Raw genomic sequence first — 135,236 nt, 5'->3', positions numbered from 1 at the left:
TTATTTCTCATGATGTTTGGTGAAATACATGTGCAATATTTCTTTTACGCATAGTTCAGCGCAGTATGTTATGTGTAGCTTTTTGTTCAATCTGGTAATATATTTGGGAACAACAGTATTATCAGGACACACCATGCTTGCATGTACAGGGTGATTAGAATTAAACTGCCGCCGCTTGAGCCACTGGAGCTGAAAAACTACATACCATATGGGTACCAGACTTTATGGGAAATATGTTCAGATCGTGCGGTGCAGGATTCGCTTTGTTAGCTGTGTTAGCGTCGATGACTCGCCACTGGGCGCTGGTACTGTTGTGGCGAAAAACTACACTACTGGCCATTAAAATTGCCACACCAAGAAGAAATGCAGATGATAAACGGGTATTCACTGGACGAATAAATTATGCTAGAACTGACATGTCATTACATTTTCATGCAATTTGGCTGCATAGATCCTAAGAAATCAGTACCCAGAACAACCATCTCTGGCCGTAATAACGGCCTTGATACGCCTGGGCATTGAGTCAAACACAGCTTGGATGGCGTGTACAGGTACAGCTGCCCATGCAGCTTCAACACGATACCACAGTTCATCGAGAGTAGTGACTGGCGTATTGTGACGAGCCAGTTGCTCGGCCACCACTGACCAGACGTTTTCAGTTGATGACAGATCTGGAGAATGTGCTGGCCAGGGCAGCAGTCGAACATTTTCTGTGTCCAGAAAGGCCCGTACAGGACCTGCAACATACGGTCTTGCATTATCTTGCTGCAATGTAGGGTTTCGCAGTGATCGAATTAAGGGTAGAGCCACGGGTCGTAACACATCTGAAATGTAACGTCCACTGTTCGAAATGCCGTCAATGCGAACAAGAGGTGGCCGAGACGTGTAACCAATGGAAACTTATACCATCACGTCGAGTGATCCATCCAGTATGGCGATGACGAATACACGCTTCCAATGTGCGTTCACCGCGATGTCGCCAAACACGGATGTGACCATCACGATGCTGTGAACAGAACCTGGATTCATCTGAAAAAAAGACGTTTTGCTGTTCGTGCACCCACGTTCGTCGTCGAGTACACCATCGCAGGCGCTCCTGTCTGTGATGGAGCGTCAAGGGTAACCGCAGCCATGGTCTCCGAGCTGATAATCCATGTCGCTGCAAACGTCGTCGAACTGTTCGTGCAGATGGTGGTCGTCATGCAAACGTCCTCATCTGTTGACTCAGGGATCGAGAGGTGGCTGCACTATCCGTTACAGCCATACGGAATTGATGCCTGTCATCTCGACTGCTAGTGATACGAGGCCGTTGGGATCCAGCACAGCGTTCCGTATTACCCTCCTGAGCCCACCGATTGCATATTCTGCTAACAGTCATTGGATCTGGACCAACGCGAGCAGCAATGTCGCGACACGATAATCCGCAATCGCGATAGGCTACAATGCGACCTTTATCGAAGTCGGAAACGTAATGGTACGCATTTCTCCTCCTTACACGATGCATCACAACAACGTTTCACCAGGCAACGCCGGTCAACTGGTGTTTGTGTATGAGAAATCGGTTGTAAACTTTCCTCATGTCAGCACGTTGTAGGTGTCGCCACCGGCGCCAACCTTGTGTGAATGCTCTGGAAAGCTAGTCATTTGCATATCACAGCATATTCTTACTGTCGGTTACATTTCGCGTCTGTAGCACGTTATCTTCGTGGTGTAGCAATTTTAATGGCCAGTAGTGTAGCATTACAAGCAGACAGTCAAAAGCGTCTGTACAAGGTGAACAGGGCCTTACTCGTATAAAGTTGTTTTTGTCAAGGTTTAACATTCCGTCGATATCGCGGTTATTAGATGTTCGATCAAAATAATAGTAATAGTGCTGATGCTCTTCGCGAGTGTAGACGCATTCAGGGAATACGAAGAAGTCGTCTTACTGCATCAGTGCTCAAGAACGATTCGGTTTACCTGCCGATTTCGGAATTGCTTCTGGGTGATGCCGCCCCCCATTAGCTCCACAGATGTTGAATTTACTGTTGCCATAGTTGAGAATGGTGGGCGCAATGCGCAGTCTTCACGCGGTGCACGAGCTGTATCAGGACGCCTGGACATTTTATGGCCTACCATTCGAAAAGTGCTGCAAACAGTTGTAAAATGATATCGGAACAAACTTGCTCACCAACGTTTGCCACGTGACGCAGTTATTCTAGCAGACTTTGCTCTAACGTTTCTTGCAAGGGATTAAGTTTACGACACTTGGTCATTTTTTTTCTTTTTTGTGGAACTTGGACCGTAAGAACCAAGAGTATGCAGGGTGAACACCATACGTTTCTGTAATCTGCCATACCAAAATGCTCTACAGGAGGGAGGTGCTTAAGACTTGGCTGTTATGATGCAAGACCGAGCCTTACCTCACATTGCTCATGAGGTCACTCGGTTACTCCGCAATACATTTGGATGAAATCGAATCGCTGGCCGATTGTTCTAAACGCTGTGACCACCAAGATGACGAGATCTGAGCCTGAGTGACTTCTGACTGTGGGTTTATATCTCAAGGACAGAGTTTATTAAATCACGTTAGAGACTAAAGATGAGCACACACACACACACACACACACACACACACACACACACACACACACACACACACAGAGAGAGAGAGAGAGAGAGAGAGAGAGAGAGAGAGAGAGAGAGAGAGAGAGGTGACTACTGTTGCCCGAAACAGCTCAGGTGAGATGGTAGAGCAATCTCTAGTGCTGTTTTGGGCTGTTTTGGATGTAGATAATGGTCACATTGAGCAACGTTTGCAACCTGGAACGAAACGTGGTACCCAGCTAACAAATGTTACCCTCTCATGTGGAAACCGAAACGTTTTTTTCAAAAGTTTATTCGTTTTGTTTTCTGCATGACCTTACAAGTGTTTCTAGGACGTTTCATTGTCCTATGATCACTCGTATATCATTCTCAAGTAGAAAAAATTTAATTATAATCACCACATACACTCATTTAATGCTACTCTAGTTCCTCCTTTGCACTATTGATGACTGCCTTTGAGATGCTAGTCTCTTCGAATTTCTTAGGAATCATCTAAGCAGATCGTTGAGTAAAACAGCTGTTTATCAATCACATCAATAACTTCAACAAATGAAAAATATTTTTTCTGTAAGTTGCTCATATTTCACCACTTAAAATATTGATGTGGCATCTGTGCATGCCTGTATAACTAGGCTATGTAACTTCTGCACATGACCTGATATCTATCTATGCGATAAAAAAATGAATAAATATATGTATTTGACAAATGTTTGTTATTACATGAATTATTACTTAGGTGAAACAGTTACTTTTTGAGTAAATTCTTTATTATATTGTTTTCTTGCATTTAAAATGGTACATTTGATACAAAAGCTTAAGAATACATCCCTGCATCAACTTACTTTTCTAGAGTCCATGGTGAGAAATAGTCTCCAGTGGTGTCAAAGACGTCAATATACATGGATGTATTGCTATAATAAATTGATTTTTAAATGTCTGAAAATGTTCACTTTGTAACCTTTTGGAGAACGTTATGAAGCTGTGGAATTTGGTGGTAAATACTGATCACTGATCAATAACATAAATGTGACCATCTGTGAGAATCCGACCGTTGTGAGGCGTGTAGGAACAGAATCAACGAGGTTCTAAAAGGTACCAGCAAAGATGTGAAGCCATGCAAACTCCAGCACTGAGGCCAGCTGCGATAGGTTTATCGGCTGAGGATGCATGATGCCAACAGCCGGATTGAGGTGGTCCCGCAGATCCTGGATTACATTTAAATCCAGGGAGTTTGCTGACCAGGAGAGTACAGTAAACTCATACTGGTGCTGTTCGAACCACATATGTTCTTTGGAAGCTGTGTGAGTCGTTGTCCTGCTGCTAAAGTGCCATCGTGCTGAGGAAGAAAAGGCTGCAAGTGGGGGTGGACATGGTTCTCAAGGATAGAGGCACACTTGCGTTCATCCAGTGTACCTTCCAGAATGAAGAGATCACCCAGAGGATTCCACGAAAACATTCCCCAGACCATAATGCTCTCACTTCTTGCCTGGTTATTTCCAACGATGGTTGCAGGATGTTTGCTTTCCAATGGAGCATAAAATGTGACTCACTTGAAAAGGCCACCTGTTGCCACTCAGTAGGCATCCAGATGAGGTATTGGCGTGCAAATTCCGGCCTTTGTCGCCCATAAACAGCAGTCAGCATGGATGCACGAACCATGTGCCTGCTGGAAATGCTCATAAACAGTAATGTATACTCAAAGGTCGTTAACACTGTTGGTTGCCCCCTTGATTCATCTTGGCGGTCAGTTGCTCAACAGTTACATGTCTGTTCACCTGTACACATCTCCGTAGTTGCTGTTCACCCCTGTCGTCTATGAGTCATGATGCACCACGGTTGCCTGGGCGTTGGTCCCGGATATTGCTCATACTTGCTCCCATGCATGGTATACTTTAGCCATGGCAGCACAAGACAGTTTACATACTTAGCCGTTTCGGAAATGCTTCCGCCCTTGGTCTGAAAGCCAGTGATCATGCCCTTTTGAACGTCAGATAGACTGGTCTGTTTCTGCAATACGATGAATGCATTTTTTCCCCCTAACACACTCTAGACACCCCCTCCCCCTCCCCCATTAGTGCTGCCACCTGCAGTCTGTGATGTTATCACATATTAATGTCGAATATAGATAGTGGCCACATTGTGACTAAAACATGCAGTTACGTTCTACCATCTTTTTAGGATAAACTGTCTGGTTCTTTAAGTAAATGTAACTCTTTGCTTCACAGTATATTTTAATTATAAAGTCAAATTCGAGCTCTTGCCGATATTTTTGTTAAGACTCTTCCTATTCACCTAAATCTTCTTATAACAGTGATAAGTCAACATAACGATTCAGTTCTTGATCTATGCCTGTGAGTACTATCGAACACAATGCTTTGAAGGAGCTGCTTACAAAAAACTGAATGTCTAGCTAGGTGAACAGCTGCACTCTGACATTTTTACACTTCGCTGGTACTTTTGATATGGGTACATGTACCTGTGAGAATGATCAATTTTGAAAGCACATTGTCACATTCTAAGAAATAATTCCATTGGATCCATTGATACATTTTACTAGTTAACACGCTTCTGGTGTTGTCAAATGTACTGTGGTGGCGAAGAGAGCTGCAGTCTATGCTCATATAAGATTTCCATGTATAGCGTTGTTTCAGTCTAACAAGAAAATATAACTTCCACTTCTGATCATCAACAGAATCGATAGCAAATACAAATGGTGACTTCTCTCTTTAACAAGTGAATGTTCCACTTTGAAGGTTTCTCGTTTTATGCAATGCATGTGTTCAAATGGCTCTGAGCACTATGGGACTCAACTGCTTAGGTCATCAGTCCCCTAGAACTTACAACTACTTAAACCTAACTAACCTAAGGACACCACACCCATCCATGCCCGAGGCAGGATTCGAACCTGCGACCGTAGCAGTCGCGCGGTTCCAGACTGTAGCGCCTAGAACTGCTCGGCCACGACGGGCGGCAATGTATGTGTGCGATTTTGTTCAAGGTGTACTGAACGCTGCTGAGCTGAAAGCGACTGACAGGTATAAAACAGATAGTCAGATCTGCATTGTGACATTTCCTAGACCCTAATAGAAACAGCAATTCTGAAAAAAAATCATGAATGCAAATATATCAACACTAGAATTGTGGCTGAATGAGAGTCAACCAATATAACTAAAGTCATCTCACTTCTTCAGTACTGATAATTTTTTAATGATATTGGGCAAGTTCTCCATTTGTGTGTACATTGTAACAGTAGGTCTCATATTAATAGGTTCACTAACATTGGTACTTCGTATGTGACTACTAAAAGCTTTTTTGTGTCACTATAAGAAATTCGCTTCTTTTTCCAGTTGAAACATCACTAAAGGTAAGTGTTCACTGCCCATTTCGTGGTAAATTTGCAATAGATGTATACAAGATTAGATAATTTTGCAGTAGTTGTAAAATAATTTTTTGAATCAACTGGTTTGGTGGAATTGTTGATAAAAAATAAACTATTCAAGAAATATCTCACTACTGATACAAACCCTTAGAGGTAAGTTTTATGACAAAATAAGCACCTCTCAGTTCATTTAACTCAAAATACAGTTGAAAATTATTACAAGTTGTGTATGTGTAAGCTGTGCAGCAAAGCCATTCCTGTGCATTTTATGGGATAATTATGTAAATGATCTGTCACATCCAAGGTCACCCTTACCTCCACCAAAGTAAAGGTCAAGGTCATCGCAAAGACAGTGTGTTGGGGGTGAAGATGAAATTGACAGCTCATGTGCATAATTATTCCATAAATTATCCCAGGAATGGCTTTGCTCCACTACTCACATAGCTCCAAAGAGCAGTGTGAGAGTTTTTCCTCATCAGCAAATATTCTTCGAAAAGAAATCTGCTATTTACTTTCCTTGGTTTGGCAATGTACAGTACATCAGGTGAGCTCTTCCTATGATGCTCAACATTATCAGCTTGCAGCTATAAACCCCTTTCAAACATTGCTTTTTTGGGAGATTTGGCCATGAACCTGAATCTGTGATCGATTTTCATGTCTTCTGCTAGTCAGTATTTAAGTACGAATATACATGGGTGAAAATAGCATAAAAGTATTGTAGTTGGAGTTGTTCATTTATTTTCGTATCCAGTCAGCATTTACAAAACATAACAACTGTGATAGTTATTTGCTTTCATAAAGCCCTGTTTTGTGCAAAGTTGTTCCAGTGGAGGCCATATAATTAAGTAGCCTGGATGTTTTGTTGTTCCGCACTAGCACTGCATGTCTCTAGCTGGAAGGATGTCCTGTGTTTGCATGTTGATCTTACTGAGAGGAATGCTCATCCTAAGAATGCTAATTGATGTCCAAAGTGAGTAGGGCAGATAGTTTAATGGGTTAGCTCTTCCTTTGCAGGGATATGTGATGGCAGCTTACTCTTCCATCTGACAATGAGGCTCCCTCCGCCGTTGAGTCATAATGATGAAGCTCTTGCTGGATTTTGGTCGATGGGCTTGGGCTTGATGATCATGCAGTGGGTCATAGGCATCATTGATTTGTTTTACCCTTGTCGCCTCAGAAGCAATGCTCTTCTGACAGTAGGTGGGGCGGAGACTGTTCCAACAATGTTGGGTTATGTGTGTCGACTGGATTTGGCCTCATTCGATTCATTAGCTGCAGTGTCAACCTGCTTGGTCTGTGAAGATGCACTCCACATGGTTGAGGCATATTCTGCAATCTCAGGACATGAGGACTAGGTCTCCAGGTGGTGTCTGTGAGCTTCCTAAAAACATTGTTCGTTGCAGTGACCTTTGTCCTGGTGCTATGGAAATGTTTCTTGAAGGACAGTATATGGTCAACAGTAGCAGAAATATATTATAAAGGTGTTGAGCATTGTTGAAGTATTTTGCCTTGCCACATGTCAGATTTGCTCTGTGCTTCTCTATTCATAAGTGAAATGCGCACATTTGAGCCTTGTTGGGATTTGGCCTTAGATCGTTGGCATGCTAAAGATAAAGTGTATCCAAAGATGAAGGCAATTATTCTTCTACCACTTCATACATCTTTCCTTGGGTAGCCGTTGCTGTATCATCAGCATAATATGAAATGCCTGGCGTGGTGAGCTGATCATTGATATAAATGTTAAAAATTTTACTCTGGTTGAAGTATGCGTTTGTTCTCCACTTTACAACTTTCTCTCTGCCAATAAAAAATGCTCCACAGTTCCATTTTCACACTAATTACTATTGTCACCTTCAGTAACAGATAGTACACCTTGCTCAGAGTCGCTGCCGTGCTCACCTCCTTGAATTATTTCCACCTCCTCGTCCGATTCCCCACTGCCACCAGTGCACAGTTCATGATCCGACCCATCTGACAACTCTGCAGAATTTTGGCTATTTTTCTGGCGTCATCTCCCTGGATACGTAACAAACTAATTATTTTTTTTCACACTGCTGATCTTGTATAAATATCTATTCACGTTTGCACGTACATACCAAATATGTATCTTCTTACAGGACCAGGCGCATGATGTACTTTGTACACCAGTAGCGTTCTGCCAACAGATTCACGGAGCCGCAGCCACACAGAAAGCGACAGAGTGAAATTAACTACAACAGTCGGCAGCCGAGACAACAATAGAGCAGTAGCTATTGCGCCAGTAATCTCGGACAAAAAGCAGAGTTGCCAGTAGCAAAAAACAAAATATGCTGTACTCTATACCGCAGCGCGCCTGCTCAAGGGTTAATCAAATCTTCTTAGCTCCCTCACTTCCCATTCCAGTTCTCCACCTAACCGCTTTAGACATTATTGATGCCCTCACTATTACCTAAAACAAATTTACAGCTTTCGAATCACGACGATGATTCAGAATAATAAGGAACATGACATGAGTGCCAATGCACTGAACACTATGATATGGAAATGCCGTGTGGCTAGGGCCTCCCGTCAGATAGGCCGTTCGCCTGGTGCAAGTCTTTTTAGTTGAGGCCACTTCGGCGACTTGGGCGTCGATGGGGATGAAATGATGATTAGGACAACACAACACGCAGTCCCTGAGCGGAGAAAATCTCCGACCCAACCGGGAATCGAAACTGGGCCCTTAGGTATGGCATTCCATCGCGCTGACCACTCAGCTACGAGGAGCGGATAATACCATGATATAAACGTGACATAACCATGTAAATTCTTATTTCTAACGTGATAAATGTCAAATTTACAATTTCGCGATTATTTGCTCATTGGAGATGAAATATATTACCATGATGCAACAAGTGTCTACAGGTGTAATGCATCACAGTAAGTCTATTATTCAAAGAATTTCGTTTACTGCTTAATCACTCAATCACAGTAATTTGTTGACACAAACGCAACTAAAGATATTTACAAGTATCTGGAAACAAAGGATCAACAATAGTGTGGAAGAGAAATGTTAATAATTACTGTCTAACTGCATTTGTTGATTGTAGTAACTGTTGGCATTAATATGATTTAACACTGACGGATAAATGAATGTTTCTCCAGAGTATCATATTGTTAGTTGATAGCTATTCGCACTGAATCTGCTTTAGTTCGGGAATAATAACATTACGTACTCAGGGCACCAAACTTTCAGGAAACTTCTCTGTCACGTAGAGGAAGAAAATGTTATATGGGCAGCTATCTGTAAACGCTTTATTTCTACTTATTCTGTGAGCAGCACACTTGCACTAAAGTGAGGATTGACAGATTGTTGAATGAACCATTGTGTACTTGTGCAGTAGGGCCAACTGCTGATGGCGTCTGCACACGCTGGACGTGGTATGGATGTGACAGATTCTCTTGTAACACTGACCAGCCAGTCATGTGGTAAACATTACTTATTGCAGCTAATTGTCTTACGCTGACTTTAAGGTAATTCTCAAATGTGCCAAGAAGTTTCTCCTTCAGTTGAGGTGTCTTCGTCTTTCTAGGCCTTTTCTAGGCGTGAGTAGTAGGCTTGAACGTCCCAGGCTCCCTAAGACGATGATCAGTTGCGAGGACATGATGAAAAGTAATGCCCGCAAATCTTTTATGTGAATAATCTTAAAGCGTTCTAAATAAAACACCTTATTAACATACTGCACCTTTATTCTTCATGTCTACATATATATTTTTCAAGGCATCGAGGCGACGAACTCATTTCTCCCAATGATAGACCAGAATTTATACCGTCGCTGTAGAATGTTTGACTTCCCTGACGGAGCCACAACCTTACCTTTGCTTTGCACCGCTTCATCAGTATCGAAATGAAGTCCTCGAAGGTGTTCTTTTAAGTTCTGGAAGCAGATGAACATTGGTTGGGGCCAAGTCGGGACTGTATGGAGGACGATCGACGACAATGACGCGGCGTTGGATTGTTGCAAATGTCACATCGATGGCTGCTGTGTGGTCTGGCTAGGGCTGGCAAGTGATACTCGTGCGCTGCAGTGTTCGATACAATATCGATTCTGTTCGAACAATTACATGACATTTTACTGTTGCGGCGTGAGTGCAAGGGATAGGCAAGAAACTACGAACTAGCCACAACAACAAACTATGTCTGACCGAGCGAGGTGGCGCAGTGGTTAGGACATTGGACTCGCGTTCGGGAGGACGACGGTTCTAAAGCGCGTCCGCCCATACTGATTTAGGTTTCCCGTGATTTCCCTAAATCGCTTCAGGCAAATGCTGGGATGATTCCTTTCAAACTGCACGGCCGACTTCCTCCCCCATCCTTCCCTAAATCGATGCGACCTATGACCTCACCATTTGGTTCAAAAAATGGCTCTGAGCACTATGGGACTCAACTGCTGTGGTTATTAGTCCCCTAGAACTTAGAACTACTTAAACCTAACTAACCTAAGGACATCACAAATATCCATGCCCGAGGCAGGATTCGAACCTGCGACTGTAGCAATCGCACGGTTCCGGACTGCGCGCCTAGAACCACGAGACCACCGCGGCCGGCTCCATGTGGTTCCTTCCTTCGAATCAACCAACCAACCAAACTAAGGCTCTGCTTAAAATTTGACAATGTCGCGAAACTCAGAAGGAAATAAGATTAAATCTTAACACTACGCAACCCCGTGTTGTATTTGAATAGCTTTTTGGTATGATTTCTTATGCAATATTGTTATGTGTGCGTATACATACATTCATACTGATTTCTAAACAAAGGCAACAGCCAAAACCGATAATGTAGTCCTCTGAAGAAGTTGCTTGACTAATCCCAGTACAACATTTTATTTGTATATCAGAGGCTAAAGATTTGCCAAATTAGATGCAAAAAACATTCTGTATAAATACCATAAAAAATCGCGTGAAAGCTTTAAAAATCAGTTCGAAAAGAAGGTGGCAGCATTAAGATGAAATGAGGGAGAAAAGTAATCAAGAACTAAATGTCCAACAAACGAAATACATCGTGGTGAACTGCCTGTAATTGTTGTCGCGAGAATACAAGACCCAACTTGAATGAGATTTTCACTCTGCAGCGGGGCTTGGACTGATATGAAACTTCCTGGCAGATTAAAACTGTGTGCCAGACCGAGACTCGAACTAAGGACCTTTGCCTTCCGCTGAGCTACCCAAGCACGACTCACACCCCTCCCCCACTCCCCCCCTCCCCCCGCCCCCAGCACCACCCTCCTCACACAGCTTCACAGCTTCAATTCTACCAGTACTTCGTCTCCTACCTTCCAAACTCCACAGAAGCTCTTCTGCGAACCTTACGGAACTCCTGGATGAAAGGATACTGCGTAGACATTGAGAATTGAAGTTGTGTGGACGGGTCTTACATCGTGCTTGGGTAGCTCAGAAGGTAGAGCACTTGCCCGCGAAAGGCAATGGTCCCGAGTTCGAGTCTCGGTCTGGCACACCGTTTTAATCTGCGAGGATGTTTCATATCAGCGCACACTCCGCTGCATAGTGAAAATCACATTCTGGAAACATCTCCAGGCTGTGGCTAAGTCATGTCTCCGCAATATCCTTTCTTCCAGGAGTGCTAATAGTGCAAGGTTTGCAGAAGAGCTTCTGCGAAGTTTGGAAGGTAGGAGACGAGGTACTGGCAGAATTGAAGCTGTGAGGAAGGGTCGTGAGTCGTGTCTGGGTAGCTCAGATGGTAGAGCACCTCCCCGCGAAAGGCAAAGGTCGCGAGTTCGAGTCTCGATCTGGCACACAGTAGTAATCTGCCAGGAAGTTTCAAGACTCAACTTGGAGGCAGTAGCATCAGATGTTACTAGACCACAGGACGAACGAAAGTTCGAGAATTGTACAGGATCATATTTAGACTCTATTAGTTATCCATTGGTTATCAGCCTCACATATGACCTGCATCCTAGATGTTTGTATTTCACACTTATTTTTGCTGTTATCATCCATATAGGATTTAGGTTAGGATTCTGTGAAGGCTAGTCCATTACAGGGATATTACTATCGTGTAACCACTATGCCATAGGCCGTGCATTATGTACAGGTGCTCGATCGTGTTGAAAGATGCAATTGCCATTCCCGAATTGCTCTTCGGCAGTGGAAAGCAACAAGGTGCTCCAAACATCAATGTAAGCGTGTGATGCGGTAGAGACACGCAAAATAACAAGGGGAGCAAGCCCCTACATGATAAACATGACCACACCATAACACCACCGCCTCCGAATTTTACTGTTGGCATTACACTCGCTGGCAGACGACGTTCACCGGGCATTCGCAATACCCACACCCTGCCGTCGGATCGCCACATTGTGTGCCGTGATCCGTCACTCCACACAACGTTTTTCCAATGTTCAGTCGTCCAATGTTTACGCTCCTTACACCACGCGACGCGTCGTTTGGCTTTTACCGTGTGACTTGTGGCTTATGAGCAGCCGCTCGACCATGAAATCCAAGTTTTCTCATCTCCCGCCTGACTGTCATACAACTTGCAGTGGATACTGATGTAGTTTGGAATTCCTGTGTGATGGTCTGGATAGATGTCTGCCTATTACACATTACGACCCTCTTCAACTGTCGGCGGTCTCTGTCAGTCAACAGACGAGGTCGGCCTGTACGGTTTTGTGCTGTACGTGTCCCTTCACGTTTCCAGTTCACTATCACATCGGAAACAGTGGACGTAGGTATGTTTAGGAGTGTGGAAATCTCGCGTACAGACGTATGACACGAGTGACACCCAATCACCTGACCACGTTCGTGAGTTGCGCGGAGCGCCCCATTCTGCTCTCTCACGATGTCTAATGACTACTGAGGTCGCTGATATGGAGTACTTCGCAGTAGGTGGCAGCACAATGCACCTTCATATGGAAAACGTATGTTTTTGGGGGTGTTCAAAATGTTCAAATGTGTGTGAAATACTATGGGACTTAACTGCTAAAGTCATCAGTCCCTAAGCTTACGCACTACTTAACCTAAATTATCTTAAGGACAAACACACACACCCATGCCCGAGGGGGGACTCGAACCTCCGCCGGGATCAGCCGCACAGTCCATGACTGCTGCGCCGCAGACCTCTCGGCTAATACCGCGCGCCTTGGGTTGTCCGAATACTTTTGATCACATAGTGTAGTCAAGAACGCTAAGACTGGTCCTGGACTTAGTGCCAACACCGGTAACTAGGTCGCGGGCTAATCAAAAGATCGAACGGAAACCGAAATTTCCCGAACTGTGACGTAAAATGTTCGAACAGTTAGTCGCGTTTAAACACAGCACTACGTCTGGCATTGTTATGCTGAAAGATAGGGTGCTCCAAATGTAGAGGAACTCTTCTGCAGTTAGAAACTCGATTGCAGCACGCTGTTTCTCACGCGCCAACACAGTTCCGTTACGCTTTGCCATGATACGCGCTACAATGAGGCAGAAGATTGCAAATTGGGCTAGCGAAGCAGCATAGTAGAGTAATATACATCACATTTAATACCTCAACCGACAGAGAGAATAGAATAAACTTAGTGGCATTACCTTCCAGCTTGCCCTTGTATTTCTAACGTCCTCCTGTTGGGGCACTATCGTTCTGAAAATCCCTCCCAGTACATTTGTTGAGCGTCTCAGGTATTACCCTCAGCTAATCCATTCAGCATCTGACTATTTTTCCATTCCATTGCACTATACCGGAAATTAAGTCAGTGATAAACACTAAACAGTTGATGCTACAAGCTTGATGCCAATACAGGAATGTCACAATTGCCTTCTTTCAATTGGCAACACTGGCAATGTCCAAATAACATATTTTATTCGTCTAGATGTGAGGAATGTTTCCTGAAAGTTTGATCATACCTTTTCGTTACACCCTGCATACTTTTTCCCTGAAGCAAGAAAACTGATAGCGAATTTTAACACATCCTGATGAACCAAAACATTATGAATGCAGCCCACTGCGAGGCTGAATGCCGGCTGGTAGCATTTTGGGCATGTGACTCGGTACTGAAACTGTATAAGCGCAGTAGAGACGAATTGGAAATCATTCTAGCAATGATATGGAGCTGTAAATGTGGAAAATCTACTGACATAAGGTACTTTGCGTAGGGCAGATTGTTGGAACCTATCGCCTGTGAACGACAATCTCGGAAATGGAGAAGCTGATCGGCTTTTAAGTCGTCAGTCTTCTGACCCCACGAATCCTTCTGTGCCAACTTTTTCGTCCCAGAGTAACAATTGCGCCCTACGTCGTCAGTTATTTCCTGGACGTATTCCAATCTCTGCCTTCCTCTACAGTTTTTGTCCTCTAGAGTTCCCTCTAATACCTCGAAAATATCCCCTGATGACTTAACAGGTGTCCTGTCATCCTTTTTCTTGTCAGTGTATTCCGTATGTTGCTTTTCTCAACGATTCTGTGGAGAATTTTCTCATTCCTTACCTTGTCAGTTCATCTAATTTTCAACATTCTTCTGTGTCACCACATCTCAAATGCTTCGATTCTCTTTTCTTCTGATTTTCCCCCAGCCCTCGGCTCACTACCATTCAATACTGTGCTCCAAACATAGTTTTCAGATATTTCTTCCTCAGGTTAAGGCCTATGTTTGATACTAGTAGACTTCTCTTGGCCAGGAGTGCCTTTTTCGCCCGTGCTAGTCTGCTTTTTACGGACTCCTTGCTCCGTCCGTCATAGGTTATTTTGCTGCCTAGGTAGTAGAATTCGTTAACTTCATCTACTTCGTGACCAACAATCCCGATGTTAAATTTCTCGCTGTTTTCATTTCTGCTACTTCTCATTACTTCGGTCTTTCTTCTATTTATTCTCAATCCATATTCTGTACTCATTAGACTGTTCATTCTGTTTAACACGTCCGGCAATCCTTCTTCACTTTCACTCGGGATAGAAAGGTGATCAGCGAATCTTGTCATTGACATCCTTTCACCTTGAATTTTAATCCCACTCTTGAACCTTTTGTTTCCGTCATTTCTTCTTCTGTATATATATTTAACAGTAGGGGAGAAAGACTACATCCCTGACTTATACCCTTTTTAATCCGAGTACATCGTTCTTGGTCTTTCAGCTTATTTTTCTTGAATGAGATTTTCACTCTGCAGCGGAGTGCGCGCTGATATGAAACTTCCTGGCAGATTAAAACTGTTCCGAGTCTCGGTCGGGGAGACAATTTTAATCTGCCAGGAAGTTTCTTATTGTTTCTTGTTTGTTGGTTCTCGTACATATTGTATATTACCCACGTTTCCCTTTAGCTTACCCCTATTTTTCTCAAAGTTTCGAACATCTTACACAATTTTACATTGCTTTTCTCCAGACCGACAAGTCCTATAAACGAGTCTCGGTTTTTCTTCAGTTCTGCTTCCAATACCAACCGCAACATCAGAACTGCCTCTCTGGTGCCTTTACCTTTCCCAAAGCCAAACTGATAGTCATCTAACAAATTTTGAATTTTCTTTTCCATTCTTCTGTATATTAATCTTGTAAGAAACTTGGATGCATGAGCTGTTAAGGTGATCGTGCGATAAATCTCTCACTTGTCGGCTCTTGCTATCTTCGGAATTATGCACATGGTGTTCTTCCGAAAGTCTGACGCTATGTCACCCGTCTCATACATTCTACACACCAACGTGAATAGTCGTTTGGTTGCCACTTCCTTCAATAACTTATCGAATTCCGATGGAATCATATAGAACCCTTCTCCCTTATTTGTCTTCCAAAGCTCTTCTAAATACTAATACTGGATTCCCTATCTCTTCCCTGTCGACTCATATTTCTTCTTGTATCACATCAGAAGGGAGGCCCCTAGTACACTCTTTCCACCTATTCGCTCCCTGCTTTGCATGTAACATTGGAATTTCCGTTAGACTCTTATGTTACCACCCTTGCTTTCAATTTCACCGATCCGATGGTCGTTTTGACATTCCAGTGTGCAAAATTCGCCCTTCCGACAATAATTTCTTTTCCCATCTCTTCATATTTTTCATGCAGCCGTTTTCCCTTAGCTTCCCTGCACTTCCTATTTATTTCGTTCCTAAACGACCTATATTTCTGTCTTCCTTAATTTCCCTGAACATTTTTGTACTTCCTTCTTTTTTCGAACAGCTGAAGTATTTCATCTGTTATCCAATGTTTCTTCAAAGTGATCTTCCTTGTACTTGTGGTGTTCTTTACAAGCTCTGTGACTACCCTCTTTAAAAATGTCCATACCTTTTCAGCTGTACTGTCTACTTAGCTACTCATTATAGCCTCTTCATTTCTTAGTGCTTCCGTATCCCACTTCTTTGCGCACTGACTCTTCCTGATTAGTCTCTTAAGCTTCAACTTACTCCTCATCATTACTAAATTGTGATCTGAGTCTGTATCTGCTCCTGGGTATGCCTTACAATCCAATATCTGATTTCAGGATCTCTGTCTGACCGTGACGTAATCTAACTGAAATCTTCCCGTATCTCCCAGCCGTTTCCAAATGTACCTCCTTCCCTTGTGACTCTTGAACAGAGCAGTCACTATTAATAACTGATATTTATTGCAGAACTCAATTAGTCTTTCTGCTCTCTCGTTTCTACTACCAAGGCCATATTCTCCCATTACCCTTTCTTCAACTCCTTCCCCTACAGCCAGTTTCGAGTCTCCCATGACTGATTTTCATCTCCCTTTATGTATTGTATTACCCACTGAATATCCTCATATACTTTCTCCAGCTCTTCATCTTCAGCTTGCCACGTCGGCATGTACACCTGAACTATTGTTGTCAGCGTTGGTTTGCTGTCGATTCTGGTAAGAACAACCCTAACACTCAACTGTTCACAGTAATTCTCTCTTCCTATTCATAACGAATACTACTCCCATTATACCATTTTCTGCTGTTTTTGATATTACCTTTGTGGTGTCACCGCCAGACACCACACTTGCTAGGTGGTAGCTTAAATCGGCCGCGGTCCATTTAGTACATGTCGGACCCGCGTGTCGCCACTGTGTGATCGCAGACCTAGCGCCACCACAAGGCAGGTCTCGAGATACGAACAAGCACTCGCCCCAGTTGTACAGACGACCTAGCTAGCGACTAGATGTACGAAGCCTTTCTCTCTCATTAGCCGAGAGACAGAATAGCCTTCAGCTAAGTTAATGGCTACCAACTAGCAAGGCGCCATTAGCCTTACAGTGATTGTAATTAAAGTCTCCTGTGTATAGTCAAGAGCGATGTACCACAATGATTGATTAAAGATAAGTATTAATCCAGCTACGTACTTTTCTTCATAGCATTAATTACGTAGCCTGTTACAGTACTTCACGTCCGTCTGCGTTAGTCTAGCGTGCATTTTCAGCCATCTCTATCTACAAGGTGTTGGCCCAGCTGCCGACACATGACATGGCGACGAGTCTACAAAGGATCTTGTGTTTTACTTTGCTCTGATTTATTTGTGTCATGGCTTCGCCACATTCTCCAGATGTACTATCCGAATTTTATCGCTTGCAGAATCAGCAGACGCAGGCGTTATTGGATGCCCTCGGACAGCTCGTCCAGGGTCAACGTGCCATTCAAACCGAGGTGGCCGCCGCCGCTTCACCGCTACCGCAGCCACAACTCGCAGTTGCACCGCCTTTTAGGCACTACGACCCGAACCACGAGACTTGGCGGGAATGGTCCCGCCAGTTTGCCTTCCATCTCGCCGCCTACAGAATTCAAGGTAATGAGCGGCAGCCGTTTTTGCTTTCTTGTGTCGGTGTGTCCACCTACCGTGTGATAGTGAAATTGTTTCCCCGACGCGACGTAGCAACTCTGTCCTACGAGGAAATTTTGTCTGCTTTAGATGCCTATTTCAAAGAAACAGTTAATGTGGTTGCAAAACGGTATACGTTTTTTCGTACAAAACGTACGGCCGGTCAAACTAATAGGGAGTGGGTAGCAACATTGCGAGGACTTACTAGGGACTGTGCCTTTGACTGTGACTGTGGCCTTTCTTATTCCGATACGATGGTACGTGATGCAATTGCACAGAACGTTTCTGATGTTCGTATAAGGGAGCACATTTTGAAACTAGTTAATCCCTCCCTTCAACAAGTGATAGACATATTGGATAGACAAGACACACTTGACTGTGCTCAGGAATCTTTTGAAACTTCGCCAGCAGTGTGTAACATTAACCGGCCCGCCGGGAGAGCTGCGCGGCCCGGTCAACTGCCCTCGCGCAAACAAACGCAGCTGCCGCAGCGCTTTAAACCAGGTGTGCCGCGCCAGCCCACAAATGCAGTGAAATCATGCCCGCGGTGTGCTACTAGATATTCGCGTGAACATTCCCCGTCACGCCAAGCTATTTGCTTTTTCTGTAATAGGAAAGGACATGTTCAAAGTGTTTGCCAGAAAAAGCTCCGATCAGACAATCACAATCATTCCAGGTTCTTTGCTTCGCGCCGGAATCGAACCAAGGACACTCAGGTTCGTGGACCTTCGCCCATGGACATTCATGTAGTTAATTCCGATTCGTCCAGTGCCACTTTCTCTAACAGTGACTGTGTTCGTCCCACAAAACCTGTGCATCGACGTCGCCGGAAATCACGTCAATTAGCAAGTGATTCTGTACCAGTGTCTATTCCAATTGCACAAAACAGTCGCTCTTGTCGTCAGCAGGACAATAAACGTTTTGTGGACTTAGACTTTGAAGGCAAAGTGATACCATTCCAGCTCGATACCGGAGCTGCAGTTTCATTGCTCAATCACGACACGTACAAACAACTGGGCGCACCTCCGTTGCGTGCCGCAAATGTTCAGTTAAAAAGTTATTCCGGACAGACAATTCCTGTGTTAGGACAGTGCACTCTTTTTGCAACATATAAAGGACAAACAAAACTTGTGTCATTTTACGTTCTTCGTTCTTCTTCTGCAGTGAACTTGTTTGGTTTAGACTTATTTCAGTTGTTTAACATGTCTATTGTAAATCAGGTGCTATCAGTGAATCAAACTGTGCCTTCAGACAGTGTTTCTCGCTTATGTGACGAATTTGTAGACATTTTTGCACCGGGCTTAGGTTGCGCTAAAAACTATGAAGCACATTTGGAACTGAAGGTCAACGCGCAACCGAAATTTTTCAGAGCGCGCAATGTTCCCCACGCATTGCATGATGAGGTCGCAAGAACATTAAACAATGTAGAATCACAAGGTGTGAGTGAATGTGCGCAATGCCTCTTCTCTTTCAGCTCCGCTTCATCGCGTACGCCGTGCAGGTGTTCCGTTTCTATGGACGACGGAATGCGAGAGCGCCTTCCGCCAGTTGCAATCGGCGTTGCTTTCTAATACTTGCCTTACGCCATTCGATCCCCAGAAACCCCTTTTGTTGATGGTAGATGCATCGGATTTCGGGATCGGTGCTGTGCTTGCGCACAAAGTTGGCTCCCATGATCGCCCTATTGCCTTTGCGTCCAAATTGCTCTCGTCTGCGCAAAGAAATTACTCGCAGATAGAGAAAGAAGCTTTGGCTCTCGTGTTTGGTGTTACTAAGTTCCATGATTTCTTGTATGGTCGTCATTTTACCATCATCACAGACCACAAACCTTTGACATCGCTTTTTCATCCGAACAAGCCTGTACCTCCGCGTACAGCGCAGAAATTCATTCGCTGGTCTATTTTCCTCTCGCAGTACCGCTACAATATCTTGTATCGGTCCACTGCTAAGCACGGAAACGCCGATGCGTTGTCCCGTTTGCCTGTTGCTGAGGATAAAGCATTCGATTCTTCCGAACTTGCTTGCATGTTCATTGATTCGGAAACGGATGAAGTGGTCGAATCGTTTCCGATTGATTTTCGTCGTGTAGCTACAGCCACAGCTGCTGACCCTGTCCTTGCTACTGTTTTGCGTTTTGTTGCTACGCAATGGCCTTTGTCAAAGTCTCGGATCGAGGATCCGTTGGTTCGCAGATTTTTTGCTCACAAGGAGAGACTTTTTGTTCGACGTGGTGTTTTGTTGTTGCGTTCTGATAATGATCGGTCCCGAGTCGTGGTCCCACGTTCGTTACAGTCCTCTGTTTTACGGCTTCTTCACCAAGGACATTGGGGTATAGTGCGAACGAAACAACTTGCTCGTCAGCACTGTACTTGGTTCGGAATCGATGCTGCAATTACGACTATGTGTTCTTCTTTCATGGCGTGTGCCGAACAACAATCCGCACCGCCGCGGAAAGTCTTTGCATGGCCAAAAGCCACTTCCCCTTGGCAACGCTTGCACATTGATTTTGCTGGTCCATTCTGGAATGCTCGATGGTTGGTTCTGGTAGATGCCTTCAGTAATTTTCCTTTTGTTGTCCGGATGTCTTCCACGACGTCCTCTGCCACCATCCAAGCGTTGTATGCTATCTTTTGCATTGAAGGTCTTCCGCAGACTATTGTTTCCGACAATGGCCCACAATTCATGTCCGTAGAATTTCAGTCATTCTGCCAGGCCAATGGTATTCATCATCTGACATCCGCGCCGTTTTCGCCTCAGTCAAACGGTGCCGCTGAACGATTCGTCCGGACTTTCAAGTCACAGATGTTGAAATTGAAAGAGTCGCATTCTCGGGAGGACGCATTGTTGCTCTTTTTGTCTTCGTATCGCTCTCAGCCCCGAGATGGTCGCTCGCCGGCTGAGTTGCTCCACGGTCGTCCTCATCGCACCTTGATGTCTTTGCTGCATCCGCCGCATCAGGTTCCTGTGCAGCGGCAGACTCCTGCTTTTGTCCAGGCGACGTTGTATTTTATCGCAACTATCGAGGTTCACGGCGTTGGCTCGCAGGGCGCATTCTTCGCTGCCTCGGCAGCGCGATGTATTTGGTTTTGGGGGCCTCTGGTGAGGTGCGTCGGCATCTCAATCAGCTGCGCCTCTGTCGTCGCACGGGTCCTGCCGCTCCCTGTCTGCTTTCAGCGACGGTGCCGTCCGGTCAGCGCCCTGGGGACCCATCTACTGGCTCGCCTCATTCCCAGGTGTTACCGACGATGCCTTCCATTTTGCCCCATGGCGACGCGCCGCCGCAGCCGCCGCCGCCGCCGCCGCAGCCGCCGGTACTCCGGCCGGCGCCGCCCGCCTTCGACGCTTCGCTGCAGCCGCCAAGCGCCTCCCAGGGTCACGCGCCGCCGATCGCTTCCCGTGACCAGCTGTCCTCCGCCATGGAACTCCCGCCCGCTCCGGACCACATGACGTCATCGCGCGTCGGCTACCCCGACGCAATGGAGGTCGACCCTTCGGCCCCTCCTGTTTCTTTACGGGCGCATACACCGCATGTTGACGTGCACCCTGGACTAGGTTTTCAGGCGTTTCCTAGCTCCCCTCGGACCGAATGGCCGGGTGCGGGTGGCACAGCCTCGCCTGTTGTTAGGCTCCCCACCTCATCGCATACGTCAACATGGGGTCCTCCCCACGGCGGGCGGAAGCCTTATCTCACGACCGTTCGCCGATTTGCGGGGGAGGAATGTGGTGTCACCGCCAGACACCACACTTGCTAGGTGGTAGATTAAATCGGCCGCGGTCCATTTAGTACATGTCGGACCCGCGTGTCGCCACTGTGTGATCGCAGACCTAGCGCCACCACAAGGCAGGTCTCGTGATACGAACAAGCACTCGCCCCAGTTGTACGGACGACCTAGCTAGCGACTAGATGTACGAAGCCTTTCTCTCTCATTAGCCGAGAGACAGAATAGCCTTCAGCTAAGTTAATGGCTACGAACTAGCAAGGCGCCATTAGCCTTACAGTGATTGTAATTAAAGTCTCCTGTGTATAGTCAAGAGCGATGTACCACAATGATTGATTAAAGATAAGTATTAATCCAGCTACGTACTTTTCTTCATAGCATTAATTACGTAGCCTGTTCCAGTACTTCACGCCCGCCTGCGTTAGTCTAGCGTGCATTTTCAGCCATCTCTATCTACAAGGTGTTGGCCCAGCTGCCGACACATCAACTTTATACTCTACTGACCAGAAATTCTTGTCTTCCCGCCATTTCACTTCATTGACCCTCTCTATATCTACTGTGAATCTTAACATTTTATTTTTCAGATTTTCCAGCTTCCCTACCATGATCAAACTTTTCACATACTACACCCCGACTCGAAGAAAGTTATCCTTTCGTTGGTTATTCAATCTTTTTCTCATCGACACCTCCCCATTGGCAGTCTCCTCCTGGAGATCCGAATGGGGGACTATACCAAAATCTTTTACCAATGGAGACATGGGTTTCTATTGCCTCCTGCAGTCTCACGTCATTGATCATTGCTGATTTTTCGGCCTTTAGAAGCAGTTTCACACCCCAAAGGCAAGAGAATGTCCTCGACCTTTATCAATCGCTCCGCCCTCTTTGACAAGGCCATTGGCGGGATGAGGGTGACTACTTATACTGCAAGTCTTCAGCCGGCATTGCTGATGATTTTTATTCCAAGTTTAAGTGGTGGCGGGGTGCGATCCCTCGATCTAGGACGTTTTTATTAGTAATCAAAGACACTACCCCAGACCACAGGCGCTGAACATGAGGTGTTGGCCATTGTAATACCACAACCCTTTTGGACATTATATCCTTTTACCAGTCTCCTGAAGAGGGCATATGTATAATATCAGTGTACTGCCTTGATGTTGTCTTTTCTGGCTGTCTGAAGTCAATACACTGAAGATTTTCTTTTGCAGCAATTAATAATTTGCATTGATTTAAGCTATTGTTTTTACATTGTCTACGATTGGGCCTCACCAATATGCAGATTGTTCGATTAAAAGTTATTGTTCCATCATAATTTGTGCATTACACGAACTTCAGGCACATGTAGGACAAAAAATTGCTATGGTAATTATGGAGTAATTAACCATTAAAGTTACGATATTACTAGCCATCGAAAGACGGCTATTTTTATGTTTTCAAACTCAAAAATCAAATTGTATCCGTATTATTTGAATCTCGGCTTTTAATTCAATAAAACTAATCCCTCTGTTCGCTTGAAAATGCTAAGATGATTATCCTTTAAGTAAGTAACATAATGTATGCAAACTAACGACGTATATTGTTGTACCCCCCTATGAACCATGGACCTTGCCGTTGGTGGGGAGGCTTGCGTGACTCAGCGATACAGATGGCCGTACCGTAGGTACAACCACAACGGAGGGGTATTTGTTGAGAGGCCAGACAAACGTGTGGTTCCTGAAGAGGGGCAGCAGCCTTTTCAGTAGTTGCCCACGCCTACTACAGTAGTACAAGTTTATATCCAAATAGCTCTGCAGATGACGAAGAAATTGATGAAATGTATGCTGATATAAAAGAAATTATTCAGATAGTGAAGAGAGACGAAAATTTAATAGTCATGGTTGACTGGAATTCGAGTGTAGGAAAAGGGAGAGAAGGAAACATAGTAGGTGAATATGGATTGGGGGGGAAGAAATGAAAGAGGAAGCCGTCTGGTAGAATTTTGCACAGAGCATAATTTAATCATAGCTAACACTTGGATCAAGAATCATAAAAGAAGATTGTATACATGGAAGAATCCCGGAGATACTAGAAGGTATCAGATAGATTATATAATGGTAAGACAGAGATTTAGGAACCAGGTTTTAAATTGTAAGACATTTCCAGGGGCAGATGTGGACTCTGACCACATTCTATTGGTTATGAACTGCAGATTAAAATTGAAGAAACTGCAAAAAGGTGGGAATTTAAGGAGATGGGACCTGGATAAACTGACTAAACCAGAGGTTGTGCCCGCATTTCGTGGTCGTGCGGTAGCGTTCTCGCTTCCCACGCCCGGGTTCCCGGGTTCGATTCCCGGCGGGGTCAGGGATTTTCTCTGCCTTGTGATGGTTGGGTGTTGTGTGCTGTCCTTAGGTTAGTTAGGTTTAAGTAGTTCTAAGTTCTAGGGGACTGATGACCATAGATGTTAAGTCCCATAGTGCTCAGAGCCATTTGAATTTGAACCAGAGGTTGTACAGAGTTTCAGGGACAGCATAAGGGAACAATTGACAGCAGTGGGGGAAAGAAGTACAGTAGAAGAAGAATGGGTAGCTCTGAGGGATGAAGTAGTGAAGGCAGCAGAGGATCAAGTAGGTAAAAGACTTCAAGAAGAATACAATAATTCCAATCCCAAAGAAAGCAGGTGTTGAAAGATGTGAAAATTACCGAACTATCAGTTTAATAGGTCACAGCTGCAAAATACTAACACGAATTCTTTACAGACGAATGGAAAAACTGGTAGAAGCCGACATCGGGGAAGATCAGTTTGGATTCCGTAGAAATATTGGAACACGTGAGGCAATACTGACCTTACGGCTTATTTTAGAAGAAAGAGTAAGGAAAGGCAAACCTAAATTTCTAGCATTTGTAGACTTAGAGAAAGCTTTTGACAATGTTGACTGGAATACTCACTTCCAAATTCTAAAGGTGGCAGGGGTAAAATACAGGGAGCGAAAGGCTATTTACAATTTGTACAGAAACCAGGTGGCAGTTATAAGAGTCAAGGGGCATGAAAGAGAAGCAGTGGTTGGGAAGGGAGTGAGACAGGGTTGTAGCCTCTCCCCGATGTTATTTAATCTGTATATTGAGCAAGCAGTAAAGGAAACAAAAGAAAAATTCGGAGTAGGTATTAAAATCCATGGAGAAGAAATAAAAACTTTGAGGTTCGCCGATGACATTGTAATTCTGTCAGAGACAGCAAAGGACTTCGAAGGGCAGTTGAATGGAATGGCCAGTGTCTTGAAAGGAGGATATAAGATTAACATCAACAAAAGCAAAACGAGTATAATGGAATGTAGTCGAATTAAATCGGGCGATGCTGAGGGAATTAGATTAGGAAATGAGACACTTAAAGCAGTAAAGGAGTTTTGCTATTTGGGGAGCAAAATAACTGATGATGATCGAAGTAGAGAGGATATAAAATGTAGACTGGCAACGGCAAGAAAAGCGTTTCTGAAGAAGAGAAATTTGTTAACATCGAGTATAGATTTAAGTATCAGGAAGTCGTTTCTGAAAGTATTTGTATGGAGTGTAGCCATGTATGGAAGTGAAACATGGACGATATATAGTTTGGACAAGAACAGAATAGAATCTTTCGAAATGTGGCGCTACAGAAGAATGCTGAAGACTAGTTGGGTAGATCACATAACTAATGAGGAGGTATTGAATAGAATTGGGGAGAAGAGGAATTTGTGGCACAACTTGCCGAGAAGAAGGGACCAGTTGGTAGGACATGTTCTGAAGCATCAATGGATCACAAATTTAGCATTGGAGGGCAGCGTGGAGGGTAAAACTCGTAAAGGGAGACTAAGAGATGAATACACTAAGCAGATTCAGAAGGATGTAGGTTGCAGTAGCTACTGGGAGATGAAGAAACTCGCACAGGATAGGGTAGCATGGAGAGCTGCATCGAACCAGTCTCAGGACTGAAGACCACAACAACAACAACAACAACATTGTTGTAGCCATAGATCACGTAATTTATAGTATAGTCTTAATAGAAACAGATTCTTTTCTTTCTTTGTACGAAATTATTCATGTTATTTCATGTAAATTTGTATGTAATTCGGAGGATGTATGTGAAAGTTGTAATTGTTAAATCTAAAAATTTAATATGTAGCAATGTCAGAAATTGTTTAAAATCATATAAATAGAGGCGATTTGTACGCCATCATACTCTCTGTTGAGTTCAGTTTGACATCAGACATGAGACAGTCAATTTTACATGTAGTTCGCCGCTGAACATCTAGCGCGCGAAATAAAATTCGTTGTGAACACGTATTCCTGGAGCTTATTTCTACCATTACACAATTCCTGAGTGGCGGTACAGTAACATCAAGACGAACCTACAGAAGCATTAAGAAGCTGCACCCCGGATTACACGACATAGATATTACTTATTTGGTGGAGGATATCCGTAATATGACGTGGTATTCTGTTTTATTGTGTCAAGCAACTATACACATCTCAAACTTCACCACACAAAATTATTTATCGCCACGTTATATTACAACGCGGTGAAAGGAGCTGGGATGTGTATGAAACCGCATCGTACACATACATATACTTGTAGACATAAAAATAGATAATATTCTCGAAAAAATGGACCAGAAACTAGAAGCAATTAGGGAAGATGTTAATAAGGCAGACAGACAAAGAAACAATATAAATGAAAGAGTAGACAATGTGGAATCTGAAGTGGATTGTTTGAAGAACTGAATTACAGCTAGTTAACAAAAGTGTTGACGAAATCGACGAATGAGTAAAGAGAACAGGAAAAAATTGTCATCGACGAACTCGAAAGACGAAAATCAGAGTTGCATAACACACAAACTTATATTGGAACCGAAAGTAATATAATTGGCGAGAAACTAAAATTAAATTGGATACTTGTTTCAGAATAAATTTCCTTAGTAAACAGCAAAGTGAATGAAGTATCAAATAATCTTCAAACAGTCAACTCTGAAATTATAAATCTAGAGATTAATATGTTTAGCAATATATATAGTGGTAATAACATGTTTCACAACAACTGCAATAACATTATTATGAAAATTTTTCTGGGTTATTTTAAACTACACCTGCAGATTATTTGTACCAGTGCAAGGACAGCTTTGCACTGGGCATGCCAGAACATATGAAAGTGAAATTTTCCAAACGATATTTAGATGGATAAGTTTGGTCCTGGGCTAAACAACATGTTAACCCAGAAATTACATTTGAAGAGTTTGAAAAGTTATTTTTAAACTAATTTTGGTCAGAAAGTAAGCAAGCGCGAATAAAACCAGATTTTTTGAATGGAAGTAGATTGCGTGAGGGAGAAATGGGAATGCGAGAATTTTGTGAAATGCAGCTTAGAACTTTAGCACACTTAGATAAACCACTTGACGGATGAATCCAAATTGACGCCCTGAAACGGCGTTTACCTGGTAGTATTCAGTAGAGTCTTGTTTACGGACCAGACGACGCTATTGGGGAAATTTCTGAAGTACGTAGATGAATTACATCTTGCTTGGGAGAACAATTTTCAGTATTCATCACAACACCACCAGAATATCAACAACATGAACAGTTACAAAAATCAGGCCAGAGGTAGAAGAGGAAGCCGAAATTCAGGTTACAGACACCACAATAGACACAATAATTACCAGATAAACAGAGGTGATTACGGTAAAGCATTTTGGGACTTCATGCTGATGGAAATGGGTGAAGATACTAATAAAATAGAAAATAAATTTAATCTTAGTACAGATGATTTGACTAACTCATTTGATGAGAGTTGTGTGTTTAGTAAGAGTGACATTTATGATGATGCTGATAAGTATGGTTTAGTTAGCTTATTTTGTGATAATGAATTATCTATGTTGTCTGAAAAAGATGTGGAGGAAAGCAAGGATCATTTACAAGGGTTGGAACTTTAATAGCGGCAACTATTTATTTACAGCTCCTACAAAATAGATGGGTGTTTCAAGTTTTGCAGACCTTCAAAGTAGTCACCAGCATTGTGTATAACCCGTTGCCAGCGATGTGGAAGTCGAAGGATACTCTTAGAAGTGCCAGTTGTGTTGACAGTTCGAGCTGCCGACGAATTTGTAGCAATTCTGAAGCGAGCGAATGCCGCGTAGTGTTTCCTTCAGTTTAGAAATCGAGTTGACCTTACTAGGGCTTAAGTCAGGGGAGTGCAGTATGTGGTATAGTACTTAGCAGCCCCATCAGTCGAAGAAATTAGTAACAGCTAGCACTGTTCGTGCCTGAGCATTGTCCTGTAAAATGAGGGTCAAGTCCTGCAGAAAGTGTCATCACTTCTGTCTCTATGCTGTTCAGTTTTGGAACACAACCTATGACCAGCTTAGAGACAGAAGTGCCATTCTCCAAAACCTTCCAGTACCCGATTGAGCGTATGCCTGCGAGAGGCGAAGCTGTCATCAAGGCTAAGGGTGGGCCAAGACCATATTGAATTCCAGCATTACCGATGTAGGGCGCCTCGAACTTGCAAGTCATCTTCAGCCAGGTGTCCGGATACTTTTGATCACATAGTGTAGCATGTCACCCTTCCCCTGAGGTGAGGGACCACATATTGTGTTCCAGAGGGTGTAAACCCCGCAGGGAGTTGCCTTATGACAGTTCTGGAAGACGGTCACTCGAACTCTAAGTGGATCTCGCCAAGAAATTGCTGAAGAAGCTTCATGAGAGATGGTGGCGAAGGATAACTGACTAGAAATGTTTTCGTATACATATAGTACATATAGAACTGTCTTACAAACATTGAAGTCCCGCTCATGTGGAGTCCAGATATGATGGGGATATGTAAGCTGGTCCTGCAGCTTATAAAACCAATCTTGGAAAGTTAGAAATATTAGCACGATCACAGTGGAAAAACCAATTTGCAATCAGGCCGCAAAATCTTTGATGATGGAACGAAAATGGTCAGTTGCCGTGTTTCATAGACTTACAAACAACATTCTATCCAAGTGTGGCCAGACAGAGACGAAGCTAGATGACAATGTGCACCGCTTCAGAAATGGAAGATTAACTTGTTTCCAAATTTCCCTTCGTGTTGTCCACACATAAACATAGAAAAGTATATATATTTCGTTTCCATTGGTCGCTAGTAAGGTATGGCGCATCGAGCCTTGTTGATTGCATTGATCTGGTTCATAAGAGGTATAGAAATAACTCCACAGGAAACATCCTGTTTATGCAATTCTCATAACAATGAAGTTAGTAATCAAATGTGTATTTAGAAGTATACAGCTGTTCGTTAGTGGTAAATACCCTGTTGTCCACGTCCCTCAATAGAAGAGAGTGTTGCACCTAGAGGATAGTGTAGCTGGAAACACGTTTCCTGGTTGGTGCTTCAATCTTGTGACCGATTTTAAAACGAGACCAACAGATGCGCACTAGAAACCGCGCCAAGCAGTTTCCGGTATTTTTTACCGTTTATTTTTTAACATGATGTTGCGTTTTGTCTGGCTTTGTAAATACTTCGCGTTTTACACATTTACGAGCTGTATACTAGGGGCTATCCAAAAAGACCGGGATAATATTGCCATGGGCGGAACTTGAGCAGTACGCATTTCTGCCACTAGGCGTCAAAAGCGCAACTCATTACCAGTTCAGTTTCGCCTGCGTTGTCGACCTGGGTGCTTGCGTTCGTCTGCAGTGACTGTTAATTCGCTGGTGCTGTTTTGTTCTTGTTTCGTTTTTTTACTATGGAAAGTTCAAGTCAACAACGTGCTGCTGTGAAATTTTGTTTTCTACTTGGTAAAAATGCTGCTGGAACTGCTTTAATGTTGAAAACAGCTTACCAAGACGACACGATGGCAAAAACTCAAGTACACATGTGGTTTGCTCGATTTAAAAGTGGCGACATGTTGATTGATGACAAACCTCGTTCTGGACTTCCACCAACTACCCGAATCGACGAAAATATTGAAAAAATTCGAGAGCTTGTGCTCACAGACTGTCGACAGGCAACTAATCAACTTTCAGAATTCATTGGGTTATCTTGGAGCTCAGTTCAGCCAATTTTAACAGAATTTTTGAGGATAAAAAGTGTAGTGTCTAGGAAGCCTGCATACTCGGTTCGCTAGACAAACAGTCAAGTACCTGTAAGTTGTATTAATGAGTTTTATTACAATAAGAAAATTACAATACTTAACTCTGGCAGTTACACAGATGTGTCGGAAGCAAAAGGTGGCATGCAAAATAATCAACCTTCTTCAGTATAGACAGTCCCAAGTCTGCGCCACATAGAGAGTACGAGCAAAGTGACTAGTGTTGACACTGCTGTCGAACTTGCTAATCTTGAAGCTGCCACTGGACTGGGACGTCACCAGTCGGTCGCGGCGCATATGTTCTCTGCACATATGGGCCGCTGCTGTTGCGTTGTCGTCCTTGAGTGAGGTCCGGTCAATGTGCGATTAGCTGACTTCTTCTCACAGCGTTCTCTTCCCTGTCGTTCCCGACTAGCGTGCCGACGATAAACTTTACTCCATAACAAAAAGTGTGGCTGCCAAGTTTGTTCCTCGGGTTCTGACTGACAATCGAAAGGAATGTCGAATTGAAACATGAAGTGCTTTGAAACAACAGCTTGAAACTGATCCAGATTTTCTGTCAAAGGTCATTACTGGTGATCAGTCATGGCACTATGGTTATGACCCGGAAACAAAGCAGCAGTCAGGGCAATGGAAGATGTCGTTGTCACCTCATCCAAAAAAAATGTCGTCAACTTAGATCAAACATCAGAAGAATGCTGCTTTGCGGTTTTGATGCCAGAGTTTGTTCCCCCAGGTCAGAGAGGTTCTAGGCGCTTCAGTCCGGAACCAGGCGACTGCTATGGTCGCAGGTTCGAATCCTGCCTCGGGCATGGACGTGTGTGATGTTCTTAGGTTAGTTAGGTTTAAGCACTTCTAGGGGACTGATGACCTCAGATGTTAAGTCCCATAGTCCTCAGAGCCATTTGAACCCCCAGGTCAGGCCATCAATCAAACTTTTTATTTGGAAGGTTTAAGAAGACTGTGCAACAGTATTTGTCGAAAAAGACCCAATTTGTGGCAGACACGAGACTGGTTCTGGTAATGCCCTTGCACACACAGTCATCTCTGTTAGACAGTTTTTGGCCAAAATTGGCATGGTTCCGCTGCCACAAGCACCGTACTCCCTTGACCTAGCTCCGCGCAACTTTTTCTTATTACCACACATGAAAGGGGGCATGAAAGGGCACTGATTTGACGATATTGAAGAAGTCATGGATGAAATGAGGGAGGAGCTGTCAGCAATTTCTAAAGATGAAAAATGTTTTGAACAGTGGATGCACCATTGGGACAAATGTGTTGTAATGAAGAGTATTTTGAAGGGGATGAGGTTGTAACATATCTAAATCGGGTTTTTACGCTGGAAGAAAGGCCTTACCTTTTTCTAATATTCGGGAAATATGTGATACATTTAGGAGTTTGGCAGCTATGAGCTAGGATATGCCACACCCGACCTTGTGACCACACGCCATGGTATGCAGAGCTGTCTCGTGTTGCTGCCTATACAAGCTGTAGTGTTCACTTGCATGTGTGGTCAGGCTGAAATGACGTCTTGATCTGTTCAAATGCCTCTGAGCACTATGGGACTTAACATCTGAGATCATCAGTCCCCTAGACTTAGAATGACTTAAACCTAACTAACCTAACTAAGGACATCACACACATCCATGCCCAAAGCAGGAGTCAAACCTGCGACCTTACCAGCAGCGCGGTTCCACACTGAAGCTCCTAGAACCACTCGGCCACAACGGCCGGCGTCTTGACCTGTGATTTTCTTTCTGTGCTATATGCAGTCAACGTGTTGTTCACACAAGAGGACTGTTCGAAGATGATGTCTTTCATCCAGCTTCTTGAGAAGGACCTTTGTCTGTGACATTACACCATGAAATCATATTTGGGGGCAGATGTGACCAGCTTCAGGCGGAGAAAGACAGCAACAGAAAAACAGGTGAGTATTTGCTGTAGAACCTATACCAATTGTTTTTAACTAATTATTTTCACTGTTGCAACTTCTTCTTCAGACAAAAAACCTACGACTTTGGTCAGTGATTGTGAAATGTTAATTGTATTCTGAAAACTACTTCATTCGAAACAAAATAGAGAAGCCTCTATTTAAGAATCTGGAAATGTTATTTGCAGGTATACAACTTGAGCAAGTCTGAGTTTCAGTAGAGGAATTGGTACAAATACAGAATACCATTTTGTTCATAAATTTCTCAGTTTTTCACATTAAGCAAACAAAATATCTGTAGGACATGCTTTGTGATGTATTTTAACGCTTCCTGTATTTTCGAATACATACTACGTTAGGAACATTTCTAAATTAGGCTTAACACGAAGTTTGACATTTTTGGCACTTCAGATTATGGGGTACAAAAATGTAATACTCCATTCATTTCAAGTTTGTTAAAGTTGAAACAAAGAATAGAAAACCTAATAATTCGCTGTCAAAGAAAACGCTATAAAACGTGACACGATTGAAAAAAGCACGAAATATACCATTACTGTAAGTAATTTCATTTTCAGAAGTCACACAGAAATCGTCCATTACCGTAATGTGCACTTTCAGTGTGGCTCACATTTCGCACATTCGTCACATCACCCACTCTTCTCCTGCCTCGTTCTGCAAACATTTATCTGAGCAAATGAGACAATTGCCATCTTCATTCGTGGGTATACTTTGCTAAGTGTGGGCAAATCATCTTTCACAATAAAAACATCATCCTCAGAATAAGACGATTTTTGGTTCCTAAGCTTTGGTGGCCTCTGCTTCTTTGTCTCCAGTTTACTTGTTGCTGTCGTCGATACTTCAAGAGATCTCTTTAGCACTGCTGAAGGACCTGTTTTTCTTCCTTCATTCATGGCCTCTTCTTTATATGTGCAGTGGGTGAGATTGGTCAAGGCGTAATTTCAGATGTGGCAGCAGATATTCCTCTCTTAAAAATTAGCATAAAAATGATCGCAGGCCTGACGGTATTTTATGTCCTGTATATCATCAAGCTATGTTACGTGTTACTTAGCAGCGAAACATCATGCTAAAGTTGCTTTTGTCCTTAATTTTAGCACCCCAGTGTATTGCTTCTTACCACGCATGTTTCTTGAAATGACCACAACGAGTAAACAAGGGCAATTAGAACTCACACAGAGAACTATCGACAATTTTTTTTCTCGCGCGGCATTAGCGAATGAACGAGGGAAGGTGGATGAGATAGTGGTACCAGGAGTATGGTACGAAGAGTACCCTCCGCCACTCACCGTAGATGGCTTGTGGAACATGATAGAAGCGTGCAATATCAGGAATATTAATAGAAATTACGATAAAAACAAAAGTACCACGACTTCAAAATTAACAATACTAGAAATTTCAGTAGGACTTTGAACAGCAACTGAAGTAAGTATTCTCCTCCAAATCTTTGTTCCAAGGGCTAGCATGGAAAAACAACACATAATAAACAAGAAAACTGTGACATTTTAGCAAAGTATTCTGAAAATTCACTAAATTACGAATGTACCAAATCAAGATTTAACTGTAAAGAAATATCACCCCAATACCTGAAGTCGAATCTACCAACGAAAGAAGTCATAGAAATCATCGAATCCCTCAAAAACAATAAAGCTTTGAGGAACATGGGATAACTGCAGAACTCTGGAAATATTCGAATTACAAATTTCTAGACAAGCTAACCGAAATCGTCAAAAATATTTGGTTAACGGAAAAGGTTTCTGGAGATTGTATGACAGCATTGATTCACCCACTGTACAAATCAGGTGATAAAACCAAAGTGAATAACTCCAGGAGCATTTCTGTGCTACCGGTTAACTACAAACCCAGCAGAAATGTTATGGTACCAACTGGGGTGGGACAACCCGTTCCTCGAATTGGTGACCATCAATGTGGTTTCATCAATTTAAAGTCCATAATAATGTCTGTGAAAAGAAAATCAAAAGTTTCGTAACCACTTCTGTTGACAGCAGAAAACATGACTGAAACTGTTTCGCACAAGTTGTGGAAAATGTGCGATTTATCAAATATATCATATTTCAAGACTACAATAGCCCATTATCAAGTGCTATAAAACAAGGAAACACAAATCATTGCTTCGCATTACTGCACAAACTAACATAGATATAATGTAAATCTATTTATACTGCCCCATGGTATAGCTAACTTTAAAGTTAATATTCATCAGGTACAGACAAATATAAGAAGCAAGCAGCGAACATGCATTGTCAAACATGTAAGACTCTACTTTTTACATCTCATGTTGGTGCGTAACGCTCTCTCACAAAGCGCTGTTTATTGACTAAAGTCAACTGTCCTCACCTACGAAACATTGTACTGCCGTGTTGCGTAAAAATCATAGCCACCAACGACGTTGCTGTTGACAGTACAATCTTTAAATGCTGATGTGCCAAGTCGTAGCAAATCCTAAAACTAATACTGCAGCTGTGTTACACAGTTTGCTTCTATTGAGAACAACCAACAGGACACATTGATCATTAACGACTGCTAAGGGGATTACGTTGGTGGTTGTCTCTCATGAGAACGCAATGTGCTGCTTGTGATGATTCCTAACGAATGCTGTTCATTCTGACGGCCCTTTGTTTACTGCCGATGAATCATTCCCCTTATTATTACCCTCTTAAAATCTTGTTTTGGTGTTTCTTCCTGTCTGGCCGACGTACTTCATCTCCTAATCTTGACATTTTATTTCATGTACTACCGCTTTTCCCACAACCTCTCGCATTTGTCAGTCTTATGCTTCAACTTCTGTTCCACTTTGTTGTCCGTCCGCGATGCAATTCTAACTCACTTGTTGAATAACTGCGTCAGTTTATACGAGACTAGCTAACCCGCCAGTGCTTTGCTGTTACTAAATATGTATGGGAGTTGGATGTACGTCTTGATTTCCTTCTCCTCTTTCTCTGTCCATCTCCTCCTCGCCACCTCTCTCTGTCCAGCTCTTCCTCCCCCTATCTCTCTCCTCCTCCTCCTCCTCCTCATACTCCTCCCCCTTCTCTCTGTGCATCTCCTCCTTTCCATTCTCCCCCCGCCCCCCACACATTTCTGTCCAGATCTGGATTGGGAATTAAAGTCGGTTAAAATAAATGAGTAAATCGGTTCGAAGACCTCTCCTACTGCTAGATCCATGAGGATAGTAGCTTCTGCGACGGTATTTTTCATAGTTTTAATCTGCAAAAGGATTGCAAAGTTTCGGACGATTCAGATGCCATAGTGGTATTCTGATCGTAAGCCGATAAACCATAAATGTAACTTCACTGGTTCGTGTTATGGTATAACCGACTACAAGAAAGAAAACAAAACAGCGCAGAGTTAGTATACAATTTTTGTTTAAATTTATATATAATGAGAAAGAAAATAAACGGGAGATGCAATTTGTCATACACTCATGCTCATAAATTAAGGATAATGCAGATACATGGTGAAACAACGCTCTGGTGGGCAGTTTTCGGGTTTAAATCACCTCGGGGTATGACCATGCGGTGCATTTGACCTGCGGTCGTCACACGGTGGCGCTGGCAGCAGTCCACATACGCAGAGGTGTGTTGCTGCGTGTCTGAGTACAGTGCAGCGAGTAAGTGTGCAGACGTGTTCAGACGTGCTATTGGTGACTGTGGGTTGAAAATGGCTCAAAGAACACATATTGATGACGTTATGAGGTGTAGAATACTAGGGCGACTGGAGGTTGGTAAAACACAGCAGGTCGTAGCACGGGCCCTCCGTGTGCCACAAAGTGTGATCTGAAGATTATGGTAACGATTCTAGCAGACAGGAAACGTGTCCAGGCGCTACAGTACGTCCACAGTGTACAACACCAGAAGAAGACCGATATCTCACCATCAGTGCCTGCAGACGGCCACGGAGTACTGCAGGTAGCCTTGCTCGAGACCTTACTGCAGCCAGTGGAACAGTTGTCTCCAGACACACAGTCTACAGACGACTGAAGAGGCATGGTTTATTCGCCCAGAGACCTGGTCACAGGAGAGCCCGTAAAGTCTCGTGTCAAGAACACAGTACATGGTCATTGGAACAGTGGTCCCAGGTTATGTTCACAAAAGAGTCCGGGTATAGTCTGAACAGTGATTCTCGCCGGGTTTTCATCTGGCGTGAACCATGAACGAGATACCAGCCCCTTAATGTCCTTGAAAGGGACCTGTATGGAGGTCGTGGTTTGACGGTGTGGGTGGGTTTATGATTGGTGCACGTACACCCCTGCATGTCTTTGACAGAGTAACTGTAACAGGTCAGGTGTATCGGGACGTCATTTTGCATCAGTATGTCCGCCTTTTCAGGGGTGCAGTGGGTTCCACCTTCCTCCTGATGGATGATAACGCACGGCCCCACCGAGTTGACATCGTGGAGGAGTACCTTGAAACAGAAGATATCAGGCGAATGGAGTGGCCTGCCTGTTCTCCAGACCTAAACCCCATCGAGCACGTCTGGGATGCTCTCTGTCGACGTATCGCTGCACGTCTTCAAACCCCTGCGACACTTCAGGAGCTCCGACAGGCACTGCTGTAAGAATAGGAGGCGATACCCCAGCAGCTGCTCGACCACTTCATCCAGAGTATGCCGACACGTTGTGCGGCCTGTGTACGTGTGCATGGTGACCATATCCCATATTGGTGTCGGGGTACATGCGCAGGAAACAGTGGCGTTTTGTAGCACATGTGTTTCTTGACGGTTTTCTCAACTTATCACCAATACCGCGGACTTACAGATCTGTGTCGTGTGTGTTCCCTATATGCCTATGCTATTAGCGCCAGTTTTGTGTATTGCCACGTTGTGTGGCACCACATTCTGCAATTATCCTTAATTTATGAGCATGAGTGTCATTTAAATGCCCTGCTGACGTACTTAAAACAGCAGCAAGAAAGATAACGAAACCCTCTTGTTGACGTTCCGATAGGCGCGTCTTCTACTCGGACAAGGGCGGTCGCGCCTATCTCGCAGGTACCACCTGTTGTTAGTAAACTTTGTCATTTTAACCGCTATATTTTTATTATAGAAGTAATATTAGGTATTATTCATTGGTTATACAAACAAACGCAAGGTAAAAAATTATTTAAAAATAAAGTTATGTTTCAAAACTCACATTTTCTTCCCACAGCTTTTCGAGGTACTGATACTTACTTTCGGTGTACGAATGTCAAATTTAAACAGGATTATGCCTGAAATTTTCGTTTCTCAATATACTAAAGTTTTTTAGAAGTAGAAATACAATCGATGCAAACATTTATTGAATGATGTAAACAAAACATTCCGTCTATATATCTCACATTTGAAACGGGTGATTACTTAGAAGCTGAAATACAATGATTGCAAACTTTTCTTGAATGCTGTAAACAAATAAACTGTCCAAATATTTCACATCTGAAACGGTTGATTCGCGTTTTCTTCTATCTAAACGTGGCCCACATCTTTTCTTCAGAGACTCCTGAGGTAGGTCCTCTTCTCCTCTTCCTTGCTGCTGTTGGTGTTCATCTTCTGTGTGCAACACATTTCAAACATTTGTAGGGAGGTTTCCAGTTACATTAGTGCTTCTCCTTTTTACATGTTCCTGCACAAGTTCGTTCGAAAATATCTGAGATATTTTCTTCTCTTGAGATTATTTCTGGTGTCTCCTTTCCACTTTATAAATGAATGTACGTTCACTATCGAAAGATCCCACCAGGTCCATCGCATTGTGTTTCTCGCAACGCTGAAAGACCCACAAAGTTTGTCGACAATGTTAACGCCTCCTTTTGTGTGATTGTAAAAAGTTATAATTTCTAGTTTCTTGAAATCACCTGTTCGTTCATCGATTTTTCCAACGTTGTAAACGCTGCATGTCAACAAAATAACAGCGGAATTAGGGCCATGTAAACATAACAGAACATACACTATTTTATAAATAGAGCATGTGAGTACTTTGTTTCATTCAAAAAACTGGCTATTTAAAAGTTTAATTTATACCTCAGAATTGAGGGATCGAATAGTTTATATGAGCTCTTATTAAATTATTTTTTGTACAGATTGCCTGAGGATGCACCGATAAGTGGTGAGAAACTGGTCGCAGATTTAATAAAAATCATTCATACAGGCACAGTAGAGTTTTCTTTGAAAAAAATGTCCAAGTTTGGCTGTGGTTGCCCGCCCTACAAAACAACAAGTTACAGACTGCCTAGCACAGTTAAGAGGGCCTTTTATAGAGTGTTTAATTTAAGGAAGTCTATAGTTAGGATATGTGCCAATATCCAATTTAACACACAGTGTTTAGCAGCAAAGGTCATTCCAAATTATGAAACTTCCTGGCAGATTAAAACTGTGTGCCCGACCGAGACTAGAACTCGGGACCTTTGCCTTTCGCTGGCAAGTGCTCTACCATCTGAGCTACCGAAGCATGACTCACGCCCGGTCCTCACAGCTTTACTTCTGCCATTGTCTCGTCTCCTACCTTCCAAAGTTTACAGAAGCTCTCCAGCGAAACTTGCAGAACTAGCACTCCTGAAAGAAAGGATATAGCGGAGACATGGCTTAGCCACAGCCTGGGGGATGTTTCCAGAATGAGATTTTCACTCTGTAGCGGAGTGTGCGCTGTTATGAAACTTCCTGGCAGATTAAAACTGTGTGTCCGACCGAGACTTGAACTCGGGACCTTTGCCTTCCGCTGGCAAGTGCTCTACCATTTTTTTTTTGTCGATGATAATCTTTCATCTGAGGAAAACAATAAGGTTATGATTTTATGCATGTAGACTGAACCAATGAGTGAAAATTTATACCACGGCCAGGAATCGAACCTCGGTCTCCTGGTTACTTCTTTTTCTTTTTTTTTTTTTTTTTTTTTCAAGACAAACTCAAATTTCTTTTTCCTTTAAAAACAAATTGTGAGGAATAAGTAAGGAAAAGTTTTTTTTCAAAAGAAAACAAAGACTCCAATTATACTGGTTTCCCCTTCCAGTAAACGAAAATGAGTCTCCTTCGTCTTGTTGGCGAAGAAGCAATCTTTTGGAACAAAAAAAGTTTCTCCAAGCCAAAATCAAATTTCTTTTTCCTTTAAGAACAAATTATGAGGAATAAATAAGGAAAAGCTTTTTAAGTCGTCGTGCGACTTGTAGTTAAAGTCCAGTTCTTACAGGAGCTCCTGAAGTGTATTCGCCTACAGCATGCCAGCTCGTCCAAACGTGTCTTCTCATGGCGTAGACGTGGGTTCTGGGTAGCAGATCTATTCAGTTCTATCATCTGAGCTACCGAAGCACGACTCACGCCCGGTCCTCACAGCTTTACTTCTGACAGTATCTCGTCTCCTACCTTCCAAACTTTACAGAAGCTCTCCTGCGAAGCTTGCAGAACTAGCACTCCTGAAAGAAAGGATATAGCGGAGACATGGCTTAGCCACAGCCTGGGGGATCTTTCCAGAATGAGATTTTCATTCTGCAGCGGAGTGTGCACTGATATGAAACTGGCAGAAGTAAAGCTGTGAGGAGGGGGCGTGAGTCGTGTTTCGGTAGCTCAGATGGTAGAGCACTTGCCAGCGAAAGGCAAAGGTCCCGAGTTCGAGGCTCGGTCGGGCACACAGTTTTAATCTTCCAGGAAGTTTCATAACAGCGCACACTCCGCTGCAGAGTGAAAATCTCATTCTGATTCCAAATTATGTTTGGTGTTTGTTTCGAAAACATGCTCATGACACTGGAAAATACATAAGAAATATTATGTTATTTTGCCTACGCAATGAGAGTCGTTCCTTGTGTATTAAAAAGGCCTCCGTAAATAAGGAGCTATATATCGCCCATCTATGTTCAGCTGGCATGTTAAAGAGACGACAGTTCCAATGGGTTTCGGATCACATCAATAAGTACCTGAATTCGTTTAAGCAAAGTCGCACTGAAAATCAGGATAAAAAATTGCAGAAGCTTCAAAATTTGAAGCAACGGGTTCCTAATCATGAAGTCACTAAATGTGATTTCAAATTTTTTCCAAAGACGTGTAACTTAACCGACATTGTCTTCGATCGGAATGAGAAACGGTTATTGGATAAGGGTTTATCCTATAACACACCACACAAAATATCGCAGCAGCAACGGGATCGGTTGGTCTCCCATAATGTTGCTGCTTTGGATGGAAAACTGATGACGACGGCTCAGCGTAATGAAGTGACTTTAGGGGCAAAAAAAATAGTGTAGAATTACTCTAACAGCTTAGGTCATCCTAGTCGTAGTTTTCTTATAGGGTCTGAGGAGAATATTACAGTACGTAGGATCAATGAAAAGCTCCCGGATAATGGTGCGATTATAGTGCAAGTAGATAAGCCTAAATCGGTCGTAGTTATTTCGGAGGAGCAGTACGTTGAAAAGGTCGAGTATTTTATTGGCAACAAACACATCGAGAAAAATGGCTCAAATGTCTCTGAGCACTATGGGACTTAACATCTATGGTCATCAGTCCCCTAGAACTTAGAACTACTTAAACCTAACTAACCTAAGGACATCAAACACATCCATGCCCGAGGCAGGATTCGAACCTGCGACCGTAGCGGTCATTCGGTTCCAGACTGAAGCGTCTAGAACCGCACGGCCACATCGGCCGGCACATCGAGAAAAGCAGGTATGACCAACTGCTAAATACGTAGCGAGTATTGAAAAGCTGACTAGGAATACAAGTATCTTTCTCAGACTTTTTAATTGGACGCCAATTATTCCGATGAACCAATCGGCTCCTAGACTTCGTGGTGTAATAAATCTCCATAAAGAAGGTTTGCCTGTCCGACCCATCGCTAACTCCAGGAATGGCCCAGGTGTTCAACTTGAGAAACATTTGGCTGAATATTTGAATAGGGACTTCAAGCATCCGGTAAATTTCTGCGCCTCAAATAGAGAGGAACTGATTAGCAAACTTTTAGCCTTGACATTCCAAAAGGGTACCTCCCTGCTTTCATTTGATGTAAAAAATATGCATGCAAGCATCCCGACCGATCAGTTACACGAAATAATTAGTAAAAATTTAAAGAAAAGTAGTGGCACACTATTAGAGGAGATAGAAGAGGTATTGCAGCTTCTCAAATTGGTATTAGGGTATAACTATTTTAAATTTGGGGTTAGTACATACATCCAAAAACAGGGCTTGGCAATGGGAACTCCACTGTCTTATTGCCTTACCAACATTTTTATAACGTTTTTTGAGCGTAATATGATGGTCGACTTAAGCAGGTACTCTGAAAGGATAATTTATTGGGCTAGATATGTGGATGGCTTAATTTTACTGTATAACGGTTCTTTCCAGGATTGTAAGGCTTTCCTAGGTGAACTAAACAAAATACACGAGAGAATCCAATTTACTATGTAACAGAGCATTAATGGCAGCCTTCCCTTCTTAGATCTATTGGTCAAAATAAATGGGAACTCGGTTAATTTTGATATTTTCTGAAAGCCCACCATTTCTGACGTCGCGATACATAGATCGTCTAAGCATCCTTTGCAATTAAAAAAGGCCACATTCAGGGATTTACTACACAGGATGCATACGGTCCCATTATCTCAAGAAGCCATGGATCGGGAATATAAAGTAACACAGTTTATCGCCTTTTCGAATGGATAAGACGCGGATTTTGTTGGAAAGATTAACAGGGGTGTATTATGGAAGATAAACATGAAACATAACACTGCTCGCATACCAATCACACCCGGAACATTCATTAACCTACAGGCAGCAAATAGTGGATTAGCTATTGGGCGTAAACTCCACAGGATACCTTTATATGGTAACATTTCAAGCAGAATCGGCAAATGCTTAAGATCTAAGGGAATAAATCCGGCCTTTTATGTTCCTAAAACAATGGGCAGAAGTTCAGGCACAAGGAGGCTGGAATAGTTTCAAGTCGTCGGGGTATATAGTATCGCCTGTGATGATTGTGATGCCGAGTACGTAGGCCAGAAAGGAAGAAGTTTTGAGACCCGCTGTAAGGACCATACCAGCGACTCAGGCACAAAACCGGCCGTGGGCGCGCATTTGCGGGAAACGGGTATCCAGAACAACATGCGGGTGTTGCACTTGGAATGTAAGGGCAACACGCTCAATGTTTGAAAGAGGTTGAAATCTTCAGAGTTCTGAAGAAATCCCTTCGCTCCTCACTTAATGCCCAGGCCGATTTGAGGCACAAGCGTCTTTTAGAAAATTTTGATTACTTAAACAGGTAGCCTTACCCCTATAGCTTACTTGTAGAAGGTTCTGTCCAATATATTTTTATGCCTACTCCTGGCCTTAAGCATTCAGAACCACCACATCTATTATTCTTATGGTTTTAACTAACTGCCCATTTTTTATATTGGCCACCTAGTATGGTATTAGACTTTAAAAAAAATAGACTCAAGGAATCGTTTATCAAATGTTGAGTACCCCCAACTCTTCACACCTTGTACACGTCATCCGGCCTCTGGCGGTTCTCGCGCCACTCCGTGAGCGCTTTCCGGGTTTCGGCCAGTCAGTGAAGCCGTGTCCTCTCAACTTGCACGGTGTGTTCTGATATGTTTACATGGCCCTAATTCCGCTGTTTGTTCATGCTAATGTTCCGCTCTTCGTCGTTCGTTTTTAGGGGAGTTTTATCAGCAACGTATTTTATTTTTATTTTCTAGTTCATTGCCGCTCCCATCATTTAAAAAAATGTTTAAAAAAGATTTTTAAATTTTAGCTACCGCTTTCACCAGATGACGGTATATTGTACGTGAATGATGGGGAGTGGATACAGGGAAATGTTCAACGTTACTATGTTATAAATAGCGTATGTGAGTACTTTCTTGTTTCATTCAAAAAACTGGCTATTTAAAAGTTTTACACCTCAGAAATGGGGGATCGAATAGTTTATATGAGCTCTTATTACATTATTTTTTGTACAGATTGCCTGAGGATGCACCGATAGGTCAGGTTAGGTTACATTTAATAAAAATCATTCATACAGCCAGTGCGGAGTTTTCTTTGAAAATGTGTCCAAGTTTGGCTGTGGTTGCCCGCCCTACAAAACAACATTAAACAACAGCTTGTCTTTATACAGTAATGTCGTTAGCTCCCCAATATGTCATGAAACTATAATTCTTCCCATTTTTCTCGTTTTGTTGGTTTCTGTGTCCTAATGTAGCACAAACGTATTTGTTAAACTTGTTTCATAACCACGTTCTACCGCTATTCGGCTGTTTTAATTGATTCTTCCTTATTCTTATAGCTTAAGGGATAGTATTAGTTTTATCTACTACCTTTTTAAGAGTGTTATTATATGTTTATGGCAGTGGCATGGTGTCCGATCGTGACCGTGGGTTTACTTTGTTACTACTCTAGCTTGTTATTCTTGTTCTGTCATCAAATAAAGGTCGTTTAATGGTCCCTCTTCCTCATGCTCTACTGTAAGTACGATATTCTTATACACCTTGTTAAGGTCCGTAACCAATTCATTTATTTCTTCCTCTGTTGTTCGAGATGCTATTAGTATTTTGGCAACAAACCTTCTGTACATGCGTAGTGTATAGCTGTACTTGGCATTTTTCAATAAAAATGCTCTTTCATTGGTGTTGAAAAAGGTGGCAGTCATCTGCAATGCTTCTGCTTAACATATTGATAAACAACTTTCTTGTACTAAGACATTAGTTTAATGATAAGACAAACTTTAGCAGTTCTATAAACCGATATTTTCCCATGTTCACTTCAGTTGATTTCTTTAATTTCTATAATTTCCTCAACCACCGCAGATATGCGAGCAGAAAAATGGTTGAAATGGCTCTGAGCACTATGGGACTCAACTGCTGAGGTCATTAGTCCCCTAGAACTTAGAACTAGTTAAACCTAACTAACCTAAGGACATCACAAACATCCATGCCCGAGGCAGGATTCGAACCTGCGACCGTAGCGGTCTTGCGGTTCCAGACTGCACCGCCTTTAACCGCACGGCCACTTCGGCCGGCTATGCGAGCAGACAAATTTGTTACGTCTAACGAAGCCAGCCCTGTAGCCCCATTAAATTTGCGCTCTTGTATTAATTTGCTACCTCCTGTTTTTAACTAAAAAGATTTCACTGTAGAAATATCATTTACGAAGCATCTCTTAATCGTTTGATTAATTTTGCTCCAGGTACAGCAGAAACTCCTCTGATAACCGTAAATGTACTTTAAACAACTCATTGCCTAACATGGAGTGCTTACACAATGCTCTAATTTCGCTGGCTGATAATATTTTCCAAAGAATTATTAAGTGGTTGTCTGAAAATGGACTCTCCCTAAATTAAGAATAAACGCACTATATTCAGTTTTGTGCAACAAATAGAGTGATACCAACAACTGATGCAGCACATGAGCCTGTGTCAATAAATGGGGCAGAATACTGCAAATTTTTGTGTGTACATATTGAAGAAAACTTGAACTGGAAGAAGCATATCACTGAGCTTCACAAACCATTAAGTTCGGTTACCTCTGCTCTTCGCACAATTGCTAATCTTGGAAATAAACGTATCAACCTTCTGATATATTTTACATATTTCCACCCAATAATGTCGTACGGAATGATTTTCTGCGATAAATCATGATTTAGAAAGGAAGTATTGATTGCAAATAAGCGCGTAGTAAGAATGATATGTGGTGTTCACCCACGGACGTCACGCAGCTCTTCAAAGAGCCACGCATTATAACTGCTCCGTCAAAATACATATATTTTCTAATGAAATTCGTCATACATAATCTATCACAATTTGAGAAGAACAGCGATGCACATACCTACAAAACTAGAGGAAAAAATAACGTTTATTACCGATTGTTACAGCTGTCAGTGGCTGAAAAGGCGTTCAATATGGAGCAACAAAATTTTTTGATCATTCACTCAATAACATAATATAAAATGTCTGACAGACAGCGAAACAAGTTTTAAATCTAATTTTATACAATTCAATCATGTTTCGAAACACAACCTGTAACATTTCTTCCGTAAGAGAAGCAGTGAAGTGGATATTGCAGTTTTCAATTCAACGATCGATTTTGGACTGTTTTTATAGACAGTTGCTTTCCCTGCAACCCAGAAGAAAAAGTCAGGTGGTGGTAGGTCAGGCGATTGTGGAGGCTAAAGTCCGTGTGAAATCATGCGATCACCAAAAAAATCAGCAAGCAGTGACACTGAATGGCGAGCTGTATGCGCGGTTGCACCATCTTGTTGAAAATAACCGTTCAGTATTTCACTTAACACAAGTTCTCCTATGAATGGGTACAGAATGTCACTGCAGTATCGTTGTGCGTTTATTGTTTCGTTGAAAAATATGGGACCCACAATCCGACGTCTAGAAATTGCAAAATTGCAGTCCAGACTCCTGTTTTCACAGAATGAAGTGGTTCCTCATGAATACACAATGGATTTGCAGTACTCCACATACGAGAATTTTGCGAGTTCATGTGCCCGGATAAATAAAACCACGCCGCATCAGTGTAAAACGTTTCATTAATAATATCCCTTCCATTTTCTTGAACGAACCATTGACAATAATGCAGTCTCTTGCCATGATCAGTATTTTCAGTTCTTGCACGACTGTCACTTTGTATGGGAAAAGTTCTAATTTTTTCCTTACAGCTATATGGGCCGTTCTGACACTAACATCGATTTCCTGGGCGAATTTTATTACTGACTCGTCCGGACGTATGGGAATTTTATCGGAAATATCGAGTAGTTCATCCCCAGACAAAACGCTAGGACGACCACTTCTCGGTGCATCTGTCACTGAACCCGTATTGGAAATTTGTTAATCAAATCTCGCACAGTATCGCGATGTGGGAGTGTCGTCTCCGTGAAAACTGAATTAAATGTTTGACGAACTGAAACTGTGTATTTACAGCCAGCTTTGAACAGTTGTTCGACTGAAAACACACGTTCTTCAATGGTTAGCATTTTAACAGTGACAAAAACGAAACAAAAGAATAAAGGAACTAAACTTAAACGTTCACGTCACCACGTAACGGCACACACCAAGGACACTACTGACGCTGGCTGAGATAAAAGAAACAGAGGAATGTTGGGAGAGTCAACTTTGAAGGGAAGTAACCCAGGCAGGCGAACAGTCACACGGCACGCGTGGCTAACAATCATAGGCTGCGAAGACTCTTATCCAACCTTCCAGTGCCCTCGTCCTAAAAGGCAGTGGTCTGTCTGTAGGTCGTTGCCTGTGCCAAAATGTTGTCTTCATAGCCAGCGGTTCATGTGAGCAAAAACAAAACTCACTGGGAGCCAATTACGGGCTGTATTGTCGGTAATCAAACACTTCCCGTCGAAAACGTCTCAGGAGCATCTTCATTTCCCCTGTAGAGTGCGATCGAGAACTGTCATGAAGAAGAAAACGCCTGACAACCACGTTATGTGGGTTGAATAGCTAGGTGGCACTTTTCTCTGGGCCTCTTTACGTGTTCACTGAGCGCTCAAAACTGAAAAGAGCGACTTGCGAGCGACGGGTATACTAGAGACACTAACATCATGTCGATAATAAATCGTTCGAATGATCTGTGGAACATGTAACTAACTATGCACATTTTACAAAACACTTTATCCAACCTACAACTTAAATTGCTCATTACATCCACTACTCCTGTTACGGCAATTTCCACACGTTGTTTCTTGATGTACTTCATAATTTTGCGACGTAGACGAAAATGCCTGTTTATGATTACACGTATTTCCTTGTCGGAAGTAATAAGCTTCGTATCTTGCAGTCGCCCCACTTTTGAGATAGTTTGTTAATGGTGTGTGGCCGGCTCGGTATATTCCAAGTTATCTGTTGTGAAGCCGTCCGTACAGCTTTCAAAACATAGTCAGAAAGCAATCAGCCGACGATACAGGTATCGGAAAGTTACTGACAGAAACTACACGACGGAGTCTGTTGCGTTCTTTAACCAACGTTCCCCGTCGTGAAGATAACGTTTGTCAGTGCATTTCAGTTTAGTACTAAGACGTTTTTTTTCTTTTCTTTTTTTCTTTTTTTTTTGTTTGATAGTGGTGCCGAAAGCGGCACTCGAATGTTATTAGCTGTGTGACCACTGGTCAGCTGCGCATTGTACGACGAAGAGCAGACAAATATAGTAGAGCACCCGATATATGTACGTTTCATTTATTCCGTTGCCAGCACTGCTACAGAAGACGCGGAGATTACAGACTCATTGTTTCTGCCTGCTACGCTCGACGAGTGCCGAAGGAAAAGTTACTACTCTAGATTTGTCTTTGAGAGTGGTAAGTAGCTTGCGCAAGTTATTATTCGCGCTCTTTGTTTAATTTATTATTATCTCATAAGCTTACATAGCTAATCCAACATCGTAAATGGGAAATGATTTGACACTTAATACGAGTGTCATTTGATGAAAATTTCGTCCCAGTAAGCCAAACTTTCGAGTTCCAGAACAGAAAGAAGTCACTTTGGGCCAAGTCTAGTGAATGGAGTCGATGAGGAACCAATTCAAAACCCACTACATGCTCTTTCGCCACTGTTATCGCCGATGTGTGGGATGGTGCATTATCCTGGTGAAAGAGCACTTTTTTGCCAGCCAACCTTGGTCTTTTTCAGCCAGACCAAGTCTCAAAAATTCCAACAATGGAGCGTAATAGGATCTAGTTATGATCTTCTCATTATCTAAGTAATGTATGAAGATTATTCCTTGGGTATCCCAAAAACAGTGGTCGAATGTTACAAATGGCTTTAAGCACTATGGGACTTAACATGTGAGGTCATCAGTCCCCTAGACTTAGAACTACCTAAACCTAACTAACCTAAGGGCATCACACACATTCATACCTGAGGCAAGATTCGAACCTGCGACCGCAGCAGGAGCGCAGTTAACAGTGGTGACCACCTCAACAGTTGACAAAATGGTCTTTCTCTTCTTCGGTGCACTTTCACCAGACTTTCTCCACTGATTTGACTCTGATGTGTAGTCCTGAGTCTAGCTTTCATCAACATTCACAGATCTGCGCTAAAGGTCTTGCAGACTATAATTAAACATCGCCAGACATAGTGTTGAAACGCTTTTGGTCGACTGTGGGCAATCGCATCACTTTTCTCGCACACAGCTTTCTCACACCGAATTCTCTGTACAGGATGTTATGCAGTCACCCAGTTGCGATGCCTGTTTTTATTCGGCGGTCTTGCATTACGTCAGCACGTACTTTGTTAGTGGTTTCCGTTGGGTGACCTTAACTGGACGACGTGAGCGCGCTTCGTCTTCGATGCTTGTCCGTCCTCACCTAAATTCAATGAATTCTAAAGTATATGGTCTTCAGTGATGGTGCAGAGTCCGCGTTGACTTCGTCCAGTTCTGTTTTGATTTATGTGGCAGTCCAGCCCTTCAAATAAATAAGTGTGATAACAACACGAAACTCGGTCTTCTATTTTCAATCACAGTCGATACGCCGACCAGGTGAGACTGCTGTCAAGAAGGAATTGCATGCTGTACGTTGTTGAAATTCTTTATACGATCCATGGAATAATAGAGCATACCAACCATCAAGGGCAACAAAAACGTTCCATTCTTTCATGGAAATTTAGTGGATTTGTCAAACCAACCTCGTACAAGAAACTTTCTGGCAGATTAAAACTGTGTGCCGGACCGAGACTCGAATTCGGGACCTTTGCCTTTCGCGGGCAAGTACTCTACCAACTGAGCTACCCAAGCACAACTCACGCCCCGTCCTCACAGCTTTACTTCTGCCAGTACCTCGTCTCCTACCTTCCAAACTTCACAGAAGCTCTCCTGCGAACCTTGCAGAACTAGCACTCCTGAAAGAAAGGATATTGCGGAGACATGGATTACCCACCGCCTGGGGGATGTATCTAGAATGAAATTTTCACTCTACAGCGGAGTGTGCGCTGATATGAAGCTGTGAGGAGGGGCCGTGACTCGTGCTTCGGTAGCTCAGTTGGTAGAGCACTTGACCGCGAAAGGCAGAGGTCCCGAGTTCGAGTCTCGGTCCGGCACACAGTTTCAATCTGCCAGGAAGTTTCATATCAGTGCACACTCCGCTGTAGAGTGAAAATTTCATTCTGCACCCTCGTACAGTTTACTGGGACGCCTCTTTACACTGGCTGTTGTTGCGTGTTGATTTTGATAGGAGCCCTTCTATTTGCTGTTGTTAAACAGATTTTTGGCCTGTCAGGTTGCCGATATTCACCACAATTCTTTTGAACGCTGTAATTAAAAAGTCCACTAAAATTTCTTGATATTTTGGTGTTTTCCGTATCTTTTCATGTTGGTTCCATCGACAAATTAAAAACTGTAATTTCTCGTGTGTCGTAGGTGGTGGATGGAGTGCTCTGACCATACATGTGAAGGCAAATCTCTTGCAGGCAGGGAACAGTTTGAAGTATGGTGTGACTGCTGTTGCGGCAGAGCAGTGTGGCGTGGTCCTCTTTGTCAGACTGTTAGTTGATTGATTTTTTCAAACGTCTGCGACCGTTGGACACAGGAAGCTGCGCTACAGAACGCCTGCACCCCTGTGTACGACAGAGACGTCTGTCCTGATGAGGTGTGTGGCCCGCTACTTTTTCACAGGTTAGCATCGTCCTTGTATCACGTGCTGCGCTCTTCTGATGACAAAAAACGCGCCGAGACATTTTGCCACACCACGTTCTCCCGCTTACGCGAGAATCTTGAGTCAGTGTGCTTCCTGAGTGGAGTGCCTCAGACTGCGTTACGTATTTGCTCTGCACTCTTCTGTCTGAGACTGAGGGCGCTTTTTTGTGGTCATCAGTCTTCTGACTGGTTTCATCAGGCCCGCCACGAATTTCATGGCTGTGACAATCTTTTCATCTCAGAGTAGTTGAACCGTGATATATTTTCAAAGCATATTCTTAAAAAATTATTTTATTTCCTAGCGATTTATAAAGAACATTAACACATTTAATCACACTATGTAAGCATGGAAGTAGTTGCTAGAGAGTAACTGATGAAATTATAACCAAATTCCTTTTAACAAATGGGAATTTTATTCACTTTAATAGTGCCTAAAAGCATTTTTAAAAGAAACAGATTTAAAATTATAATCAGAAAGCACCCTCTAAATATCAAGTTACAATTTATTCAGAGGCAGAAAGAAACAAGTTTTGACTGAATGAGCTCTCGGGCAGAGAACCTTGCCGCTCCCTTTTCACACGACCATAGTTACGACCCCTCACAACAGCCTCTGAAAGACTACACTGGTGCAAATCTGCAACACACCAGATTACTTTAAACTAAAGGTTTTAACAATTTGCACAAGCACACAAACTATGCACCCCCGTAGGAGGGATGGAAATGGTACAAAAGATTAAAAATTAAAATATTAACTTTGCCACCGAAGGTGCAACTTGATTTTAACTTAAAGTCTTACGGTGAGAGGGTGGCTGCTTTATATACTAAAATGATCATTTAAATAAAAGCCCATAAAATGCAATCTTATATAAAATTCTACAAGGTTGGCCAAACAATAGTTAAGATACTCTACAGTACACAGATACCGCCTCTCAAGATCATAGGCAATAATATCATAGTTTCCAAAGATCAAAACATCTTTCAGGTATTAGGCCGTTACACTGAAAGCAATACATTCGTTAACACACCAAATCCGACAAACATGACTGAGATTACCGAACAAACCGAACCGCAGGTTGCTCTAACCCGCCCCTACTCCACAAGGGAAAAACGGACCACCGAATTTAGAAACAACCATCTTCCCGCGGATGGGCAAACGGAGAAGAATGGTGGGACGACCCCAAAGCAAAACGGCTGGTGACCTCACCAAGAAAACAAGTAAAATTTAACGAGAGTAAATCAAACAAGATATCACGAATCACTTAACTTCTAATAAACTGCGATTTCTCGAGAAGACCTGGCGCAGCACCCCCAAATCGCTCTCCCGAACCGTCCACTGCCAACCGCTTCAACGGACGCAGGAAGGCGCGCCGATCTCCCGTCTCACAGCATCGCAGCTCGCCCCGGCCAGACCGATGTTGTGTTACTCTCATGTCGACCGCGAAGTCACTACCCCTCGCTATACGCCGCGGCCCACTGGACTCACATGCGCCGACGCTCAAGATGGAGAAGTCGTCTTGTGTCTCAGTGCGCCACCAGCCTACCTATCGATCCAACCGCCAGTGACCATTGCCTGAGCAAACTCGATAGACTGGCGGCCTAACGCGCAGACTCAGATGCAGGAACGAAGCCCCGACCGGGCGACCACTCGCTGAGTTCTCTTACTGGCGGAGTGGAAAGACTCTCATGTTCTGCCGACTTTAAAGGTTGATCCGAACGAAAGACATACTAGCACTCCGGACGACAGACAGACACTAACTGCCCCACAAATCCGGACGAGAGACAGACTAGCAAGCTGGGGACGAGAGACTGACCCAGACTGACTCGTTGGCGAGCTCATAGCGCACCTAAAATGCACGTGAACAGCCTACCTTTCCGCTTTCCCACCGGAGGGAGAGACCAAAGCTGCGATTGCCACAGCGGCGCCACCGCCAGAAACGGAGGGCGACTGCTTCACACTACGCGCTGCGGCGCGCTCTTCAAAACAGCAATTTTTGCCACGGCTCAATAGTAACTGCAACGTCCTCAGTTACTTTCTGGATGTATTCCAATCTCTGTCTTCCCCTGCAGTTTTTATCCTCTACAACTCCCTCTAGTACCACGAAAGATATCCCCTGATGGCATAACAGATGTCCTATAATTCTGTCCCTTCGTCTTGGCGGTGTTTTTCCACATATTATTTTCCTCGCCGATTCTAGGGAAGACCACCTCATTCATTACCTCATCAGTCCACCTTATTTTCAAGATTCTTCTGTAGCCCCACATCTCAAAGGCTTCGATTCTTTTCTGTTCTGGTTTCACACGCTCCCAAAAAGTGCTGTGTCCATAACGTACATTCCTTAAGTTAAGACCAGTAGACTTCCCTTCGCCGGGAAGCTCTTTTTCGTCCGTTGCTGGTCCACGAACGACGGCGGTCCGCGCATGTACAGGCGCGGAGTAGGATTAGATTGTTCACGATTCCAAGCGACAGTCGCGTTACGCACATGAGCTTGCTTTCCGCTTTCAGCTTAAATAAAGCGTTTATCCCGCAAATTATGTCTCTCCCTTGCTTGTGCGGAATGTATCACTTACCACCACCATCAGCGAAGATAACTCGCAACAAATGGAATAAAAATTCACTGAACAATTCGCCACGATCACGTTTAATGCTCATCTTAGCTACGGCATTCAGAACACTCCTGAACGTTCATTGGCTGTCAAAGAATGCGTGACATAGGTGCGCAGAACGAGCCTAAACTGGACCGCCATCGTTCGTGACTCCAGCTATAGTCTGCTTTTTACGTCCTGCTTGTTCCGTCCGTCATTGGTTATTTTGCTGCCTACGTAGCAGAATTCCTTAAGTTCAGCAACCGTGATGTTTATCACTGTTCTCATTTCTCCTAGTTCTCATACTTCCGTCTTTCTTCGATTTATTCTCAATCCATATTCTGTACTCATTAGACTGTTCATGCCGTTCAACACATTCTGCAATCCTTTTTCACTTTCACCCTGAATTATAATCCCAGATTATAGACGTTTCTTCAATTTTCGTCATTGTTTCTTCGATGTAGGCCTGTAGATTGAACAGCAGGGGCGAAAGACTACATCCCTGTCTTGCACTCTTTTTAATTCGAGCACTTCGTTCTTCGTCTTCCAGCCTTATTATTCCCTCTTGGTTATTATACATATTATACGAGGGCCGTTCAGAAAGTAACCTCCGGTTAATTTAAAAAAATACACCAAGTTAAATAAAAATATTTTAATATATACATCTTACAACTACATCTTTGCACTATTTTTCTACATAGTCTCCACAGCGATTGAGGCACTTATCGTATCTCTTCACAAGCTTTGAAATTCCTTCTGCATAAAAATCACCCGCTTGTGCCTGGAGCCAGCCTGTGACCACATCTTTGAGCTCTTCATCGTCATCAAACCGCTATGACCCGAGCCATTTCTTCAAATGCATGAAGAGGTGATAATCACTTGGCGCCAGGTCTGGGCTGTAAGGTGGATGGTTCATAACGTCCCACTTGAAGGACTCAAGAAGGCCCGTTGTTCTGCGAGCAGAGTGAGGACGGGCGTTATCGTGCAAAAAAAACGATACCGGAAGTCAGCATACCACGGCGTTTGTTCTGTATAGCCCGTCGTAACTTTTTTATTGTTTCACAGTACACGTCTTGATTAATGGTCGTACCACGTTCCATGAATTCAACCAACAACACCCCTTTGGCATCCCAAAACACCGTTGCCATCAGTTTTCTGGCAGAAAAATCTTGCGAGGCTTTTCTTGGTTTGGTAGGCGAATTTGAATGTGCCCACATCTTTGATTGTTCTTTTGTCTCAGGGTTCACGTACTTAATCCAGGTTTCGTCACCGGTCACGATTCTGTTTAACAATGGTTCTCCTTCGTCCTCATAACGTGACAGAAAGTCTAATGCAGAGGCCATTCTTTGAGTTTTCTGGTGGTCGGTAAGAATTTTGGGCACCCATCGTGCACAGAACTTACGGTAACCCAATCTTGCTGTCACTATCTCGTACAAGAGAGTCTTAGAAATCTGTGGAAAACCAGTAGACAACTCCGACATTGAGAAACGTCGATTTTCACGAACTTTTGCATCAACTGTCTGAACGAGTTCGTCAGTCGCCAATGATGGTCTACCACTCCTCTCTTCATCATGAACGTTTTCTCGTCCACTTTTAACTAAACGTACCCATTCACGGACAACTGCTTCACTCATAACTCTTGGTCCGTACACGGCACAAAGCTCATGATGAATAGCTGCTGCAGAATATCCTTTGGCTGTAAAAAACCTTATGACAGCACGCACTTCACATTTGGCGGGGTTTTCTATTGCAGCACACATTTCAAACTGCCACAAAAACTAAACTAGCGCAGGTACGACGTTCACTCGACCACTGCTTCATGCCGACTGACCTGTTGAGTGCGTGAACGCACAGATGGCGTCGCTACTCCCCCCACAACCCGCACTGTGACCAATCGGAGGTTACTTTCTGAACCGCCCTCGTATATTACCCGTCTTTCTCTACAACTTAACCCTATTTTTCTCAGAATTTCGAACATCTTGCACCATTTTACACTGTCGAACGCTTTTTCCAGGTCGAAAATCCCATGAACGTATCTTGCATATAGCCGAGTCCAAATGGAATCTTTGTGTGGTCTACGGGTGCTGTTTGGGACTCTGGTCAGTATTTATGGAGCAAGACCGCTGTCGGACAGGCCAAATTGTTTTCCACAATTTTGGGTGTCCTCTACTTCAGCAGAGCAGCGCACTTCGACATCAAATCGACTAGGCCGGAATTCCTCCCTCTGGTTTTAGAGTTCATGTCGTGTGTGCAACCTTAAAAATTTGTCTACGCCACAGTAGTCAGGAGACAGCCGATATTATAGCTTGACCCATTCTGTGGACAGGTTTAGAATTTGAGCCATAAACCAAGATTTTGACAGTAAATACCGGGTGATCAAAAAGTCAGTATGAATTTGAATAAATCACGGAATAATGTAGATAGAGAGGTACAGATTGACACACATGCTTGGAATGACATGGGGTTTTATTAGAACCAAAAAATACAAAACTTCAAAAAATGTCCGACAGATGGCGCTTCATCTGATCAGAACAGCAATAAGACAAAGCAAAGATGATGTTCTTTACAGGAAATGCTCAATATGTCCACCATCATTCCTCAACAACAGCTGTAGTCGAGGAATAATGTTGTGAACAGCAGTGTAAAGCATGTCCGGAGTTACGGTGAGGCGTTGGCGTCGGATGTTGTCTTTCAGCATCCCTAGAGATGTCGGTCGATCACGATACACTTGCGACTTCAGGTAACCCCAAAGCCAACAATCACACGGACTGAGGTCTGGGGACCTGGGAGGCCAAGCATGACGAAAGTGGCGGCTGAGCAAACAATCATCACCAGAAGACGCGCGCAAGAGATCTTTCATGCGTCTAGCAATATGGGGTGGAGCGCCATCCTGCATAGACATCGTACGTTCCAGCAGGTGTTTATCAGCCAGGCAGGGGATGATGCGATTCTGTAACATGTCGGCGTACCTCTCACCCGTCACGGTAGCAGTTACAAAACCAGAATCAAGCATTTCCTTGAACAAGAAAGGCCCGATAACGGTAGATGTGGTAAATCCAACCCCTACCGTGACTTTCTCGTCGTGCAATGGAGTTTCCACGACAGTTCCAGGATTTTCGGTAGCCCAAATTCTGCAGTTTGTGGGCTTTGACAGATCCTCGGAGCGTGAAATGAGCTTCGTCGGTCCACAACACGTTACTCAAACAATCGTCATCTACCGCCATCTTTTGAAACGCCCACACCGCAAATGCGCTCCGCTTTACTAAATCGCCAGGTAACAGTTCACGATGCCGATGGATTTTGTACGGATAGCATCGGAGGGTACGCCTCAGTGCCAACCAAAGAGTAGTGTACGGAATGCCGATGCGACGTGCGACTGCTCGAGCGCTGACTTCCCCGTGCATAGACGAACCTGCTACAGTCTCCATATCTTCCTGAACTGTCTCAGCAGCATTACGCCTTGTGCTCGGTCGGCGACTACGAGGTCTATCGTCTAAACAACCCGTGGCTTCGAACTTGGAAATCATTCTCGCCACAGCTGCATTTGTCAACGGACCTTTACCCGTTCGAATCCCCTTCCTATGGCGATAGGATTGTAACGCTGAACTAGCACATTCCCCATTCTGATAATACAGCTTCACTAAAAGCATCTTTTCAGGTAACGTCAATATGCTGCGATTGCTGGCGCATCTGATTCACTCTCTCATTACAGCTCCTTTTATTCACGATTGTCATGCGCAGTCACTGACGTTTTGCTGTCCAGCGCCATCTGTCAGAAATTTTGTGGTGCTCTGATAGAACTTAGTATTGTTCACCAGTTGCAAGATGTCAATTTCTGAGTACTGGTTTGGATATGCACTCTGAGGATTTTATGAGGGGCTTTTGATAAGTAAAGCAATACATTTTTTATTCTGAAAGCTGAGTGGTTTTGTTCAGGATTCCAAAACACGGTGTTACTCCCCACTCTTTTGGCTACAAAATCCTATTTTTCTACAAAATCTTCGTTCAGTCCAGCGGCCTTACACCCTACTGGGAGGGCCTGCACGCTCGCACGTTTCGGCTTTGATGCCCATCGTCGGAGCCAACGTCGTGCTGCATCAGTAACCTCCGCATCATCCACGTACTGCAACCCGCGGAGTGCAGCCTTCATTGGGGCAGACAGATAGAAGTGGGAAGGTGCGAGATCCGGGCTGTACGGTGGATGAAGGAGGAGAGTCCGGGGAACTTCTGTGAGCTCCTCCCAAGTGCACACGCTTGTCTGAGCCTTTACCTTGCCGTGGGCAACGACACCCCAAGACTGGCTAAGTTTCACGAAAGCTCGAAATTTAGTGTGGACGTCAATTCGAGATGTTTTTAATAGTTTCCACAATGAAACATTTTCTCAAAATATGGTAGAAAACCCGAAGAGATACTGGTCGTATGTAAAGTACACCAGTGGCAAAAAGCAGTCAGTACCGTCACTGCGCGATAGCGATGGAAATGTTGCCGATGATGGCGCCACTAAAGCGGAGTTACTGAATACAGTTTTCCGTAATTCCTTCACGAAAGGAGATGAAGTAAATATTCCAGAATTCGAAACCAGAACAGCTGTTAGTATGAGCGACATGAATGTATTTATCTTAGGTATTGCGAAACAACTCAAATCACTTAAGAAATGCAAGTCTTCCGGTCCAGATGGTATACCAATCAGATTCCTTCCAGAATATGCAGACAGAACAGCGCCTTTCTTCGCCATCGTATACAACCGCGCGCTTGACGAAAGATCTGTTCCTAAAGACTGGAAAGTAACACACGTCACACCAATATTCAAGAAAGGAAATAGGAGTAACCCATTGAATTACAGACCGATATCACTGACCTCAATTTGCAGTAGGATTTTGGAGAGTATACTGTAATCGAACATTATGAATCACCTTGAAAAAAAATGACTTATTGACACATAATGAACACGGATTCAGAGAATATCGTTCTTGTGGAACGCTCTTTATTCCCATGAAGTAATGAGTTCTGTCGACGAGGGATCTCATATCGATTCCATATTTCTAGATTTCCAAACGACTTTTGATACCGTGCCTCACAAGCGCCTATTACTAAAATTGCACGCATATGGAGTATCGTCTCAGTTGTGTGACTGGGTTCGTGATTTCTTCTCAGAGAGATCACAGTTCGTATTGATGGACGGTAAATCATCGAGTACAACGGAGGTGATATCTGGTGTTCCGCGAGGTAATGTCATAGGCCCTCTGCTGTTCCTGATTTACATAAATGGTCTACGTGATAATCTGAGCAGCCCCCTGAGATTGTTTGCAGATGACGCTGTAATTTACCGTCCAGTAAAATTATCAGACGATCAATTCCAATTACAAAATGGTCTAGAGAAATCCGATAAATTTTGGGTATACGATAAATCGCACGAATCTAAGGGCTGTCAATTCGACTGAATACCTAGGAATTACAGTTACGAGCAACTTAAATTGCAAAGACCACATAGATAATATTGTGCGGAAGGCGAAATAAAGACTGCGCTTTGTTGGCAGAACACTTATAAGAAGATGCGACAAGCCCACTAAACAGATAGCCTACATTACACTTGTCCGTTCTCTGCTGGAATATTGCTGCGCGGTGTGGGATCCTTACCAGGTAGGATTGACGGAGGACATCGAAAAAGTGCAAAGAAGGGCAGCTCGTTTCGTGTTATCGCGCAATAGGGGTAAGAGTGTTACTGATATGATACGCGAGTTGGAGTGGCAGTCACTGAAACAAAGGCGGTTTTCTTTGCGGCGAGATCTATTTACGAAATTTCAGTCACCAACGTTTTCTTCCGAATGCGAAATTATTTTGTTGACACCCACCTACTTAGGGAGAAATGATCATCATAATAAAATAAGAGAAATCAGAGCTCGAACGGAAAGATTTAGGTGTTCCTTTTTCCCACGCGCCATTCTAGAGTGGAATGTGTGAAGACATCGTTATTTTGCGATAGATATATATTTATCTTGTTTTTTTTTCGTCTGATCATATATCTTTGATGTTGTAGCGCATTTTTCTTTTGTCCGGTAATATAGAAATACAGAGATAAAAGTTGTTTTCTAGATGTAATATGTAACTGGAAATTATTTCTTTTTTTGTAAGTAGACAAATATGTTTAGAGTTTATTGATTGTGGAAAGCTTTAATTTTTTTTTTTTGTTTATCGTTTACTGTAATAAGTTTGGTAGAAAATAGTTGTGTAAAGGTACATGTAATTTACTTTGATGTTGTACAAACTGTGGGCGAGAGTATTGAGAGAGAGCAATATCGATAGTCGATCCAACAAAGCGGGCGTGTGTTGTTGGGTTGGGTTGGGTTGGGTGAGGATTGAGTTTAGTGACAAGCGATGTACGTTTTGAATGACTGTTTTATACCAGTACGTGATATGATAATAGTGAATGTAGAAACTGGGCGAAGTGAATACTGAGACTGTGCCGTGAGACAAGTAACTATGACAATGCAACCGAGAATGGACGGTTTTGTAGCTCTGTCTCTGTGAATTGAACTGCGCTTGTATTTTGACTGTGTTTTCGTACACTCAAGTACTGTGAACTTACGTATTTATTCGCGTTTCGATGAACTACCGGACGCCTATAATCCGTAACAGTTGTTCTGAACATACGCGAACTGTCTATTGTGTGTGAGTGCATTCCCGCCCAAGACGCTTTTTCGCGATCGCGGCTCTCATAATACGAATTGACTTTCTACAGAATTCGCGGTCGGCAAGTTTTATGAACTGTGTGTGGCATAAGTAAACTTAAATTGTGTGCGCCAGAAACATTAAAACCGTGCACATACGAACATCTGTAACAACAATTACATCGACCAGCCTGTGGCCTGTAAAACGCCACTGTAATCAGATTTATAGCTTAATGAATATCACCGCCCGCCCGATTACGAGGGAAAAAAAGATCAACCGCAATCACACGACCGTGGGAGCAGATCTCAGCGTTTCACCAGCACCAGCCAGCTGCCGTCGATATCGCGACCATCGTCACAACACACAAGATAAGATTTAAAAGCAGCGCTCTTCTCTCAAAGTCTCAAAATTATTGCAGGCAATTTTAATTTGTAATTTATTTTCCTTTTGGCTGACATTCACATAACATTTGTTTACTTTAGAATAAAAGTGTTCTCCACGAAGTGGTGTGTTCTATGAAGACATTGTTGACTTTCATTAGCAATAGCCATTTCCCTTTTAATTATTTCCATGCCGCTGCATGTGTATTTTTTTATAGCTTTTGGAGGAAATGTGTCTAAATTCAAGTGCCGTAACATTTACCAGAAGTATTGTAATGCTTTGCTACTTGGACAGGGGCGCCCGCCATTAATTTCTTAAACGTCGACCAATGACAATGAAGCTCGCTTGCTATTGGTGCTAACATTCTATTGTGGGTAATTCAAAGGTTGTGATTACTTTGGATGAGACTCGTGTAAAATTGTGGGTTCATCACTCAACTTTGGTATTCTTTTGTTTATTGATGATAGAAGCAAATTTTTTTGTCAATGTCCTTGAATCTCATTTAATATGGTTATTCTATGCTAAACTGGGATAAATGCACTGCCAGGTATTGTGTTGGGAAGTAAAATTTGGAGAAACGTCTATTTAGATACGACTTGATTTTGACTGCATTAGTTAACACGGTACTTTTCGGGTATTTTGGCGATACTTAGTGACAGGGTAGAATCGCAGTCGTCACAAATGGTAGAGTAGTAGTATGAAAATGACTCGATGAACCCTCTGCCCGGCACTGGGAATTTTAGAGTATGCATGTAGATATGGCATTTTTGTGGTGACGAACACGCGGAAGTCTTTCTCCAACTTCAGAGTTTATAGTTGCACCACGAGGGATGACAGAGTTTATAGTTGCACCACGAGGGATGGCACGAAACAGAATAACCCTTTCAGCGGCCCAGAAGAGCATTGTCATGACTTTACCCTCTGAGGGTACGGCTCTGAACTGTGTGGCAGCACTCCATGGATTGCCGTTTTGTTTCCGGTTCGAAGTGATGAACTCATATTTCATTGCCTGTGACGGTATTCGATAGAAACTGTAACGATTAGCCTCTTCGACGAGTAATCCAGCAGACACACACTTTTAAATACCCCAACTGTTGCACGAGTGTGTCAGCACTAGGCAACAGAGACATCCACTTGAGCAGTGCGGAGCTTGACTGTGATCCGTCGATCACCTTGGATGAGAGTGTCCGCACGTTCCAACATTTCAGGAGTCACAGCTGTGTGCGGCCGGCCGGCACGCGGCAGGTTGGACAGGTTTGCGCAACCTCGTTGCGATACTGACAGACGCCTAACACAACGAGTTTTCTTCAGCGCTAAGTCTCCGTAGGCATTCCGCAAGCGCCTATGAATACCTATGACGCTCTGGTTTTCCGCCAAAAGAAACTCAATGACAGCTCTCTGCCTGGAACGCACCTCTGTTTGAGATTCGTATTGACGACTACGAATAGCGCCACCACATATCAGAACTTCGTGAAACTTCATGGGCTGAAACGGAGATATTCTAAGGCGTCCCACAACAAATTGCGCGCTTTTGCAACCGAAATAGGCAGAGAAAAAAAAATGATGTCCTCGTCACATATACCACTGAATATAGCTTATATATATATATATATATATATATATATATATATATATATATATATACAGGGTTCTTACAAATGATTGAAGCGATTTTACAGCTCTACAATAACTTTATTATTTGAGATATTTTCACAATGCTTTGCACACACATACAAAAACTCAAAAAGTTTTTTTAGGCATTCACAAATGTTCGATATGTGCCCCTTTAGTGATTCGGCAGACATCAAGCCGATAATCAAGTTCCTCCCACACTCGGCGCAGCATGTCCCCATCAATGAGTTCGAAAGCATCGTTGATGCGAGCTCACAGTTCTGGCACGTTTCTTGGTAGAGGAGGTTTAAACGCTGAATCTTTCACATAACCCCACAGAAAGAAATCGCATGGGGTTAAGTCGGGAGAGTGTGGAGGCCATGACATGAATTGCTGATCATGATCTCCACCACGACCGATCCATCGGTTTTCGCGGAGGCCATGACATGAATTGCTGATCATGATCTCCACCACGACCGATCCATCGGTTTTCCAGTCTCCTGTTTAAGAAATGCCGAACATCATGATGGAAGTGCGGTGGAGCACCATCCTGTTGAAAGATGAAGTCGGCGCTGTCGGTCTCCAGTTGTGGCATGAGCCAATTTTCCAGCATGTCCAGATACACGTGTCCTGTAACGTTTTTTTCGCAGAAGAAAAAGGGGCCATAAACTTTAAACCGTGAGATTGCACAAAACACGTTAACTTTTGGTGAATTGCGAATTTGCTCCACGAATGCGTGAGGATTCTCTACCGCCCAGATTCACACATTGTGTCTGTTCACTTCACCATTAAGAAAAAATGTTGCTTCATCACTGAAAACAAGTTTCGCACTGAACGTCATCCTCTTCCATGAGCTGTTGCAACCGCGCCGAAAATTCAAAGCGTTTGACTTTGTCATCGGGTGTCAGGGCTTGTAGCAATTGTAAACGGTAAGGCTTCTGCTTTAGCCTTTTCCGTAAGATTTTCCAAACCGTCGGCTGTGGTACGTTTAGCTCCCTGCTTGCTTTATTCGTCGACTTCCGCGGGCTACGCGTGAAACTTGCCCGCACGCGTTCAACCGTTTCTTCGCTCACTGCAGGCCGACCCGTTGATTCCCCTCACAGAGGCATCCAGAAGCTTTAAACTGCGCATACCATCGCCGAATGGAGTTAGCAGTTGGTGGATCTTTGTTGAACTTTGTCCTGAAGTGTCGTTGCACTGTTATGACTGACTGATGTGAGTGCATTTCAAGCACGACATACGCTTTCTCGGCTCCTGTCACCATTTTGTCTCACTGAGCTCTCCAGCGCTTTGGCGGCAGAAACCTGAAGTGCGGCTTCAGCCGAACAAAACTTTATGAGTTTTTCTACGTATCTGTAGTGTGTCGTGACCATATGTCAATGAATGGAGCTACAGTGAATTTATGAAATCGCTTCAATCATTTGTAATAGCCCTGTATATATATATATATATATATATATATATATATATATATATATATATATATATATACTTATCGCGAATGGACCCAGAAGGATCATGCAAAGCTTTCTAGCTTTCTGACGTCGTTTCTTCCATACTTCTTTCATTCGTTCTCCATGTTTTCTTTTTCTTTCTTCTGTCCATTTTGTTCCTGGTCTCTTTAGTGCTTCCTTCTCCGACAATACAATCCACTTTTCCACCTTATTTCTAAAAGTTTTTCTGGCTAATCCATGGTGTTGGATATATATATATATATATATATATATATATATATACGAGGCCTGTTCAGAAAGTAAGCTCCGATTGATTGCCAAATTGAAACCACAGTGAACATCAGGAATGTTTTACTTGTAACAATTAGCTACACCTTTCAGCTACTTCTCTACGTAGTCGCCGTTCTGACTTAGACTTTTGTCATAGCGTTGTACCAACTTTTCAATAGCCTCATCATAGAAGGCAGCCGCCAGTGCTTTCCGCCAATTCTCCACGCTGGTCTACACCTCGATGTCTGTGTCAAAATGTTGTCTTCAAAGACAGCGGTTCATGTGACCAGAGATGAAACTCAGGGGGAGACAATTGCGGACTGTATTGTGGGTAATCTAACATTTCCATTTGAAAACGATGCAGGAGCATCTTCATTGCCCCTGCAGAATGCGGCTGAGAATTGTCGTGAAGACGAAACAGCACGACAGTTATGTAATGTTAGCTGCATAGCTTCAGGCGAAATTTCTCACCAGGCCCTCGTACTTGGCGGCAGACACTATTTTCTAGACATCTTTACGCACTCACTGCGAGCTCAGAAATGAGAAGAGCGACGTGATGCTAACTGGGGTTATACTAGAGACACTACCCAACACATCTGTGCAAAGCTTTATCGGATTTTCATTGTCGTTTCCATTTCGCGACCGATCGGAGCTTACTTTCTGAACGCCCCTCGTATATGACGTCATGGACACTGATATACGTAAAAACTGCTGCATCTTGCATGATGTTTAACTTTATTTTTAGTGACCAGTTGTACCGATTTAGATGAAATGTGGCAAGGAGATAGCTTGAACCCTGAAGAAGAACATGACCTACTGTAGGAATTGTGCAATGCAAGATGCTTATTAATCTCTACATCTTTCTCGGGACAGTTTACTTCAGTCTGCCAGTTCCGTTCCTTCAGTATCTCTGTGACACACTGTCATGGATCAGACAAACCTGTGACCGTTCGTTCTGCCCTTCTCTGTATAAGTTCATTATCCCCCGTTACTCCTATTTGGTATGGGTTCCACACATGTGATTAATATTCTACACTCCTGGAAATGGAAAAAAGAACACATTGACACCGGTGTGTCAGACCCACCATACTTGCTCCGGACACTGCGAGAGGGCTGTACAAGCAATGATCACACGCACGGCACAGCGGACACACCAGGAACCGCGGTGTTGGCCGTCGAATGGCGCTAGCTGCGCAGCATTTGTGCACCGCCGCCGTCAGTGTCAGCCAGTTTGCCGTGGCATACGGAGCTCCATCGCAGTCTTTAACACTGGTAGCATGCCGCGACAGCGTGGACGTGAACCGTATGTGCAGTTGACGGACTTTGAGCGAGGGCGTATAGTGGGCATGCGGGAGGCCGGGTGGACGTACCGCCGAATTGCTCAACACGTGGGGCGTGAGGTCTTCACAGTACATCGATGTTGTCGCCAGTGGTCGGCGGAAGGTGCACGTGCCCGTCGACCTGGGACCGGACCGCAGCGACGCACGGATACACGCCAAGACCGTAGGATCCTACGCAGTGCCGTAGGGGACCGCACCGCCACTTCCCAGCAAATTAGGGACACTGTTGCTCCTGGGGTATCGGCGAGGACCATTCGCAACCGTCTCCATGCAGCTGGGCTACGGTCCCGCACACCGTTAGGCCGTCTTCCGCTCACGCCCCAACATCGTGCAGCCCGCCTTCAGTGGTGTCGCGACAGGCGTGAATGGAGGGACGAATGGAGATGTGTCGTCTTCAGCGATGAGAGTCGCTTCTGCTTTGGTGCCAATGATGGTCGTATGCGTGTTTGGCGCCGTGCAGGTGAGCGCCACAATCAGGACTGCATACGACCGAGGCACACAGGGCCAACACCCGGCATCATGGTGTGGGGAGCGATCTCCTACACTGGCCGTACACCACTGGTGATCGTCGAGGGGACACTGAATAGTGCACGGTACATCCAAACCGTCATCGAACCCATCGTTCTACCATTCCTAGACCGGCAAGGGAACTTGCTGTTCCAACAGGACAATGCACGTCCGCATGTATCCCGTGCCACCCAACGTGCTCTAGAAGGTGTAAGTCAACTACCCTGGCCAGGAAGATCTCCGGATCTGTCCCCCATTGAGCATGTTTGGGACTGGATGAAGCGTCGTCTCACGCGGTCTGCATGTCCAGCACGAACGCTGGTCCAACTGAGGCGCCAGATGGAAATGGCATGGCAAGCTGTTCCACAGGACTACATCCAGCATCTCTACGATCGTCTCCATGGGAGAATAGCAGCCTGCATTGCTGCGAAAGGTGGATATACACTGTACTAGTGCCGTCATTGTGCATGCTCTGTTGCCTGTGTCTATGTGCCTGTGGTTCTGTCAGTGTGATCATGTGATGTATCTGACCCCAGGAATGTGTCAATAAAGTTTCCCCTTCCTGGGACAATGAATTCACGGTGTTCTTATTTCAATTTCCAGGAGTGTAGAACCGGTCACACAGGCGATTTGTAAACAATGTCCTTTGTAGACTGATTGCATTCCCCTAGCGTTCTACCAATAAACTGAAGTCTACCCACGAATAAACCTATGTGGTCATTCCATTTCATATCCCTACAAAGTGTTACACGCCGGTATTTGTATAAGTTGGCCAGTTCCATTGACAGATTTTTTTTTTCGTTTTGTGAAGCTCGCAATTATACATTTCTGTAAATTTAAAGCATGTTGTTAATCTCTGCACCACTTTGAAATCTTATCAAGATCTAACAGAACATTCATGCAGCTTCTTTTCAAAGAGTATTTCATCACATGTAACTGCATCATCATTATAAAGCCTGATATTACTATTAATATTTTCTACAAGGTTCCTAATATACAACATAAACAGGGAGAGTCCAACATACTTACCTGGGGCTCACCCAGTTACTCCTACATCTGACGATGACTCTCCATCCAAGGTAACATGTTGTGTCTCCCCTACCAAAAATTCCCCAATTCAGTCGCAAATTTCACCTGATACCCCATATGAGCGTACTTTTATCAATAAGCATAGGTGTGGTACTGTCTCAAATGCTTTTCGTAAATCAAGAAATACTCATCTACCTGATTGCGTTGATCCAATGCTTTCAGTATGTCATGTGAGAAAAGTGCGAGCTGGGTTTCATATAATCAAAGTTTTTGGAATCCATGGTCACTGGCATTGAGGAGGTCATTCTGTTTCAGATACCTCTACATGACTGAGCTCAGAATATGTTCTAAGTTTCAATAATAAATCGATGTCAAGGATATTGGACGGTAGTTTTGTGGATCACTTCTATTACTCTTCTTGTAGACAGGTGTGACTTAGGCTTTTCTCCAAGAACTAGGCGTCTTTTTCTGTTTTTTGTTTTTTGAGGGATCTTCCACAGATTATAGTCGAAAGAGGGACTAACTCAGCCGCAAATTCAGTATATAACCTGACAACGATTTCATCGGACGTTGGACTTTCGTTCAATTTTGTCGAATTCCGCTGTTTCTCAAGAAGACTATTACGCGTATTAAGGAAAAACATTTGGCCTTTAGTAGTTACTTTCTTGAGTTACGATAAATCAGAATATCATCATCATCATTAGTTTTCTGCTATATTAGCAGGTCCTTTGCATTTTCTGCAATCTATTGCTTCCTTCTTAAGGCTGCTGTATGTCGTACCGTCCATCACGTCATCCAGTATCTGAAATCTCTTCCTTCCTCGCTTCCTTTTCCCATCTAAATAACCGCCTAAAACGATTTTTATCAGTCCGTCATTCTTTCTTAATATATGCCCAATCCAATTCCTTTTTCTTTTTATTACATCTAGTAACTGTCTTTTCTTTCCCACTCTTCTCAGTACCTCTTCATTTTTTACTGTCCATACAACTTATTCTTTCCATCCTTCGCTATGTCCACATCTTACAAGCCTCCAGCCTTTCTCTCTTCCTCAAGTTCCTCAGCGCCATACAGAACATTCTATACAAGACATTTTATGAATCTTTTCCGGAGTTCTCTGTCCAGACTGCTACAGAAAATTATCCTTTTCTTATAAAATGCGCCTTTATCCATAGCTATCCCTGTTTTAATTTCTGTGCTGCACTTCCAGTCGGTGCCTATTCTGATGTCAAGATACTAAAAATTTTGCACCTGTTCTAATATTTCTACATTCAAGATAATTTTTATTTCTTTATTTCCTCCTAGTGCCAATAATTTTGTTTTCATTGTGTTAATTTTCATTCCATAATTTTTCCATTTAGCTTCGATGGTGTCCACTAAATCCTGTAATGCTTTTCCCTCGTTACTAGAAGGACCATGCCATCAGCAAACCTCAAACACTCTACTCTTCTTCCCCCAATTTCCACTCCTTTGTCATCTACTGTGCGTTGGTCAATCATATTTTCCAAGTAGAGATTGAAAAGGGTAGGTGATAGACAGCATCCTTGCCTTACTCCTTTTCCTAGTCCGATCCAGTTTGTACTTTCTCCTCTCGCTTTAACTGGGGCTTTTTGATTAAGATATAATGAGTTTACAAAGCTTTTTGATTAAGATATAATGTAGGAGACGAGGTACTGGCAGAAGTAAAGCTGTGGGGACGGGACGTGAGTCGTGCTTGGGTAGCTCAGTTGGTAGAGCACTTGCCCGCAAAAGGCAAAGGTCCCGAGTTCGAGTCTCGGTCCGGCACACAGTTTTAATCTGCCAGGAAGTTTCAAGATATAATGAGTTTACAAGTCTTCTGGATTTCCAGTCTACTATCTTTTCCCTCATTATAGTCGCCAGCTTGTCCCAAACCACGTTGTCAAGTGCCTTTTCTAGATCGATGAAGCACATATATAGGTCTCTTCCTTTTTCGATAAACCTTTCTCCCAAGATTCGGAGGAGTCCTACTGCATCTCTAGTGCCCGTATTCCATCTAAAGCCAAACTGCTCCTCGCCAAGATTCGCCTCCATTACTTTTTCCACCAGAATAAACAGACATGAAATAATTTAGTATGCTACAGTACTTTATTTGCTACATTAGCAACCAAGGAATGAACAACAACTACTGTTCATCAAACACACAAGTTCCCTGACACTATAACGCACTAGTACCACGTCTTTGACTGCTGTTTTGCGGCGAAATACCAACGTCGCCATACCAGCCGCCTCCTCCTTTTTTTAAAGCCCGATACCCCGGGAATGTTGTTCGACTTGTCGTCTGGCCCTCGTGCAGCGGCCTTCGCAGATTCTAGCTGGGAGTTTATATTTTCAAAAATATCGGGAATCCGACTGTCGATATTTAAAAAAAAAAAAACTTATCGGTCCGCGTTACGTACACTACTGGCGATTAAAATTGCTGCACCACGAAGATGACGTGCTACAGACGCGAAATTTAACCGACAGGTAGAAGATGCTGTGATATGCAAATGATTAGTTTTTCAGAGCATTCACACAAGGTTGGCGCCGGTGGCGACACCTACAACGTGCTGACATGAGGAAAGTTTCCAACCGATTTCTCATGCACAAACAGCAGTTGACCGGCGTTTCCTGGTGAAACGTTGCTGTGATGCCTCGTGTAAGTAGGAGAAATGCGTACCATCACGTTTCCGACTTTGGTAAAGGTCGGATTGTAGCCTATCCCGATTTCGGTATATCGTATCGCGACACTGCTGCTCGCGTTGGTCGAGATCCAATGACTGTTAGCAGAATATGCAATCGGTGGGCTCAGGAGGGTAATACGGAACGCCGTGCTTTATCTCAGCGGCCTCGTATCATTATCGTTCGAGATGACAGGCATCGTATCCGCATGGCTGTAACGGATCGTGCAACCACGTCTCGATCCCTGAGTCAACAGATGGGCCATTTGCAAGACGACAACCATCTATACGAACAGTTCAACGACGTTTGCAGCAGCATGGACTATCAGCTCGGAGACCATGGCTGCGGTTACCCTTGACGCTGCATCACAGACAGAAGCGCCTGTGATGGTGTACTCAACGACGAACCTGGGTGCACCAATGGCAAAACGCCATTTTTTCGGATGAATCCAGGTTCTGTTTTTCAGCATCATGATGGTCGCATCCGTGTTTGGCGACATCGCGGTGAATGCACATTGGAAGCGTGTATTCGTTATCGCCATACTGGCGTATCACCCGGCGTGATGGTATGGGGTGCCATTGGTTACACATCTCGGTCACCTCTTGTTCGCACTGACGGCACTTTGAACAGTGGACGTTACATTTCAGATGTATTACGACCCGTGGCTCTACCCTTCATTCGATCCCTGCGAAACCCTACATTTCAGCAGGATGATGCACGATCGCATGTTGCAGGTCCTGTACGGGCCTTTCTGGACACAGAAATTGTCGACTGCTGCCCTGGCCAGCACATTCTCACCAATTGAAAGCGTCTGGTCAATGGTTGCCGAGCAACTGGCTCGTCACAATACGCCAGTCATTACTCTTGATGAACCGTGGTATCGTGTTGAAGCTACATGGGCAGCAGCACCTGTACACGCCATCCAAGCGCTGTTTGACTCCCAGGTGTATCATGGCCGTTATTACGGCCAGAGGTGGTTGTTCTGGGTACTGATTTCTCAGGATCTATGCACCCAAATTGCGTGAAAATGTAATCACATGTCAGTTCTAGTATAATATATTTGTCCAATGAATACCCGTTTATCATCTGCATTTCTTCGTGGTGTAGCAATTTTAATGGCCAATAGTGTAGAAAAAATCTGTATATCAATATATCGACGGAAAAAATGTCGACACACCAACGAAAAAAATACCCCGCTGCACGTTGTATATACACTATTGATTTATTATTAGATATTTTGTTCATTAACTAGCTAGCAGCCTGCGTATGCCCCTTAGAGCAAGAATTGACAGGGAAACAGTGCACATTCACGCTTGGCGATAACAACTTCGCTAACCATGATAACTGCAGGTAAATGGCACAATAAAAGGTGTCCGATGGGTCCGCCATTCGGTTTCGTCGCATATCAGATTTGCCTGTAACACTTCATGTCGACTTCCAGGTTTTTACATTTCTGGAAACGCCAGCGACCTAGCAGTTGAAGTGTCGAAATTGTGTGGTGGTGTTAAACGTTCCAGATTCTAATGGTAGCGCCTAGTGCCGATTATGCTAGGATTTCCCCTCACACGTCTCCAGCAGCCGCAAAGACCAATCTTGTCATTCAGTTTCGGCAACTGTTTTTTCAAGAACGCCGGTGTAATAAAATGGCACACTAGTTGGGTTAAAAATTGTTTCTTAACGGAACTGGTGTACTATTTTTTCACATCGGGTATCTTGTTATTCTATTCACACGCCCCTCCCCCTCTCCCCAATCTCAGTGCAATCGGGCTTCTTCTTTGTACTACTATACTTGCTTCACACAGTCAAAGAGAAAGGCTGGAAAGCTAAAAAAGTAGTAATAGTCCTCCATACAGTGAAAGTAAAGTTACGTTCTACTACAATTTCAAAGGAACAATGTCAAATATTTGCCGAAAAATGTAATGTAAAATAAAAATGTGCCATTTCGATATAGATAATTCGATATACTGATGACAGAAACATGTGTTTTATCTATTGATATATTCGTGAATAAATATCGATTTGTCGATGTCTCTATATTTTATCATCATCTCTAGTTCTGGCGTAGCAGCACTAAGTGATACAGCTGTGACTTCTGGACTGACCGTGAAACCCTCTGCGTCACTCGGTGCTGTCCGATCGCCTTGTGTCGGTGTAGAATTCAGGGATCGGTATTGTGCCAGTTGCTCCATGTCTAGATATCCTTGCTTTGATCAGCTGAAAGGCGAGTGTGTGTTAATTTTTGTAGGAATTTTTCTTGGTCTGCTTGTCTGAAATCACGTTCGTAAGGTTTGAATTGCTTACGAGGAGAGATCGCCAACAGGGCAATCGAGATTTGAAACTGTGTATACGGTGATGTAGGTTAAGGGCCCAGGTATCACATATCATTCTTTTTCCAGTCGGAATTTTCGTGAATATGAAATTTCTATCTCTCTACTGACATTCTATTATTTGAAAACTCCGATCTATCAGTTAAAAAACAAAAGACGAAATCTATATTTGTGCAATGGTGTAAACAATGTATTTTTGTTACCAGCTGTGCAATTTTTTCGCATGGTAACATTTAAAACATTACCCAAGTACCTATTGCACTATGGATGAAATAACAAAGCTGAAAATTTAATCGAAAGACTCGTTTATAAGTAAAACAAAATTCAAGCAAAATGAGAAGTACATATAATGAATGCAATAATATGATTGGAAAAACAGGGTGATAAAACGTAAGAAATTAAATCGAAATTAATAATTAAAATTAACTAAAAATGCATGAATAAAAATTTCAGGTGAAGAAAGAATGCTGGAAATAAAAAATAAGAGCAATTGAAGTAGTTGATATTGTGATTAGAATAATGTGACAAAGAAATAGAACTAAAAAATTACATTTAAATCAATTAACTGAATAAACATGATCAAATTCATTTGGTTAAAGATTTAAAAATAAAGAATAAGCTTATTGCATCAGATGTGTTTCCAACCTACAACTTGCTGCATGTGAAGTTGGTATCCTATTCAATATACGACGTAACCCGACTCCTTAATAGACCTATTTTAACACCATTGAGTGTCACACCAAATCTCGAATGTTTTTTCGTCAGTTACTCGCAAACGAGAGCCCACCAGGTGAATGGATGCAGTGTATGATACCTGGAATCTTAACCTAATCACCGTATAGATAGTTTCAAAAAATTAGTCGCACAGCTCGGACCCCTCCTTGTTAGACATGCGCGCAGACGCAACAAAGATGCTACGCCACATACGGATGGGTTAGAGGTGATCTTAGCACTGTGAAGGTGCGCGCCAGATTTACCTGTCGATCGCGAGGAGGTAGACGATGCAGACAGTTGAGCTTTGGTGTTAGGTGTGAACAGTCTGTAACGGTACCACGGACCATCTTTTACGATAATCGCTGCTCACGTTATACCTCAGCAAGGAATTTTTGAAAGTTGTGACCGTGAGATAACCTAATGGAAACACAGCAGTCAAATTGGGATTCGTTTCCACAATTCTCCAGCAGAGTATAAACAATAGTAAACTGTGGGTCAGGAACAGACGTTCTCCCAGTACAAAACCAAGTTGTAACATGACATATTGAAACCGGTCGCCAGCCTAATTAGGCATTCTTGTGTCGAGAGAAATGCTAAAGCAGAAGGCACTGCTAAGTCGAACCTAACCTTCCTTGACATACACACTAAATTCTTTCTTATATCTGTTCACACTACAACACAGTAACCTAACCTTGCAGGTATATGTGCTACTAACTAGTAAGTCAGATAAGCAAATGGCCAATGACACAGTAAACAGCAATATATGCCTCTCAACAACACATACCTTAAATGAACTAGGTGCAACAGTTTATAAAATCAAATACCAACTAGTAGCAATACAGAACAGGGAAAAGCTTCACATCAGACAAATCTTCACCCTCATAGAGGCTTTCAATGTATTCTTTCCACCTATCTGCTCTCTCCTCCGCATTTAACAGTGGAATTCCCGTTGCACTCTTAATGTTACCATCGTTGCTTTTAATGTCACCAAAGGTTGTTTTGACTTTCCTGTATGCTGCGTCTGTCCTTCTGACAATCATATCTTTTTCAATGTCTTCACATTTTTCCTGCAGCCATTTCGTCTTAGCTTCCCTGCACTTCCTATTTATTTCATTCCTCAGCGATTTGTATTTCTGTATTCCTGATTTTCCTGGAACATGTTTGTACTTCCTCCATTCATCAATCAACTGAAGTATTTCTTATGTTACCCATGGTTTCTTCCCAGCTACCTTCTTTGTACCTATGTTTTCCTTCCCAACTTCTGTTATGGCCCTTTTTAGAGATGTCCATTCCTCTTCAACTGTACTGCCTACTGCGCTATTCGTTATTGCTGTATCTATAGCGTTAGAGAACTTCAAACGTATCTAGTCATTCCTTAGTACTTCTGTATCCCACTTCTTTCCGTATTGATTCTTCCTGACTAATATCTTGAACTTCAGCCTACTCTTCATCACTACTATATCTGCTCCTGGGTACGCCTTACAATCCAGTATCTGATTTCGGAATCTCTGTCTGACCATGATGTAATCTAATTGAACTCTTCCCGTATCTCCCAGCCTTTTCCAAGTATACCTCCTCCTCTTGTGATTCTTGAACAGGGTATTCGCTATTACTAGCTGAAACTTGTTACAGAACTCAATTAGTCTTTCTCCTCTTTCATTCCTTGTCCCAAGCCCATATTCTCCTGTAACTTTTTCTTCTACTCCTTCCCCTACAACTGCATTCCAGTCGCCCATGACTATTAGATTTTCGTCCCCCTTTACATACTGCATTACCCTTTCAATATCCTCATACACTTTCTCTATCTGTTTATCTTCAGCTTGCGACATCGGCATGTATACCTAAACTATCATTGTCGGTGTTGGTCTGCTGTCGATTCTGATTAGAACAACCCGGTCACTGAACTGTTCACAGTAACACACCCTCTGCCCTACCTTCCTATTCATAACGAATCCTACACCTCTTATACCATTTTCTGCTGCTGTTGATATTACCCGATACTCATCTGACCAGAAAACCCTTGTCTTCCTTCCACTTCACTTCACTGACCCCTACTATATCTAGATTGAGCCTTTGCATTTCCCTTTTCAGATTTTCTAGTTTCCCTACCACGTTCAAGCTTCTGACATTCCACGCCCTGACTCATAGAACGTTATCCTTTCGTTGATTATTCAATCCTTTTCTCATGGTAACCTCCCCCTTGGCAGTCCCCTCCCAGAGATCCGAATGGGAGACTATTCCGGAATCTTTTGCCAATGGAGAGATCATCATGACACTTCTTCAATTACAGGCCACATGTCCTGTGGATACACGTTACGTGTCTTTAATGCAGTGGTTTCCATGTCGTTGATCATTGTTGATTCTTCCGCCTTTAGGGGCAATTTCCCACCCCTAGGACAAGAGAGTGCCCTGAACCTCTATCCGCTCCTCTGCCCTCTTTGACAAGGCCGTTGGCAGAATGAGGCTGACTTCTTATGCCGGAAGTCTTCGGCCGCCAATGCGGATTATTTATCAAAATGTAGCCAGTGGTGGAGATCGAACCCGGGACCGAAGACGTTTTGATTATGGATCAAAGACGCTACCACTAGACCATGGGTACCCCTGTGTCACCCATTTACAGAGTGCCAAATACAAAACAATTTAGTGGAAGGCAGGTGGCACTGGTGGTGCAATTTTCAATGGCTATTAAACTGGTGGCGATGCAGTCATGACAGTACTGTTGACCTCGCCCCATTGCTGATCTTCTTGGCGTCGAAATAATTATAGGGCCAAAAACCATGCCATGATAATGGTATCACCAAATTCAGCTTCCGAAGCCCATAAATACTGCCCTTAAGCTCTTCTGATCTCAAAACTCCAGGGATAGGAGCCACAATGATCCGCTACTGTTAGCGAGGTGTTAACCACAGCACTGCTCAGCTCAGACTCCTTACTCGTCACAAAGGGCGAGTCGCCACTTTCTCCCCAACCACACCTTTTCCAATCTGCCAGGCTACTTCCGTTGCTGCGGAGCTTCCCTACGTCTGTTACATTGAACCTTACATTCCCTAATTATAGACAAGTCATTTATGTACTTTACATAACAATCATTTCAGTAGTTACTTAAATTCACAAGCGTAATTTAAACAACATCGTTCAAAATCCGGTAATTTCCAAGAATGATTACGTATCGAAGTCAGGGGGTCCAAACGACAAATATCGAACGTACGATCCTAAATCGATCACGTGACTCTGGTGGTAGGCGTTATGAGTATGTTTACGGTGGTCACTACCATAGAGTAAATATCTCTGGAGTGAGCATTCTCATGCGCAGAACAGATTTTGTGTTGTCAACATACATTGCTGGCCTGCTCACGTGTTCTGGGGACGTCGTGTGTTTGTCCGTACAGCGCCCTGTATATTTAGAATGTCGCTACATCCCTAGTACAGACGGATTCTTTTCGTACGTGTCGGGGATTATTTATATAAGTTGCACAGACAATTTAAGAGTATCCATTTGATACCGGGAATAAACCAGCTACGTAACTTTTAAGGGCAAGTGATATTACATCCTGCTAATTTGCGATAGGTGTCACAGTTCAGATGCCCTCGTTTTTTGGTAGTTTTCGGTATGATACGTCACTTTATAGAATTACAGAGCCTGACGTACATTTTTGCAGTGATAGTCTTGCAAAACGGCTTGACACACATTAGCGATTATATCCCTGTTAATTCGTCCTTTTTTCTGCTATTTCTGCGTATTTATTTTCTCGTTTTTGCGACCTAAAGCACAATTTTTCTTACTGGTGACACATTTTACGTACTTGCTCCCAGTTCATTAAATAAATAGTAGACTGAGTAATCTATAGACATAATCGACAAGTCACTGATAAATGCATGGAGGATAGTATTTGCTGAAACAACAAACCATTCCCTTTCCTGTTCCACTAGCAAATTTACGAGAGGAAGCGATTGTTTGTATGCTTTTGTACGAACTGTAATATATAGTCACAAAATCGTAGAGAAATAGGTCTACAGAATCAAGCCTTATTTATAATGCGACTCCAAATTTTTAAACATATGCAGTGACTCTTACTAATATGATAACTATAATTGGAGCTACATGGTATGTACACATGAAAAGTTACTATTCCGCCTTTCACATATTTTTCTTTGCATCCGTAGCGACAACAGTAACTCACCATCGCTATTACACTACAGTAGAACCCCTCTAATCCGTCACCTTCGGGACCGAGACCATGGTCGGAACGAGAAAAAGGTCGGATTATACGAAAAATCTAATATTTATTGCAAAAATTATAAAACGACATTTAGTACAAAAAATTAAACTATTTAAGAACTAAAATATGTCTACAGCAATATAAAAAGATGCTTTTTACACAGTGTTAAACAGTATATCAACTAAAAAACGTCTACACACACTGTAATATGTATTGGTTTTAAAAGGAAAAACGGCAAACAAGTTACAATACTGTACTGTACATAATAACGTATAAACGATATATACTGTAAACTAAAAAATGTTTATAGCACTCTACATAAAAAGAAATTTTATATAAAGAAATAAACTACTGTGTGTATAAACTAAGAAATGATTATACTGTATGCATTCTTTTTACAGTAAAAACGAAAACAAATTACGTGCAAAAAAAGTCAGGGATACATTTTTGACGAGTTTTCCAAGGATCAATCAAGCCTTGATTGGCAGCAAATTTACTTTCGGCTTCCAGTATTTTGTGAAAAACTATCGCTTTTTCTTTGAGAATTGGCCCGGATGTTGGAGTTCCTTTCCTTCTTTCTTGACAAAACAACATCCATAATGCGTTATCAAGCAGTTCAAGTTCAGGCTTTTTTAATGTCTTGCGATTCTTCAGAGTGTTTACACCATCAATCGTAACCGCATAGGAGTCAATGTCTTTCCGATTCTTACTCCAGTCCTTAATTGTCGTAACGCCTACATTCAGTTTCTTTGCAATTTTTTGGAGCGAATCTCCTTCGTCCAGTCTTTGTAGCACTGCTAATTTTTCATTTAGTGAAAGAGTTACATGTTTACGTTCGAATCCAGACATGTTGAAAAACAGACAACTGTACACGCAGTGAATCTACAGTAATAAGTACGGTAGAGAACAAGGAATAAAGCAAACAACGAAGTTTTTTAATCCCAACAAAGGATAAAACTGCACAATAACGTACAGTATAACGGTATGCACAGCGATAGACACTGCAACAATGGCGCGACAGGCGTCTAGTCAGTGACAAGTCGGCACAGGCTCGCGAGCCTCAGCGTGGTCGGACTAACCGGAGTGACGGACCATCCAAGGTCGGATTGGAGGGGTTCTACTGTATCAACAAACGGTGAAAACTTTTGATATTATTAACTTCAAACGCTGCAGAAGCACACACGCACAGCGAAGTCTTGAAAACACGTGACAGTCCTGGTTTAATGTTGACAACATGCGCAGAACGCAATGCTCACTCCAGAGATATTTACTCTATGGTCATTACAGCAATGACAAAAGAAGACCGTTACAAAAACACTTGTAATTACAAAGGAAATGACCTTCCTAACGTCGTCGGTGCTGTCGTCATGTGAAAGTACATGTAATGTATAGGCCTACGCTACAGGAACAATTCCCTTTTTGCCATTAATTCGCGGTGGTATGTAACTTAGAGCAACTAAGGGAACGACGGTAAACAGATAAAAATGACGATCACAAATAATTGATCATAACACCCGCCACCCGAATCGCAAGATCGATTTACAACCGCACGTTCGATATTTATAGTTTGGACCCTGCGACTTCGACAGGCAATCGTTCTTGTAAATTACCAAAAATTCACTGAAACATGTATACATAGTCAATGAATTATACAACATCATACATAAGCCGTACTACAAATTGACATAGAAATACCGACAGAGATACAAAATAGGTCAAAAATAGGTGTTACAAGTCGAGTTCCGGTTTAATAGCAGCAAGGGACAAACAATGAAGATTTATGGACTTGTATTATGAATCTGCAGAAGACTTATTTTGGAGAGAAAAAGAATTGATTTTTACATTCACATATTTGTGAAGAATGGATTACAGGTAATGATTAAGTTTGTTTTCTTGGTGGTAGCTGTTTGATAATTCTTTGATTGTCAGACATCTACATCAGGAATCTCTTCGCTTTTCACTTTTTTCTTGGGATTTATCACTCACTGAGAAAGAAGTGAATTGAAGAATTAAATTTTGAAATTTGATTTAAGAAGAGGTTATACATATAAAGTCCATTTTTTTGAAGTTCAGTTATTATAATTCTTGCATTATTGTTACGTGGTTTCAGAGAAAACTTAAAGTATTTTTGAACTTTCATTAAATGTTACGAATACTAAGTCTAAGGGACTGGAATTGGAGTTTGGTTCATCTAGCCCAGAGTCATTGTCCACATCCGAAGAGTCAATTAATTTTCAATTATTTAAAAACCATTATCAATAAATTATGACCCAAGAATGATAGCAATGTTTTTTGAGAACGCATGGCACCTCTGTGTATCTCTGTAGTTAGATTTTGCTGCGCTGTTATCGACACGTGCTGTAACTACAAGATCAGTTTGCACCCAGGTAACACAAATTGTGTAGTGAACAGATTCTTTCTTTAATTAAATCTCACAGGGATAAACTTTAATTTCAAAGTAATCAATTTTATTTATCCAAGTTTATAGTCAGATTTTGTGATTACAATAAGTTTCTGACAGGGCACGATTTTCGTGAGATTCTCGCAGTTAGCTTTATTTACGCATTTCTGCAGTTGAACTTTGTCACCAACATATTCAGTTTCACTTTAAGATTCACTTTCACTCACCTTAACAAATCGGAACAGGTACGTTTCACTGTCGAAGGAGACTGTTTTGTGCCCACCGTTCTGGTCTATTTCGAAGGTGTTTGTATGCCCTGAAAGTACCTTGTACACTGAAGCACTCATATGTAAATAGGCAGACAACGACGCTGCGCTTGGCAACGCCTATACAGGGTGTTACAAAAAGGTACGGCCAAACTTTCAGGACACATTCCTCACACACAAATAAAGAAAAGATATTATGTGGACACGTGTCTGGAAACGCTTAATTTCCATGTTAGAGCTCATTTTAGTTTCGTCAGTATGTACTGTACTTCCTCGATTCACCGCCATGATTTCATACGGGATACTCTACCTGTGCTGCTAGAACATGTGCCTTTACAAATACGACACAACATGTGGTTCATGCACGATGGAGCTCCTGCACATTTCAGTCGAAGTGTTCGTACGCTTCTCAACAACAGATTCAGTGACCGACGGATTGGTAGAGGCGGACCAATTCCATGGCCTCCATGCTCTCCTGACCTCAACCCTCTTGACTTTCATTTATGGGGGCATTTGAAAGCTCTTGTCTACGCAACCCCGGTACCAAATGTAGAGACTCTTCGTGCTCGTAATGTGGGCGGCTGTGATACAATACGCCATTCTCCAGGGCTGCATCAGCGCATCAGGGATTCCATGCGACGGTGGGTGGATGCATGTATCCTGTAACAAAATGTTTGAAGTCACGCTGGTACGTTTTGTTGCTGTGTGTTTCCATTCCATGACATGTGATTTGAAGAGAAGTAATAAAATGAGCTCTAACATGGAAAGTAAGCGTTTCCGGACACATGTCCACATAAAATATTTTCTTTCTTTGTGTGTGAGGAATGTTTCCTGAAAGTTTGGCCGTACCTTTTTGTAACACCCTGTATAAGACAAGTGTCGGGTGGAATCGTTAGATCGGTTACTGCTGCTACAATGGAGGGTTATCAAGATTTAAGAGAGTTTGAACGTGGTGTTATAGTCAGCGCACGAGCAATGGTACACAGTATCTCCGAAGTAGCAATGACGTGGGGATTTTCCACTGCAACCATTTCACGAATATACTGTGAATATCAGGAATCTGGTAAAATATCAAATCTTTGACGTCGCTGAGGTCAAGAAAAGATCGTGCAAGAACAGGGCCAGCGGTAACTGAAGAGAATCGTTCAACGTGACAGAACTGCAACCCTCCCGAAAATTTCTGCAGATTTCAGTGCTGGGCCACTGAAAGCATCAAATATGGGAGGTCTTCAATTACCAATATGTCATAACCTCTCATTTTATTTGTGGGGTCCTGCCCTTTCGCCTCTTACAGGGTGCGTAAAGGATGGTGCTTTCTTTGATATCTATACAACAATTCAAGCAAATCACATTAATCGTTTTTTATTTCAATAAAGCGGATTGACAATACTTAACTTTGTATGTTTAAGAAAGTGTCGCAAGCGATGGGCGACTTACAAACAAGTCGGAGTCCTTCACTATATACAGTGTCCATGTAAGCAATTCATATGGATCACTAACAACTATTCCGTCAGTGCCGTCATAGTCAGCAGGCTATTGGCTGAAGTCGTCTCACAGCCTTCTCTGCTCTTGCATTCTTCATCTTCGTGCTGGCACTTGTGGTTACACTGGAACATTATTATAACAAATTGTACCCTAAACGACGTGTTTTCGACAGCCCCTCAGTGTGTTGGTTCTTCGAAACAGCTTATATTCATACCACACACACACTATAATATCAAGTGGCTGCTACAGTCACAGGTTCGAATCCTGTCTCGGGGATGGATGTGTGTGATGTCCTTAGGTTAGCTAGGTTTAACTACATGTAAGTCTACGGGACTGATGACCTAGATGTTATGTCCCATAGTGCCATAGCGCTTAGAGCTATTTGAATCACTATAATATAAAAACCACCAAATACGGAACTCAACGCAGTATGCTTTAATTCAAAATGGCGTTTGATAAGTTCTGTGTGTGTGTGTGTGTGTGTGTGTGTGTGTGTGTGTGTGTGTGTGTGTGTGTGAGGGTGAAACTTCAGTATTATACACTCTAAGACAAAATAGGACGCACCACGAAAGAGTTATACAGACAGAAATCGATAGCTGTGATGTACACATACAGGCAGACAAATGATTACAATTTCAGAAAAGTTGGATGATTTATTCAAAAGAAAGAGCTTAACAAATAACGCATTGCTCCGCCTTTGACCCTTATGCAAGCAGTTATTCAGCTCAGCATTGACTGATAGAGTTGATGGATGTCCTACAGAGATATATCATGCCTAATTCTATCCAGCTGGCGTGTCAGATCTTCAAAATCCCGAGCTTGTTGGAGAGTTCTGACCATAACTGTCCATACGTTCTCTATTACGGAGAGATCTGGCGATCTTTCTGGCCGAAGCAGGGTTTGGTAAGCATGAGGGCAAGCAGTAGAAAGTCTCGCCATGTGTGTTCAGACATTATCGTGCTGAAATGTAAGACCAGGATGACTTGCCATGAAGGGCAACAAAACTGGACATAGAATATCATAGACGTACTGCTGTGCTGTTAGAGTGCGGTGGATGACAACCAAAGGGGCCCTACTATGAAATAAAATGGTTCCCCAGACCATCACTCCCGATTGCCCACCCAGATGGCGAGTGACAGCCAGGTTGGTGTCCCACCGCTGTCTGGGGCATCTCCATACACATCTTCGTTGGTCATCAGGGTTCAGTTCGAAGCGTGTCTCATCACTGAAGACAATTTCACTCCAGTCATTGAGATTCCAGGCTGAAGATTTGTCTGGAGATGCCGTGGACAGCAGTGGGAGACCAACGTGGCTGTCGCCCAGCAAACGGCCCGACAGCCACGAGTGGTGGTCCGAGGTGCCATTTTGTTTCATAACAGGGCCCCTTTGGTGGGTCATCTGTGGCACAGCGCTACGTTCACGATACTCTATGCGCAGTTTTGATGCCCTTCATGGAAAGCCACCCCGGTATTACATTTCAGCACGATAGCATCCACCTCCACCCGGCAAGAGTTTCTACACCTTGTTTTTATGCCTGTTGAAACCTATCTAGGCAAGCTATGTTGTAAGATCATCTCCCTAGATGAGAATGTTTGGATCATTATGGCCAGGGCTCTCCAACTCTCTAGAGATTTTGATGATCAAACGCTGCACTTGGACAGAATTGGGCACTGTGCCCATCAGGAGGACAGTCAATGGCAAGCTTAATAACTTCTTGGGTAGGGGCCAGAGGTGAACCAACACACAATGTTGAACAAATAATCCACCTTTTCTGAAACTGTAATCATTTGTTTGGCTGTAAATGCACATCATATCTACCCATTTCCATCTTATTCGGATGGCTCCTTACTGGTGCGTCATTTTCGTAATTTTTTTTTTATTTTCGTCAGTGTATTTTATTAAACTCCTGACTGAGTTCCATCACATTCAACACAGAATGTTTTTGGAGTTACCTCCATTTTTACAGCTTTTTCCTCTATGTACAGGCCCTGCAACATGCCCTCGGTGCCCTACGCCATCCGGCAGCTGACGGCTAGAGACAGCCCACAGCTGGTGGACTTCCTGCGTCGGTTCTTCCTGAGGGACGAGCCGCTCAACGCAGCTATGGGTATCATGGCCAACGGGCGACAGTCCTGGCCAGAGCAAGAGCGCTTCCTTCTCGAGCCTCTGTCCCAAGGTACAGCGCAGCATATCAGTCTGTTTTACTCCATAACAGTTCGAATAAGTGTGAATCTGTAGGGCTGAGGTCATCGGTCCCTAGATGTACACACTAATTGAACTAACTTATGCTAAGACCAACACACACACCCATGCCCAAGGGAGGACTGGAACATCCAGGGGGAGGGGCCGCGCAGGCCACGGCATGGCGCCTCCAACCACCTGGCCATTCCACGCGCTGTAACGGTGAATCAGCCCATATGGTTCCAGAGAAGCCGCCATACACAGGTGTTTGTTTTCCCTTGAGTCAACTAAATACCCCGAAAACGACGCATCACACGAAAAAAAATGTTCTAAGTAAAAAGCTGCCCATGCGACCGCTACCGTCGCAGGTTCGAATGCTGCCTTGGGCATGGATGTGTGTGATGTCCTTAGGTTAGTTAGGTTTAAGAAGTTTTACGTTCTGGGGGACTGATAGCCTCAGAAGTTAAATCCCATAGTGCTCAGAGCCATTTGAACCAAAAAGCTGCCACTGGCTACCTCCAAACCATGCCTCGTGCATGGAGGGTCAACTTTGTATTTTAAAATGGGAACTCTCCACACATTTTATTTTACTGCATTCCACAAATATCAAGTGTGCTTGAATTTACAATTAATAACAGATACATTTGATCCTACATTTCATTTATGATGTCAATGTATACTTTTGTGTTCTAACTTCATGTTCTGCTGTTTAACTTGAGCTTCTTAGCTCACCATGTATGTTGACAACTATAATCTCATACAATTTATGTGACTTCCTTATGAAGAAGACATCCTTAGTGGTATCGAAACCTGATCATGGTATTTACATTGAACTTATGTATCCTGTTGGGTGCATACCTTATATATTGAGTTCATATTTGTGTTCTAAATTTACTTTAGTCTTGCACATTTGACATTATAGTACAATATGGTTACATGTTTCAATGACTTGTTAGAAATTATGTTTAACATGATCCAGGAACAACAATGTAGATGTAACAGTTTCTTGTGGCCATCAGGATACTTGATACTGGTCAGTCCCCTTGCCTTTCACCATTTGCATGCTTGGTTTCAGTGAGTCCCCTAGCCTCTCACCACTGGGGTGGTTGATTTTGGTGAGTCCCCTTGCCTGTCACCATTAGGATACTTGATTTTCGTGAGTCCCCTTGCCTCTCACCACTGGGGTACTTGTTTTTGGTGAGTCCCTTGACTCTCTGCTTGCAGCCTTGCTATAAATTAAAATTATTTCAGTCTTCTCTGCATCGGATGCAACATCAATTACGTAGCTTGCCAGAACAGCTTCCAGATAGGAGTAGTGCCAAGAAGTTCGCTGTTCATGCTTATAAACCCCCCGGCGCTGCAGCGGCATATCATGTGGTGGGGCACCGAGCATTGAGGTGAGAATGTGAGTGTTTAGACGATATGTGTTGTAAGATGTCGTAGTCTCCTGACCTTCATTGCTTACATATTCCGCCCTCACAATCATATTCCGCACATCAAGACGCTTCATTCGAACCCGAAATCGATAAGATAAAGTTAATTTTGTATGAATTCATACAAACGATATGCAAATAACAAGTAAATCGTAAGTGCGCACCGAGGTTGAAATACTCGAGGCTGGGGTACAAACACACATTCAAGACACAACGGTCACAAAAGCTTTTAGTTTGGGAGAGGCAAACCACACGCCAGGAGGCCGGTCCCTTCAGAGGATGAGTCAACCTATCTATGTTGGCCGGCGACCACCCATAGAGCAGACAGCATTTGCCCAAGTGAAAGGGAGAATGACCTCGTGTTCAGCTTAAAAGCAAATTCCACTACATTGTGTGGGAGCACCCAGCCTATGCATTCTTTACAAACATGGCACGCAGTTTCGGATGTTTTCACAGGGAGACAGCAAACGCCGATGCTACAGATTTCCGGATTGGTCACCTTAAACGAAACGCCATTCTCCCGTTTTAGAAGAACAATGCTGATTGGCGGATGATATTCCTGGCGCCTTGAGCTGAAGGAGTAATGGAAGAGACCAAAAGATATACCCCTTCACATCTGGCGTGGAGAGGGGCCGTTCCGTTGTTGCTCTTGGACCAAGAACACGTAACGAGAGCGTGCGCTCTCGTAGGTGCACTCAAAAGAGGGAGGAACAAGTCTCTCCTCAGTACTTCACTGGGAGAGCACCTCTGTCGAGAGTGAATCGAAGTGCGACTCTATATTGAGTCCTTGTGATTAAGCATTGTTCACTGTGTTGGCCGCCACACTTATTGTGCGGTGTGAACGGACGTAGTTATAGTTAAATGCCTGGGAGCGAATTTTTGAGTGGCATCACAGTGGACTGGTTATCCGACCGGTGTACCACGCCAATAGTTAGACTAGGGGCGAATAGGAGTCCTTGACTTCATCAAGGTGTAGGGAGAGTTTGATTGGTGAAGGGCAATCCAGATAGACCCAGAGTTATCTTATTTGTCAGCAGCGAGCGGTGCAGACAGCAGTCGTCGCAGCTTACGGTATTGTGCGCTACAGCTATTGCGAGCCCCATATTTCGTCCACAACAGTACACTTCACTGCACTGCACACGTGACAACCTTGACCGTACCTAGCAACATTCTAATGGATAATTATTCAAGTTGAGTAGGCACGGCTCTCAGCCATTTTGCCAAGTCAATAACAATCTTAAACTTTATATAGAAATTTCATTAGCGAATCCTATCCTTAAGAGGTAGCTTCACATTCCGCAAAGAGCCTGGAAATAACTTTTCCAGTTCATAACTAAAAGTGCCATTGTGACTTCTCAGAATTTTTGAAAAAAAAAAAATAATAATTTTCGTTAGTTTCATGTTTTTTTTACACTATCTAGTACGACTCCAGTACTCTAGTATCCCACTAGTTACGTAAGAAATTTTGTGAATTTTTCTGTCATTTCCTTACAGCGGACGACTCCAGAAGGTATTTATTGCTGAAAGTTTTTCAGTCATTTCTCTTTAGAACTTTAGAAGCGTCTGTCTGACTTCTGTAGTAGTGTGGGGGTGAAAATTGCATCTTGCAGGAGCCAAATGGTAAAGGGTACATCTCAGATTAATCCGTTGCGCAGAATGACAGAATAGCACCCACACTTCGCTCACAATGTGTTTCCACGGTGGGTGCGCCATCATTATCGTTTATGAACATTATTTAATGGTTGTGGATTGCATTCCACCAGTGCGATGATTATGGTGGTTGGATGGAGACAAACAGCGAACTTAGTGAACCTGATGGTGGATTCGAGGGTGGCTACCAAAATCAATCATTCTGATGATTTGGGGACTCACCACAATCAACCCTGTAGAGAACAGAAAACTACGTTACCATACATTGTAAATGTAATGTAGAATCAAATACGTCGGTTGAAACACGAAAACAGGCACACTTGATATTTTTCGATTACAGCGCCATATGCCATGAATGGGCAGTGATGCTTTGAGTGAACTATACACATTTTTTGGCATAGAATCCTAATACGTAATACAAATGGGAGATCCCATTTTAAATTACAAAGTTGACCTCACCCACGCAGGAGCGGCTGGTTAGAAAGTGTCCACTTGCAGCACAGACAGATGTCCTCTTTACTGATGCTAACGCTTCACGTACAACGATTTTCTGTATGGAGCATAATTTTTGAGATATTTAGTTATCTAAAGTTAAAACAAACACCCTATATATTACTAAACAGTTAAATCAGTCACACAGTCACTGATGAATCTTCCTGGTTGTATGGCCACGAGCACTGAAACCTTTCCGATTCTAACGTTTCGTCCACATCTGCGCTCGACATCTTCAGAGCTTCTCGTGGTCCCGCAGAGTCTTACCAACTGATGGTTCGCGTGCATATTCAGCTATCTGCTCTTCCTGGGGATGAAGGACGCAAGGAAGTGTTTACCCTGGGGCATTTACTGCAACAGCAACGTGTACAACTTTCATTTATTACTTCCATGTGTTAGCGAGTCGTTTAGTCAGCGATAGTGACATGAATTGCAGGGCTGTAATAAGCTGGCCTTACTATCAGTCAAATAAGGCCACTGGCCGCCAAAATTGTTCTCTGTCGCAATTTAATCGGTCGAGTTGGAGGATGAGCCGTGAGGGGGTTCCCTTGTCTTTTTGTGCGTCCTGCAGGCATAATGTTAGAATAGGCAAGGATCTCCATTACTTGGGCTGGGTCGTGCAAGGGTTGTGCCAGAAACCACCGAGTTACACGAAATATGCAGGACGGTGTGACGTTCAACGTCTGCTGTAGGTAGCACTGGCGGTAGTTGGCCGCAGAGCCCCATGCCTCACACACACACACACACGCATAGTCCATGATGGGCCCCACACGAGCCCAGAAGAGTGGGAGGCCACAGTCGACCGGCAGGGTGGATCCTTCATGCAGGAGCGGGCAGTGTGCGCCAAGTCGTTGCTGCACCTTGCGATCAACACTGTGTATGTGCCTTTGCCAGGTGAGCGTAGGGTCAAAGGTGACATAAAGGTATTTTGCATCGTTGGTCTATGGCATAGTCTCGCAGAAGAGCTGCAGTTGTGGCTTCATTGGACAATGTCTCATGGCTAATAATATTGCTTGGCTCTTAGTCGCTTTGATGCCTATCCACAGAGGCATACCGACAATCTTTCTTTCCACGAACAATACGAGGCTGGAATAGAAGGGAGAACCGTTAGAGATACTCAAGGTACCCTCCGCTACACACCGTCAGATGGTTTGCGGAGTATGGATGTAGATGTAGATCCGATGGAGCCAGACGTTGTGCGTAAAGATATTGATAAAGGTGACGAGCAGCTCTTCCACTACCGTGAGCTTCGTCATACAGAAGAATCGGGTCGGTGCGTTCTGCAAATGTGAGCTCAACCGTGTTGCTCTGACACTCACAGACACGTGAATGTGGCTCAAACGAGGTCAGAGGTAGGATGGAAGTCAAATGACTTCAGCCAATCAGACGTAAGCACTCCCCACCACGATTAACCTGTTGCAAACATACCTAGCAAACATGTTTTAAAACGGCTGTACGTTTCCAGTCATGGGTTACTATTCAAAATACAGGGTGTATCAAAGAGAATCATCCTATTTTTAAAAAATCAATTATTAGGTTATTTGAGATAAGTGGGCGAACAAAATACTATTGGAAAGAGCAAACTGTAGAGTTTTACATGCTTCCCACTAGGTAGCAGCAGTGTGTGCCTGCTTCAGTTCTAGTAAAAATGGTGTCGGGACAACAGTAATAACTGTTCAGCTGATTTTAGTGCTAGGTACTGGATCCTCCTATTAGCACAGACCATTAGACGATAGCATGAACAATTCTGAACAGGTCGTTTGTGTAAAGGCAAATCACCAGGCCATCCCCGAGTGTCTGACACACGTCGAATGCATCCGCTGTAGTTGCACAAGGAGTGTGCAGAAATCCAGTTGTCGAGCAGCTCAACGTGCCCCCAGTGTCCGTCTGGCGTGTTGCGTCGACGTTTACACATCAAACCGTACAAAATTCGGTTACTGCAAGCTTTAAATCAAAGGATTACTGGACGATGGATCGGTCGCATTGGAGCAAAAGATTCAGCCTTACATTACTAGCCTCCAAGGTCACCGGACCTGAATGTATGTGATTATTTCTTCTAGGGGTTTATAAAAGACTCTATTCATGTGCTCCATTACGAAAAATAGTGAATTAACTGAGACATCGTTTAACAGCAGCTGTGGAAGCTGCAACTCAAGACATGCTCACTGCACTGTGGGAACAATTTGAATATTGCATTGACATATGTTGTGCATCCCAAGGAGGACATATTGAATACCTATGAAAAGGTATGAAAAAAACTGGGTTTTCCGTTCACCAAAAAATAAATTCATTGTATATGTTTATTAGTTTCAGAAATATAGACGTGCCAAATCTGATGATTCTTTTTGATATGCCTTGTACACAAAAGAAAAAGTTTTGTTTCACTCCGGTTCCCAGAACTCCTGGAGATAGACGTTGACTGTGGGTATTGTATCACAGACACAGTCCCTTTGACTGTTCAGTGAGCTGGCCGGAGTGGCCGAACGATTCTAGGCGCTACAGTTTCGAGCCGCGCGACCGCTATGGTCGCAGGTTCGAATCCTGCCTCGGGCATAGATCTGTGTGATGTCCTTAGGGTAGTCAGATTTAAGTAGTTCTAAGTTCTAGTGGACTGATGACCACAGCAGTTAAGTCCCACAGTGCTCAGAGCCATTTTGAACTGTTCAGTGATGTAACTAAACCCACCCGAAGATGTAAACAACCATTCATGAGCAGTGCCTATTAGATGGAGGGTGTCAGACAGTCGATCAGTTCCAGTCATTCCACCAGGAAGGAGGTGCACGGCTGGTGTTGCTTGTAGTTCAGCCGTGCCTAGACAGTCAATACCGCGGTTCGATCGCATCTGCATTGTTACTTTGTGCCAGGAAGAGCTCTTAACAATGGAAATGTCCAGGCGTCTCGGAGTGAACCAAAGCAATGTTGTTCAGACATGGAGGAGATGCAGCAACTGTCGATGGCATGCCTCGTTCAGGCCTTTCAAGGTCACTACTACTGCAGTGGATGACCGCTACCTGTGGATTATGACTCGGAGTAACCCTGACAGCAACGCCACCATGTTGAATAATGCTTTTCGTGCAGGCCATGATGCGCAACTTCACTGCCAACGTCCATGGCGAGGTCCATCTTTGCAACCACGACACCATGCAGTGCAGTACAGATGGGCCCAACAACATGCTGAATGGCCTGCTCAGGATTGGCATCACGTTCTCCTCACCGATGAGTGAGAGATGTGTTTGGAGGCAATCCAGTTTGGCTGAACACCTTAGACACACTGCCCAGCGAGTGCAGCAATGGAGGTTTCCTGGTGTTTTGGGGTGGCATTATATGAGGCCGACATATACCGATGGTGGTCATGGAAGGCGCCATAATGGCTGTATGATACATGAATGCCATCCTCCGACCGATAGTGCAGAATATTGGCGAAGCATTCGTCTTCATGGGCGACAATTCGCGCCTCCATCATGCCACATCTTGTGAATGACTTCCTTCAGCATAACGCCATCGCTCGACTAGAGTGGCCAGCATGTTCTCCAGACATGAACCCTATCTAACATACCTGGGATAGATGGATGTTTATGGACGACGTGACCCACCAACCACTCTGGGGGATCTACGCCAAATCGCCATTGAGGAGTGGAACAATCCTGACTTACAGTGCCTTGATGAACTTGTGGATAGTATACCTCGACGAATACAGGCATGAATCAATGCAAGAGGACATGCTACTGCGTATTAGAGGTACCGGTGTGTACAGGAATCTGGACCACCACCTCTGAAGCTCTTGCTGTATGGTGGTACAACATGAAATGTGTGATTTTCATGAGCAATAAAAAGCGCGGAATGATGTTTATGTTGACCTCTATTCCACTTTTCTGTCCAGGTTCCGGAACTCTCGGAACCGAGGTGATACAAAACATTTTTTGATGTATGTGTTATGCACTCACTCCCCTTTACAAGTTGTAGGGTGTTTGCAATGGGAATTTCCGAACACCCCGCACAGATTAACATCCTTATATTCGGCAAAATTGGAAATACCATAGACCCCAGAGTCCACTAGAACACAGGTTATGTTCTCCAGTTTTGTATTTTTTTGGATCATCTCTGTCCTTTGTATCAGTTTCTAGTAATTTGATGAGGAGCTTCATCTATACCATCTTTTCTTTTGTTCAGATATCAAGCTCCTCATTTGTTATACTATTAAATAGCCATAACTAGGACATTCGTCCACGGTTTTGACGTACACTTTTCGTAAATTCTTCTTCTCTGTTTCCGCACGTCGACACCATTTCTTTAAGCCGGCCGCGGTGGTCTCGCGGTTAAGGCGCTCAGTCTGGAACCGCGCGACTTCTACGGTCGCAGGTTCGAATCCTGCCTCGGGCGTGGGTGTGTGTGATGTCCTTAGGTTGGTTAGGTTTAAGTAGTTCTAAGTTCTAGGGGACTGATGACCACAGAAGTTAAGTCCCATAGTGCTCAGAGCCATTTGAACCATTTTTGAACGATTTCTTTACAGTGATATTATCAGAAACCGTACTGGGTCCTATTACTTAAGAAGTCTTCGAGCCACTCACATACTTGAGAACCAATCCCATATGCTCGTACCTTAGTTAGGAGTCTGCAGTGGGGCACCGAGTCAAACGCTTTCTGAAAGTCAAGGAATATGGCATCCCTCTGATACAGTTCATCCATGGTTCGCGAGATATCATGTGAAAAAAGGGCGAGTTGCGTTTCGCAGAATCCTGTAATGTTTGAATACTCCATTAGTAGTGTAGCGCTTGACACAGTCACGTCGATTAAATATTTGGGCGTAACATTGCAGAGCGATATGAAAGGGGACAAGCATGTAATGGCAGTTGTGGGGAACACGGATAGTCGTCTTCGGTTAATTGGTAGAATTTTGGGAAGATGTGGTTCATCTGTAAAGGAGACCGCTTATAAAACACTAATACGACCTATTCTTGAGTACTGCTCGAGCGTTTGGGATCCCTATCAGGTCGGATAGCAATTCAGAGGCGGGCTGCTAGATTTGTTACTGGTAGGTTTGATCATCACGCGAGCGTTACGGAAATGCTTCAGGAACTCGGGTGGGAGTCTCTAGAGGAAAGGAGGCGCTCTTTTCGTAAATCGCTACTGTGGAAATTTAGAGAACCAGCATTCGAGGCTGACTGCAGTACAATTTTACTGCCGCCAACTTACATTTCGCAGAAAGACCACGAAGATAAGAGAGATTAGGGCTCGTACAGAGGCATATAGGCAGTAATTTTTCCCTCGTTCTGTTTGGGAGTGGAACAGGGCGAGAAGATGCTAGTTGTGGTACGAGGTACCCTTCGCCACGCACCGTATGGTGTATTGCGGAGTATGTTTGTAGATGTAATAATTGAGGCTCAGGGCAGCACATCTCAAATTTTTAACACAGATGCGCCCATCTGCTTGTCGTCTTCTAAACAGCGCAAGAGATTCCCACTGAACCCGAGAAGCAATAAGCTATTACACACGGCATCCATTTCCAGGAAATAACGCGTGCACGTTTGCGTAAGCGCAGTTGCGCTGTTGGAAATGTAAGCACATACGCGAAGTTGAACAGAAAAGAAGGTTCCTGTGGACGAACTACAGACGCAGTACTCGCCGAATGCTAGCGGGGATAGCCCAACTGCGGGAGCCTGCTTCAAAGGCTCACCCAGGGAAACTTGGCAATATCGCGCCGTGTCGAAAGTGATAGAAATATTCCTCGTGTAGCTCTGAAATCTGTAGCAAGAATATTACTGTTGCTTACACCCGTCGTCTAGTGGAAGCGTCTTTGAGTGGTAATCAAACAATCCTTGATGCCTCGTGCGATCTACATCTTCTTCATACTCCGCAAGCCACCTAAACGGGTGTGGCGGAGGATACTTTCAGTACGGCTATCTGATCCCTCTAATTCTGTTCCACTCGCGAACAGTGCGTACGAAGAATGATTGTCGGTAAGCTCTAATTTCTCGAATTTTCTTTCTCCTCGTCGTCAATACGCGAGATGTATATATATATATATATATATATATATATATATATATATATATATATATATATATATATATATATGTGTGTGTGTGTGTGGTGGGGAGGGGGGGTGGAGGGGGTGGGGGAAGTAATATGTTTTTAGAATGAAATTTTTCACTCTACAGCGGAGTGTGTGCTGATATGAAACTTCCTGGCAGATTAAAACTGTGTGCCGGACCGAGACTCGAATCCGGGACCTTTGCCTTTCACGGGCAAGTGGTCTACCGACTGAGCTACCCAAGCACGACTCACGCCCTGTCTACATAGCTGTAATTCCGCCAGTACCTCGTCTCCTACCTTCCAGACTTCACAGAAGCTCTCCTGCGAAACTTGCAGCTCTAGCTCTCCTGGAAGAAATGATATTGCAGAGACATGGCTTAGCCACAGCTTGGACGATGTTTCCAGAATGAGATTTTCACTCTGCAGTGGAGTGTACGCTGATATAAAACTTTCTAGCTGATTTGGAAGGTAGGAGACGAGGTACTGGCGGAATTAAAGCTGTGAAGAGGGAGCGTGCGTCGTGCTTGGGTAGCTCAGTCGGTAGAGCACTTGCCCCGAAAGGCAAAGGTCCCGAGTTTGAGTCTCGGTCCGGCACACAGTTTTAATCTGCCAGGAAGTTTCAAATAATATGTTGTCCAACTCCTCCTGAAAAGTGCTGTCCTGAAATTTCAATAGTAAATCTCTCCGTGATGCTCAACGCCTCTCTTGTAACGTCTGCCAGCTGAGTTCGTTTGGCATCTCCGTAGCACTTTCGCGCCAGCTAAAAGACCCCGCTCTTCGTTGGATCTTCTCTATCTCCTCTCTCAGTTCTAGCAGATAGGGATCTGAGACAGATGAACAATAGGTACTCAAGAAGTGGGCGAAGAAACGTCTTATAAGCCACTTCTTTCGTGGTTGAGTTACATTTCATTAAGAGTCTTTCAATGAATCTGAGTCTTATGTCATCTTTTCCCACTAACTGTTTTATATGGTCATTCTACGTAAGATCGTTCTGGATAGTTACGCCTAGATATTTTACGGCAGACGTTGCCTCCAGCTGTTTATCATCAATAGTGTAGTTGTACAGTAGTCGATTTCTTTTCCTATGTAAGCGCAATATGTTACATTTATTTACATTCAGGGCCAACTGCCAGAGTCTGCACCATTCATCAAATCTCTGCAGGTCGTTCTGCAAATTCTTACTACCTTGTGGCCTTGCTCCTTTGGTATGAACAACTGCATCAACCGCGAATAGCCTTAAAGAGCATCTAACGCATTATACTAAATCATTTATATATACTGTAAACATCAACGGTCCTATCACTGGTCCCGGCGGAGGTTCAAGTCCTCCCTCGGGCATGGGTGTGTATGTTTGTCCTTAGGATAATTTACGTTAAGTAGTGTGTAAGCTTAGGGACTGATGACCTTAGCAGTTATGTCCCACAACATTTCACACACATTTGAAAATTTTGGTCCTATCACACATCCCTGTGGTACTCAAGGTATTACCTTTACATCTGTCGATTTAGTTACGCTAAGAGCGACGTGTTGAGTTTCATCTGCAAGACTCTTGAATCTAGTCACAGGTCTGCTCCGATACTCGGTAAGCTCGAATTTTATTCATTAAACGGCAATGGGGGACTGTGTCAAATGTCTTAGTGAAATCAAGGAACACGGCATCAACCTCAGCGCCGTTGTTCATGGCACTGTGGATCTCGTGGAGTAACGGAGTGAGGAACAAATTTTCTCAGGATCTCTATTTGTGGAATCCATGTAGAGGAAATGTTTCATTTCCGATAACGTCATAATTCTTGAGCAGAAAACCGCTTAGATTTCGAACAAAAATAATCAGCAGTGGCAGTTGAAGATTTCCAGCGTAAGAAGTCACCCCTTATTCAGCCAACGGCCTTGTCAAAAAAGGCGGTGGAGCAGACAGAGGTTCAGGGCATTCTCTAGCCCTTCCGGTGGAAAACTGCCCTTAAAGGTAGAAAAATCAGCAATGATCAACGATGCTGGCACGGTAGCTGAACGTGTTTGGTCAGAGGGTTAGCTGCCCTCTGTAATAAAAAACTGAGTGAATAGATTAACTATGAACTTCAGCTTCTTATAAGAATTTTTGTATCTGACTGAAATGTATTACTGTCTGATTGTGAGTTGTAATGTCTGGTAATCAGGTGGTGTGCTACATTGGAAAAGTAGTAGTTAAATTTATTAGCCACTACTGTGGAGTTGATTATTTTATTGTTGTTTTCACGAAGTTCTATATTTTGTGGGCTAATGATATAGTACCTGTTTCTCTTTTTATGATACTCCATGTTGCTTTAGTCTCATTCCTGGAATTTTTTATTTGTTTGTCATTTTCCATTTTCTTTGCTTTTGTTATAACTTGTCTAAGTATTTGGTTATATTGTTTAAAGTAGTTGATAAATACAGGATTTGCGGTTTGCTTTCAGTATTCATATAAGTTCCTTTTATTCTGGCATGATATTATTATTCCTATTGTGATCATTTATTTGGTTTATGTACAGAATTTATAAGTGATGTTTGTTTAGGAAAGTCTACTTCAAAAAAGAAAAAAAAAAACGAAATCTTTGTCGTTTGAACTGTAAACATCAGTCCAGATTTCTCTTCTCAAGAGAGAACAAAAGTAATCTATGTTTTCATTATTAAACTTCCTGACAATAGCTCTAGTTTTCTGGGCTTTTGTGTTTCCTGGAATAGCCATTGTTAGTATTTGGGCATTGTGATCACTGAAACCAGTGTTTCCAGTCTATGTGTTGCAGGTATGTTTATCTGTATTTACAAACACCTGATCTATGGTTGTTGCAGAAGTAGTGGTTATACACATTGGGTTAGTTATAGTTGGTTTTAGGTTAAAGGACTTCAGTAAATCTTTGATTTAATCTTTAAATTAACTGGGTTTGGAGAAATCAACATTTAAATCTTTACATATGATAATATTTTTTTTAAGGTGTTGAAATCCTCAAACAGGTCTTCCATATGAGAATAAAAAACTTTATCACCATCTGGTGACCTATATACACAGATAATTACAGAATTTCTAGTTGGCAGTTCTACTATTGAGAGTTCTATGTGTCTTTCTTTAGACAAGCTGTCAAATTTGGTTATGTTAGTGAAGTCTATATCTTCTCAAACATATATGCAGTTATGCCTGAGTACTTCTCTACAAAATGTGCCAGCTAATGTAAACTGAGGTAGGTGTGCTAGTTCTATCATGCCTTTATTTAGCCAGTGCTCAGTAAAGCATAAAACAGAAATATCACTCATATCATTTAACAAGATTTGTATTTCATTCAGCTTATTGGAAAGAGACTGAAAATTCTGATGGAACAATTTAGAGTATGAAACAGGGACTATATGTGTCTTGCTTGACCACTTACCTCTTTTTTACATCTAGTGTTGTTAGCTGTAAAAAATCCTCCTTGTTTTGAGGTGTGGGTGGTGTCTTCTTGCTAGCTGGTTCCCTGGATTCATGGCCCTGCCTTTCGTGTGCTGTAGTGCTTCTAATGGTAATCCACTTGTCCAGTAGCATTTGTTTCATTTTAGGCACATGTATTGCACTGGTTTTCACATTGTATTTGTTTTGGTGAAACACTGATGTCTTCAGGTAGACTGGTCGATTCAGAGATAAATGCATTTGGTTTGTATGATTGTTAATTTTAATTAACGAAGACAGTCTATTACATACTTGCTCCTCCCCCTGTCTCTTCAAGTGGAATCCGTGATGTGTCCTGAGTGCAAAACTTACAGCCACAGATATTCGTGCACATGTCTCAATTCGGGTATAAAATGGAACAATGGAAACTCCAGGTTGGCATATGAACAATATAGGAAAAGATAGAGCCTCCCGGCTGGTGTATCAACAATGTAGGGAAAGACAAATTGCTACTTACCATAAAGATGACATGTTACGTTGGAAACTGACACAATTAAAAGACATACACATAAGCTTTCAGCTGTAGCCTTGGTCAGAAAAGGAAAGAGAAACACACACCAGTTCTTAAAACAAGCAAGGACACATCATGTACATATTACCGCCAACTCAGGGAGCTTGGCGGCCATGTGTACATGAGGTGTGCCTGCTTATGTGAATGAGTGGTGTGTGTTTCTCTTTCCTTTTCTGATACAGGTTGTGGATGAAACCTTCAGTGTAAGTGTCTTTTAATTATGGCTGTCTGCAGCTTAGCAAATCATATTTATGATAAACAGCACTCTATCTTTTCCTACTTTGTTGAGTGTAAAATATGCAAGTACATACACAGCGTATGTCACTCATTTTCAGACTCTGGCCTCCACGGAAAATGGCGATACACTTGTCGTAGTCAGTGATGATCTTTCTGCCCTGAACAAACGAGAAGAAAAACTGCTGCACATAAGTAAACATCACACTTGTAAGGACCCTGTGGCACTGAAGGAACAAAATGACATATTCAACTCTGAACTGTTGGGCTTAATGAATGAGATCTCTACAGCTAGTGAACCTTTGAGGTGTGTTGGCAGACTGGAGAGTCTACACAAGCCATACTGTCCTGTTCTCAATTGTGACGCCACCATCAAAACTGCAGAGTTCACATTTGGTTGCCCTGGCAAGATACCAAAACTAGGATGCCTGCCTCTCTTTTTGCCTGCACCACGATCACCCAAGTGGGGCTTACATATGCCAACAATGTGGCCTGCTCCATCTCACATGATCACAGATTGTTAAGGTTCTATTTGCCATCTAAAACTTTTACGTGTTTTGTTATGATGCTTGATACCAAACTTGGCCTATTTCATTTTTCCCACTGTCTCTGTCCACGTGTATGCATCAACTCTGGCGTTTAGTTGCTGCAATTGCATTTAATGTTTACTTTGTTATTTGCAAGAAAACAGTAGATTCTACAGTTTTTGCCAACAAGGTAATTTCGTTTTTCACATGTGCACCAACAGCGTGGATCCGGCATTGGTTCATTGTTATGACAGCAGCAACAGCAGCTTGAACAGCAGTTAGAGTTGCTTTGTCAGTTGGTTACAATTGCCACAGTCCTTCCGCATCATCCCACATCCTCAGCTTTTCCACCCTGCTGAGTGGCAAAGGAAGAGTGGGAATTGTTTGTGTAGTATTTGCAACAGCATTACACAGTGTTTCAAGTAATGGGCCAACTGTGCAAATGTCCTTTTTTGCTAATCGAAACCAAAAAAATTTATTTGCTTCAGAAAGTAGCTCCATTAACAGATCCATGTGACATTGTCATTTTTTCAATGTGTGAGTTATCCAGTGCTTACTGTCATAAACAAACCCACATTGTCGCAGCCTGTACTGAACCGAAAATGGGTCAGCCCTGTCGGGTATGGTTAGTCAACCATTATATATTCTAATATGGCTACTACAGTCGGAATTTCTCTGTTGTCACCACATTCAGCCTTATGTGCTCCTCTAGCAGCATTCGGTCTGCACCCTGTCTGTCTTTAGGCTATTCACTTATTGTAATCAGAGGTCTAATCAGTATCATGCCCTTAGACTATCCACCCATTGCAATCCCTTGTATGGAAACATGGCTGTACCATATATAGTCAGGGATTTGATCAGTGATGATACTACTGCAGCAACCCCCCCCCCCCACCTCCCCCCTCCCTACTTTTCCCTGGTGTGAGGGTTAAGCACTTTACAGCACTGCTTCCGTCTACTTTTCCCTGGCATGGAAGTTAAGCAGAGCTGTTTCTCAACCAACAACACAAACATACATTCACACACTAGTAACTCCAGATATTTTCCACTGTCCTCCCACACTAACACGTTCTACTGTCGAGGCTATGTGACTTTCTTAGTCCCGGACAATGAGATGCCCCACCTTAAAACCAGCTAGTACGAAGTTTGTGACTGATTTTACTAGATGGCTCGCAAGCCACCCAAGAGGTTTCTTGAAATTCCACCACCCCTCTTTGTATAATATTAGTAATTACCTTTGCCCACCTCTCTTGCTTTAAGGACATCGCACCCCCTCCCCTCCCCAAGGTGCTACATACTCAATTCACTGCTGGTTAACTAAGACCAGACCTGTTCTGACCCACGGTAAACTTGGTTTAGTAGAGGCCAAATTTCTTTGACTCAGTTCCTTACTCTCCTGCTAGGCCGGCAGTAGGCAACCGATTCTGCTGTGGAAGTCCATGTGGAGAGTACGCCTTACTGCCATATCATTCGCTGCAGATATTTTTTTGCCCTCCCCATTTCTCTTACCCTACTGCCCCATCAACGTTTCTATTCTGTGTTTTTCCTTTCTGCTGTCAGGGAAGTGATGCTTGGCTATGCCTTCCAGCAGCACTACAAGAACTAATATAACCCTGTATATCAGACACACTTTTCCAGTCATTTTATAGAGATATCGCACGAAGCTACGAGATGACTTCCGGCTGTTAACCCCCAGAGGGCAGTGAGGTTTTGTTGACATGAAGTGATGTATGAGGTTGTTTTATTGAGGTTATTGGTGAGCAGTCAAAAGGTCCTGTGTGTGTTATTTTAAGTAATGCTAAATGGTCTGTTTTATTCTGCCACCCCAGAGGTCAGAGCAGAACCATTAACCATGATTCATTTGATCATACAGTGAGTTTCCAGTTGAGACAGTCTTTTTAGTTGTCTAAATTGTGGCCTATGTTCCCAGTGCACGCTTGCTATAAGCAGAGACCGCATGGCACAAACACGTGGGCTGGCACAGAGGTCGCCTTGCGATAAGCTAGTCACGCCCCCGGACGCTACCACTTCTCTCCCTATTCTTCTCCTTGTTTGCCGTAATTGATTCTAATCTTCCTACGATTTATCAGTCATTTATTGTATAAGTTTTGAGTGACAATGTACGCAGAGTATTATATAGAGTATAGCTCTATGAATACTTTCGAGCAACTCAGCCCTTCTACTTAACGGTAGTGGTTCACTATTTAATTGCTCTCCATGTAATATCACCACCCCTCTGAGGAATTTATCTTTATTGGTTTATCACTATGAGCAGTGTTTAGAAAAGGACCTTTGGCGTGACTTCGGTCATCTCTTCCTGCTGTCCCTAAACAGCAATTTCCTGGAGAATACCATGTTAAGTTGTGAAATGCAAGCAAGAGTGTTCCTTGCTGCCCTCATATGATAGTAGTTCAGTAGAAGATAGTAATGAGTGGAAAGGAATAGTAAAAAAGTAAAATACCCCCAAAAGAAAAGGCATGGCCCTCCTTTAGATGTAAGGAACTATGTATGTGTATGAAGCCGCCCCCCCCCCCCCCCCCCCCCCCCGTGATCTATTCATCGCCCCTTCCGGAACCCCCCCCACTTATGGCTGCCTGTCACGGTCAGCGACCTCCGCCACTACCACCGCTAACAGCTGATTGGTGCAACCAGTGCTGCCACTCGCAGTGTCCCACACCACCACCGCACCATCCGCCAACATCACCCAATTATTGTCATTTTTTAATACAAATCTAACACAAAAACACAAATAATCAAAATGTATTGTTAAAATTATGTAAGGCCGTCCTTCCCAGGAGCCCCTCTAGTAACTGTCAGTTTACCACCCCCTCCCACCCTCCCATGCTTCAATCCTGCGGAGGGGTGAAGGGTGTACAATGGGGGCCATTATTGAATGGATTTATTGGTATAAAAATTTGATTTTTATTTTTCACTTGATGTTCGTCAGTGCCTTCTGCCTGGCAGCTAGTTGCAGCATCTCAGTCACGTTGCCCATAAATGGATAGAACCACTCGGAAACTCACGTATTGAACCATCGGCAGCTAAATTCACGTGTTGCTGATGAGGTAACGCTATTGAACTGTCTGTCTTATGATCTGGCCGACCAATAGGGAGGCTTGGAGGCGGTCAAGTGGGGGTGGAACCACGGCCAGCTGCTGGGAGTGGACACACCATTCGCAATCTTCTGCCGGCAGGTTCCAAACTGATCAGACTCCCACATCTCCTGCTTTCTTGGCGGTAGCCCATTCAGTTCCCGCGGCTTCTCTAGGCCTGCCTGTTTATGGCATTAAACATTCATGCATATAAAAAATGTATAATTCTTCATGGGTGCCTACAGTTTTCCCCTCCTGGCGAATCATGATGCATTAACATTACTACAGAAATTTTGAGAGTACTTTCCAGGATGAGTCAGACAACATACTACTTCCTCCCACATACATCTCCTGTAATGACCATGAAGAGATAATTCGAGAAATTAAAGCCAATACAGAGACTTACCAATGATCATTCTTCCCACACTCCATTGTTGTTGTTGTTGTTGTTGTGGTCTTCAGTCCTGAGACTGGTTTGATGCAGCTCTCCATGCTGCTCTATCCTGTGCAAGCTTCTTCATCTCCTAGTACCTACTGCAGCCTACATCCTTCTGAATCTGCTTCATGTATTTATCTCTTAGTCTCCCTCTATGATTTTTACCCTCCACACGGCCCTCCAATGCTAATTTTGTGATCCCTTGATGCCTCAGAACATGTCCTACCAACCGATCCCTTCTTCTTATCAAGTTGTGTCACAAACACCTCTTCTCCACAATTCTATTCAATACCTCCTCATTAGTTATGTGATCTACCCATCTAATCTTCAGCATTCTTCTGTAGCACCATATTTCGAAAGCTTCTATTCTCTTCTTGTCCAAACTATTTATCGTCCATGTTTCACTTCCATACATGGCTACACTTCATACAAATACTTTCAGAAATGACTTCCTGACACTTAAATCTATACTCAATGTTAACAAATTTCTCTTCTTCAGAGATGCTTTTCTTGCCATTGCCAGTCTACATTTTATATCCTCTCTACTTCGATCATCACCAGTTATTTTGCCTCCCAATAGCAAAACTCCTTTACTACTTTAAGTGTCTCATTTCCTAATCTAATTCCCTCAGCATCACCCGACTTAATTTGACTACATTCGATTATCCTCGTTTTGCTTTAGTTGATGTTTATCTTATATCCTCCTTTCAAGACACTGTCCATTCCATTCAACTGCTCTTCCAAGTCCTTTGCTGTCTCTGACAGAATTACAATGTCATCAGCGAACCTCAACATTTTTATTTCTTCTCCATGGATTTTAATACCTACTCCGAATTTTCCTTTTGTTTCCTTTACTGCTTGCTCAATATACAGATTGAATAACATCAGGAAGAGGCTACAACCCTGTCTCACTCCCTTCCCAACCGCTGCTTCCCTTTCATGCCCCTCGACTCTTATAACCGCCATCTGTTTTCTGTACAAATTGTAAATAGCATTTTGCTCCCTGTATTTTACCCCTGCCACCTTTAGAATTTGAAAGAGAGTATTCCAGTCAACATTGTCAAAAGCTTTCTCTAAGTATACAAATGCTAGAAACATAGGTTTGCCTTTCCTTTATCTTTCTTCTAAGATAAGTCGTAAGGTCAGTATTGCCTCATGTGTTCCAATATTTCTACGGAATCCAAACTGATCTTCCCAAAGGTGGGCTTCTACTAGTTTTTCCATTTGTCTGTAAAGAATTCGCGTTAGTATTTTGCAGCTGTGGCTTATTAAACTGATTGTTCGGTAATTTTCACATCTGTCAACATCTGCTTTCTTTGGGATTGGAATTATTATATTCTTCTTGAAGTCTGAGGGTATTTCGCCTGTCTCATACATCTTGCTCACCAGATGGTAGAGTTTTGTCAGGACTGGCTCTCCCAAGGCCATCAGTAGTTCTACTGGAATGTTGTCTACTCCCGGGGCCTTGTTTCAACTCAGGTCTTTCAGTATTCTGTCAAACTCTTCACACAGTATCGTATCTCCCATTTCGTCTTCCTCTACATTCTCTTCCATTTCCAGAATATTGTCCTCAAGTATGTCGCCCTTGTATAGACCCTCTATATACTCCTTCCACTTTTCTTCTTTCCCTTCTTTGCTTAGAACTGGGTTTCCATCTGAGCTCTTGATATTCATACAAGTGGTTCTCTTTTCTCCAAAGTGCACTCCATTCACAACTGGAACAGCGTACCACCCCACGCGACCATTCTCAGCGAGTGTGATGGTGGCATGTGGAGAGGTCCCATTCTGGCAATGTTTTGGAGTGGCACTGGTGTTACAGTGTGTGGAGTCACCAGCTATGACTTCATGAAGTGGCTGGTAGTGAATGAGGGGATTCTAATGCCACAACCGTATGTCACAGACATCCTGCATTCTCATGTGTTACATCACATGCAACACTATTGTGGTGCAATTTTTTGCTAGCATGATGCTCATCCACGCATAACACGTTTCTCTCTGAACTGCCTGCATGATGTTGAGATACTCTTGTGGCCAGCTAGATTGCTAGGTCTGTCCCTGATAGAACACGTGTGAGACCAGCTCGAACATTAACTCCATCTCAGGTCCAGTATTGAGGATATCGAGGACCAGTTACATCAATTGTGAGCCAACTTCTCTCCGGACACGACTGCTTTATGGCACCCTTCCCAACCAGATCAGTGCATGCATCAAGGCTAGAGGGGTGTGACAGGATACTGACAACTTGTTTCATACTGCCAAGTTCTTAGTAAATTTGACTCAATTTTATAATCATTGAAATGACATCATAATCCCTCCCAACCCATGAAGTTTCATTCCTTTGCCTTCCTTCCCCCTCCACCTCCCCTTCCCCCATCTGAGTGCTCCACTTTTTTAGTCAGATGATGTACCTCAACTTGACAGACAATTTTAGTGTACACTCCTGGAAATTGAAATAAGAACACCGTGAATTCATTGTCCCAGGAAGGGGAAACTTTATTGACACATTCCTGGGGTCAGATACATCACATGATCACACTGACAGAACCACAGGCACATAGACACAGGCAACAGAGCATGCACAATGTCGGCACTAGTACAGTGTATATCCACCTTTCGCAGCAATGCAGGCTGCTATTCTCCCATGGAGACGATCGTAGAGATGCTGGATGTAGTGCTGTGGAACGGCTTGCCATGCCATTTCCACCTGGCGCCTCAGTTGGACCAGCGTTCGTGCTGGACGTGCAGACCACGTGAGACGACACTTCATCCAGTCCCAAACATGCTCAATGGGGGACAGATCCGGAGATCTTGCTGGCCAGGGTAGTTGACTTACACCTTCTAGAGCACGTTGGGTGGCACGGGATACATGCGGACGTGCATTGTCCTGTTGGAACAGCAAGTTCCCTTGCCAGTCTAGGAATGGTAGAACGATGGGTTCGATGACGGTTTGGATGTACCGTGCACTATTCAGTGTCCCCTCGACGATCACCAGTGGTGTACGGCCAGTGTAGGAGATCGCTCCCCACACCATGATGCCGGGTGTTGGCCCTGTGTGCCTCGGTCGTATGCAGTCCTGATTGTGGCGCTCACCTGTACGGCGCCAAACACGCATACGACAATCATTGGCACCAAGGCAGAAGCGACTCTCATCGCTGAAGACGACACGTCTCCATTCGTCCCTCCATTCACGCCTGTCGCGACACCACTGGAGGCGGGCTGCACGATGTTGGGGCGTGAGCGGAAGACGGCCTAACAGTGTGCGGGACCGTAGCCCAGCTTCATGGAGACGGTTGCGAATGGTCCTCGCCGATACCCCAGGAGCAACAGTGTCCCTAATTTGCTGGGAAGTGGCGGTGCGGTCCCCTACGGCACTCGTAGGATCCTACGGTCTTGGCGTGCATCCGTGCGTCGCTGCGTTCCGGTCGCAGGTCGACGGGCACGTGCACCTTCCGCCGACCACTGGCGACAACATCGATGTACTGTGGAGACCTCACGCCCCACGTGTTATCAATTCGGCGGTACGTCCACCTGGCCTCCCGCATGCCCACTATACGCCCTCACTCAAAGGCCGTCAACTGCACATACGGTTCACGTCCACGCTGTCGCGGCATGCTACCAGTGTTAAAGACTGCGATGGAGCTCCGTATGCCACGGCAAACTGGCTGACACTGACGGCGGCGGTGCACAAATGCTGCGCAGCTAGCGCCATTCGACGGCCAACACCGCGGTTCCTGGTGTGTCCGCTGTGCCGTGCGTGTGATCATTGCTTGTACAGCCCTCTCGCAGTGTCCGGAGCAAGTATGGTGGGTCTGACACACCGGTGTCAATGTGTTCTTTTTTCCATTTCCAGGAGTGTAGTTATTTGCATGTTCTAGCCAACAGCCTTGCTGCAGTTCAAAAATGGTTCTAATGGCACTGAGCACTGTGAGACTTAACATCTGAGGTCATCTGTCCCATAGAACTTAGCTACTTAAACCTAACTACTCGAAGAACATCACACACATCCATGCCTGAGGCAGGATTCGAACCTGCAACCGTAGTAATCACACGGTTCCGGACTGAAGTGCCTAGAGCCACTCAGCCACTGTGGCTGGCCTTGCTGAAGTGATAACACCTGTTTCCATTAGATCACCAAAGTTAAGTGCTGTTGGGCTTGGCTAGCACTTGGTGGGGTGACCCCCCACCCCCAGTCTGTCAAGTGCTGTTGGCAAGCAGGCAATTTGACTGACAAGGGGGCCTCCCCTTGTTGGGATGTTGGGATCACAGACATACTTCAAGCTTTAGTAGGCCATTAAAAAAACATAATGTGAAAGTTGTACGGTGCACTACTCTGGCAATTCCAAGAAAATCACAAGAGAAGTTTTACACGTCTATTATGTGCTTATGAATCTGTGCATAGGTGTTGGGTGTTAGAATCTGTGGTGGTGAGGTGATTAGTGTTTGAGCTTCATAAGATGAGAGTGTATGACATGACGGTTTGACTCCCACTTGAACTTAATTATTAATCTATTTTTTCATCACTGGTCATATTTTTTAATTTATATGACATTTGAGGGATAATATTATGAAAAGAACATGTGTATCTGCATGAACTTTCAACTTATGTTTTCTATGCCTGTATCACAAATATTATCCTGCAACATGTGATGTCAAGAGCACATCTGACAAGTAGTTGTTCATTACTCTTGTGCTCTAGTACATCGTGACTTACTATATTAATGATTGATAATAACATCATTTGCATCATTATTTATCAAGGTTTGATTTGGGCTTTCCAAGTCTGTTCCTCATCCTTGAAAATTTAATTACAAGTAGTAAGTAGTCAAATAATATGGGATTCACTACAACTTCATGAAAATGTCCATGAGGTTTTTTCATTATATTACCTCTCAAATGTAAAATAAATTAAATAATGTGACCAGTGAAGAAAAAATGTAGGTTAACAAGTAAGTGTTACCAGGATTCAAACTGTCTCCTCATGCATGACCCTCATGCAGTGTGCTAAAGCTAACCACTTTTTATAATCTCATTTTGTTCATTATTGTTCATTGCATTTGATCAGGGTGGGTGATCCATCATGACACCTGTTCAAGAACATTGTTGATCCATTAACTCAGTTTTTCAATTACAGAAGGCAGCTAACCATCTGACCTAACACTCTGAGCTACTGTGCTGGCAACTACTTCACCGCAATGCCTTAGGCTCGGCACCTTCACTCAAATACATGTGTTGCACAATAGACATGTAAAACTTCTGTTGCAGAACTGCACCTTATTACTTACACATTATGTTGTTTTGATGGCCTACTGAATGTGTACAAAGTTTGAGGTAAATCTATGATCCCAACGTTGTGGCATCCCCTTGTGAGGAGTAGCAATTAAGGTCCTGTAAACTGACAATGGCGGGGAGAGCAGTGAGCTGGCGACATGTCGCTCCATATCCACATCCACAGGTGTCTATCAGTTGAGGATATATGGTGGTCGGTCAGTACCGTTAAGCCTTCAGAGGCCTGAAACTTCCTGGCAAATTAAAACTGTGTGTCAGACCGAGACTCGAACTCGGGACCTTTGCCTCAAGTCTTGGTCCAGCACACAGTTTCAATCTGCCAGGAAGTTTAATATCAGTGCGCACACTGCTGCAAAATGAAAATCTCATTCTGGTTTCAGAGGCCTGTTTGGACAGAGTTTGGTTTTAATTTTTAGCTGTGCGACATAGCCCTGGGGTCTAAGGCATCTTGTAACGGTTCTTGTGGCTCCCCCCATCAGAGGTTCGAGTCCTCACTCGGGCATGGATGTGTGTGTTGTTCTAAGCATAAGTTAAAGTTAGATTAAGTCTGGTCCCATAGTCTTTACCACAAATTTCCATTTTTTTTAATTTTTATTTTTATTGTCTGATCACCCATGATACACAACAGGTCTGTGCTAAAATTATGTATTTTATACCTACATAAGGCAAAATGACCATCATAACAAAATAAGAGAAATCAGATCTTGTATGGGAACATTTAGGTGTCCATATTTCCCATTTGCTAGTCAAGAGTGGAGTGACTGAAAAATAATCTGAAAGTGGTTCTATGAACCTTCTGCCAAATACTTTATTGTGGCTTGCAGAATGACCAAGTAGATGCAGAGATGGTGCAGGACTATTTTTGTTGTGACCCAGTAACTAAAGTAAGGTACAATCTTTGTTGTATTTTATGATTTCTCACAAAGGTCAAAGGATATGACCTTTTTGCACATCACTTTACAATTGGGCATTGGATTCACCTGTTTGTGTAGTCCTTTTGTAGGTTAAGTGAGGAGAGAAGTACAGGGGGGCATTAGCATTGAGGCCTCACTAGAAAGACTGTAATAGGCTCATTTAGAATTAATCTGATAAAGATGCAGAGAATAAAATCAAGATAGCTTGGCTAGGATTTAAACTGAGGTTCATCTTTTTAGACTCTGAAGAACAGAACTTACAGACTCAGAAAACAACTTATGTTGACAGATGTTTCTTTGCAAGCAGTCGATACCATGAGTGGCAAGATTATGGGAGTCTTCATAAACCACGTGCACCAACCTGGACATGAAGGGGAGGCTGTCAGAGAGGTTGAGACTTGTCCAGATCCAGCCTTCCGTGAGATCCTGCGGTTCACCACCTCTGTTGATCTCCAGGTGAACCTACCATTTATAAATGTTCTCATATAACGTACTAGTGAACCAAGCAATGATTCACAGATGCTAATTTTGATGGGCTTTGGGTATATGTCCTAATCTCCTTTTCCTCTATCTTTCTGTCCATCTCTTCTTCCCCCTATCTTTATCCATCTTATCCTCCTCCCCTCATCTCTGTTCATCACCTCCTCCCACCCCTTTCAGTCCATCTCCCCCTACCCCACCCCACTCCCTCTCTCTCTCTCTCTCTCTCTCTCTCTCTCTCTCTCTCTCTCTCTCTCTCTCTCTCTCTCTCTCTCTCTATCTGCAGACTCACTGAGAAAGAACATGTAAATAGTAGTAAGGAAAAGTGGGGGAACTGTGCACACTTAAGCAAAAGTTATTATTTTGGCATATTTTTTGTAGGTAATCTAAAACCAACTGCATGTAAGATTACTGTAATTTCTCTACTTTCAATACACTAAATCAAGTTAACTGTAAATAGCACAAATATGTGGTTGGTTGGTTGGTTTGGGGAAGGAGACCAGACAGCGTGGTCATTGGTCTCATCGGATTAGGGGAGGATGGGGAAGGAAGTCGGCCATGCCCTTTCAGAGGAACCATCCCGGCATTTGCCTGGAGTGATTTAGGGAAATCACGGAAAACCTAAATCAGGATGGCCGGACGTGCGATTGAACCGTCGTCCTCCCAAATGCGAGTCCAGTGTCTAACCACTGCGCCACCTCGCTCGGTCACAAATATGTGATTATAAACTGTTCCCCACACCAAGTGGTAATTTTCTGCAAGGTTGGGGAATTATGCTATTGAGAAGGAAGCTTATATTACACATACATGAGTGAAAATAATTTCCACTTAATTTATCTGCTAATTTATGTTAAGAAATCAGAGTACTGAAATGTATTTAAACACTAACATGGAATGTGTAAGTACTTTCATTTTTATATTTCAAAACATTTTAGAATATTCATTTCTTGTGCAAGTAGTCATCATACATACAGTCTTGGGGTGTTCCTTTCGCGGTAAATGTGGCACAATTCCAAGCAGAGCACACACACCCTGTACCAAGTTCTCCACAGCTGCAAAATAACTCATTCGTTAGTTACCACATTTGGATAAGGAGTTCCAAGATCCAGTAAATTGGTTATTGTAGTCGTCATTGTGGTGTCATGTCAGACACCACACTTGCTAGGTGGTAGCCTTTAAATCGGCCGCGGTCCGCTAGTATACGTAGGACCCGCGTGTCGCCACTGTCAGTGATTGCAGACTGAGCGCCGCCACACGGCAGGTCTAGTGAGACGTCCTAGGACTCGTCCCAGTTGTACAGGAGACTTTGCTAGTGAAGCTACACTGACAATTACGCTCTCATTTGCCGAGACGATAGTTAGCATAGCCTTCAGCTACGTCATTTGCTACGACCTAGCAAGGCGCCATTACCAGTTTATATTGAGATTGTTATTAATGTACCGTCAAGAGCGATGTACACCAATTATGGATTAAAGTTAAGTATTCAAGCAACTACGTACTTTATTTACTAGACTCAACTCCTTTAACTGTTCCAGACCACACGCCAGTTTGCGTGAGCTTAAACGCGTGCAGTTCGGCCTCCTCTAGCTACACGGTGTTGGCTCTTCTGCCAACACATCAGTCATCATCAACATAATCAGAAATGCTGGGAACATCTAATACCTCTGATTACTCTGGTGTTTTCTGCATACTTCAGATTTTCTTTTTCTCTCTAGCTGCTAGGTAAAGCACCCACATACACTTTTCCCATTCTTGTTATTCAAATCAGTCTGTCAATTCCTTTGATTCTTTACTGTCTTCTTCATTTCAGGTTCTTCCAACTTCTTTTTCATGGGATGCACACCTGTTCTCTTTTAGTGCACCATGACACCAGTGTGTCATTACATGGCTAGTTCTGTATGTTAAACCAATGGCACAGCGTGGTTGACTCTCTACTCCAGGAGCATTTGGGTTCCATTGCTGATGACTTTATTTTCAGAATTTTAGCACTGACTGGCACCAAACACGATAGCCAAGATGTTCTGGTTACTAGTCAAGAACATTGCATCTTTTTTATTTCAGTTTTTGTTTTTTTACTTTTATTATTTATTTCTAATTTTGGATTTTATTTTATTTTTAATCTTTCAGTTTATTTTTATAATTTTATTTTTATGTTTCTTTTTACTCCTACATCAGATATACCAAGAAACAAAAAACAAAGATTTTCATGTAGGATGCATTCAATGCACGTATTTCAAAAATGTATAACTTTTTATCTCTCCTACTTAATCTTGAATATTTTTTTAATCTAGTAGTTTTTTAACATTTAGTCAAATATTAATGTAACACTTTATCCATTATGTTTATGGAACACTATAATTGTGTTTCTTATTGAAAACCTTTAAACATTAATGTTCTTGAAATGGGCCCCTCTTATCGTTACTTTTAATACTTCTTCTATACACAAAATTTCACATCTGTGGCTTCTGTATTGAACTGTTCAGCTTACTGCCTTAAAAATTTAGAGGAAATGGGAGTTACTCCTACAACTCATTCTTCAATCATGCAATCCTGCTGGTATCAATATTTCCTGTACTCTGAGTCGGTCATTGTTTGTGGTTTCTATACTGTGGAGGTCTGTGAATCTGCCACTATTGGGGTAAAATTCTTCAGATCCTACTGATTTTGTGACCCTTTCATCATAAATTGAATGTTCCCTTTGCCATCCGCACCAAAAGAATAAAAGCAACACTATTATATCTGCCTGGATCAGTCTGCATGAGTCACTTGAAGCGTTCACTTCATAATGGAACCTGCAAGTCATTGCCATAAGTGTGATCCTCAGGTGGCTGTAAGCAGCAAAATCTTTAAGCTTTGGCAAGTGAGGCTATGGTCTATTTGAACCTCAATTCATAAATTTGAATTTTTGTGTGAATTTTATGAAACTGTGAAAGACTAAATGGCATTATGTGCCTCATCCATTTTGGTTTCATGAGTTTTTGTGTGCCATGCATATCCACAGTCATTGGTAAGCAGAGAATAGGACTTTCCACTTCCAGGTGAGCAAAACTATCACTGACTAAACTGGCCAACGTATAATGTAGGCAGAAACTGTAGTGCTGAGGAAATAATACAAGTTGTATGAGATTTTATTGTTTAGCATGTGCAAACAAAAGGAACTATGAATACATGGAATAATTTCTTGTAACTGTGATGGTATACGTGGATTTTTCCCCAGGAAAGCACAAAACAAGTGCCTAATAATGGCACACTTGCAGATAAAATCCTCTTTACTACTTACAGTGGTGCAAACTGATGCATGGCTGTACATGCACTAAGCTCAGAGTACACTGCTTTCCTCTCAAGATATTCCACTCACAGCCCTCCTGTGATGATCAGAGAGTCTTATCTCCTCATATCACTGGTGAATTCTGCACATGTTTCTGCTGGACACTTTATTACTCAAGAGGTTTTTCACCTGAGGGCAATGGAATGACAGCAAGCAGAGAACAGACTACAGGTAACTCTTTACAACTATTTTGAGGTTGCCTGTGAAAGCAGTTTATGGGCTCTTGTTGCACAGGCAGACCAAAGCATAGCAGTCACTGTTTGACAATGAGTCTGGACTTTTACTCCACAAATTGAAATAACTGACACATGTTTTGCACAATCATTTTATCCGACCATTCATTAGGCTTTCACTAGGTGGTGACACTTGGGTTAACTGTATTCTAGTGTACTCTAGTGAGACATAAACAAATTTAGCATATCTTTATTACAGTGGGCAGAATACCGCACATCAGAAACAAAACTGTTTCTTTGACACTACCAAAACATTGAGATTAAACATTACTTGAGACTTCCTGGCAGATTAAAACTGTGTGCTGGACTGAGACTCGAACTCGGGACCTTTGCCTTTCGTGGGCAAGTACTATAGCAACTGAGCTACCCAAGCACGACTCATGCCCTGTCCTCACAGCTTTACTTCTGCCCCTACCTTCCAAACTTTACAGAAGCTCTCCTGCGAACCCTGCAGAAGTAGCACTCCTGAAAGAAAGGATATTGCGGAGACATGGCTTAGCCACAGCCTGGGGGATGTTTCCAGAATGAGATTTTCACTGAGTGCTTGGGTAGCTCAGTTGCTAGAGCACTTGCCCGCAAAAGGCAAAAGTCCTGATTTCGAGTCTCTGTCCGGCACACAGTTTTAATCTGCCAGGAAGTTTCATATCAGCGCACACTCCACTGCAGAGTGAAAATCTCATTCTGGAAACATCCCCCAGGCTGTGGCTAAACCATGTCTCCGCAACATCCTTTCTTTCAGGAGTGCTCATTTTGCAGGGTTCGCAGGAGAGCTTCTGTAAGGTTTGGAAGGTAGGAGATGAGATACTGACAGAAGTAAAGCTGTGAGGACGGGGCGTGAGTCGTGCTTGGGTAGCTCAGTTGCTAGAGCACTTGCACATGAAAGGCAAAGGTCCCGAGTTCGAGTCTCGGTCCGGCACACAGTTTTAATCTTCCAGGAAGTTTCATATCAGCACACACTCCACTGCAGAGTGAAAATCTCATTCTGTAAACATTACTTAATGGTGGTTCAGAACATAATAGATACAGAGACAGAAATTGGAGAGTGGAAGTCCAGACACTCTGTTTACTTCCATTCCTTGTACACAGCAGAAGTGGGGGTTGATGTAACTCCATTAGGCTAAGCTAGGTGAAGCTTTACAAGCCCATACGAGCTGGCCTCAGTACAAGCCCGGACCATATGCCTCTTCTACATGGAGGTTATCAGAATAATCATGGCGAGGGGTTTAAGCTAGCTACTAACTGTTCAGAAAATGTCACTCACCATTAACAGCTGGACCCTCTCAATCCATGAACTCCCATTACATTTCCTCCTCAGCTTCTGTGTACTTCACATTCTTGGCAGGCAGTGTGTATTAGCTACCTGTGGAGTCTGGTATAGATGTAATGTGTTTTTCAGGTGTCTGAGAAATTGCGTGCCCTGTTCCCTGATGTACACCTTCACCGGTTGGAGATTGTAGCAGGGTCTGTCGACCCAGCTGCCAGGAATTGTGGAATTGGCATTGCCCTCGTCGAGCACACCAAGTCAGTATCTAACATCTCCATCAACATCATGTGCTGAAATTTACTAGCAGATTAGAGGGTAAAGACTGAAAATTGTTGGAGCTATGCTGTGTGCCATTTTGAAAAATTGTATTCTGAGTAAAATGCATTTGAAGTTTTGAGATGTGTTATAGACATGAACAAAAGGAGAAAATTCTATTTTTAGAAAACCCTTACCGTTAATCTGCTATCTCAGGAGTGGTCTGTCATAGTTTTGTAATTGTGATTGAAATCATATCCACTCATTTATCATACAATAATTGAAATATTGGTTGTGGGGTGTATGAATGTACAAGACTTTACAGTCCTGTTTAGCCCGACTCCAAACAGGCACATTATTAGGATGATTCAATGACTGATTTCATATGCATTCCATATAAACTTACTACTTAGTATAACAACTGCTGTGCAGTTTAAAAAAGAAATTATTATTGTGAAGCCTAAGTTTCCAGGACTTTGTTCTTGCAATGTGATGTCTACATTGCATGTTTCACATTTCATGTGTTGAGAAATAACAGAGAAAATACCAGGAAAATTTATAATCCTACAGCTCTATCCATATTTCACATCAAAGTCCTGGCCACTGTTATTCAGTTTCTCTGCAAAGTCAGTGACTCCTTTGAACTGCTTTCAGCCTCATATCTGTTCTTTGGTCACCTTTGACACCACATCAGATATGATATTTTTATACCCTTCTTACCTGATTACACTTTCATATCACTCATTCTTACATAAAAGACAAAGCTGTGTATTATAAGCTCACAAATGAACTATCAAAAGTCACACTGCAAACAAAAATCGAGATTCAAAGCAAAAGAATTGTCTTCTTTGTGCACATACTGACGTTTGCTGATGCCAAGCTAATATACTGTTTGCTGTGAAATGCATCTAACTATACCCAAACACTACAGGGGGTATTGAGTTGGCACAGGTAGGCCATTTCAGGTCATCCAAGGCACTAAAGGGGTAGTTCAGAATTCCATAGAACAAATTTTTTTTAGGGATTAGGGTTTTTGCCTCTTATTTTAGAAGGTTCAAAGCCTCTTTTAAGCCATTAGAAAATGATTTTTTTTGTTCTAGTTACCTATAATGGCTTTGTGCTGGACCAGGACTCAAATGCAGAAAAGCAAAGCTGTACCGGATGAACTACCCAGCATAAGTCACAACATACCCTCTCAGCTTTACTTCTGCTAGCACCTCTTGTATGCAGTAGAATTTGGGAATTAGTGCATTCTTAGCAAAGCAATGTTCTGCACAGCACACAGTTTTGATCTGTTAGGAAGTTTTGTACATTTAAGTATATTTAAGCATATCAGAAGAAAAACAGCTTCACTGATACAGGCCAGTGATTCTGCCCTTCTACTCCAAATGATCATGTTCAATATTCTGCACAAACATCTTTTAGTTGTCAGATTGGCAAACCCAAGAGCTGTTTAATACAAAGTTATGTGCAAATTATTCTCCTTCTTCTTTCTGCATATATAAGGGATTGGTCTGCTGTGCCTTCTTGAGTGAAATTTTTGGTCTTTACACCTTTCCCTTGGTCTTTGTGAAGATCTTCAGTACAGGGGGTAATAATTCACAATTACTTCATGTATTCTGCAGTCTTCCATTTTTCTGACATTGTTCTTCTAGTTGTTGCTGTATTCCTTAAACTGCTTATTTATGCTTTAATTTGCCAGTACTTTTCCAATGCCAGCATTCCTCCTCCTGTTGGATAGTATGCACCCATCTCCTCTTCTTAGGCATACGATCTCTGATGCTTGTAATCTTTGTTAATTTCTTTTTGTTCCAGTCCATGAGTCACACTCATACTGACATTTTTTGTACAACTTCTAACCTCCAATCAAAAAACTAAGATCGTTATTATTGCAAACATTGTAATTAAATGTAATAAGATAGACCAAAAAATCTGCTCACCAAGTGGTGGCAGTAGAAAACACATAAAAAAAGATATTACTTATGCTCCTTCTTTCATGCAGCAGGGTTGAAGAGGGAGGAGGAGGGGTGAAAGAAAAGGACTGGAAGGGTTTAGGAAAAAGGATAGAGTTCAGAAAAGTCACCCAGAACTCCAGGTCAGGTGAGACTCACTGAATAGGATGAGAAGGAAAGACTGATTTTTGGGAACTGCACTGGATGATATTTGAAAACCTGAGAGCTTAAAGGTGGAAGATAGGGTATTATGCAAGACTGAGATTACTCCTAAAACATCATACGTGAGTTAATAACAGTGAAAAGCTAAGTGCATTATATGTGATAGAGGTGGGAAAAAATAGACAGGTCAGAAAATGAAAGATGTAGAAAAATGAAACAGGGTGAGGAAAAGATGTTTGCTATGAAGAAATGCTGAGATGAAAGAAATTAATGTAAATTAAAGCCAGGTGGGTGGTGAGACCCAAGGACATGTTGTAGCACCAGTTTCCACCTGCGGAGTTGTAAGAAAGTGGTGTCTGGGAGAAGAATCCAGATGGTGCGTGTGGTAAAACAGGCACCAAGTTAACAGATTTCGTGTTATAGAGCATGCTCTGTGACAGGATATTACGTGTTGCCAGAATACACCCTCTGCCTACCTTATAATTTGGTGGTAGTCATGCCAATTTAAAAGGCCCGACAGTGTTTATATGACAGGATATTGCGTGTTGCCAGAATACACCCTCTGCCTACCTTATAATTTGGTGGTAGTCATGCCAATTTAAAAGGCCAGACAGTGTTTATATAACAGCTAGTATATGACATTTGTCATTTCACAAGTGGCTCTCCCTTCAATAGTATGCATTTTTCCAGTTGCAGGGCTGACTTAGATGGTGGTAGGAGGGTGCACAGGGGAAGTCTTGCAGCGGGGGCAGTCACAGAGGTGGGAGCCACATGCTAGGGGATGGTTGCACAAGGAGTGTAGGGCCTTCATAATCAGAAAATTCAACAAGGACATGACTTCCTAAAATCATATCCTGAAATGAGCTCCATTCTGTGTGAGATTTTGTCCACGACACCTGTAATGACTTTCCATCATCCTCCCAATCTCCACAATACCCTTGTCAGACGCTATGCTCCTTCTGCACCCATCTCCCAACTCTATAGATTCTACTCCTGTGACTGTCTGCACTGCAAGACTTACCCTATGCACCCACCTACTACCACCCACACCAGCTCCACAACTGGCAGAATATATACTATCAAAGGGAAAGTCACTTGAGAAATGACATGTCATATACTACGTGTTACAAAAACACTGTTTGGCCTTTTACATCAGCATGGCTACCACCAAATTATCAGTTAGGATTGATGGGCTTAGGCAGAGGGTGTGTAGTTGCAACACACTATATGCTGTTGCACAGCACATTCTAACCAATGGCCTCGCTGCAGTGGCAACACCGGTTTCCATCGTATCACTGAAGTTAGGCACTGTCAGGCTGGCCTGGCACTTGGAGACTGCCTGGTCTACTAAGCACTGTTGGCAAGTATGGCACTCTGTCCTTGTGAGGCAAACTAAGGAGCTAAGTGATTGTGACACAGTGGCTCAGGTCTCATAAACTGAAATATGGCCAGGAGAGCAGTGTGCTGACCACGTGCTCCTCTATATCCGCATCGAGTGACGCCTGTAGGCTGAGGATGAGACAGGGACCGTCAGTACCATTGGGCCTTCGTGGTGTGTTCAGGCAGAGTTCAGTTTGTAGAGTATGCTCTACAACATGACAGTCGTGATCTCGGTGCCTGTTTCTCCACACATCCCATTTGGGTACTTCTCCCAGGCAGCAGTTTCTCAGAACTCTGCAGATGGAAACCAATGCTACAACATGTTCTTGGGTCTCACCACCCACCTGGCTTTAATTTAATTTAATTTCTTTCAACTTTATACTTCTTCACAGTAAATATATTTTCCTCATTCCATTTAACTTTTCTCCATCTTTCATTTTCTGACCTATCTATTTTTTCCCACCTCTATCACATACAATCCACTTAGTTTTTCAGTCTTATTAACTCATGCCTAATGTTTTAGGAGTAATCTGTCTTGCATATTACCCTATAATCCACCTTTAAGCTCTCAGGTTTTCAAATCTCGTCCGTTGCAATCCCTGACTTCAGTCTTTCCACATTACCCTGTCCAGTAAGTCTCACCTGACACAGCATTCTGGGCAACTTTTACAAACTGTACCCATTTTCCTGAACCTCTCCAGTCCTCTTCCTTCACCTCTCTTCCTTCCCCTTGATCTCTTCTGCCAGAAGAAGAAGTCACAGGCTCAAAATGCTTGCATAAGTAATACCATTTCTTATACACTGAAGCACCAAAGAAACTGGTATAGACATGCATATTCAAATACAGAGTTAAGTAAACAGGCAGAATATGGCACTACAGTTGGCAATGCCTATATAAGACAACAAGTGTGTGGCACAGTTGTTAGATAAGTTACTGCTACTACAATGGCAGATTATCAAGATTTAAGTGAGTTTGAACATGGTGTTATTGTCGGCACACAAGCGATGAGACACAGCATATCTGAGATAGCGATGAAATGGGAATTTCTTGTATGACCATCTCACAAGTGTAGCATGAATATCAGGAATTCAGTAAAACATCAAATCTCCAACTTTGCTGTTGCTGGAAAAAGATCCTGCAAGAACGAGACCAAAGATGACTGAACAGAATCATTCAGCATGACAGAAGTAGAAACCTTCAGCAAATTGCTGCAGATTTCAATGCTGGCCCATCAACAAATGTCAGCATGTGAACCACTCAATGAAACATCATCAACATGGGCTTTCAGAGCTGAAGGCTCACTCGTGTACCCTTGATGATTGCACGACACGAACATGCATGTCCAGCTGGTGGAGGCTCTGTAATAGTGTGAGGCATGTGCAGTTGGTGTGATATGGCTCAAATGGTTCAAATGGCTCTGAGCACTATGGGACTTAACTGCTGAGGTCATCAGTCTCCTAGAACTTAGAACTACTTAAACCTAACTAACCTAAGGACATCACACACATCCATGCCCGAGGCAGGATTCGAACCTGCGACCGTAGCCATCGCGTGGTTCCAGACTGTAGCGCCTAGAACCGCTCTGGCTGGCTGGTGTGATATGGGACTCCTCATCCATCTAGATATGGCTCTGACAGGTGAAATGTATGTAAGCATCCTCTCTGATCACCTGCATCCATTCATATCCATTGTGCATTCTGACAGACTTGGGCAACTCCAGCAGGACAGTGGTACACCTCACACATCTGTAATTGCTACAGAGTGGCTCCAGGAACACTCTTCTGATTTTAAACACTTCCCCTAGCCACCAAACTGCCCAGACATGAACATTACTGAGCATGTTTGGGATGCCTTGCAACATGCTGTTCAGAAGAGATCCACCCCCTCATACTCTTATGGATTTATGGACAGCCCTGCAAGATTCGTGGTGGAAATTCCCTGCAGCACTATTTCAGTCTTTTAAGATTCAAAAGAAAGCTGTAAGAGTAATAAGTATAGTTGCTTACAGAGCACCATGTAGAGGTGTCTTTAAGGAATTAAAAATCATGACCTTACTATATATATATATATATATATATATATATATATATATATATATATATATATATATATATATATATATATATATAAAAAACAAAGATGAGGTGACTTACCGAACGAAAGCGCTGGCAGGTCGATAGACACACAAACAAACACAAACATACACACAAAATTCAAGCTTTCGCAACAAACTGTTGCCTCATCAGGAAAGAGGGAAGGAGAGGGGAAGACGAAAGGAAGTGGGTTTTAAGGGAGAGGGTAAGGAGTCATTCCAATCCCGGGAGCGGAATGACTTACCTTAGGGGGAAAAAAGGACGGGTATACACTCGCGCACACACACACACATATCCATCCACACATATACAGACACAAGCAGACATATTTCATATGAAAGGCTAACACTTTCCAAACAGTTTTTAAACACCTAATTATTTTACCCTTACCATGTCTCTATATAAAAAAAAGTGTTGTTGATATAAAAATGCACATTGATAATTACAAAACCAACTCAGATCTTCATTTGTACAATACCAAAAGGTGCAATGACATCCACATAAAAAGAGTAAACAAGGCTTTAACACAAAACAAACCAACATTCAGGGTACTATTTTGTACAACAAACTTCCAACTCACCTAAAAGAAATAAAAACATTAGCTACATTCAAGGAAGCAATATTTAAATTCTTAATGACCATTGCTATTATAGTGTAAATGAATATTTGCAGTAACCTTGTAGCAAGTAACTACATTCATTTGCTATATGTTAACAGTACCATAAATTAAATGCTTGCCACAGCCTCAATGTTAATTTTTCTGAACAAAAGAGTTAAATTAATTATTTACTTGTAATGTATTTCGTGTAAAAGGCCCCGAACGAAAGTGTTATATCAATTATTTACTTGTAATGTATTTCATGTAAAACATCCTTCTCATACTTTTATATTATTACAGTAATCAAAGTTGTATTGCCCAAAACTATTGAAATGGGTACAATGAACGATTGTATTATGTAGGAAACTGTACACCCTTATCTTACTATGTTCTTTCACAAAATTGATACAATGTACATTGTCTACTACTACTACTACTACTACTATTGTAGTTGGGTTGTACACGACACATTTTTGGAATCCCTGCTGGTTGACATGGGGTGACATGAATGAGACCATTCTGTTTAGAGATACTGCATTGTTTTTGAACACAGAACATGTTCTTGGGTTCCACAACATGTGGGTGTCAGGGAGGCTTGACAGTAGTTTCACGGATCACTTCTGTTATCCTTCTGGTAGATGGGTTTTGTACTTTTTAAGGCCAAATTTTTTTCAACGGATCTACAGTATATTATGATAAAAAGGATCTAAATCGTTTACAAATTTGCTATAGAATATCACTGGAATTAATTTTAGTGATATAGCTGTTTTGCCAATATGATCTATATCACATCTTTTCTGTGGCGCAAGAAGTAAACAGACTTTCCTTCAATAAAGGAACATTTGAAAATGATGTTCAGTATTTCTGCTATTACTCTTGCTACTCTCTTTCTCAGCTCCTATGACTTGCGTGCCTGGACGGCAACTTTGGTACCACTAACAGCCTTTATATATAAGCAGTATTTCTTTGGGTTTTGTGAGAGCTTATCCAATAATGTTCTGTTATGTTAGTCAATGAAGGTTTCACATTTTTCCCTCACGACAACTAAATGTGTTACATTCAGCATCTTTCCATTTATACCCCTATGCTTCATTATACACCTGTTATGCATTAGTCACTGTTTGTTTAGACAGTATGCCATGGAGGGGTCCCTCCCATCATGAACTGTTGAGTAGGTAAATAGCCATCCAGTGCGTGTTCAGCTATTCTTTTATATCTAAGTCACAGTTCTACATTTTTACTATGATAGGTAAATGTTTTGAGATCTTTCTTGAGAAGTGATATGACTTCTTCTTTGTCTAACTTATTAAATGCACAACTCTTCTTATTTGTTTTAGCCGCTCTTAATCCTGTAGTAATTATTGTTGTTACAGATACCTTATTGTCAAAGCTACCAGTTTGAATAAGAGCTTCCACAAAGATGCTAGGTCTGTTTGTTGCTGTTAGGTCTAGCATATTTCCATCATGAGTTGCCTTCCAAGCAATCTCCTCCAGCAACCACAATATGATTATTAAATATTTATACTAGAAAACTGAGGGTTTCTCTAAATTTTGCAGTAAATTTTGGGGGTGGATCTTGTGGCTGATAGAAAGATACAGTCACAGTTTAACAATTATCCTTGACAGTCTTGTCTAAACTATCTTGCATACGGCTTCAATTTCTACCTTGCGAGTATTAGCTTCTTATCTACTGCAACTAGTATATCATCTTATTTTACCATTAACCTATCCTTTCGTTATACAATCAGTTTATTTCAGTTTTTACATATCATTTTTTAACTAGTATTATGTACGATTTACTGCTTTTTGGTAGTACTTCAAACTCTGGTATTTTTCTAGGAATCCTACATTAGTTGAGTAACAGAATTTTAGTCCTTTCATCTGTAGGGATCATTCATGTCTCCAAATCTTACACTAATACTTGGTGTGCCCTACATCTCTCATTATTTGGCATGGCTAGAGAGATGCTGGAAAAAAAAAACAACAACAACAACAACAACCTTGTGTGCAACCCCACATGCAGTTAGCTACCTGGGTAGCCAAGTCCACGAAGTCATCCAGGAAGTCACAGAACAGTTATTCACAGAATCTTGGATGTCTTTCCTGGAAGCCTTCTACTTGGCTCAGACAAAAGGACCTCAAACTTCTCAGGACAAGCCACTGAACATTCTTTTTGGTCATAGGATCTTTTGCAGAACTTCATATTATCCACATTGACCTACTTTGACTCAAATCTTACTATGCACTCCCAAGCATGACAGCACTTAGTTATTATCTCTACTGATACCATTCATGATACAGACATTGCACTTCTAAAGTATTTTGTTTAGCTGCCCCATAAAGCAGTAAGAAGGCAATTAATAAATCTTGAAATATATTTTGAGGGAGTGAATAAGTTGTTGTAATGTGACTCAAGGAGCGAAGTACATCCACAAACCCTGTCTTGTGGCTAATCCAAGGAGCATGTGTCACAATGTCACGTAGAAGATGGTGTAATTAGATGAATGATGAACATTAACTTCACATAATGAAGATTTATTCAGCACTTCCATATACAAGAGCACAGAGTGATCTGCCTCCAGCCAGACCACATACAGCATATTTATAGGTACAGAACATTCCAGTACAATGATGCTTGACATTTGCGTATACTTCTGGAATGTACTCAAACTGAATAGAGAAATTAAAATTGTACAGTACAGGTGAGTTTTGAATGCACAATCCTCCATGCAACAGTTTAGCATCATAACCACTACACCATGGTGCTTCTCAGCTTCTTCTGTGACAATATTCTGTTGTGGTAAGAAATTAACAAGTATGTGTACAGGATTCAATCTTGCTTAAAAATGTTCCAGACACGTTCTTAAGAGTGATAGTACTAACTGAGCTAAGACAGTGTTGTCATTCTATGTGCACATGCAGCATTTGCTTCAGGAGTGTTTGAGCATTGTCTGTTGAACCACATAAATGGGATAATTTTATAGGTTCATACAGTTTCTCAGTATTAACAGTGATATCACTGATTATTGCTCTTTTCTAGCCTGGAAACCTCACACACCCCATTATCTTACACTAGGTAAATATGAGACACTAATGGTTGTCAAAACTGCACTAAAATCTTGTGAAAATAAAACAAGTTTTAGACAGGTTGATAAATGTTCTCTACACCAGGAAGACAAAAAGACTGAGAAGTAAATGCTGAGGAATAGACACTTTATTATTATGCCATTGGTAGACTGGCAATTTGTGATCTTGCTGTCAAAGTAACATATACAGCCTATGCAGTGTTGTGGTTCATTCAAAATTAAAATCAAAACTGGACATAAACCTCCTTCATATTAGTTGTCTTCAATTTATTTAGTAGTAGTTCATTGTTAAATTAGTCTAACACCTAAACACATCTGCTATTTCGATAGAATCATTTCATAAGTATGTGTCTTATCATTCTGTTGTTTTTCCAAAGAGGCATTCAAATATAGAAGTATTACTCTTCACTAGGAGAGTCTTGCATCTCTGCATGATACACATAAGATGTATCGTGCATGCACCAGGCAGTCTGATTAGTGTGAGCCAATCACGTGTGTAGCTCAGGATTTTCAGTTGACTTGCAGACTGATTTTGTTTGGAAGGCACTCTGAGGTGAATCTTGCATTGTTTGGACATAGAAACTTGTTGCTATTTTCATCATGCATTTCATATTCGTTGGGTGAGATCACTACGTGCTCTTGGCTTAAGCAACACTTTACACAAGTGTTCTACTACATTCCCATAAGGCGTGTTTGTTATCCAAAGACATGGTTTGGTTAGGTAAATTCTTGTACTTGTTGCTTTTTCCACTTGAAATGGAACTTAGCTTTTCTTTGTGATCAGTTCAGAATTGAATGTCTATGTGGCTAGCAATATCTACTTGTACTTTACAGATCCATGAGCATTCATGCTGTTCAGCCCCCTCTCTCTCAACAACACAGGAGCAAATTGCTTTAGTAATTTTGTGAATATAGTAAAAATGTGGTATATTTTGAATCTTTATGTAATGCCTGACATTGTTTGGAGATGCCTACACACAGCTGCCTATTCTGCACTTAAATTCATGTACATTAGATGACCTCTAAAAAAATAATCTGTGTTTGTCTTCCTGTTATGTTGAGATTTTCTTTGTTAGCACTAGGAACCTTGTGGCTGTGAACACCAATGTCCTGCACTCATCATATCACAAATCCTTGTCCTGTATAACAGCTTTGCTTTAAACAAATGATGCACTCATGTTGTCATAGCAAAGCATATTATCCTTGTATTTTACATAATACCTAAGCTTTTCAACAAGTATTTGCATCATGATGAATGCAGTTCTCACAGAAGCTCTATTTTCAGGTCATTTCTCTTAATATGTTTCTTAAAGAAGTATCACTAGAATTCAGAGGTGAATATTTTTAGGTGTTTAATTCAAATTCCAGTGCTATTTCAACTTGCATAGACTGCGTAGACATATGCATTGCATGAGTGTTTGTCTGTATGTTGAACCTCTTTACACTAACAGTCTATTAGTTTTGCAGATTTCCTAGATGCTCTTAACTCTGTTTCCTCTTGAATCACGTGATCAAATTTTACATTGCATTTGCAAAAGTTTACCCTTTTCACTGAGCATTTTGGAGCCAGATTGTATTATCACATGGACTTGTCTGAAAATTGGCTGTAAATCAGTTAAATAGTTGTTAAAGAACTTTAGTTGAACATTCAGGTTAAAGTTTGAAGACATCAGTTAGTGTTAACAGTCTGAGATATTGAGAAATATGCTGTCTGCCTGCATACTTTAGCTAAAATGTTATATGCTGGATAAAGAAATTCATTGGCTACAGTAGTTGCTGCTCCTAAAACCATGATATGTCAGAATTGTAGTATATTAATAATTTATTTCCATTGTGAGACAAACATACAGATCACTGATGTCTGCAGATCCCACCCCAATGCTCATTTCACTTGCAGGACACTGACTTTTTTTATAATGTTGATCACAAAACATACTCTCTGTAAAAATGTGACCTGCAGCTTATTTGTTGTTTACCTATTTTTGTTCCAGGCAACTGGCGAAGGATCAAGGTATACCACTGGTGAGAGTTGACTGCTCCAGTGTGTTCTCTGCAAAGGGCATTGAACGTTGTCGATTCCAAAAGATCTTTTCCATCAGATATGACTCTTATAAATGTGATGGGAAAATACTTTTCCCTCCTACAAAAGAGTCTGGTGATGAGTACATTACCTATGTCAAAAGGATAACTCCTAGGCCACATGTTATCCCATTACATGCAGCTGTCAACATGCAGTGCCATATTTGAATGATACACAGACGTTTAACTTATCTCTTTAGAGGCCACTTACTGAGCTGACTTTCTTTTTGTTATTGGGATTTACTTGGCTCCAATGAAAAATTAAAAAAAAATCACATTTACTAATTCAATTGTCATCAGATCTCTAGATTGCCAAGGCAGGTCAGGCAGTAACTCATGTATGATGATTTTTGTAAAGTAAATTTGTTTGAGTAATAGGTTTTACGTAGATAGATAATCTATTGAATAGTTGTATCCCAAGTGATAACATTAGGACAGTGTATAAGTTCATAGCATTTTTCCATAAGTTTACTAAACACAACAGATGCTTGTAACAGAGACTTGTCATCAATAATATATCCTCCTACACTATTTACAACATTCTGCCAATGCTAGGGTACATTTTTGCTTCCACAACTTCAAATCATATGGTATTGAGGCAAAGAACACATCAAATCATGTTTGGAGCACATTTACATCTGGAAAGGAAATTGCTTGAAGGTTGTTTGATAGAGAGCAAGAAGGGTGAGGGCGCAAGAGTGGGTGAATAAGATGGCTGCAAAATGACTTACCGACCCAACTCTTGTATAGCATTTGCTGCCAGTCTAGCAGAATGCAAGCAGGCATCATAGTGGAGTAACATCACTTCACACAGTCTTCATGGTTGTCATTCTTGGACTATATCTGCAAGACATTGAAGTTGTTGACAATAAACATTAATAATAAAGGTTACACCTCGGGGAAGCAATTCATAGTACACCACACCATTGCTGTTCCACTTTATCTTTTGTAGACGTGCACAGGTCTTTGTACAGGGAGTTCTTGCTTCATTGGGGATCCACCTTTCCCTTCCTTTCTTTTCCTTATGTTAGCATAAAGACACATTTCTCATCACAGAAATGATACATGATAGGAATAGTCAGTGTTGTTCATGAGCCAATTGTGATGAAGAGGCAGAGATGCACATATGGCCAGCTGCTGGTTTTTGTGACTTTGGATTAGAGCATGTGGTACCTCTACAGGAGATTTTTGAAACTTTCCCACCGCATGCAAGTGTCGCACAATGATGGAATGATCAGTTATTCACATTTGCCATTTCTTGAGTACACTGATGTGGGTCATTGTGGATTAATGCATTTAAATGATCTTCAGCAAACCCTAAAGGTCTTCCTGAATGCGCAGAGTCTACATCTACATCTACATCCATACTCCGCAAGCCACCTGACGGTGTGTGGCGGAGGGTACCTTTAGTACCTCTATCGGTTCTCCCATATATTCCAGTCTCATATTGTTCGCCTCTGTGTGGGCTGTAATCTCTCTGATTTTATCCTCATGGTCTCTTCACTAGATATACGTAGGAGGAAGCAATATACTGCTTGACACCTCGGTGAAGGTATGTTCTCAAAACTTCAAGAAAACATCGACTGGAGTTTATCTATCATCTCCGTAACACTTTCGCGATTACTAAATGATCCTGTAATGAAGCGCACTGCTCTCTGTTGGATCTTCTCTATCTTTTCTATCAACCCTATCTGGTACGGATCCCATACTGGTGAGCAACATTCAAGCAGAGGGCAAACAAGTGTACTGTAACCTACCTCCTTTGTTTTTGGACCGCATTTCTTTAGGATTCTTCCAATGAATCTCAGTCTGGCATCTGCTTTACCGCCAATCAACTTTATATGATCATTCCATTTTAAATCACTCCTAATGCGTACTCCCAGATAATTTATGGAATTAACTGCTTTCAGTTGCTTACCTGCTATATTGTAGCTAAATGATGAAGGATCTTTCTTTCTATGTATTCGCAGCACATTACACTTGTCTACATTGAGATTCAGTTGCCATTCCCTGCACCTTGCGAAATTCGCTGCAAATCCTCCTGCATTTCAGTACAATTTTCCATTGTTACAACCTCTCGATATACCACAGCATCATCCGCGAAAAGCCTCAGTGAACTGTCGATGTCATCCAAAAGGTCATTTATGTATATTGTGAATAGCAACAGTCCTACGACACTCCCCTGCAGCACACCTGAAATCACTCTTACTTCGGAAGACTTCTCTCCATTGAGAATGACATGCTGCGTTCTGTTATCTAGGAACTCTTCAATCCAATCACACAGTTGGTCTGATAGTCCATATGCTCTTACTTTGTTCACTAAACGAATGTGGCGAACTGTATCGAATGCCTTGCAGAAGTCAAGAAACACGGCATCTACCTGGGAACCCGTGTCTATGGGCCTCTGAGCCTCATGGACGAATAGCGCGAGCTGGATTTCACATGATCATCTTTTTCAAAACCCATGCTGATTTCTAGTCACCAGAAAAGTCATTATACTCGAACCTAATGTGTGTTCCAAAATTCTACAACTGATCGATGTTAGAGATATAGGTCTATAGTTCTGCACATCTGTTCGACGTCCCTTCTTGAAAACGGGGATGACCTGTGCCCTTTTCCAATCCTTTAGAATGCTATGTTCTTCTAGATACCTACGGTACACCGCTGCAAGAAGGGGGGCAAGTTCCTTCATATACTCTGTGTAAAATCGAACTGGTATCCCATCAGGTCCAACGGCCTTTCCTCTTTTTAGCGATTTTAATTGTTTCTCTATCCCTCTGTTGTCTATTTCAATATCTATCATTTTGCCATCTGTGCGACAATCTAGAGGAGGAACTACAGTGCAGTCTTCCTCTGTGAAACAGCTTTGTAAAAGACATTTAGTGTTTCAGCCTTTAGTGTGTCATCCTCTGTTTCAGTATCATTCTGGTCACAGAGTGTCTGGACATTTTGTTTTGATCCACCTACTGCTTTGACATAAGACCAAAATTTCTTAGGATTTTCTGCTAAGTCAGTACATAGAACTTTACTTTCGAATTCATTGAACGCCTCTCGCATAGCCCTCCTCACACTACATTTCGCTTCGCGTGATTTTTGTTTGTCTGCAAGGCTTTGGCTATGTTTATGTTTGCTGTGAAGTTCCCTTTGCTTCCACAGCAGTTTTCTAACTCGGTTGTTGTACCACGGTGGCTCTTTTCCAGCTCTTACGATCTTGCTTGGCACATACTCATCTAACACATATTGTACAATGGTTTTGAACTTTGTTCACTGATCCTCAACACTATCTGTACTTGAGACAAAATTTTTGTGTTGAGCCATCAGGTACTCTGAAATCTGCTTTTTGTCACTTTTGCTAAACAGAAAAATCCTTTTTTAATATTTCTATTTACGGCGCAATCATTGATGCAGTAACCACTTTATGATCACTGATTCCCTGTTCTGTGTTAACTGTTTCAAATAGTTCGGGTCTGTTTGTCACCAGAAGGTCTAATATGTTATCACCACGAGTCAGTTCTCTGTTTAACTGCTCAAGGTAGTTTTCAGATAAAGCACTTAAAAAAATTTCACTGGATTCTTTGTCCCTGCCACCCATTGTGAACATTTAAGTCTCCCAGTCTATATCAGCCAAATTAAAATCTCCATCCAGAACTATAACATGGTGGGGAAATCTACTCGAAATATTTTCCAAACTATCCAGGGGGCCTATAGAGACATCCAATTACCATGTCTGAGCCTGCTTTAACCATGACCTTCACCCAAATTATTTCACATTTCAGATCTCCGTTAATTTCCTTTGATACTATTGCACTTTTTATCACTATAAACATGCCTCCCCCTTCACTGTCCAGCCGTCTCTGCAGTATACATTCCAATCTGAGTTTAGGATTTCAGTACTGTTTACATCTGGTTTCAGCCAACTTTCTGTCCCTAGTACTATGTGGGCATTGTGACCATTTATTAATGAGAGCAGTTCTGGGACCTTTCTATTGATGCTCCTGCAGTTTACTATTAGCAGATTAATATTGTTATTCCCTGTTGCATTTTGCCTACTCCTACCTTGCCGCATCTCAGGAGGCATCTTGTCGAGCCTAGGGAGGGAATTCTCTAACCTAAAAAACCCACATGTGCACTCCACACGTACTCCGCTACCCTTTTAGCCACTTCTTGCATGTAGTGCATGCCTGACCTATTCAGGGGGACCCTACATTATTCCACCCGATAGCGGATGTCGAGAAATTAGCACCCCAGATCTCCGCAGAATCAGGTTTAAGCCTTCCACTTGGCTCCAAGTCAGAGGACCGCGATCGGTTCTGGGAATGATACTACAAATAGTTAGCTCAGATTCCACCCTGTGAGCGAGGCTTTCCGCCTTCACCAACTCGGCCAACCACCTGTATGAACTGAGGATGACCTCTGAACCCAGACGGCAGGAGTTATTGGTGCTGACATGAGCAACAGTTTGCAGTTGGGTGCACGCAGTGCTCTCTATCACTGCCGGCAGGGCCTCCTCCACATCTCGGATGAGATCCCCCAGCAAGCAGACAGAGTGAACACTGGCCTTCTTCCCTGACCTTTCTGCTATTTCCCTAAGGGGCTCCATCACCCGCCTAATGTTAGAGCTCCAAATAACTAATAAACTCCTCCCCTCGTGTGCCTGCTCAGATCTTGCTGAATGAGTGGCCACATGTCCACTGACAGGCAGAGCGGGCGATGCCACATGGCCAGCCTCCACATTGACCCTCCACCTCATGTGCCGTGAATGCCGCTGAATCCGCCACTCCCCTTGGGGAGAGGGTGGCCCAACCACGCCCGGTACCTGCAAAGATGTCTCAACAGCAGGGACAGCATGTAACACCTGGGGTGTACCATGCGATGCACCAGACTCACCACTGCTGCTACACTCCGAGGCAGCAGCCTGAAGACGGCTGACCACGGCCATCAACATGTTCAGCTGTTCGTGAACAGTGGCCAGCTCCTCCTGCATCTGTACACAGCAGTCACACATCCTATCCATCCTAAGAAATCAATTTACTGTAGAGAGTTAATTAACTTTTAACTAGACTGCTAATACACTAAAAGTGCCTGATAGTTGACGAAACTGTGGTTACTAGACACTTCTTGTAGAAATCAATGAAAATAGCACTACCTGTCTCTGGACTGTATTCAATCTAATGTATCAATGATCCTTCTTAAAATGAGAAAACTATTTTCTTACCATGGTCTGTCCAACGGCATTATCCACATACATGGCGCAAATGTTTCTGGTTCCTTTGCTGTCACCATTTTACTGATCTTGAACAGAAGCATATGTTGGAAATGTTCTGATTTCTCCATTTGGTATTTCATTTTCTAGTGTGTACAGCTCCACTCACTATCTCAAAATGACAAATTGACAATATGTAAACTCAAACAGCAACAGTGAACAAGAAAGAAAAAATAATGGCTGGTAAATAAACTCATAGCAACTGAATTACTAATGTGCAAAACAAAAACACTATGAACTTATGCGCAGAATACTTTTTTGTACATATTTGTATTGAAATGTCACCATTTACCCTTGTACTTTAACCACGCAGACTTTTATTTTGAATAATAAATTTTCTTTTCAAGTTACTTAATTGTTGGTATGTATAACTACTTCTTGTATTTAATGTTTTGGTTTTATTTTTACTTTTTAAATTGTTTTGCATGATGGTTGTAGAAATAATTTTTTTCTCCCTTGGAAATAACCTTGCCCTGAGGAAAATTTCCCAATAATAAGACATATAACTAAGTACAGACTGTATGTGAGAGACGTGCGCAGTGCTGACAGTTACGACATTTGTAAAGTCATACAAAGCTTTCTGGGGCAACCAAGTTTAATTCTGAATTTACGAATGTGATTTCAAATGGTTTTGAATAATAATACCAAGAAATTTGATTTCAGTATTGGTCTCTATCCACGCATGCTAGTTATTCCACACATTTATTCAACTGTGTGTGGATGATGATGGAGATCTTTTTGTATCAAGATCACCTTTACATTGTTCCTGGTAAATTAGTCAGAATTATGTATTTTATAAGTGATACATACAGTGAGAAAAGTATTGTCACCTTATTTTCCTATTAGATAACTGTGTCAAGTCATCAGCACAAACATTAGGTATTGCCTCAGGTCAGTCAGTATTATTTTAAAGTCTACTGGTGTCCAGTATTCATCAGATCAAGTTCTGTTTCAGTTTGTATTACATATGATCAATTGCTTAAAGTCAGTCCTTTATTAGCAATCAGTAAACAAGGTTCTATGTCAGTCACTCCGTACCCAGCATTCATTATTGAAAGTGCAGGTTGCACACAATTTGATCATCATGATGTATGACAAACAATGTTTAAAGATGAGGTGACTTACCGAACAAAAACGCTGGCAGGTCGATAGACACACAAACAAACACAAACATACACACAAAATTCAAGCTTTCGCAACAAATTGTTGCCTCATCAGGAAAGAGGGAAGGAGAGGGGAAGACGAAAGGAAGTGGGTTTTAAAGGAGAGGGTAAGGAGTCATTCCAATCCCGGGAGCGGAAAGACTTACCTTAGGGGGAAAAAAGGACAGGTATACACTCGCACACACGCACATATCCATCCACACATACAGACACAAGCAGACATATTTAAATATGTCTGCTTGTGTCTGTATGTGTGGATGGATATGTGCGTGTGTGCGAGTGTATACCTGTCCTTTTTTCCCCCTAAGGTAAGTCTTTCCGCTCCCGGGATTGGAATGACTCCTTACCCTCTCCTTTAAAACCCACTTCCTTTCGTCTTCCCCTCTCCTTCCCTCTTTCCTGATGAGGCAACAATTTGTTGCGAAAGCTTGAATTTTGTGTGTATGTTTGTGTTTGTTTGTGTGTCTATCGACCTGCCAGCGTTTTTGTTCGGTAAGTCACCTCATCTTTGTATTTATATATAATTTTTCCCACGTGGAATGTTTCCTTCCATTATATTGAAACAATGTTTAAATGTTGATAAACACACATAAATGCAAAAATGAATTCCCTCAATGTTTCATGCAATTAATTTGGGAAAAAAAGAATGAACTTTCCAAACATGATTTGTAGGTCCATGAGCTTACAACTATTTCTAAAAATTTTCACATTAACAGAGTACTAGGAGCTTTCAGAAACAAATACAGGACACAAATACCAAAAATGAAGCAGACTAACTGTAGAAAAGCAGTTTGCTTTGTGGGAATGTGATCTGCAGCATACATGTGGACTCCATGTCTTTGTCCCAGGCCACTGGGAAAGGACAAGATATACCACTGCTGAGAGCTTGTTCATGTATCATATTTTATGCAAAGGCTGCCAAACATTGTGTTATGAAAAAAATCTTTTTCCTTCAATATCACTCATAGAAACATTATGGGAAAGTCATTTTTGCTCCTTTAAAAGTGTCTGATGACTTCAGAATCTATGTCAAAAGTTCAATTTCTAGGGCTCAAGTTTACTCCATCAGCATAATCTAGCTCCTAGAGTGGAGCATATGCAAAATGAATTTAAGGTGAATCTTGTTACAATTCAGTGGCTCATTGTGCTTTGACATGCTGCTGTTTAATTTATATTGTCAAAAGGCCACAAACTAAGGAGTATTTCCAGTTTTTCTAAATTGGTAATTTGCTCTATTTATTCTTTCTGCTTTTTTTCTTGATATATATATCTTGCCTTCATGGGGTTGACATGTTCATTTGTATTACCAATGTTAGTCCCCCATATTAATTAATTAATTAATTAATTTATTTATTTCTTGTTCCGTAGATCCAGTTAGTGAGTCAATCACAAGGATATGGAACGTGTCAAATTGTACAGGTTTCAATTTAAACTTACAATAAATACAAGGGCAATTCAATGGAAAATTGTACATAGTTTAAGTAAGACATACTATAAATAAAGTAACAGACACAATGTCAACTAGATAACATAAATACCATTTGACATAAAAAGAAGTTTCAAATAAAGGTTAAAGATAAGAGCACAAAGTTATATCAGATATTAGACCTACAAGAGTAAATGCATGTACAGCCAATCTGTTGTTACAAAAAGTGTGCTAATGCCCAAATGCACAATAAAATCAATTGAACTACTTCTAGACACAATAAGTTTAGTGATGGTATACATTTTCTTTCAGGTATTCATCCACAGTATAATAAGATTTCTCTGTCAGGTAATCTTTGAGAACTTGTTTAAATTTTGGCAGTTCTGTATGAACACATTTGATATGTAGTGGTAGAGCATTGAACAACTTAATGCTGGAGTAGTAAACTCCTTTTTGTACCAGAGTGAGACGTTTCATTTCTAAATGTAGATTGTTTGTGTTTACTGTTGTCTTGGTAGATGGAATAATTTTTGCACACAAAGGTCAGCATGGAAAAAATATACTGTGAGGCAGTTGTTAGGATACCTATCTTCTGAAACAAGTGCCTGCAAGAGTGTCTTTGATGGACCCCACACATTATTCTGATTGCTTTTTTTTGGATGGTGAAAACTTTTTTTGCAAGTGGTTGGTTCCCCCAGAATATGATAGCATATGACATCAATGAGTGGAAGTAGCCAAAGTAGGCAACCTTAATAGTGTCAACTTCAGCCACTGAAGAAATTACCCGTAATGCAAATGTTGCCGAGCTAAGTTTTTTACATAGACGAAGAATGTGAACCAACCAATTACATTTACTGTCTATGTAAGCACCCAGGAATTTTCTGTCTTCAACTTTCTGTATTGGTTGATCAATACATTTTATGTTAATTTCATCGGGATTACTTTGTGATGTATGGAACCTCATATAATGAGTTTTATCGGCATTGAGCGAGAGACCATTTGAGGAGAACCAATTTAAGATGTCATTAAAAACAGTATTTGTAGTTTTTTCAAGGTCATGATCAATCAAATCGTCAATTAGAATTGTGGTATCATCGGCAAACAGGGTAAATTTGCTGTTTGTCTCAGAACAAAGAGGAAGATCATTAATAAAGATGAGGAAAAGCAGTGGGCCCAAAATGGAGCCTTGAGCCACACCACACGTTATCGTGCCCCATTCAGACGAGGCAGGTTCTCCAGAAGAGCCATTTAGCATTACAGTCTGCTTCCGATCCTGTAGATATGATTGCAGCCACAAGCCAACAGTACCACCTAAACCATAGTATTCTGCCTTTTTCCAAAGAATTTGGTGGTTTACACAGTCAAAGGCTTTCGTAAGATCACAAAAAATACCCACTGGAGACATTTTTTTGTTAATGGCTTCCAAAACTTGGTTGCTGAAAGAGAATATTGCCTGTTCAGTACAAAGACCGGCACGAAACCCAAACTGATTTTTGCTTAAGATACTGTGGAAGTTGAGATGGTCCACAATCCTCCTGTGCATGAGTTTTTCTAGAATTTTCGAGAAGGTAGTTAATAGGGATATTGGGCGATAGTTTGTAACAATGCTTTTATCCCCTTTTTTAAAGAGAGGAATCACTACAGCCAACTTAAGTCTGTCAGGGACAATCCCATCTTGTAGGGATGCATTGTATATGTTGCATAAGACGGGACTAACAAATTTATAACAGTGTTTCAGTATTTTACTAGATATTGTCCACACCAGCAGAATTTTTATTTTTTAATGATCTAATTACTCTTATGACTTCGCTTACAGTAACTGGAGGTAAGGATAACTGTGGGATTCTGTTGCGAATAGCTTTCTGTAGGAGGGACAATGATTCTTCCATAGAACCATTACAGCCTGTCTTCTCTGCTGCTCTCAAAAAGTGGTTATTAAATATTTCTGCAACCAACTCAGGTTTCTTTATGATACTGTCCCCTGTATTAATCTCTACCTGAGACATGTTCCTTGTTGTCCTGCCAGTTTCCCTCTTTATTAAATTCCATATAGTTTTAATTTTATTTTCTGAGCTTTCAATTTCTGATTTTATGCACATACTTTTAGATTTATTTATAACCTTCTTGAGAATGATACAGTAAAGTTTGTAGTGTTGTCATTTCTTTGGATCATTACAAGCCCTGAGAGAATTTGTGTACCGCATCCATTTGTCTAGTATTAGTTATGTGGAAGTATGAGAACATTTGCAAAATGTTTGTGATGAATGAAACCACACAACACTGGTGTAATATTCTACAATATTTATTATTTGCTACACGAAATGTTTTTGGCTGTTATGACATCATGAACCAGTTTTTGGCTGTTATGCCATCATGGTGATGGTGGATAGGCTGAAAATCGGTTTGTGTAACAAATAATAAATATTGCAGAGTATTACACCACTGTTGTGTGTGTTACACTAATAATGTATTAAATATTGTACCAATAACCAACTGAAGTCAGATGTCAACTTGATTAGCTGAAACCATACACATAAACCATACACATACATAAATGATATAGAGCAACCTTTTAACTCCCAATTGGTAATCTATGCAGACGATACCTCACTGTTATTTCTTAGTAAAGAAAATGATGAGGTAACGTTGGTAGCAACTGAGGGACTACATCAAATAACTACTTATTTCCAAGATCAAGGTTTGAAAGTTAATATCAGTAAATCTCAGTTATTGCCATTTAAACTTACAAACTCACATCAAACCTCTATCAGTAACATAGGTGGAATTGAAGTAGTGGACACAGAAGGCTACAGATTTCTAGGTATTCACCTGGATGAAAATCTAAGATGGGTAAACCATATCAAATTTTTATGCAATAAAATCAGCAGTTCATTACATCTAATCAGCCAGTTATCAAAAGTAGTCCCACATCAGACATTAAAAACAATTTATTATGGAACCATTTTTGCATGGATTAATTACGGGATAGAGATATGGGGTTGTGCTGCTGACATACATATGAAGAGAATATTAACCCTACAGAAAAGAGCAATCAGAATTATCCATGGATTAGGGTATAGAGATTCATGCAGGGAAATCTTTGTTCATCATAAATACCTCACAGTCTACACACTGTATCTTTACAAATTATTTATATTTTTTGTCACACATCAAAACAAAGCAACAAAGTGCTCTGATATGTATGCCTATAATACAAGAAATAAAGACTGCTACTACAGACAAAGAACAAAATCAAAAACAACAGACCATAGTCCATGCATTAGTGGTCAAATATGGTACAACAGATACTGAGCTCTATAAAGTGCCACAAAGGGAACTTATTCAAAGTGAAACTGAAATATTTCTTGATTGACAAGGGTTTATATTCTTTAAGTGAATATTAATATTAAACTAAAATAAATTATTGTATATATATATAGTTGTGTAAAATCTGAATATTTGTAATAGGTATGATGTAACACCCAATATTGTGCTTTATTAGGTACAATGGTACATTTGTATCATGTACACGTAATCACATAGGTATACATGGCAGCAAACCCGTAAGTTATTTGAACATGTCTACCATTCTTCTTATGTAATGGCAGTGTAAAATATCCTTCTCCTTGGTAGAAAATAATGTGAGGAAAAAAGTTACTAGGTCTACAACTTTGCTTCTGCCATTTTTTCTCAAAGTTCGGAGCTTTATTGTGAAAAACTTACCAAAAATTATGATTCATAGTATCGCCCATCGCTGGTCACTACATTCTATCACCTTTAGGATAGCAAACGAATCCTGTGGCAGGACAACAGGGCATCTTTTGTGGGGATTCATGAATCAATTCAATTTTGCACTTATTCATATGATCGGAAGTGCTGGTCAGCCAGATTATATGCCATTGATCGAAAAAGGTAGTAGTCTGAGAGAGCAATGTATGGAGGATACAGCAGGAGGGATAGGACTTCTCATTTCAACGTTTCCACGTATATTTTGATGGGTTTTGCAACATGGGGTTGCGCACTGACCTGCTGCAAAATTACCTTTGCGTGTCTATCACTGTATTGTGGCTGTTTGTGTTTCAGTGCTGAGCTTGAATGCATCAATTGCTTTTGATAATGACGTCCTGTGACTGTCTTCGTCCATTTCAGTAGCTACGAAAACTTTCTGTCTTCCCCCGCCATGCCAGTCTTCGACATCAAAATCACCATTCTTAAGGTGTTGAAAACATTCTCTGTGTGTTCTTCCACTAATAGTTCCCTCACCATTGGTCTTACCCAGAATTTTAAGAACCACACCCAGAAATTTCTTCATGTTAAAGCAGAAAATTAAAACTTCCCGCAAATGGCGAGAAATGGGCATGTAAGTTGATGTACTTAATCAAGAATAACCTTATGATGCAATCACAAATCGACTAATATTTTTATGGCATTATGTTTGCAGATGCCTAAGCTTATTGTATTACACCTATGACCAACTATCTGAATCCCACTTGCCGCTACTGCCGTCTATTGCAAAACGGCGGAAGCAAAGTTGTAGATCTAATAAACTGAGCAAAAAGCTATTGGTCATTCTACCTACAAATAATGCGTGCACAATTCTTGAGACAACATAAAACTCTTCAATAAAATTAATACATCATTACTAAAAGGATTCTACAATGAATGAAAACTAACTTATTGTCAATATGGCAATTATTATTCATTGACATAAATTACAGAACCCAATCACACATACTTCCTCTAGGTTCATAAGCAATATATGAAGTGAATTATTAGAAGAAAATGGCACTGCTTCTGAATATTTTGTTTTAAAAAAAATTGAATGAAGTTTACAGAATTTTTTAACATTTCTTGTATACACTGCTTCTGAATTACAACCAATATTCATTCTCAACACTTTTATATTATACACATATTTCATAACATGCCTCTCTTACAGATTAATTATTTTATCATAATTATTTTAAAAAATTAGAAATAATGCATCTTTTACAAGACATGTTTCAGTTGCCCACTTTCTTTCCCTGCTTGTCACTGTATTATGTATTATATGATTTTAAACTTACACGTCGGGTGGAATCCTTGCAGTAAATATGTTATACATTAGATGAGGGGCAAAAAGAATAGGGACTGATGATCTAGCAGTTTGGTCCCTCGCCCCTCTTTTAAAACAAACCAACCAACAAAAAGTATGTTGTCAGTTTTGCTTTTAACATAAATATAAGAATGAATTTTATAGAAGTGATTATTTTATAGAAACTAATTATAAACATACACTGCA

At 42.3% G+C, this 135,236-nt stretch overlaps 1 protein-coding gene and 1 non-coding gene across 3 annotated transcripts; both read left to right on the top strand.

Annotated features, from left to right (window-relative positions):
• The first annotated feature begins 46,522 nt into the window (after positions 1–46,522).
• Positions 46,523–123,542, top strand: LOC124717294 (arylalkylamine N-acetyltransferase 1-like). 2 transcript variants are annotated; one of them, XM_047244109.1, is made up of 5 exons: positions 46,523–46,701; positions 80,953–81,143; positions 105,500–105,648; positions 110,630–110,754; positions 122,016–123,542. In XM_047244109.1, exons 2-5 carry the CDS (start codon positions 80,963–80,965, stop codon positions 122,269–122,271), a joined length of 711 nt encoding a protein of 236 aa, XP_047100065.1. In that variant the 5' UTR covers positions 46,523–46,701; positions 80,953–80,962; the 3' UTR covers positions 122,272–123,542. The 2 variants fall into 2 exon arrangements, with proteins under 2 accessions (XP_047100065.1, XP_047100064.1); XM_047244108.1 differs by having other exon boundaries at positions 105,482–105,648.
• On the top strand, positions 66,587–66,661 carry Trnal-caa. Its single transcript has one exon. It is a non-coding gene; the product is annotated as a tRNA-Leu (tRNA).
• Positions 123,543–135,236: the final 11,694 nt, after the last annotated feature.

The sequence above is a fragment of the Schistocerca piceifrons genome, chromosome 9 (genome assembly GCF_021461385.2).
Source record: "Schistocerca piceifrons isolate TAMUIC-IGC-003096 chromosome 9, iqSchPice1.1, whole genome shotgun sequence".
Classification (NCBI taxonomy): Eukaryota; Metazoa; Arthropoda; class Insecta; order Orthoptera; family Acrididae; genus Schistocerca; species Schistocerca piceifrons.
The sequence above is the reverse complement of the archived record's forward strand: the minus strand, read 5'-3'. Positions and strand labels throughout refer to the sequence as shown.

Coding starts and splice junctions, on each gene's coding strand:
- LOC124717294 (XM_047244108.1), top strand. CDS start 80,963: ATGCCCTCGGTGCCCTACGCCATCCGGCAGCTGACGGCTAGAGACAGC. Junction 105,649..110,629: donor CCACCTCTGTTGATCTCCAG/GTGAACCTACCA, acceptor TGTGTTTTTCAG/GTGTCTGAGAAATTGCGTGC. Junction 110,755..122,015: donor GCCCTCGTCGAGCACACCAA/GTCAGTATCTAA, acceptor TTTTTGTTCCAG/GCAACTGGCGAAGGATCAAG.